Below are 143,710 nucleotides of genomic sequence, written 5' to 3' on the forward strand. Positions count from 1 at the left end.
ATTCCAAAACCACTCCCCTAAACCCGTACTTTTCCAGTTTTTTTAATAGAATTTCATGATTAACAGTATCAAACGCCTTCTTTAGATCTAAGAAAACTCCGAGCGCATACCTCTTACTATCCATACATTCCGTTATCTTTTCCATTAAATCTATCAGTGCCAAAGCTGTTGATCTGTTGCTTCTGAACCCATACTGACTATCTGTCATTAATTCATATTTTTCCACAAAACTCAAATCTTTTTATGAAGAGTTTTTCCAGTATCTTAGAGAACTGGGAGAGTATTGACACTGGTCTATAGTTTGTAAAATGATGTCTTTCACTGGTTTTGTAAATGGGAATAACTTTAGCAACTTTCATTTTTTGTGGAAAAACTCCTTTTTGAAACGACAAGTTGAATATATATTTTAATGGTTTTACGATACCATCAATAACTGTCTTTAGCGTTACCATATCAATATCATTCCAGTCTGTACTGGTTTTGTTCTTAAGTCCTCTAACTATGTCATAAATCTCTTTCTCTTCCACTGCTCTTAAAAACATTGAGCTACTATTCCTTTCAATATTTTCACCAGTGTCCCTTTCTATTCCATCAACCTTTATTTCTTCTGCCAGTTTTGGCCCTATGTTTATGAAGAATTCATTAAAGCCATTTACTATCTCTTCCATGTTATTAATACTTCTTGTCCCTTCTATAAAGTACCCAGGGTAATCATTATTCCTTGATTCATTTTTGATTATTCTGTTTAATACATTCCATATATCTCTTGTGTTATCTTTATTGTGTTCTAACCTTTTAATGTAATACTCTCTTTTACAGGATCTCATTATATTAGTTAATTTATTTTTGTAAGTTTTATACTTCATTTCAGTTTCTATTGTTCTCTTTTTTATGAATTCTCGATATAGGGTATTCTTTTTTTTTTGCTGGCATTTTGTAGTCCTTTTGTCATCCATGGTCTTCCTGCATAGTTGTGTTTCCTATTGATTTCAATTACTGGGCAGTTTTTATCAAGTAATGTGTTAAATGTTCTTAAAAATCCTTCGTAAGCTTTATTAACTTCTGTTTGTTCATATACAATATTCCAATCTTGCTTTAAAAGTTCATTTCTAAGACAATTTAAGGTCTTCTCTGTTCTTATTCTTTTGTAAATAATCTTATGTCCATCGTTATTCACTTTATAATGGCAATTATAAGATGCAAAGACTGGTAAATGGTCACTTATATCATTGATTAACAGCCCACTTTTTATCTTTCCTTCTATTATATTTGTAAATATATTATCTAATAGAGTTGCACAATGAGATGTTATTCTGGTCGGTCTTGTTATCAGTGGAAATAAACCGATGCTGTACATGGAATCAATAAATTCTTCTGTACTCTTATTATGATTTGGATTCAATAAGTCAATATTAAAGTCCCCACAAATAAACATTATTTTCTGATTTATATTTGTAAATAAGTCCTCCATATTATCCTTAAATATCTCAATCTTAGATCCTGGTGTTCTGGTGTACAACTGACAATTAGGTTTTTCCTTTTTTCTATACTTATTTCCACTGATAAACATTCCATCACTCCATCAATAACAGTTGTCATTCTTCCCATTCTTTTGTACTTTAGGTTTTTATCAATGTAAAGTGCCACCCCACCTCCTTTCTTGTTGATCCTGTCTACATGAAGGAATTCATATCCATTTATTTTAAAGTCTTCTTCTTTTCCAGGAGTTATCCAGGTCTCCGATATGGCTATCACATTGAATGGCTGTTCAAACTGTGTTATGTAGTCTTTGATGGATTGAAAGTTTGCATATAAGCTTCGACTATTAAAGTGAACCATTGTTATACCCTGTTCTACCTTGAATTCCTTTTTAAGTTGCTCATTTGTATAATAATTGCATTCATTTGTCTTATTGTTAAAGAAATTACAATCAGGATCTATGTTGCTGTCATACATCAATGTCTTATTTTCAATATCTATATGAGTTGTTAGTTGAAAATTGTCAGACATCTGCGTTGGTCGTGCACTTGGACGGTCCCATCATATTTAGCACTGCTTTGCATTTATCAGTTATATTTTTCTAGTTCAGTCATCTCTTTGATGACTAGACACATACAAACTTCAAATCACGTACAAACCCTGAAGCACGTACAAACTCCAAAACACGTAAAAACTCAGAAGGACATAAAAACTCAAAACACGTACAAACCCTGAAGCACGTACATTTCCAAAACACGCACAAACTCCAAAACACGTACAAACCCCGAAGCACGTACAAACTCCAAAACACGTAAAAACTCAGAAACACATAAAAACTCAAAACACGTACAAAAGACAACAGAAGTGCTCCAGGATGCTGGGAGCAGTGTTGAACTTTTGTTACCTAGTGGCTACACAAGCCAGCAAGTACCAACGACCGTATTTGGTGTGTGGTAATAACAGGTAAATGAAAATTTTTTTATTTATTTGACTATATACGAATTCTTGTGTATAAATACACAAACAATACACATATGCTTTCATGCTTTCAATTGTTTAATTTAAGTGATCTAGGTAGCTCTGTTTTGGAAGAGTTTGTACGTGTTTTGTCTCTAGGGGCCACCGCATATATTTATATATAAACATTTATAAATAAAACCTTTTTTTTTTTTTTTACATTAGTAATTCCTTTTGTGCATAATTTTATATTATTGTTAATAACAAATTAATTAAAGCAACAAAACAACCTGAAGAGCCGGTTCGGAGCCAAAAGAGCCGGCTCTTTTTAGTGAGTTGAACCGAGAGAGCCGGTTCTCAAAAAAGAGCCGGAAATCCCATCACTACTGGACACCACCTGCATGAGGTGTTTTAGGCATGTCCTGGAGGTAGGAGGCCCCAGGGCAAACTGAGGGCTCGGTGGAGAGATTACATTTCACAGTTGGCTTGGAAATAATTCAGTTTTCCCCCAGATGAGCTGGAAGCAGTGGCTGGCAAAAGGCAAAAGTTTCTCTCCTTAGATTGACCAAACCCATGACCTTGAACCTGGATATATAGGACAGGGAGGATAAATAAAAGGATGTTACATTAAACCAGTGGTTCCCAAACCTTTTTTTTTTTTTTTTGTTAGACCCCTGTTTGTTTTACAAGAAAATCTTCGCAGCCCCCCGGCACAAACACATCCTCAAACCACACACAGCCATTTCAAACTCCACTGCAGTTTCTTTTACACCTCAAACCTTTAAAAAACCAAAAGCAAACAAATAAAAGTAAACTACAATAAATTACAGGTTGGAACAAAATAAACTAATACCATCTTTATTTTAAGTGTAGTTGTTTCATTCCCCCTTTGTAAGAATAATTTTTCAAAACATGCCTCTATGTGCAAAGTGGGTTTAAAAACATAAAACGTGATTTGGACAGGGGAAATGGGTTTTGGTTTAGACACAAATACATATGATTTTAAAAAAATCGTCTTGTGATCGCACATACTTCTTTTTGTGCCTCTAAAACATCCTTGTTTGTCTTTCCAGAACAGACATATGATGTCATAACTGTCGGAGCACCGGCCTCTCACTGCCAGGGTTTCTAAAAATGGCGTTCTGAGGAAGCTCATCCAGAAGTTTGAGGAAGCAAAGAAACAGTAAGTTGAGAGTAAAGTCGGGCGTCACATTAGGGCTGGGCGATATGGCCTAAAATCCATATCGCGGTATAATTTGAAGCACGTGCGGTAAAGATATATATCGCGAAATATTCTTTTCTTCTGTATAACATATTTTCCACACTATATGACACACTTAATTAATTTTCTCAAAAATCGAAAGTGTGCCTATGAATTCTGGTTGTGCTTATCTGACCTCGAACCGATTTTGGCGTGCAGAAATCTGTTAAAAAATGTTTTAGTACAACTTTGGTAAGCTGCACTGCTTGATGGATTGTCAGAGCATTACGGCTGCCGTAGTGAGGAGCTTCACGGAGTAATCTGGGTCCAAAACTCCGTGGGCTTCAGCTCCCAAAGTCAAACGAACACTGAGAGTTAAAAACGGTCTAAATTCTTTCATCTTTAATAAAAATATCAACCTTTCTGCTTTACCAGGTGTAACAATTAAGTTTAACATCCATGCATCAATGAAAACAGAATTTATTAAATTTAACGGAGTTACAAGTTAACAGGAAGTTAGCTTGCTAGTTTCCACCTAAACATTTCATACCATGTTCTGACTGAGAGATTTTTTAAACTAATTAAAACGTACAGCTCTGCTACCACTTCCAACATAAATTAAGACAGAAAACTAAACAGCAGTGGCGTTTGCAGGGTTACTGAAGTTGGACTACCTGGTATATAATGTTGTGCTACGTGATTGCTAGCGACACAGCTTTGTTAGCATAACATTAGCACAGTGAAGCTGGAGGATGAACGCCAGCTTCACTTTTTTCCACTTGATAAAAGTTAACGTGAGGGATTCTGGTGTTTAGGGACAAATGCAATCGCATAGCGATGACCTCTGCTCCTGTTTTGCGTTTTTATATTTTGCTTTATTCGTCTTGTGATTTGAATTTAAACAGTCGTTTTTGGTCATCTTGTTTCTTCAATTTCTGCATTAATACTTCAGTTCCCATTTTATGGCTTCCTCTTAATTTTGCTTTTGTTACTTTTCCAATCAGCGTAAATGAGGAGGAATGGTGAGTCCTTGCACTGCTTTGCTTGTTTTCATTTGACTGAACTAACTTCATTAGAGTTATTTGATATTGTATTTTGCACTATCCTACTGTATATTACTGTAATAGTAGTATTCTTATTATATATATGGTATATCTTATTCCTCTGTTCCTCTGTCTCTCTTGCTGCATTGAGCATGTGTATGACTAAAGAATTTCCCTCGGGATAAATAAAGTTCTTCTTATCTTATCCTTAAGATTTGTACAACAAAGTATTTTCAGTTTTAAGCTGGAAGAATGGGGTTTTGCACAGCTTATCATGTTAATGCAAGAAAAAAAGGGCACGTAGCGCATCGGTGATGTGTTCACTAATATAGAACTAAAATGTGTGTTAGCTTAAAATGAGCAAATCCTTTGTCACAAAGTTGTATATGAATACTGCTCATTGTATAAATTCAGTCATTTTAAAGTCTATCAAAAACATGTTTCTGTGCTTGGAAAGTCAAATCCTGACAATATTAATGAGACGTTTCTAAAATTCTTCTACACAGATGGTCTGAATTTGTGAAGCGAGTGGTATCGCTCTCCGTCCCCGGCATTTATCGAAGTCGGCTCCTCGTTGTTTTTTCTAAGCCACGATTAGGCTCATTGAGAGCAGGCATGTGCATGCAGACAGTGTTTGTTTTTACATCTGGTGGGTAACGTCCCTCCCTATATTTTTGGAACAGTACCTCTGAAGCTTGATTTAGATTTCTGCAGGAAATTTACGTTCTAACTTCAGATGTAACACCTCTTAACACTAAACCGGTCCATTCCACGCTAGTGATGTGCGATACCACTGATTTCCTTTCCGATCCGATACCAAGTAATATTCAGGGTGGTATCGACAATACTGATCCGATACCGATACTTTATACAAAAACGTATTTTATTTATTGTATCTCAAATTATAGCGTCATAATAATTTACAGGACATCAGATTACTTGTTCTTATCACTTAATAATGCAGAGTTCATCATATAGAAATAAAAAAAACTGAAGTTGTGCGCTATTTGAACACCTTGCCTGCCTGCAGCACTAAAGGACTCCATGAGAGACGTCTGTCTCGCCCTAGCAGCACCTGTCCCTCTCATCCTCTTCAGTTCGTCTTAACATACACTCCTCATATTCTGTGATATGATTTACTCTGAGGTGTTTGACAAGGTTAGTGATGTTGCCACAACCATACATGCCAACCCTCCCGATTTTTCCGGGAGAATCCCGGAGCCACCATTCTCCCGAATTTCCACCTGGACAACAAAATTGAAAAACCATATTGCAGCCAATTCCAGTTTCCAACAATGGCGGCAGCTACTTAGTTTTAATATTACTCTTATTTCTCTTTCTGGGTCGCAAAAAAACAAACAACTTTTAACATGTTTTCAGGTGAGAATGTAGCTGTGTAAACTTCAAATATCTGAGCCGATCGACACATCGTTTTCAAACCCCCGCTGCCTTTCGCTACTCGGGTTAAACATGATATATAAGTCACTTTGATAACTTAAAAATGTTATTGTTTGGCTTTTTCAGTGTTTTATTTGTTCGTGAGTAAATCGGTTTGGCTGAGATTAAAGTTATTAGATTCGATTAAATTAAATTTAACTTTATTAATACCTCGGGAGGGTTCCAACGGGGTTTTCACACAGCTGAATAAACGTCAAACAGAAAACTAATTAAAGAAAGTGTGAGACGGTCGAGAGTTTACGCCAGCGCCCGGTTATATTTTAGATAGCAAGGAGCAGACGGCAGTTCCACTCCACCGAGGGAACTCATGACGTACTACCCGGCTTTCTTTAGACCGTGAAGGGCGGGTCCTCAGGTGGAAGCAGACTCTGAATTTCGACACCCCCGCTGTTTCCGGGCCGGCTAATAATAACGGTGACATTTAAGGTATTTTATCCAATAAATAAACATTGTAAAATGCATTTATCACCCCCGCCCCCCCCCCAACAGCCCTTTTGAATGTCTCCCTAATTCTGAGGTCTCACGGTTGGGAAAGTATAGCCACAACACCTCAATGTTGGAGCACTTTTTTGCCACATGTATCGCAAACCACGTCTCAGCTGTTTGTGGAGGAAAAATACGTTCGCACAATTACGCTCAGCCATTGTTGTGACATTTATACAGCCGTATTTTGCACATGACTATGAAAGGCGGAAGAGGAAGTAGTTCCTTTGAATGTAGACAATCCGAATGTTATAGTTTCTCTCCACTGTGTTGCTGTTAATGATAAACTACAAATTTACCCTAAATTACTAAAAAATATCGATATTTTAATGTGAGAATCGATTCTAGAACATAAATGACTGGTATCGGAGGAATCGATATTTCAGGATCGATCCGCACATCACTATTCCACGCTGTTGTTTCCAGTTACAGCGTATATTTCCCGTTGAAGCATATTTCAGGCATAAGACAGAAACATTACAAAAATATACACCTGCAGGCCACTCTAATGTCTTTATTTGACTAAATGCACTAAATTACTGCCACAAGCTTTTGAACACATGTACCTAATAAAGTGGCTGGTGAGTGTAAGAGTATCCTCAGTCCCAGCTCGGATACAGATGTGTCTGTGTGTCTTTGTTCCCTGCAGTAGTGCCCTCTCCAGCTCAGTCATATGAGACTGAGCTGGAGAGGGCACATGCCTGCTCTCAATAAAGCCAAATATTTCAAAATTTCATTTTGAGGCATTTTAAAAATGAATGTGTTTGAGTTTCATTGCTCCAAAGCAATGTTTTCATATAAGCAAGATAACAACCAGTTTGCAACCATGTAAGTACAGTCCTCTATTGTGAACAGACGTGTTGGCAATCTGTCTGCGTTTATAAATTAGACAACAGTTATTTGCAAATCTTCATCAATCTGCCTGAGAGTGATTGCAGTCGGTCTGAGTTGGACTGCAACTGTTTTGAGTCAGGTTGCCTCCAAGGAGGCAGTTTATTATTTTCCTTTCCTAGTTGGACAGATGGCTGTTGTTTTGTTTTTACTGTAGTGTGCTGGGCCATTAATGGCTCAGGGGCTGCAGCGTATCCGCACCAACACCTAAGGCCAACGTGGAATCACCGGTCAGACTAACATAAAGAAAAAATCTGTTAAATTACACATTTGTATTCATTAAGTCACAGACAATGAAAACAAGCAGAAATCAAGATGTAATATTTTTATAATTTTATTGATGTTAAATTAAAGTCCCAGCTTAGTTATGTTGTCAGTGCAAGTCACTTCAATCTGTATAGCACCAAAGGAAACAATGGTGTTTTCAAGGTGCTTCACACTGTAAGGTAACAACTTACAGTATTAAAAAGAAAACCCCAAAAGAACAAACCCCTCTGAGCAAGCACGAGGCGACAGTGGGAAGGAAAAACTCCCTTTTAAGAGGAAGAAACCTTCGACAGAACCAGGCTCAGGGCGGGGTGGCCATCTGCCGCGACCATTCCTGGGGATTTCAAAAATGACTTGATCTGATCTAAATGTAAAACTAGCTCATTTAAAGTGTCCAGTGAGTTTTAGAAAATATTTTGCTGTTGATATCACGATGTCACTATAAAGTGGAAACTTTGTTTCTTCCCTTACACCTCCCAAAAAATGCCCGCACCGATGAGAAGCACTTAGATATGCAACTTGGTTCTGTGAATATCTTTCTTTTGAAAGTTTTAACAATATCTTCATCAAGATCTTGGAAGTTTAATTGCCAGAATGTCACCATAACCGCTGCATGCTTCCATCTTTTACAGAGGGATTTGAAAACCCTCTCGCTGAGTTTCTTGAACTTCTCTGGTGGGATTTTGTCGTATCCGGCCCTGATTTCAGTCCAGATTTTCATGGTAAGCTGGTTGGAGATAGCTTCAGCACTTTCAATGCTGAAGACTGTGCCTGATTTTTTTGAAACCTGGGAAATCAGTCCTTCCACAAAGATTTCCACTGAAAGTCTGCATCTTTCTTTCTTTTCATATGATTCCAGTCTATCAGTAACTGTTACTGCCAACAGGTGTTCTTGGAATACTGAAGTAGTTATGATATTAAATATTGGTTGTTCCATTAAATTCATTGAATCCTCCTCCCCACTCCTCCTCATTTCCAATGATATTAGTGACAATTTATGTAATTTGTCACAAATATCAGTGAAAATCGCATTAGCAATGCAGTCAAAATAATTCTGCACTTTTCGGTCTAAATGCAAATCCATCCCCTTGAATTTGTCCAAGAGTAGATCCAACAAACGTTTTTGGTGAGAATGAGGGCACTTTAAAAGTTTACCAAGCTTTGAAAGCACAGCCTGAATTAATGTCTCTAACCATCTTTCAAAGTCTAAGGTTTTTTCAGGTGGCTCACAGTCTACAGAAGATCTGTGATGCTGTATCTTTTTATATGACTCCGTTTGACTTACGTTTGTTAACGGTGGGATGCTGGCTTCATGTTCAACACAGGATTTCTGCTGCTGGGGATCTGGAATTGGATTGTTTTCTGGTTTTGCAGCACTGTGTTGGTCAGCATTTTGACAGCTTTCTTCTGTGTTAGCTGTTTCTTGGCTGTTAGCATCTATATTCTGTGCTGTATCAAACTCCTGCTCAGCAGAATCGTCCAAAAATTTCACACGTGACAAAACCGTTTTGCCAGTAGTGGTGTGGACAGAACAGTTTTCATGTACAGGGGAGTTCTGGGAAGACCTCAGTGGTGATACTGCTACTGACTGTGCACACAGGTCCATTACGTCCTCTACAAAACCTACAAGCCGCTTAGCGGTGAAGCAATCCGGATAGCCTGAGATAAGCTCTCCCCACTGCTTGATCGAAAAACTACTGAACAAGTTATTCAAGAGGGATACCAAAGCATGTACTGTAGAATTATCCCCATTGGTCTGAACTGTTTCATCATTTGTCATTGTGTTACAGTTCGAGCTTGCCATTTCACTTTTTTGTTTTTTATGTCTAAAATGTTGTTTTGTGTTAAACTCCGTGTTTGAACGTTTAAAGCGCTGCTGTCCCGCTGTGTGAATGCGTTTCAACTGAACAGCCAGGTCTATATATAAGGTCGGTTTAAGGTTTCTTTGTAACGTCACCTGACGTTTCTTTGTAACGTCACCAGTCAAAGGACTGGCCCGCCCCGTCATAACGAAAGGGGCGGGACAAATCTGTTGCTTAGCAACTGAAAAAAAGGCACACCGCGCTGAATGCTACATCCGGCCTGCGACGGTACACCGCCTCCGCACCACCGTTTAAACATGAAGTGTGGATGTTAGAAGATCCCAAATATGGTGAGCTACTGGGAAATTACTCACGTAATGAGGAGGAGGTCGATGTCGAAGTCGAAGTCGAAGAGGCCATGCACGGACCCATATTTCTGATGATATAAGAGCAACTTTGGTGGACCATGTCATCAACCATGGCCTGACTATGAGGGAAGCTGGGCAGAGAGTCCACCCACATCTAAGCTGCTTCACAGTGGCATCTGTAATAAGAACATTCCGACTAGAAAACAGGTCTGTCTTCACCTCTCTACCTTCTACTCCACTCAGATGGTTTTTATAGCACTGTTCTACAGTATATACCATTACCATATCAAGTGTACAGGGTATTGCAGGGTGCTAAGGCTCCTTTTGCAGCCAAAGTGGTAGTTTCTGTGAAACATAGCATGATTACTTATATTGAAGTACAGTGGATGACACAGTACATACAGTAAAGTACTGTAAGAAAAATAAGCAAAGCGATGACAATATGTGGTTGTATTTCTCTAGACTGACTCGAAGACCTTCTGGGGGAGGACGCCAACGCCTGTTCACACAACAGCAGGAACTTGCCGTTGTGGACCTAGTGAGGGCAGACAATGCCATCCGTCTCCACCAGCTACGAAAGCAAATACTTGCAGACAGGCAAGTGTTCAACAGCATAAACCATGTGAGCATCACCACCATCAGACGCATCTTGGGTAAACACAGCATCACCATGAAGCAGCTCTACAGAGTCCCATTTGAGAGGAACAGTGACAGGGTCAAAGGACTTCGAGCTGAATATGTACGGGTAAGTGTAACTGTCCTTTAAATGTACAATACAGTATTGGTGAAATCCAGTAGCAGCTGAATATGTACCATATCAGTACCACATGGATCCATTCTGAGAGCTACACAGGTACCTGTGTGATGGGGTTCTGTATGTGTAGCACTGTAGTACAGTAATATGTTCTCTTGGCCATGGATGGAGTTGCACAGCCTCATGAATTCATTTTCATTGATGAAGCTGGATTCGACCTGTGCAAAACAAGACGACGGGGTCGTAATGTCATTGGTCAAAGGCAATTGTGCACGTCCCAGGGCAGCGCAGGGGAAATGTCACATTGTGTGCCGCCATAAGCCTTCGAGGGCTTCTGCATCATCATGCAAAACTAGGTCCATACAACAGCCAACATATACTCACATTTCTAGATGCTCTCCATAACATAGTTGTACAGAACAGACCAGATCAGCCCAGGTTTGTTTCCATCAGGCTGCTCTGGTCCAGGCCTGGTTCTCCAACCACAACCAACTTGAAGTGGTATACTTGCCCCTTACTCACCATTTTTAAACCCTATACAGGAATTTTTTTCGGCTTGGAGATGGCGTGTATATGACCGCCAACCACATGCCCGCATGCCTCTTCTGCAGGCAATGGAACAGGCCTGCGGCGACATTCAGGTGACAGCAATCCATGGATGGTTTCGACATGCAAGAGGATATTTTCCCCGGTGCCTAGCGAGAGAAGACATTGCTTGCGATGTCGATGAGGTCCTGTGGCCAGACGCCAACAGACGGCGGGATCCATGAGCCCACGTATGCACAATTGTCATGATTTTTTGTGTTTACAGTATGGTGTTTTTTCTATTACTGTATTATGGTGTTTTTTGGGTTTTTTTTGCTTTCTCTGAATTCATGGTAAATGGCCTGCATTTGTATAGCGCTTTACTCAGTCCCTAAAGACCCCAAAGTGCTTTACACTACATTCAGTCATTCACCCATTCTCATGGTACTGCAATGTACAATACTGAGTAGGCCTATTTGTTGTTTTGGTTGTTTGAAAATGTGTCTCCTGAAAATATGCCTTCTGAATAAACAATGAAAGACTGCAGTGTTTTATATAAAGTAGACTAGTGTGCTCCCCCTGATCTGTAAGTGTTTGCATATGATGCAAGTATGTGTCATTTTGTCAACAGTTACATTTTGACAAAGGAATGTTAGGTTTTGACAGCAGAGTTTAGGTTTTGAGAGTTTCAATTTGGCACAGATGTGAATGGTATATTTCCCAGTGTTGTGTCGTGTGTACCCAGAGGTTGCCCTTTGTTACAAATTAAAGTCTACAAATCAATGACATCACACTGGCCTATGTTTATTCAGTCTATGATTACATGTCAGTGAGATCTTGGAGCTGCCAGCATGCAAAGCTGCAGCTTTAGAATTTAGGCTCTAATCCTTTTTTCCACCATTTTTTTTATTTTTCTTCTTCCTTTGTTTCTCAGACATGTATGTTTTTGTTTTTTTTTTCTCCCATCATTTCCTCTTATTGTCCCTTTACATACTCTTTGCCTCGCTCCAGTCTACTGCCAGAGTTTCAGTATTTTATTCACTTAATAGCAGGACAGAATACCACGTGACTGTGGCCTTGTGTTATACCCTCTCTGCTGCAGTGATGCTGCAGACAAACACAAACATCGTGATCAGACATTTAAGAAAAGCCTCTTACAGATGAAGGTCTGTGTCTCTTGACCTAAACACATAATCAAGTTAAATCTAATTTATGTTCATCAGTGCCCCTCACACTGTAACTTAAAGTAATACATTTGTTACTGGTTAATTACAGAAGCACGTTTGTGAGCATAAAGATGTAAGCCTTGGACCATCGGGATGAAATGTGGTTGGGAAACTTAACAAGCATTGATAAAGCTTCATCAGTAGTTCGAACAATGCCTCAAAACCTTCGCTCACCACAGGTGGTTAGCAGACTGTGGTTGTACCATGCAGCCTAATAACATGCAGTAAATTGCAGGTTAAAGCAGTCTGCTTACACATTGTTAAACGAGGGAAGGGAACTAATGTGGCTGTCACATGACCCTTTTGTCCCATTTCATCCCAGCATTTGATTAAATTGCTGCTCACTACTTAAAACTGATCACATAAAACTATTTTTCTTCATCTTTTAATGATTACCAAAGTCTGTGAATCCCCAAATTGTTCAGTTGTTCTTTTTGCTCCCTATGAGGTCACTTTTACCATGTGACAAAAACAACACCCCACTGTACACACTTGAGCCACCAGCAACTTTATAAATCCCCAATAAAAAGCTGACAGGTTGCAATGATGTTCCAAATAACTTATTAAGAAAACAACTAAATACACAGAAAATATTATGAAAACTGGTTTATTTTATATCTCCTAGTTTGAAGTGAAGCAATAAAAACATGTATAAAACATCACAAACTGTAATATTATACAAATGCTTACGTCCTGCTGATGCAATGGAGACATCTTCCAGTGACAGTCTTCATCCGTGTGAGTGTGAGGAGGCTCCTAAACCCACCGACACAGAAGTGCATGTTCACAACTCCCTCTGTGCAGGTGGGGTCAGGGCCCTCCTCACCCTGGGTGAAGAGGGGTGGTGCTGTGGCCAGTCAGGTATGAAGTGCTGAGAGTGGATCTTTGGTCCTCTGTGCAGCTCTGTCCACTCTCAGCTGCCCTGCAAAGCAATAACACGAGAAAGACGTCATTTTAACACAAAACAGCATTTCCATTGTTGGTAGCTGCAGCATGTTGTTAAAATGCAATTTTAAACTCAACATATACACACAATAACTATAACTAAACTTAAACCTACAGTACTGTAGGACGATGATTTACACCAGCTATTGGAAGGATTTAGTCTTCAAGACAGTTTGTAGCCAATGTGAGGTGATAACTTACATAGCTGGAACACAGCACCACTCTCCAGTTTGTCATTTGGTCATCCATCCTTCTCATCGGGTTGGGGTAAGGCTGTCTTCTGGGTGGAGTATCTCTCTGTGTTAGCTCCGTCCTGGGCGTTGAGTGTCTGAAGTGCTGAATGCTGGGAGAGGACAAGTGTAAAGCACCTGAAGACAAAAAGACAAAGAGAAAAGCATGAATTCACAGATCACAGAGTTGTTCACTTTACTTTTCTTCTGTTATGTGTTTTTACCTTACCTCTGATCCCTGAGCCACAGGCTATACCTTATGTAAAAACAAGAGACTACAGTCAGTTCACGACATCATTTTAAACCTTTTCTACTTATTTGTGTTGACATTAAGTACGGACTTACCTTTGTCCTGCATGGTGAGCTAGAGCTTGAGAAAAAAATGTTAGTCATTTACAAACACTGCAAAGGCCAACTTAAACATTTAAAGCTTAAAAACAAGTTCTAACATAATCTAGTCAGAGTCGCTGTCATCAAGTGAAAGGTTAAAAGGCCTTTCCCAGAAGCGTCTGACACCAACAGAACCCGAGGATGTTGAAGGGCCATAAAACGTGTCATCACTTACCTTGCACCTCTTTGCACTTACCTCATCAGTGCAGGTGTCGTCTCCGCTTCTCTTTGCTGAGGAGGTGAGAGCTGAGGTTGAAGGAGAAGCTGAGAGAGTAGCGGAAGAAGGAGCAGGAGAGGAAGGAGCTGAGGGAGCAGGGGAGGAAGCAGCTAAGGGAGCAGGAGAGGAAGCAGCTGAGGGAGGAGCAGAGGAAGCAGGAGAAGCTAAAGGATCACCAACCGGGAAGAGTGGGGCGTTGGCCTGGCCGAAAGGCGGCATGGCGAACGGGGCAGCACCTGGAGCAATAGGATGTTGCCAATCGTGCCAAAACGGCTCTGGAGGGAGCTCCTGGATGAGAGGGGAATCAGCTCTCTCATCCATGGTGTCATACCCCGAGTCGTCACTAGGCCAATCGGCCCACTCTTCTGAGTTGTTCCAGTCAGAGGAATTGTCAGTGTCTTCACTCACCTCTTCGACGTCCTCAGGTATGTAGGGAGGGTACTCACCTTCCTCTTCACTGTCATCAGGATCCTGTGCTTCAGGAGAAGAGGGTGAGGATGGGAGAGGGATATACTCACCATACTCACCTTCACTGACACGCTCGGTATCAGAGTCATCCAGGATCCTGATGACCTCTGGAAGGCCTTCTTCTGCAGGACGCTCAACCACGTAGTCGAGACGACCTGTGAGGAAACAAGTTTAAAATAACATTAAGAATGTAATAAACATCAAGTGCTAAAGGAACAGAGCTACATCTGTTAGTTTGAGCAGACGATGAGAGAAAAGCATTTTAGGCTACATTTATGTCAGACTGAATGACACTTCTACTTGTTCATGCAAGCAAAAAACAGCTAAGTCAACTAAGTTCACATCATTAACTGCTATATAATAAGATATAGTAGTGGCATAACATAAGGATACCATTATTACTCCTGTACTATGATTACTGTTTTCATATTCTTTTTTATATTCATTTATTTTTGTTATTTTTTATTATCATGTTTTGTAGCAGGGGAAAAGTTATAGTTTATTTCAATAAAGCCTTTGATCCAAGAAGAACAGGATGTTAGGAAGGGACCGGGATCTGGTGTGTTTACACCTGTGTGTTCTGACGTCATGACATGCTGAAGATGCTGTTACCACAGAGACTGATTTTGGGGCATTTTACAAATTTTAGTCCGTTAAGCTATTTTTAACCAAATCATTAAAAAAGTGTCAAATTTGAAGCCTTCAAATCAAAGTAACACCTTTTTTTTCAAATTCATACACCAGTCGTTAATAATTTCTACACCTCTCCCGGAAAATTTAAAGCATACAAACAATTTACGGGGAAAAATCTTGGAATAAGCATATTTTGATAACATTAAAACTTGATATTCACACTGGAACTTATTAAATTATTACAGTCATTTAGTAGCTCTTAAAATAACTGAAGAAATGTTAAAAGTACCTGCAGCGAAGTCCAGGGGGCTGTCGAGTCCACGACGAGCCATCTTCAGGCTTTGCTGTATGAAAAACAAGTACAAACAATCCAAAGATGAAGTACTTGTTGTGGCGAGCAAGTCAAATCCGCTTTCAGTAAATATTTTCCGAAAACTTAACTTTCCACAGGCTGAGGTTGGAGCAGGTCAAAACAAGTCCAATAGCAAGTGTAAAGGGACGAATGGAACCTTGTGCAGCATTTATATACCCTCCGCAGGCCATGGTTACGGTTGCCAACATTTTTCTTTTAAAAGCTAACAATAACTTAGCGTTCTCGCTACTCACTATGCTGTTAAACAGCTATATGTTAGCAATGACAACATTTAACAATGCTAGCCGTGCTGATTAGCCTTAGGATTGCTTGAGGTTGTTTCCAGCTCTAGTGGTCATAAGCGAACTTAGTTCTGTGCCAGCTTTTAGCACGAAAATCAATCTTGTAAAGCTCACTATTAAACTGACAAAGCCTTAGAGCCTAGAAACTATGATACTTACAACTGTGCTATGTTTGTCTCATAGCATATAGCAAGACCCCATAACTGACCTTTGACCTCTTCTCAAGATTAGATAATGCTATATAGAGCTATTTTAACACTATGTTTCTTACTGCCATTGTTTGACAACATATAAGCATAAAGGAAATGATATATGGAGATTCTAAATATCAGGTTATTATGACTTTATTATAAACTTTACAGTAACAGTTCAGAACTATTAAGCAAGCTTAGTTTTGGAAAAATCCCATTTGTGATCAAAACTTTTTACTTCATATTTATTACTAAATAATTCAATAAATTATACTCAAGTACTGAATAGTCACAAAAAATAGTAATTATGCTGAAAATTATGTTAAAGTGGTTTTCGACTGAGCATATAAACAAAAGCCTGGGAAAAAGTTCTGTTGAACAACACACATATGTTACCAATATTGTAGCCGGTGTTATTTAATAATTTGTTTTATTTTTGATACAATTTCAAACTTTATTAACCTTTTCAATAAAACAAAGTCTCAGATTTAATTATTCTGAAACTAAGTTTAAGCTTCCCAGAACGTTTTGTTGCAAGTTACATTACTGATATAAGAAATATAAAATGTTTGTATTGTTCACCCACAAGTGCAGTCTCTGGCTCAAACACAGAAGCTTGATATGTTTGGTTGTCAGTCCAGACATTCCTAAAGAAAGTTGTCCTTCTTCAGCTCCAGACCTTTCTAGATAAAAATGGCATTAGTGAAGTATTTCAGTCTGGTTTTAAAAACGCACCACAACACTGAAACTGCTCTTGTAAAAGTTTTTAATGACCTTTTAACTTTTCTGACTTGGGAGATTTTGCCATTTTAATACTGTTAGACCTCAGTGCTGCATTTGATGGGATTCTTATCGCTCGGCTTGAGCACTGTGTCAGAATCAAAGGGACTGCTTTGGAGTGGTTTAAATCTTACCTGTCCAACCAAAGTTTTTCTGTTAGATTGGGGGAAACATCGTCCTCAGAAGCCTCACTTTCTTGTGGGGTCCTCAAGGAGTCCAATCTTGGTCCAGTTCTCTTTTCTATTTATATGCTCCCCATGGGTTCAATTTTTTGAAAAACATGGGATCTCATTCCATTGCTATGCAGACAACTCACAGATTTACCTGCCACTGAAACGTGAATCTGTGAGTCGTCTGAAGGGTTTGCTAGATTGTTTGGAGGATGTTGAGGATGGCATGGATGGCTTTTAACTTCCTTAACCTAAATGAACAGAAAACAGAGGTGATTGTGTTTGGTCCCTGTGACCGCTGTGACTTTGGCCCTTTAGGAATTCATAATAATAATAATAAAAACCTTTGCAAGGAACCTAGGAGTGTTTTTTTTTACTCTAATCTAATGTTTGATAAACAGATTAATGCTGCCTTTGCTGTAACTGCTCCTAAGCTCCCTTCACGTCAGGACTTCCCCAACATTGGACACTTTTAACTGACCATTCATCCTCCTCTTTCTCTCATTTTTTACATTCATCAGGTCCTCAGAGTACTCGTTCCATCTTCCCAACACACTCTTTTCACTCTTTAGCACATTTCCATCTTTATCCATCTTACTCCACAAATAGTCTTTTCCTTCGGGGCCGACAAACTGACAACTTTCAACATAATCCATTTGATTTCCAGCTTCAAACTCGTGATAATGACGGACACTCTCTTCACCCTGAAACAGCATTCATGAAATCTTCCTTCAAGATTACAACTACTTGATTTACAGTGGAGTGAAAAAGTCTTTGGCTTCTTCCTTATTTCCTTTTTTTGTATGTTTTTCACATGTGAAAGTTTCAGATCAATAAACAAATTTAAATATGAGGCTATTTAAAAAAAACAAACATCAATCATCCAAACAATTTATTCAAAAAATGGAATTTTGAAACAAGTGAGCTGTAAATACAAAATTGCAGTTGCACTAAAACACATTTTTGCATTGTCCAACTTTCTTATCTCTCGTCTGCTCTCACAGTGAGTCACACACATTTGTATTTACAGAGCACACTTTGACAAGTAGTCTAAACTCTGGGTGAAGTGTGTGATCACACCGAGTCCCAGCTGGTTTGAGGAGCAGACTGAGTCTCTGCAGGGTTTAAACTCAGTCCCTGGAAAACAGACACAGTCCAGTTATATCTGGATGAAAACTGTCTCTGTGAAGGCAGTTTTGTTTTTGTTAACACTCCCTCAGAGAGGGACAGCTGGTTCATGTTTATTTAATCCCATTATCCAAAGACACTTCTACATCATCATCCACAGTTATGGGTCAATGACAATATCAAATAACAAGATCAGAATAACAACCTTAGGATTATTGAGATTTGTACTTACTGTGGTTTCATCCATCTGAGTTTTGTTCCCTAAAATGAGAGAAGAAAGTCAATTTCAGTTTTGTTTTAAAATTCAAAATCATTCAATCTTAAATGTACCTTTATGTCTTGTCCTTATATTGACTGTTGCAGCAGTTATTAAAAGCGCTGCTAATCCCACAGAGACAACAATGAACCTCAAAGAAACAAAAAATCTGTCAAACACAAAAAATGTGATTATTAAAATTATTTGGTTGCAGTTTTCTGTTCCGTGTAAATTCCTTTCTTTTAAAAATGTAACAGCATTTTATTAATAAATGTGCAAATTTCTGTGATATGATTTGTATTTAAAAGTATTTATATACAAAGTTAAAGTGAGTTTTCATTTGCATATCATTTCAAAAGCTCAAATAAATTTAAAATAAACAGATATTTATGCAACCAGCTTAATCTTCAGTCCTGCTTTTGAAGGACTCTTCATTGTTGGGGTTGTTTCTGATTTTGTGCTTATTTCAGTTTTTCTGGCTGGATTCTTTGTTGTTTTTGTGTCACCTGAATAAATGAAAAAGTAAAAGCACAAAAGTTTTTCATGTTTCTCATCTGATGTAAACATGAGAAACAATATTCTACTTTCACACTTGAAATATTTAAGTAAATGTTTGATGTGATTTTACTTATATTACAGTTTTTGCCCACTGCTTGAACACATTTTGCAAAACCCCGCTCGCTGTGCCAAAACTGTACACACAAGTACACATGACACAACACTGGGAAATATACCATTCACATCTGTGCCAAATTGGAACTCTACTCCCAAAACCTAAACTCTGCTGTCAAAACCTAACATTCCTTTGTCAAAATGTAACTCTGTTGACAAAATGACACATACCTGCACCATATGCAAACACTCACAGATCAGGGGGAACACACTAGTCTGCTGTACATAAAACACTGCAGTCCTTGATTCCCATTGTTTATTCAGAAGGCACATTTACAGGAGACACATTTCCAAACAACCATAAACGCAAATAGACCTACTCAATACTGTACATTGCAGTACCATGAATACAGGTACAGCAAATAAAACAACAACAACACAATAGTACTGCAATAGAAAAAACACTATACTGTAAACACAAAAAACCATGACAATTGTGCATAAGTGGGCTCATGGATCCCGCCGTCTGTTGGGGTCTGGCCACAGGACCTCATCAACATCGCAAGCAATGTCCTCTCCCGCTAGGCACCGGGGAAAATATCCTCTTGCTCTCCCTCCATCCATGCTTGCAAAGTTCTTGGAATGGCTACGCTGAGGGCTTTTTGTAGTTGGCTAATTGGTGTTCGGTTTTGCAAGTAGGTGCCTTCAGGTGTGTATTTGAGTGGTTGCAATTACCCGATGTGTTTTGTATTTTGGATACATGTGTTTTCCGAATGGCACCCTGAGATTTCATTTTGTGAGCGAAGTGTCTTATGTATGAAATAGAGTGTAGCATGCAGGACCATGTGTGTTGCATGAGGGAGTAGGTGTGTTGCATAATTGGTACTGGGGTGCAAAGCAGCGCTTTTGTTTAAGGTAGGGGTACATGTGTTTGAGGTATGGTAACAACAGCTTCACGTTGTGTTACTTTAGTCTAAGCATGGGTTTATAGTGTTCAAGCAACGGGCAAAAACTGTATTGTCTGTTTGTCTCTGTTTGTCTCTGTTTCCCCTGCGAAAGACTGGCGACCTCTCTGGGTTGTACCCCTCCTCTCGCCCTATGATAGCTGGGATAGGCTCCAGCTCCTCTGTGACCCTGGTAAAGATAAGCGGAAGATAATAAATATATGGAGTATGTTGATGTGGTGGAGGAGGTACAAGTATCTGGGCATCCACATCTGGCCATTTTCTCTAACAGGCTGATTCAGTTCCACTGTCACAAAGACTGAAACAAAAAGCATTTCATACCCCACATGTGATCACCTTCTATTATAAGCTACAACAACAATAATAATAATCATCATCATCATCATCATCATCATCATCTCATCATTGTTGTCCATGTATCTTCTCGTCTTCACTGCGTAGGCAGATCCTGAAGTTTCCTACGCTACGCTACACCAAAACCACGAATACAGTTTTTTTAATTGGTTTGGCGCAGTTTTCACAAGCAACTGGTACATTTTCAAAACTCTTAGTACTTATATCACAACAGATCATCAAAAGTGCACCTTTTTCAAACATTTCAGCATATTTTCAATTGTGTTAGTACAATACACATAATGACAAAATATCATTTTCACTACACAAAATAAGTGTTTCATCTAAATAAATGTTTCGTTCACAGTTACTGCCTTTCATAATGTTGTCACTATAAAATTTTTGATTTGCATCTCTTATCATTCAGTTTACAGTTTTTTCTGAATGCTTAAACCCTAACTGTGATTCCTGTAGCACAATCTCTAAAACTATTCAGACTTATAGCAAAACCACTCACTGAGTGTGCAAAACTAAAAGCACAAAAACTGCTTTGCACTCAGTTTGCAATTTTGTAACACACACTTTGCAAAACTGTAGGCACAATTCACTGCACAACACTCAATTACCAAATTTCCAACACACTCCTAGCAAAGTATACACATGTATGGCTATCATTAACACTAATTTGCCAACTGTCTGGCACACTTTCACATGTCAAAACTTTCTTAGATAATTAGTTCACTTTGCAATCAGCCTAAGCACTATAATACAGGTAAGCTGTGTGTGCGGAGTACAATGGAGGGAGCAGAAAGAGTGAGAAGTAGAGGAGGCCGAGGAAGAGGACGTGGAGGTGAAGAAGTAGGATGAAGAGGACGACAAGGACAAGGAGGAGCAAGAGGAAGACGAGGAGGGGGGAGAGGAAGATGAGGGGGGGGGAGAGGAAGGGTAGGAAGAGTAAGAAATAGAATTGTAGAGCTACAATAGTGGACCATGTAATCAACCGTGGAATGACCCTGAGGGTAGCTGGCCAACGGGTCCAGCCTAACTCGAGCCGCTACACTGTAGCAAGTACCATAAGGACATCTTGAAATGAGAATCGGTTAGTACAGTCACTTCGCACAAAGATTTGTAGCACTGCCATATGCCAATGAGAAACACACCAATACCATTGATGTAAAAATACTGAAATTGTTACTTTACAGAATTGCTAGATGACCAGATGCTGGGGGCAGAGGAAGCATGTTCACTGCAGACCAAGTAACCCATATAGTCATTATGGCGATTGCAAATAATCCTATACTTGGAAATGAACACTTGTGTTTGTTTTGATGTGTTTGAATAAACACCAGTACTTGAAGTTTGGATCCCTCTATGCTTATGGATCTATGACAGAAGTATGAGCTCAAACTGACATAGCCTACCTTGTGCACAGAGAAAGCAAAAGCCAGATGTGTTTTATATTCATACCATCAGTGTGCAGTTGGCGCATTGTGTGCTTAGTAGATGATGGCTTGTGTGTACTGTTTGATACGGAAACACCATTTTTATGAAGGTGTGAAGAGTTAATCTAGCTGTGTTTGCTTTTGCAAGAGAACTACAATGTTTGATTATTAGGTGACAGGTTTTCTTATTTGTGTGAAGAGTTTTGCAAAATTAGCCAATAGTTACAAAAAATGTGCTTAAGCAATCAGAAAAAACTGTAATACATTTTTCTGTCATGTAATTCAACCGATCTTAATGTTTAATCAATGAATCATTCATTATGTCCATGGATTTTCAACTTGACTGATTGTTGTCTGGTCATTTGTAAGTTCCTTTTAAGAGGAACAATGTCCAGGTGAAACAACTGCGTTCAGAATATATTCAGGTACAACACTAAACTGGCATGCAATTACTGTAACAGAGGGTGATGGAGCTGGACGCTGCTGTGAATCATCACAAGTATATTTTTGTTGATGAGGCCGCTTTCAATCTAGCAAAAACTAGACACAGAGGACGTAACCTTATTGGGCTACCATCCACGTCCCTGGACAACGTGGGGGGAACATCTCATGTGTGCAGCTATATCTGAAGATGGTGTGGTAGGCTGTAGACCAGTTCTAGGGTCATACAACACTGAACACCTGATTTTTTTAAATGAACTGGAGCAGGCCTGTCAGGGAGAAGACATCGTCTATGTTGTTGTGTGGGACAATGTCAGCTTCCACCATGCACAGCTGGTTCAGGAATGGTTTCAAACACACCATATTCCCCTTTCCTCAACCCAATTGAGAAATTCTTCTCTACATGGTGGTGGAAGGTGTATGATCGCCATCCCCATCAGCATTTCTCCCATCTTCAAGCCATGTGTGGAGCTTGTGGTGATATAACTGCTGAGCAATGTCAAGCCTGGATTCGTCTTGCCAGGAGATTTTTCCCACGGTGCCTGAACAACAAAGACATCCACTGGGATGTTGATGAAAACTTATGGCCCAATGTTAATGACCGGCTTGATTAATTGTATAAAAGTGATAAAAAATAAAATAAAAAATATATTGTGCTTATGTAAATGACTTGTTGTTTTTTCTCCCTTTTTCGTGTGTGTGTGTGTATATGTGTATATATATATATATGAATATATTTTTTATTTTTTTTATTTTTTATTTTTTTTGTTATGCCTGAACATAAGTGTAATACTTGCTGTGTAAAGTTTTACAGTTCAGTTACACTCATTCATCACCAAGGACAATTTGAAACGCTTACCTTGTATTATTTGCTCCTGAATGAAATGATTGGTAAAAGTACTACGTTGAAAAAAGATCTTACTGTTTTGTTTGGGTGAGTAAAGCAAATGTTCTCAGTATATATCACAATGATCATATGTTCTGCAACAATGATTAAGTGGAATGAAAATATGTGCAAATACAATGAACTCATGACATCAGATTTGAAAGAATGACTAGTGGTGTTACAAATGTGATCAAATGTGAGTTTTGTACTGAGAGATTTGAAAATGCACACTTTAGTTGTGAAAATAGTACCAAACCAATTAAAAAAAACTGTAAAGTTCAGGTAAGGTTTTGTCTTTGTGTATTATTTATTTATTTACTATATTTATATTTATGTATTTATTTACTCAGTAACATCAGTAACGAGAGCTCACAGAGAGCACAACCCTCTCTGAAGGTCAAGGGCTATACATCAGCTATTACACCATGCAGAGTTTTTATGGATTGTTTATGCTGATGTGAGCATAGTTAACTGAGTCCTCCTGCAGCAATCATGTGAGTAACTACAAAACATTTGATGGGCGACTTGTTAACTGCAAAACAGAACTTCATAGACGTTGGTGGAGAGGCTGAGCATGGGCAAACAAAGAATCCATCATATTTGATCCACAATTTCTTTGAAAGTAAAAATAATGTATTGAACACAGAAGCATGTGATCTCTAAGCGCCCTTCCACTACTTCCATCGAACCGCTTATCCACTTCAGGGTCACAGTGTTATGTCACTTTTCCAGGTTCGTGGTGATGATGAAGGTGATGCAGTGACCTACAGCACTGTGAAGGCTCATTCCTCTTCTGCTGCAGCCACTGCTGATCCCAGCAGCCTCTACTCTACTCTCAGTTTCCCAGTCACATAGTTCAAGTTAACAAAAAGGACTCGCATTTAAGTTAAAGACTAATTTTGTGTTTGCATGCAACAGATTGATAGCGACGTGCTAATTATCATAAACTATTAGATAGATACCATTATTATAACAAACATTTGGTTTCAAATCCAGAAGCACGTCTTTATATCCTCCATTAAAACTATATAAATAAATGTAAATAGAAACTTTATTTTCTTTATGAAATCAGACCAGTGTGTTTCCAGAATGTGATCACTGGAGGGCAACTTGCATGTGACAAATAAAGTTCTGATTGATTGATTGAAGTGTGAATATCTAAATGTACCCACATAAGCCTGGTATAGATATTAAAGATATAGTTATACATTTATATTTTACAAAAACATTTCCGCTAACATTTGTACATTATTAACATATTTGCAACTTAACAACAAAAAGTTGTTCCTGGTTAGTTCAGCAGAAGACATGTGGAGGTTAAATGTCATTTAAACCCTGCTTACACTTGCTGTTCACTTTAATTTAGCTTCAGTTTTTTATTTCCTGTTTTACTTTGAAGTTTACTTTTCTTTCATGTCTCGCATTAGTCCTACTTTTTATTCTGTTATTTCTCAATCTGCCCATATTGTCTTCATCTGTGTTTATCCTAAACCTCAACTAGTCCTCGATGTATATAAAGTCCTGTCCTCCTTTATCTTTCCCTGATCATTTGTTGGATCTTGTGATTCGGGTTTCTTCTTTAAGTTTTGTTTAGTTCCTTCCACATTCAGTTCTCAATTTTGTTTTCGTTACATTTTAATTTGAGCAATTTTTAAGTCTGCTGTTTTCCATTTTATTTCTGCACATAAATAAACATTCATATTTGTAAACCATTTCTTTATTAATATTATTTTTTATTACAAAGTTATACTACTAATCTCTTCTCACTATTACAACTAGCATGAAAACCACCTGACGTTCTGTAAGTCTCTGTTATCCCAATAGAAAAGCTCTGATACGTATAAGAATTTTCTCAAAGAACTTCTAAATACCCTCTTGGTTTTACAGCTTGACTTGATGAGCAATAACACTGTGATGGAAAATGTCTTTATTCTATGTATTCATAACATATTTTAACAGTAGAAGAATATAAGGGGCACCTTTGGGGGTGGGAGGTATGCCCCCCACACCTCCACCAGTGATGGCCAGAAAGGGCACCTTTTGCACGTACGAGGACGCACACATGCACACTGATGCACGCGCGTTCGCTCATCTGAAAAAGTGGCACTTCCGGGCCACGCGGTCCCCACTGCGCACGCTCTATGGCCTCCATATTAATGATCAATGATAACTGAAGAGGAAGCTTGAACCCTGGCTCTGGACATTTTCATGACAGTGGCAGTGCAGACATCTGCATGTTTTTTTCCATCATAAAGACTGTGATATGAAGCATCATCAAAGTGTCACTTCAGTAATGCTGCTGAGAGAAAGAAGTGTTCACTCGTGTTTTTTAATAGGTGACTTAAAACACCAAACTCTAATTTCAGGGGTTTATTTTAAGTTTAAAGAATATAACAGCTGGTAAGACAGCTGGTTTAGTCACTGTGAATGTTAAAGGAGATTTGTTAAACCATTGCTTAATGGCCCGTTAAGCAATGGTTTAACAAATTTGCAGTGCAAGTCACTCTTTACTAACACATTGTAGATCAGTTTATCTACAATGACACATGATTTTTGAAGTTTTGTGTGTGAGGGTTTAGTCTCTCACACCTTACCCTTTCCTCTCCAGTATCACAACAGTATGACTCCAAAGTACGGTTCAGTAAACAAACAAGGACTCTAATGTCAGAACAGAAAGATGCAGTTGGAAGATAATTGATTGTGTTTTTATGACGTGTAGTAAACTATACCCCTCTTCTTCTTCTATGTTGTTGTTCTTGTGTGTGTGTGTGTGTGTGTGTGTGTGTGTATACCTTAGAAGTCAAAGTATACTAATACTTTTGTAAGTATTAGTCATACTTACAAAAACATTAAGCGTCTTCCCCCACCCTCAAAGACAGACAAAAAAAGGTTTTTGCACGTACCACTTTTCCACGACACCACACAGCCAGCCTGAATGCATTTTAGATGCATCCTGAAGCGAAATCAGTTTAGTTGCAAAACTCATTGACAAACCAATGGCCATTTTTTTCAATTTCCATTAGTCTAACTACAATACTGAAGATATAAACCTTTGTGGATCCTTGAGCTGTTAAATGAGCTTTGAAGTATTAAAATAATTTACATAGTGAGAAACTTGTTCTTAATCAAGTGGCCAATTTAGACATGACCTTTGCCAGTACTGAGTCAGGATGAGCTCACAACCAATCATCCGTAACTACAACGACAAGATCCAAACAAGACATTAAATTATGTTACTAAAAATTCTGAAATAATTTGTGGGTATTACAGTTTTTTCTGAATGCTTAAACCCTAACTGTGATTCTTATAGCACAATTTCTAAAACTATTGATACTTATAGCAAAACCACTCACTGAGTTTGCAAAACTAAGAGCACAAACACTGCTTTGCACTCAGTTTGCAATTTTGTAACACACACTTTGCAAACCTGTAGCTACAATTCACTGCACAGCACTCTTTTTGCAGAACTGTAAACACAACTCACTGCTTTACACTCAATTTCCAAATGATCAATGCACTCCTAGCAAAGTATACACATGTATGGCTATCATTAACACTATTTTGCCAACTGTCTGGCACACTTTCACATGTCAAAACTTTTTTAGATAATTAGTTCACTTTGCAATCAGCCTAAGCACTATAATACAGGTAAGCTGTGTGTGCGGAGTACAATGGAGGGAGCAGAAAGAGTGAGAAGTAGAGGAGGCCGAGGAAGAAGACGTGGAGGTGAAGAAGTAGGATGAAGAGGACGACAAGGACAAGGAGGACCAAGACGAAGACGAGGAGGAGGGAGAGGAGGATGAGGAGGGGGGATAGGAAGGGTAAGAAGGCTAATCAGCACGGCTAGCATTGTTAAATGTTGTCATTGCTAACATATAGCTGTTTAACAGCATAGTGAGTAGCGAGAACGCTAAGTTATTGTTAGCTTTTAAAAGAAAAATGTTGGCAACCGTAACCATGGCCTGCGGAGGGTATATAAATGCTGCACAAGGTTCCATTCGTCCCTTTACACTTGCTATTGGACTTGTTTTAACCTGCTCCAACCTCAGCCTGTGGAAAGTTAAGTTTTCGGGAAAATATTTACTGAAAGCGGATTTGACTTGCTCGCCACAACAAGTACTTCATCTTTGGATTGTTTGTACTTGTTTTTCATACAGCAAAGCCTGAAGATGGCTCGTCGTGGACTCGACAGCCCCCTGGACTTCGCTGCAGGTACTTTTAACATTTCTTCAGTTATTTTAAGAGCTACTAAATGACTGTAATAATTTAATAAGTTCCAGTGTGAATATCAAGTTTTAATGTTATCAAAATATGCTTATTCCAAGATTTTTCCCCGTAAATTGTTTGTATGCTTTAAATTTTCCGGGAGAGGTGTAGAAATTATTAACGACTGGTGTATGAATTTGAAAAAAAAGGTGTTACTTTGATTTGAAGGCTTCAAATTTGACACTTTTTTAATGATTTGGTTAAAAATAGCTTAACGGACTAAAATTTGTAAAATGCCCCAAAATCAGTCTCTGTGGTAACAGCATCTTCAGCATGTCATGACGTCAGAACACACAGGTGTAAACACACCAGATCCCGGTCCCTTCCTAACATCCTGTTCTTCTTGGATCAAAGGCTTTATTGAAATAAACTATAACTTTTCCCCTGCTACAAAACATGATAATAAAAAATAACAAAAATAAATGAATATAAAAAAGAATATGAAAACAGTAATCATAGTACAGTAGTAATAATGGTATCCTTATGTTATGCCACTACTATATCTTATTATATAGCAGTTAATGATGTGAACTTAGTTGACTTAGCTGTTTTTTGCTTGCATGAACAAGTAGAAGTGTCATTCAGTCTGACATAAATGTAGCCTAAAATGCTTTTCTCTCATCGTCTGCTCAAACTAACAGATGTAGCTCTGTTCCTTTAGCACTTGATGTTTATTACATTCTTAATGTTATTTTAAACTTGTTTCCTCACAGGTCGTCTCGACTACGTGGTTGAGCGTCCTGCAGAAGAAGGCCTTCCAGAGGTCATCAGGATCCTGGATGACTCTGATACCGAGCGTGTCAGTGAAGGTGAGTATGGTGAGTATATCCCTCTCCCATCCTCACCCTCTTCTCCTGAAGCACAGGATCCTGATGACAGTGAAGAGGAAGGTGAGTACCCTCCCTACATACCTGAGGACGTCGAAGAGGTGAGTGAAGACACTGACAATTCCTCTGACTGGAACAACTCAGAAGAGTGGGCCGATTGGCCTAGTGACGACTCGGGGTATGACACCATGGATGAGAGAGCTGATTCCCCTCTCATCCAGGAGCTCCCTCCAGAGCCGTTTTGGCACGATTGGCAACATCCTATTGCTCCAGGTGCTGCCCCGTTCGCCATGCCGCCTTTCGGCCAGGCCAACGCCCCACTCTTCCCGGTTGGTGATCCTTTAGCTTCTCCTGCTTCCTCTGCTCCTCCCTCAGCTGCTTCCTCTCCTGCTCCCTTAGCTGCTTCCTCCCCTGCTCCCTCAGCTCCTTCCTCTCCTGCTCCTTCTTCCGCTACTCTCTCAGCTTCTCCTTCAACCTCAGCTCTCACCTCCTCAGCAAAGAGAAGCGGAGACGACACCTGCACTGATGAGGTAAGTGCAAAGAGGTGCAAGGTAAGTGATGACACGTTTTATGGCCCTTCAACATCCTCGGGTTCTGTTGGTGTCAGACGCTTCTGGGAAAGGCCTTTTAACCTTTCACTTGATGACAGCGACTCTGACTAGATTATGTTAGAACTTGTTTTTAAGCTTTAAATGTTTAAGTTGGCCTTTGCAGTGTTTGTAAATGACTAACATTTTTTTCTCAAGCTCTAGCTCACCATGCAGGACAAAGGTAAGTCCGTACTTAATGTCAACACAAATAAGTAGAAAAGGTTTAAAATGATGTCGTGAACTGACTGTAGTCTCTTGTTTTTACATAAGGTATAGCCTGTGGTTCAGGGATCAGAGGTAAGGTAAAAACACATAACAGAAGAAAAGTAAAGTGAACAACTCTGTGATCTGTGAATTCATGCTTTTCTCTTTGTCTTTTTGTCTTCAGGTGCTTTACACTTGTCCTCTCCCAGCATTCAGCACTTCAGACACTCAACGCCCAGGACGGAGCTAACACAGAGAGATACTCCACCCAGAAGACAGCCTTACCCCAACCCGATGAGAAGGATGGATGACCAAATGACAAACTGGAGAGTGGTGCTGTGTTCCAGCTATGTAAGTTATCACCTCACATTGGCTACAAACTGTCTTGAAGACTAAATCCTTCCAATAGCTGGTGTAAATCATCGTCCTACAGTACTGTAGGTTTAAGTTTAGTTATAGTTATTGTGTGTATATGTTGAGTTTAAAATTGCATTTTAACAACATGCTGCAGCTACCAACAATGGAAATGCTGTTTTGTGTTAAAATGACGTCTTTCTCGTGTTATTGCTTTGCAGGGCAGCTGAGAGTGGACAGAGCTGCACAGAGGACCAAAGATCCACTCTCAGCACTTCATACCTGACTGGCCACAGCACCACCCCTCTTCACCCAGGGTGAGGAGGGCCCTGACCCCACCTGCACAGAGGGAGTTGTGAACATGCACTTCTGTGTCGGTGGGTTTAGGAGCCTCCTCACACTCACACGGATGAAGACTGTCACTGGAAGATGTCTCCATTGCATCAGCAGGACGTAAGCATTTGTATAATATTACAGTTTGTGATGTTTTATACATGTTTTTATTGCTTCACTTCAAACTAGGAGATATAAAATAAACCAGTTTTCATAATATTTTCTGTGTATTTAGTTGTTTTCTTAATAAGTTATTTGGAACATCATTGCAACCTGTCAGCTTTTTATTGGGGATTTATAAAGTTGCTGGTGGCTCAAGTGTGTACAGTGGGGTGTTGTTTTTGTCACATGGTAAAAGTGACCTCATAGGGAGCAAAAAGAACAACTGAACAATTTGGGGATTCACAGACTTTGGTAATCATTAAAAGATGAAGAAAAATAGTTTTATGTGATCAGTTTTAAGTAGTGAGCAGCAATTTAATCAAATGCTGGGATGAAATGGGACAAAAGGGTCATGTGACAGCCACATTAGTTCCCTTCCCTCGTTTAACAATGTGTAAGCAGACTGCTTTAACCTGCAATTTACTGCATGTTATTAGGCTGCATGGTACAACCACAGTCTGCTAACCACCTGTGGTGAGCGAAGGTTTTGAGGCATTGTTCGAACTACTGATGAAGCTTTATCAATGCTTGTTAAGTTTCCCAACCACATTTCATCCCGATGGTCCAAGGCTTACATCTTTATGCTCACAAACGTGCTTCTGTAATTAACCAGTAACAAATGTATTACTTTAAGTTACAGTGTGAGGGGCACTGATGAACATAAATTAGATTTAACTTGATTATGTGTTTAGGTCAAGAGACACAGACCTTCATCTGTAAGAGGCTTTTCTTAAATGTCTGATCACGATGTTTGTGTTTGTCTGCAGCATCACTGCAGCAGAGAGGGTATAACACAAGGCCACAGTCACGTGGTATTCTGTCCTGCTATTAAGTGAATAAAATACTGAAACTCTGGCAGTAGACTGGAGCGAGGCAAAGAGTATGTAAAGGGACAATAAGAGGAAATGATGGGAGGAAAAAAAAAAAAAAACATACATGTCTGAGAAACAAAGGAAGAAGAAAAATAAAAAAAATGGTGGAAAAAAGGATTAGAGCCTAAATTCTAAAGCTGCAGCTTTGCATGCTGGCAGCTCCAAGATCTCACTGACATGTAATCATAGACTGAATAAACATAGGCCAGTGTGATGTCATTGATTTGTAGACTTTAATTTGTAACAAAGGGCAACCTCTGGGTACACACGACACAACACTGGGAAATATACCATTCACATCTGTGCCAAATTGAAACTCTCAAAACCTAAACTCTGCTGTCAAAACCTAACATTCCTTTGTCAAAATGTAACTGTTGACAAAATGACACATACTTGCATCATATGCAAACACTTACAGATCAGGGGGAGCACACTAGTCTACTTTATATAAAACACTGCAGTCTTTCATTGTTTATTCAGAAGGCATATTTTCAGGAGACACATTTTCAAACAACCAAAACAACAAATAGGCCTACTCAGTATTGTACATTGCAGTACCATGAGAATGGGTGAATGACTGAATGTAGTGTAAAGCACTTTGGGGTCTTTAGGGACTGAGTAAAGCGCTATACAAATGCAGGCCATTTACCATGAATTCAGAGAAAGCAAAAAAAAAAAACCAAAAAACACCATAATACAGTAATAGAAAAAACACCATACTGTAAACACAAAAAATCATGACAATTGTGCATACGTGGGCTCATGGATCCCGCCGTCTGTTGGCGTCTGGCCACAGGACCTCATCGACATCGCAAGCAATGTCTTCTCTCGCTAGGCACCGGGGAAAATATCCTCTTGCATGTCGAAACCATCCATGGATTGCTGTCACCTGAATGTCGCCGCAGGCCTGTTCCATTGCCTGCAGAAGAGGCATGCGGGCATGTGGTTGGCGGTCATATACACGCCATCTCCAAGCCGAAAAAAAATTCCTGTATAGGGTTTAAAAATGGTGAGTAAGGGGCAAGTATACCACTTCAAGTTGGTTGTGGTTGGAGAACCAGGCCTGGACCAGAGCAGCCTGATGGAAACAAACCTGGGCTGATCTGGTCTGTTCTGTACAACTATGTTTATGGAGAGCATCTAGAAATGTGAGTATATGTTGGCTGTTGTATGGACCTAGTTTTGCATGATGATGCAGAAGCCCTCGAAGGCTTATGGCGGCACACAATGTGACATTTCCCCTGCGCTGCCCTGGGACGTGCACAATTGCCTTTGACCAATGACATTACGACCCCGTCGTCTTGTTTTGCACAGGTCGAATCCAGCTTCATCAATGAAAATGAATTCATGAGGCTGTGCAACTCCATCCATGGCCAAGAGAACATGTCACTGTACTACAGTGCTACACATACAGAACCCCATCACACAGGTACCTGTGTAGCTCTCAGAATGGATCCATGTGGTACTGATATGGTACATATTCAGCTGCTACTGGATTTCACCAATACTGTATTGTACATGTAAAGGACAGTTACACTTACCCGTACATATTCAGCTCAAAGTCCTTTGACCCCGTCACTGTTCCTCTCAAATGGGACTCTGTAGAGCTGCTTCATGGTGATGCTGTGTTTACCCAAGATGCGTCTGATGGTGGTGATGCTCACATGGTTTATGCTGTTGAACACTTGCCTGTCTGCAAGTATTTGCTTTCGTAGCTGGTGGAGACGGATGGCATTGTCTGCCCTCACTAGGTCCACAACGGCAAGTTCCTGCTGTTGTGTGAACAGGCGTTGGCGTCCTCCCCCAGAAGGTCTTCGAGTCAGTCTAGAGAAATACAACCACATATTGTCATCGCTTTGCTTATTTTTCTTACAGTACTTTACTGTATGTACTGTGTCATCCACTGTACTTCAATATAAGTAATCATGCTATGTTTCACAGAAACGACCACTTTGGCTGCAAAAGGAGCCTTAGCACCCTTCGACTTCGACTTCGACATCGACATTGACCTGCTCCTCCTCCTCCTCCTCCTCCTCCTCTTGCTCTCCCTCCATCCATGCTTGCAAAGTTCTTGAATTGGCTAAACTGAGGGCTTTTTGTAGTTGGCTAATTGGTGTTCAGTTTTGCAAGTAAGTGCCTTCAGGTGTGTATTTGAGTGGTTGCAATTACCCGATGTGTTTTGTATTTTGGGTACATGTGTTTTCCAAATGGCACCCTGAAATTTCATTTTGTGAACAAAGTGTCTTATGTATGAAATAGAGTGTAGCATGCAGGACCATGTGTGTTGCATAAAGGAGTAAGTGTGTTGCATAATTGCAACTAGGGTGCAAAGCAGCGCTTTTGTTTAAGGTAGGGGTACATGTGTTTGAGGTATGGTAACAAAAGCTTCAAGTTGTGTTACTTTAGTCTAAGCATGGGTTTGTAGTGTTCAAGCAACGGGCAAAAACTGTAATATCTCAAAAAGTATGAAAGGTATGACCACCAAAAGATACAGCTGGCATTAGCACAGGGAGCAGAACAGATTCAAGTTTAAATGGTGGAAATCGGCTGAAAACGGAGGGAGTAGTTAACCAGCAAAGGTCGGAGCAACTAGAATAAGGTAGAATAAAGTTTAAAGAGAAACAGGATCTCAATAGTGTGAATTCACACAATAAACAGAGGAGACAGTTTTCTGGTTGTATGAATCTCAAACATACTGGTTCCAGTCTGAGTACATATACTGGGTAAGTGACCTGGAAACTTACTGGAAGGTGACTCTAACGCATGATAGGTGGAGCAACATGTGAAACCACAGCCCCTAAATGTTTGTTTACACTGTCTTCTTGAAATATCTACTTGTGTGATTGTGTCTTAAAAATGTTCTGTGTCTTTAAAACAGAGAAACCTCTGCTTTTATATGAACTTTTCAGACGACTAAAAAGGACGATAACTAAAAGGTGTTTCTCGTAGTTCTGTCAGTCTGTGATAAATATCTTATAAAAATCATTGATGTGTCACAGCTGTGGCTGTCAAAAATGATCTTAAATAAATACAATGAACTTTGCAAATTCTTCTTTAAGCTGACTGTCCAGAGATAAGCTATCAAACCTGTGATCGATCAATATGCCAGATCTACAAGTTTTTTAACTGAAGGAAAAAAGTGTGTGACTGAGGAAAGTTAGTTTTGCAAAACACCCCAAAAACACATTTTCAAGAAAATGATAAAAGGAATCTTGAGTCTATGTAAACCTGTTTAGAGCAGATGGTTTACTTTATTTTTACAAACATATAAACTTCATAGAAAAAGTAAGGAAACTTATATTTGGACAATCAGTTCTTTGCTGTCGCACTTCTTGGCAAAAAATCTTATGCTACTGGAGAGTGTTGGGTCTGCGCTTCCACAGGCCCCGCTGCTTTAGAGACTTATTCCCGTTAATGAAACAAGACGAACAGCTCAACCGGTTTTTCACATGCTAGCAAGGGAAGGATCTCAGAGCAGCCCCTCTGCCCTCGGTGTCAGACCACTACGAAGAACCATCACGCCACAGCAGCCTTTTATTTCTGTGACACACAGTTTACACAAACACCCATTATAAAAAAAAACCTGTGGTTATAAAAGATAAGGCACTTTCATGTATACTTTCAGTTATCTCCTAAAAGCAGGAAAAGTTGATTTCAATCAATAAGAGACCCTCTGACTGAACTGTGCTTTATTTTAGGTCCCCTTCAGATATGCGATAACATGCTAAATGAAATATAACTCTCCAAATGATGCTATAATTGACTCTTGCACACAGGATGTAGGGAAGAAAAGTATTTAAACTTCAGTTTCACGTGGTTATTGCTTCAAGAACGTAAATATGATTTTGTGAGTTTGAAAACACATAACATTGTGTGCTAAAATCCTTCAATTCAGAGCCTGGAGACATGCTTACAGCTGAGTTTTACTAAAGACATTGCCCATATTAGGAAAGAGACATGTGTTTGGCTTCACTGATTATGTAATTTTCTGGCCCTCTTTCAATGTGACAAATCAAATACAGTCCACTCTGGAGCTGCAGACATTTCACAACTCAGAAACCACAACCGAAAAAAAATCTGCTTGATTTATTTATGCACTTTGTAAAAGACATGATCCACTTTGTCTGACTTTCATTATCTGTATCATTATTATATTATATGTAAACAAGGAAAGCTTTCCCCTCATAGACATAGAAGTACTCCTGATAATTTTATCACAGCTGTGGTAATGTAAGCCACAGCTGGCCAAACAACATGCTAACATGTGAAAAGGAGAATCCACGTCTTCATACACTGAACAAAAATATAAACGCAACACTTTTGTTTTTGCTCCCATTCCCCATGGGATGGACGTAGAGACCTAAAATTCATTCCAGATACACAATATAACCATCCCTCCCAAACAGTGGTCACAAATCAGTCCAAATGTGTGGTAGTGGGCACATCTGCTATATTGAGATAATCCATCCCACCTCACAGGTGTGCCACATCAGGATGCTGATCTGACATCATGAGTAGTGCACAGGTGTACCTCAGACTGCCCACAACAAAAGGCCACCCTGGAATGTGCAGTTTTGTCTCACAGCAAAATGCCACAGATGCCACAAGCAATGAGGGAGCGTGCAATTGGCATGCTGACAGCAGCAATGTCAACCAGATCTGTCGCCCGTGCATTGAATGTTCATTTCTCAACCATAAGCCGTCTCCACAGGCGTTTCAGAGAATATGGCAGCACATCCAACCGGCCTCACAACCGCAGACCTCGTGTAACCACACCAGCCCAGGACCTCCACATCCAGCAGGTTCACCTCGAAGATCGTCTGAGACCAGCCACCCAGACAGCTGCTGGAACAATTGGTTTGCACAACCAAACAATTTCTGCACAAACTGTCAGAAACCGTCTCAGGGACGCTCAACTGCATGCCCGTCGTCCTCATCGGGGTCTTGACCTGACTCCAGCTCGTCGCCGTAGCAGACTTGTGTGGGCAAATGCTCACATTCGATGGCGTCTGGCACGTTGGAGAGGTGTGCGCTTCACGGATGAATCATGGTTCACATTGTTCAGGGCAGATGGCAGCTGAGAATGTCCCAGTTCTTGCGTGGCCAGCATACTCACCGGACATGTCACCCATTGAGCATGTTCGGGATGTGCTTGACCGGCGTATACGACAGCGTGTACCAGTTCCCACGAATATCCAACAACCTCGCACAGCCATTGAAGTGGAGTGGACCAACATTCCACAGGCCACAATTGACAATCTGATAGACTCCATGCGACGATGTGTTGCACTGCATGAGGCAAATGGTGGTCACACCAGATACTGACCGGTTCTGGGTCCCCAGACCCCCAATAGCGCAAAAAACTGCACATTCCAGGGTGGCCTTTTGTTGTGGGCAGTCTGAGGTACACCTGTGCACTACTCATGATGTCAGATCAGCATCCTGATGTGGCACACCTGCGAGGTGGGGTGGATTATCTCAATATAGCAGATGTGCCCACTACCACACATTTGGACTGATTTGTGACCACTGTTTGGGAGGGATGGTTATATTGTGTATCTGGAATGAATTTTAGGTCTCTACGTCCATCCCATGGGGAATAGGAGCAAAAACAAAGGTGTTGCGTTTATATTTTTGTTGAGTGTATATAAATTAAAGTTGAAAATAAAATAACTGTACAACAAAATACACAATACACAATATAGAACTATATAAGAATGTATGAAGAAATCTAAATATAAATAAATATATACACAATAACAGCAGCTGTACAAGTATTAACCGGAAATGAAGAATATAGTGACCAGTGTTGTGCAAAACCAAAGTCCAGAAAGTCCAGTGTGTGTGTAAGAACCACATGTGTGGGTCAGTACTGTGTGGTGGTGTGATTGAGAAACCGTATCGCCTGCGGGAAGAAGCTCCTCCTCAGTCTCTCTGTGTTGGTCTTCAGGGAGCAGAATCACTTTCCTGACCTCAACAGAGAGAACAGTCCGTTGCTGGGATGGCTGAGGTCCTTCACCATCTTCCTGGCCTTGGTCCAGCACCGCCTGCTGTAGATTGAGTGCAGGTCAGGGAGCTCGGAGCGGATGGTGCGCTCAGCTGACCGCACAACCCTCTGTAGAGCTCGTCTGTCCTGCATGGTGCTGTTCCCGAACCAGGTTAAGATGTTTCCCGCCAGGATGCTCTCTATGGTGCACGAGTAAAAGTTCCTGAGCACCTTGGAGGGCAGTTGGAAGTCTCTCAAGCGTCTGAGGTGGTAGAGACGCTGTCGGGCCTTTTTCACCACGGTGTTGATGTGACAGGACCATGACAGGTCCTGCGTGATGTGAACTCCGAGGTATTTGAAGCTGTCCACTCTCTCCACTGGGCACTCGTTGATGACGGGGGTCTGGTAGTTCCTCTCCTGCTTAGTGCTGAAGTCCACTATCAGCTCCTTTGTCTTACTGACGTTTAGAAGGAGGTTGTTCCTCTGGCACCAGTTCTCCAGATTCCTAATCTCCTTCAGGTAGGCCGTCTCGTTGTTATCAGAGATCAGGCCCACCACGACGGTGTCGTCAGCAAACTTGATGATGGTGGTGGAGCTGGTAGTGGCCACACAGTCATATGTGTACAAAGAGTACAGCAGGGGGCTCAGAACACACCCCTGGGGGGCTCCAGTGCTGAGAGTGGTGGAGGCTGAGACATGTCCGCCCATCCTTACTGCCTGTGGTCTGCCAGTTAGGAAGTTGGAGATCCACTGACACATAGATGAGCTGAGTCCCAGATGCTCCAGCTTGGTGGTGAGTGTGGAGGGAATTATGGTATTAAATGCAGAGCTGTAGTCTATGAAGAGCATTTTAACATAATTCCCCCTTCTAGTGTCCAAGTGAGTGAGTGATGTGTGGAGGAGATGAGAGATGGCATCGTCTGTGGAACGATTTGGACGGTAAGCGAACTACAGTGTGTCTGGTAGTGAAGAAATGATGAAGTCTCTGACCAGGCGTTCAAAGCACTTCATCACTACTGAGGTGAGGGCTACAGGGCGATAGTCATTGAGAGAAGCAGGGTGGGGTTTCTTCGGGACAGGAACAATGATGGACTCTTTGAAGCATGTGGGGATCACCGACTGAGATAAAGAGATGTTGAATATCTCAGTGAATATCTAATTTGTGCTTTGGACTGTCACCAGATTTCTTCTAGAAGTTTCTTGCCAGTCAGCAACTATCTTGGCAACACCACTTGAGTTTGTGTGTTGCATGCTAACATCCTTATCATATGTGTAATAATACTAAAGCGTCATCTTAAGCACACACAAAAAACAAATATGGCTCCTTCGTGCAGGGTTTTCTGGTATGTTCATTTATGCTTCCCAATTTAAAAAAAAAAAAAAAAAAGAAAAAGCAAAGTTCTTGCTTCTCAGCCACTGCGGCCACATCCTCACCGTTTTTTAGGCAGTTATATAAACATACTGTGAGTGAGTCATAAGCTTAAATACAATAGTTGAAGGAACAAAAACTTAATGTTTAAAAATACCAGTCAAATCTGATTAAAGTAAATAAATAATAAGTATACAATGTAGTTTTAAGACTTCTCAATGTTTCGTAACATTAATGTTCTATGAACTCGTGAGTCCAGAAATCTGAATGTCATGAAAAGTATTTATTATTCGTGTATTATTATTTTACAATACAAGGTTGTTTTTTTCCTGATACTTCATGCAAACCACATTTCTCCAGGCCTGTCCTAATCAGCTTACTCAGTATCACTAGATCCAATGCTGCTCCTCCAGCAGAGCACACAAAAGTAGGAGAGACCAGAGATGCCATGGCTTAGTTAGGAGACTGTTTGCTTCAAGGCCACTAGAGGGTGCTGCCATAAAACTACAATAAATGAATTGACCTTTTGACCTGCTCACACTCTTTTATGCAAAACCCTGTTGATGTTACACACACACACACACACACACACACACAAAGAGATTCTAGGTCTCACCAACCGTGGGCAAAAAGATGACAGTCAATAAAATTCTAAAATTTTATTTATAAACACAATGAATAGTAGTTAGAAGTCCAGTGTCCCATTTAGGTACAAAGTAAAAACACACAGTCCAAGGCCAGAGCCAGCTATGCCACAAAGCCAGTTGCACTCCACACGTTGTTCACTTCAACAGGGGTAGCAATTGTCCTCTGAGACCCACCACCCTGTAAGTAGAAAGCCTGCACAGAGCGACAAAATAAGACAATTCACTATATAATTCACAGCCCATCCATCCCAAACATATCAGATCATTAGAGGTTTTGTCACATTACATACCTGCACTGAGAGACAAAATAACACAGCAGTGTTTGTAATGTGGGCTATAAGTAGACTAGCATATCAGTGCAATCAATTACACCTGCCTCCAATTAGTCCAGCCCTTTTACAGTCATTGACTGGGTGAGAAAACACGAGCAAATCAACCCAAGAGACAAGCAGGAAGACTCTCTGAAGGCTCCTGTGGCTGCACAGGCAGTCTTACAATTACGAGGTTGGAGAGTTGTTGTTTCAAAATGTTCACACTGATTTCACATGCTCATTAACTCACAACCAGCTGACCATATATATTTCTGCTGCTGAGCTGCTTTTTGATGGAGATTTTCTGAATTTATTTTGCTACCATAAGAGCAGACTCCATGCTGAAAGCATGTGCACTGTCACTTGCAATGAGTGGCACTAATGACGCTAAATTTAATTACAGGTCATGGACAGCCTTCATAAATGCTCATATTACTCACCCACACTGAATTCCAGCACAGGTTCATCTGGGTCCTGACTATTTCCTGCAAAGTAACACAAACGTCATCAGAACATTAAGTCAGAGAAACAACATTTGGAGCTTTTGTACATGATAAATTATACTGCAGTAGTAAAACAAAGTCAAGCAGCAGTACATTTATTAAAATCACCTTCAGCTGTAATATTTAAACTGATTTAGTGTCAATTTAGATTATGTTTAGATTAAAATGAAACTAGTACCCTTGTAATGTCTTTTTAAATTAGAGGTAAATATTTGTATATTTTTTACATAATATAATTATATTTACTGGATTTTCTCTCTATTGTAGTTTAGTATTATAGTTATTACTTGTTTTTTATTGACTTGTCTTGTTTTTACAATGATTTGCTCTGAATGCAGCCTTTAAAGAAAAGACTATCTGTTCAGTAACTATCCATCAGACTGGGTCCATGTTACCAGCCAAATGGGTAATAATTAAAGTAAGTTTTGAATTACGTATATTTGGGTGTTTAGGTGACACTTTTGCAAAAAAAAAAATAATAATTAGGTTTAAAAGAACTAAACATGTATGTATTTAAAAACAATAAGTGTGTTAGAATTACTACAGCAACAGGTTGTAGCTCACTGTACTATTTTTGAGCACAACTTTGGTGCTTTTGCCTCATTTTTAAATCAGTGATCCCAGTAGCACAGTCTAAGCAGAGACCTCAGTGCTTGGCAAACAATCAATAGAATCAATATAATTATTAAAAAGAAACAAAATAAATGCCAACCATATAAAAAAAAACATAAACTTAAGGAAAAAACTAAACTTGATTTTGTGTCTTTAGGCTATTGTTAACAGCAAGCATGAGGTTAGTGCATATGTATTATTATTGGAAAGATTACTGCAAAGAAAAAAAGGTTGAACCAGGAGGGGGCGATATTGCTCTTCTTACCATGAGTTACATGCAGGCTATTACTTACCATGTCACTCACATTTATTTCACAAAACAGCTGAACCCACTTAATTCGATTTAATTGTATTTATGCAGAGCTGAATCACAACAACAGTCTCCTCGAGGTGGTATAGATTGTAAGGTAGAAAGTCTACAATTAAAAAGAAAAAACCTCAATACAGTGGGAAGGAACAACTCACTTTTAACAGGAAGCACCCTCTGGCAGAACCACGGTCAGGGAGGGGCAGCCCGCTGCGACCCTTTGGGGATGAGGAGACGAAAAAGGGGACAAAAGACACACTGTGGACGAGAGCCAGAGATGAACAAGAACTAATTATTGAATGCAGAGAGGTGTATAAACACATGGTGGGAATCCCCCAGCAGGGTAGTCCCAGGGTAACTAAGGGAGGATTCATGGTCACCTGATTCAGCCCTAGCTATATGCGTTGGCAAAAAGGTAACTTTGAAACTTAATCTTAAAAGTAGAGATAGTGTCCGTCTCCTGCATTCAAACTGGGAGCTGGTTCCACAGAAGGATGATCCCCTTCTACTTCTAAATATCCTAAAAACCACAAGGAAGCCCACAGTCTGAGAGCAAACTATCAAACTACGAGGTCTTTAAAATAAGATGATTATTCAAGACCTCATGTGTGATGGGAAGGATTCTGAATTTGATGCTGGACCCACAAATCATAAAAGAGAAACACTAACTCACACACACCAGAAAGTGCCAAGAATTATAATTATATGTAATTTAGTTTTGCGTTCCTTTATAATGCTTTCAACTATACAAATAAGACACTTCATGGGGGCGCCTGAGCCTTGTAGACACAACAAATACTGAACAAACCTCATGCGCCCTGTTGTTGACAAAACGATAAAAATGAATGTGTACTTCTGTCTTATTTAGGTCATTTTTGTAGTTTTTGTAGACAGACTACTGTAATTTCTCAATAAAATGTCGCTTATTATCGCTCACTCTCAAGAACAAAAACGTGAGTAATTTCCCAGTAGCTCACCATATTTGGGATCTTCTAACATCCACACTTCATGTTTAAACGGTGGTGCGGAGGCGGTGTACCGTCGCAGGCCGGATGTAGCATTCAGCGCGGTGTGCCTTTTTTTCATGCGGAGGCGGTGTACCGTCGCAGGCCGGATGTAGCATTCAGCGCGGTGTGCCTTTTTTTCAGTTGCTAAGCAACAGATTTGTCCCGCCCCTTTCGTTATGACGGGGCGGGCCAGTCCTTTGACTGGTGACGTTACAAAGAAACGTCAGGTGACGTTACAAAGAAACCTTAAACCGACCTTATATATAGACCTGGCTGTTCAGTTGAAACGCATTCACACAGCGGGACAGCAGCGCTTTAAACGTTCAAACACGGAGTTTAACACAAAACAACATTTTAGACATAAAAAACAAAAAAGTGAAATGGCAAGCTCGAACTGTAACACAATGACAAATGATGAAACAGTTCAGACCAATGGGGATAATTCTACAGTACATGCTTTGGTATCCCTCTTGAATAACTTGTTCAGTAGTTTTTCGATCAAGCAGTGGGGAGAGCTTATCTCAGGCTATCCGGATTGCTTCACTGCTAAGCGGCTTGTAGGTTTTGTAGAGGACGTAATGGACCTGTGTGCACAGTCAGTAGCAGTATCACCACTGAGGTCTTCCCAGAAGTCCCCTGTACATGAAAACTGTTCTGTCCACACCACTACTGGCAAAACGGTTTTGTCACGTGTGAAATTTTTGGACGATTCTGCTGAGCAGGAGTTTGATACAGCACAGAATATAGATGCTAACAGCCAAGAAACAGCTAACACAGAAGAAAGCTGTCAAAATGCTGACCAACACAGTGCTGCAAAACCAGAAAACAATCCAATTCCAGATCCCCAGCAGCAGAAATCCTGTGTTGAACATGAAGCCAGCATCCCACCGTTAACAAACGTAAGTCAAACGGAGTCATATAAAAAGATACAGCATCACAGATCTTCTGTAGACTGTGAGCCACCTGAAAAAACCTTAGACTTTGAAAGATGGTTAGAGACATTAATTCAGGCTGTGCTTTCAAAGCTTGGTAAACTTTTAAAGTGCCCTCATTCTCACCAAAAACGTTTGTTGGATCTACTCTTGGACAAATTCAAGGGGATGGATTTGCATTTAGACCGAAAAGTGCAGAATTATTTTGACTGCATTGCTAATGCGATTTTCACTGATATTTGTGACAAATTACATAAATTGTCACTAATATCATTGAAAATGGGGAGGAGTGGGGAGGAGGGTTCAATGAATTTAATGGAACAACCAATATTTAATATCATAACTACTTCAGTATTCCAAGAACACCTGTTGGCAGTAACAGTTACTGATAGACTGGAATCATATGAAAAGAAAGAAAGATGCAGATTTTCAGTGGAAATCTTTGTGGAAGGACTGATTTCCCAGGTTTCAAAAAAATCAGGCACAGTCTGCAGCATTGAAAGTGCTGAAGCTATCTCCAACCGGCTTACCATGAAAATCTGGACTGAAATCAGGGCCAGATACGACAAAATCCCACCAGAGAAGTTCAAGAAACTCAGCGAGAGGGTTTTCAAATCCCTCTGTAAAAGATGGAAGCATGCATCTTTGGTGACATTCTGGCAATTAAACTTCCAAGATCTTGATGAAGATATTGTTAAAACTTTCAAAAGAAAGATATTCACAGAACCAAGTTGCATATCTAAGTGCTTCTCATCGGTGCGGGCATTTTTTGGGAGGTGTAAGGGAAGAAACAAAGTTTCCACTTTATAGTGACATCGTGATATCAACAGCAAAATATTTTCTAAAACTCACTGGACACTTTAAATGAGCTAGTTTTACATTTAGATCAGATCAAGTCATTTTTGAAATCCCCAGGAATGGTCGCGGCAGATGGCCACCCCGCCCTGAGCCTGGTTCTGTCGAAGGTTTCTTCCTCTTAAAAGGGAGTTTTTCCTTCCCACTGTCGCCTCGTGCTTGCTCAGAGGGGTTTGTTCTTTTGGGGTTTTCTTTTTAATACTGTAAGTTGTTACCTTACAGTGTGAAGCACCTTGAAAACACCATTGTTTCCTTTGGTGCTATACAGATTGAAGTGACTTGCACTGACAACATAACTAAGCTGGGACTTTAATTTAACATCAATAAAATTATAAAAATATTACATCTTGATTTCTGCTTGTTTTCATTGTCTGTGACTTAATGAATACAAATGTGTAATTTAACAGATTCTTTCTTTATGTTAGTCTGACCGGTGATTCCACGTTGGCCTTAGGTGTTGGCGCGGATACGCTGCAGCCCCTGAGCCATTAATGGCCCAGCACACTACAGTAAAAACAAAACAACAGCCATCTGTCCAACTAGGAAAGGAAAATAATAAACTGCCTCCTTGGAGGCAACCTGACTCAAAACAGTTGCAGTCCAACTCAGACTGACTGCAATCACTCTCAGGCAGATTGATGAAGATCTGCAAATAACTGTTGTCTAATTTATAAACGCAGACAGATTGCCAACACGTCTGTTCACAATAGAGGACTGTACTTACATGGTTGCAAACTGGTTATCTTGCTTATATGAAAACATTACTTTGGAGCAATGAAACTCAAACACATTCATTTTTAAAATGCTTCAAAATGAAATTTTGAAGCATTTGGCTTTATGCTTTGAAAGTGCCGTTGTGAGTGGGAGTGTGAAATCCTTACTTGATGTGTTCCCTTTGCCTTTACTGTTTTCAGTTTTATCAGTTTTCAGTTTTATTTGTCATATGCAAGTTAGCACAGGGTCAACATTGCAATGAAATGTGTTTGACGAGCAGCAGTCACTCAGCAGCATGGTACAGTAGAAGAAAATATAATAAAATATAATAAAATAAAATAAAAAATAGAAAAATAGTAAAGAGCAAAATATTTGAAAGACGTGGTAAAAGAGAAAAGATGACTAAATATATATATATATGTATCTATAAATATATGTACACTAGTGATTAAATAAGAAAATCTTGAAAAGAAATATGACGGGAGGTCAGATGGGATATTGCACAGGAATGAGCAGCAGAAAATTACAGTATTACTCAGACTTTTAATAGTCATATTGTCAGTTTTGGCCGACGGTCATGGGTCACTTCCACTAAAATAGCACGAGACTGGAGTAAAATGTACTTTATTAATGAGAACACATGGTGATACAGCAAAGAATCCAACCCTTCTGAAAAGCAAATGGCTTCCTGTTATACTCTACCTGATTCAGGTGAGCATCTGGAATAGACCAAGTCTGGGGGTCAGCAAACCAAAGGGAAACAAAACCCTCCCCATAAGAAAACCACTACAATATAACCAACACATCATAGACATATGAAGATTTGTAACAAGTCCTATAAATAACTCCATAACATATAAACTTCAGTCTCTTCTATATACATTAAAACAGCGGTCCCCAACCTTTTTTGCGCCACGGACCGGTTTATGCCCGACAATATTTTCACGGACCGGCCTTTAAGGTGTCACAGATAAATACAACAAAATAAAACTAGTACCGGTACCGGAAAAAAAGAAGATTTATTCATAACACACGTGAAAGACCCAGGAAAACAGAGTTAACGATAAAAACGATAACAAAATAACGATAAAAAACGATAAAAACTCTGAAAACCATACATTTCACACCCGAGCCTCATCTCTCGACCAAACGACGGTCCGTGGCCCGGCGGTTGGGGACCGCTGCATTAAAACACCTTAACCACAGTTAGGTTTCAGCCCTCGCTGACTCAGAACAAAGTAAGACAATCAGAGTTCGATTGGTTTTTACTTGTGCAGGGGAAGCCTGGTCGGATTCTCAGAGTTGCAAGCTCTACACCCAAACTCAGACAACTCCAACTCCAGCCTCCACTCGCAGCCTTTTATTGAATGAAAACAGTTACACAACCGCCCATTGTAAACCCCATATGTTGTGTGGTAAAAGCTAAGGCACTGTGTGTGTGTGTGTGTGTGTGTGTGTGTGTGAGTGAGAGAGAGTGTATGTGTGTCTGTATACGTGACTTCCTGCTTACAAACGTTTTAACCGCATCTCTAGTCATAAAAGGGTCATCTCCCCTCAACCTCGTATATGGCTTAACCTCTCTAACAGTCCACCATTTACATGGTGAGCCCATAAAGGGCAGGAAGTGAACATTCCTTACCAAATAAGGAAACCAGAATCTTACATAGATTGTGCCTGCAGTTGAAAACTATAGCTAGTAACATCCCCAACATCCTACATGTGGGGGAGGAACAGAAAATATCTGAACATACAGTTCAAGACAAGGTCCAAGCACAATAATGACAACTTTTAACAAAATCACTCCAACACACACTCCCCTAGCCTGGCACATTGGTTTTCTCCAGGAGCTCATAAGCAGGTGATTGAGCTGCTTTTACTCTTTACAAAGTGAGTACTGTTAACACTTCTCTTTTTACATATACAACTAATTTAGGTTACAGACAAATGATTAAATGTGAACAGCTCTAACACGGGTTCTTTTCCTGACACAGGTAGGATGGCCAGTCCCCCTGTCTCTTCACCTTTAACGAGTCACTTAAATAACAACCCAAAAAGCCTAATAAAGAATCACAATCAACCAGTGTGTGTTTTTCTTCATTACGGTTTTTAAATACAAATCAGTCAGTCAATTAATAAAAATACAAGTAAGGGTAATGGAACCCCTGGTCTCCATTACACACATAAATACCATAAAGACACTAAGTCGTAGAGCTCTGAACTCCTTGCTTCTATGATATTTACACTTCTTCTTGGCCTTCTCCTTCACTCTGAGTCACTCCAGGATAAACGCATCAGCTCAGACATACAATAATTAAAATATGTGTAGGTGACCGTTTGGCAGAAGACGATGTCGAGGCGGTACTGCAGTGACACGTCCGTGGCTATCGTCGGGGCGGTGTCCTGCATCAGAAGGAAGTCAATAGACTTCTTGGCTTTGTTGCTCATCATGGCGCTGTAGTCCGTGGGCGTGGCCTGCAAAAAGTGTAAATAAACCATCAGAGACCAAACACAAATATGCCTTCCAACCACTAGTTTAGACAACATCTTGCAAAGAGTGTGTATTTCAGAGTGCAGTTGTTTTTAAATTTGACAGAAACAGAAATAAAGACGGAAGAGAAGGACAACAGGGAAAGCAGAAGCACCGACACACTGAAATCTTTTAGGGTCAAGCTCCAGAACTAGCCACAAATCCTGCTGGAAAGAACCTAAAAATACTTAAAAATACTTGCAGAGATCGAATGGAGCCGTTAACTCAAAAACCTGGTGTCAGGCATGTTCTTTAATAAATAAGAAACGAGCTGATATGTTACAGACCCCAGTCTTTACGTAAAGAAAAAGCTGACATTTAGAGCGGTCTCGCAGCAGATTTTAAAACAGTGACACTGATTTGTGGGGTTTTTGGGCACAAATTTGAACCTTTTTGTTTTATCCATGTCCTTGAACACAGCTCGTGACTTGGGCGCTTTCATATGTACCGATTCATTTAGGTTTGTGCACTGAGGCCAGATTTAGGTATTAAAAACGAGTCAGTCATAACACTTCTTACATTAGTTAAAAAGCTGAGCTTACACTAAACCAACATTTAAATTTCCCCTTGTGGGACTAATAAAGGTATATCATATCATATCATATCATATCATTACTAAAGTATTGCTGCAACATTGTAAAGACAAAGATGACACACAGACCAGACATAAAACACTGAACACTTTTTAAAGACGAGTCATTTAAGAGTATTTTCTCATAGAATAAAGTCGGCTGATATGGTGAAGGAAAAATCTGCTCACGAATCCTCCAACTTCTTAAAAGTAAGGAGTGACCTGAGCTGGAAATCAACATGAGAGGGATGACTCAAGAAGAAGAAGAAGCAACAAGAAAAGAAAAACAGAGTTCAGAGTGTAGTTAAGATATCAAGCTGTATCCACAATGTGTGCCAAGAAACTAAGCTTGTCTGTTGTCATGCTAAAGAAATAAAAAATCTGGAATCAGAAAACAGCCAATAACTGCTGATCAACTCACCCACTCCTCTTCGTGCCAGTCCACGTGCAGTGACGACTGGCTGTTGTGACCGCTGTACTTTGCTCTCAGCGTATCCTTGTCATTGCGGAGCACTACTTGTTCAGACTCAGCAGAAGGAGAAGCTTTGGTTGCGATGTACTCGTACTGCGTTCAGGGCCTAAATAGCTGAAGCTAGCAGCTTGCAGCCGCACACTGCCACCAGCTGACGGGTCTGAAAGGAAGAGGGTATGAATGAAATATGAAGCGTCCCCACGTAACGTCAAACACTTTTAGTACCTTGTCAACCAGACTGGCGAGCGTCCACTCCAGTCCGCTGGCCGATTGGTCTTTGGCAGCTTGAGACAGCCTCTCTGCGTAATAGCTGACCTGAGTCTTCAGCGTGTTGACGTAGGCGATGATCTCTTTGGCTCGGACAGTGTCCTGGGGTATGTGGATGATGACTGAGCTGGAGAGGGCACTACTGCAGGGAACAAAGACACACCGACACATCTGTATCCGAGCTGGGACTGAGGACACTCACCAGCCACTTTATTAGGTACATGTGTTCAAAAGCTTGTGGCAGCAATTTAGTGCATTTAGTCAAATAAAGACAATAGAGTGGCCTGCAGGTGTATATTTTTGTAATGTTTCTGTCTTATGCCTGAAATATGCTTCAGCAGGAAATATACGCTGTAACTGGAAACAACAGCGTGATGGACCGGTTTAGTGTTAAGAGGTGTTACATCTGAAGTTAGAACGTAAATTTCCTGCAGAAATCTAAATCAAGCTTCAGAGGTACTGTTCCAAAAATATAGGGAGGGACGTTACCCACCAGATGTAAAAACAAACACTGTCTGCATGCACATGCCTGCTCTCAATGAGCCTAATCGTGGCTTAGAAAAAACAACGAGGAGCCGACTTCGATAAATGCGATACCACTCGCTTCACAAATTCAGACCATCTGTGTACAGTGGCGTGTCTAGAAAATTTTTGTTGGGGGGGCCAGGTAGGGGCACAGATTTGGAGAAGGGTGGCAGATTTAATTGGCAGATAATGTTTTAAAAAAAAATTCTACCAACCCTTAACCATAATTCAATAATCCTATAAACCTAATAACCAAATGCACTTTTAACTCTTATTAGAATGAGATTTTAACCACTACGGTGCAAAGTTTTTAGATACTGCGTTGATAAAGTACAAGAGATACAATCAGTGCTTTGTCAGTGTTTACTCAGCAGTCAAGGACAACAATATTTGCATAGTATTTTTACTGACATATAGTGCACATATGTTTTGGGCAAAAACATTTTTGAAAATTAAAATACGAACATTTGTAACAAACAATTGACAAATTAGCCAATGCCAATGCAAAACTTTATCTGCCTGTTAAAAAAAGAAGATAATCTTCTCACAAACTGGTGTTTGATTTTGAAACAGGAAAAAAGTGGGGAAACAACTGAAAAGACTAACATTTGAATGAAACCTGAAAGCAAGTAAATACTTTCTATGCTGCCTTATCGTAAACTTTGGTAATATTGATAAAGAACAACACTGGCTGATGATAAAATACAGTCAGCTGGCATGGTGACACTGCCAGTATTAACCTGCAGGGCTGGACTGGGACAAAAAAAATTGGGCATTTTTACTACAGACCGACCCACCAGGTAGTAAAGCCATAAAGACTTTGACTGAAAACAAACCCTGTTGTGACAGTGATGTACAGTCTTGTTGGTATATGTATGATTTCTATACATTTTACGTCAGATAAAAACTTTGGTTGTAAGATTTAGATAATTATTTAATAAAAACTAGGTATTTTAAATGAGAATAAGAAAGAAAAGTATTTCTTTGTGCCCACCTTTCCCTGTTAACGCCCTACCTGGCCCCCTGGCAAAACTTTGCTAGACCCGCCCCTGCACAGTTACCAGCTGTCTGCTACATAAAAAAGGATCCTGGTGTTATTTGTCTCTCAGAAACAGTTCATAACTTCCCTTCAACTCATTCATGTCACCTAAAAGGTAAACCTGTTTCTCCATCACCTGTTCAGCTCTGATGGTTCAGTAAGGACATCTCCTGGTTTCATCTTCATGTTTCCCTCTCACCACATATCTAAACAGACATCATGACCAGCAGCTTTACAGCTGTGGCTCCAGCAAACATCAGCTGATACTAGAAATTAATATTAAATACATTCTAACAACAGCCGATCAAGCTTAAACGTGCTGCTGTTGTTTAGCGCAACATCTGCTGGTTTCCTCTTTCTGGCGCAAAGTGGGCGATAAACAAGAGAGAAAAGCCGATCAGCTGATCATTGATCAGTTTCATGATTGAAGTAGCAACAGGAGAGGGAGGGGGAGAGAATGAGAGAAGAGGCAGCTGTGCAGCATAAAGACAGAATAAATCCAGCTTTGTGTCTTTTTTCCATTCTAGCTAAAGTCCGGGACAAACTGCGTCTCTTCTCAGCTCAATACGAAACGCGTAATATTTTCTCTGAATGAGGGACCATTCCATTTTTTAAGGAGCCGTTGGCAACTCTACTAACCTTATGAATAAAATAAAGTTCACTATCAGTAACATCATAGCACCCACCCAGCTGTATAAAAACTCCGTCAAACTGGCTAGAACGCAGTATGAGTTATTGCAACTGACAGTAAAAAGTCAGCAACATGAAAATAAACTCCACCTAAACTTGGTTTATATCTGACCCAGATAGACTGCAGGTCATAACTTCTTACCTGAAGTTCAGTTCACCTGACACTCGGACTGGTGGCTGCTTCGGGTCTCTCCTCCTGCCTCCCCTTCCCTCATCCACCTGTTGCCTCTGTGGAAGCCCCGTCATAGCCACCACCAAACAACGGAGTTATTTCTACACATCGACCTGCATCTGGCCAATCCACCACCTCTCATTGTTCATGCCATTACAAAAAAAATAAAAAATAAGTCACTGGGGATATGCCCGGTATGCCCGATGGCCAGTCCAGCTATGTTAACCTGCAACCAAATCTGCAGCTCCATACAGCAATGTTACGACTTAGATTATATCTTATAACGCATAACTCTTATGTTAGCTGCCCTCAGTAGCATACTGTCTGAAATATTCCACAGCTGCAATAATTCTTTAAGTGTTATTTTTTTCCTTGGTATTCTAATTTCACCGAAGTTTACTAAACTCAACAAACTTGATATTACTTACCGGGACATTTATTCTGTCCTCATTTTCTTTCACCGAAAAATTGTTTCCTGCAGTGCCATCTTTCGCGCTTGGCTCTCCTACCTTTGCTAACGTGATGCGCATAGCGCAGAAGCGATGCTGCATTCACTTACACTCGGATATCTGAGCGTCACCGTGAAAACATAATCGGACATTTGATATTTGATTGAATTTTATTGTTTTGCCTTTGGGGTGGCACCTGGGGTGGCCAGTCTGGTTTGGGGGGTGGCCTGTGCCCCCCCAGGCCACCCCGCTGGACACGCCATTGTTACCGGGGCACGATCACCGGGGACCCGTTTTTCCAGCACACACGCCCGATACCACGTGACAACAAATATGTCATTTCCTGTTGACTAAAAAAAAAAAAAGCACCCTCTCACGGTCCTAGGGACCAAAAAATTGTCCCGCCCGATCAGCGGGCGAAGCCGCTGCTGCACGCCGGAAATGAGGCTTCATTTCCCGCAGGTCTATCTAAGCAGCCCGCTGTTTTCCAGCCCGGGGTCAAATGTGGAGCAAGGGCGCCACCCGGTGGACAAATAAAAAAATTACAACTCTAAGGCCCGTCCTGCAAAATGAAAATGAACGCTAAACATCAACGATCCCTTTGACCGTAATTAATTTGCAGTGAAAAATAGCGTTTATAATGGGTTTCAATGGGGCACAAATCGACCACTAAGCACAATAGTGTAAGTTTGTCTGTAGCTTAGCCACTGAAGCTAATTGAAGGAAGTCAGACTTGAATTTTGAAATAAAATCATATCAAACTTTTTTTTTGGAGAATTTGGCTATAGTCCATTCAACACTGTGCAAATGGCATGTAATCAAAATTTGAAAATAGCCACAAATCGACCCAAGACCCTCCAGGGGTTTTAAGTACACGCAATAGTTTCACTCTCACATTTTACTCTGTACTGGAAGACTTGTTCATTTTCAAGATTCATTCATCCATCCACTTTCTTCCACTTTATCCGGAGCCGGGTCGCGGGGGCAGCAGCCCAAGCAGAGAAGCCCAGACCTCTCTCTCTAAATGTCAGCTTTTTCTTTACGTAAAGACTGGGGTCTGTAACATATCAGCTCGTTTCTTATTTATTAAAGAACATGCCTGACACCAGGCTTTTGAGTTAACGGCTCCATTCGATCTCTGCAAGTATTTTTAAGTATTTTTAGGTTCTTTCCAGCAGGATTTGTGGCTAGTTCTGGAGCTTGACCCTAAAAGATTTCAGTGTGTCGGTGCTTCTGCTTTCCCTGTTGTCCTTCTGTTCCGTCTTTATTTCTGTTTCTGTCAAATTTAAAAACAACTGCACTCTGAAATACACACTCTTTGCAAGATGTTGTCTAAACTAGTGGTTGGAAGGCATATTTGTGTTTGGTCTCTGATGGTTTATTTACACTTTTTGCAGGCCACGCCCACGGACTACAGCGCCATGATGAGCAACAAAGCCAAGAAGTCTATTGACTTCCTTCTGATGCAGGACACCGCCCCGACGATAGCCACGGACGTGTCACTGCAGTACCGCCTCGACATCGTCTTCTGCCAAACGGTCACCTACACATATTTTAATTATTGTATGTCTGAGCTGATGCGTTTATCCTGGAGTGACTCAGAGTGAAGGAGAAGGCCAAGAAGAAGTGTAAATATCATAGAAGCAAGGAGTTCAGAGCTCTACGACTTAGTGTCTTTATGGTATTTATGTGTGTAATGGAGACCAGGGGTTCCATTACCCTTACTTGTATTTTTATTAATTGACTGACTGATTTGTATTTAAAAACCGTAATGAAGAAAAACACACACTGGTTGATTGTGATTCTTTATTAGGCTTTTTGGGTTGTTATTTAAGTGACTCGTTAAAGGTGAAGAGACAGGGGGACTGGCCATCCTACCTGTGTCAGGAAAAGAACCCGTGTTAGAGCTGTTCACATTTAATCATTTGTCTGTAACCTAAATTAGTTGTATATGTAAAAAGAGAAGTGTTAACAGTACTCACTTTGTAAAGAGTAAAAGCAGCTCAATCACCTGCTTATGAGCTCCTGGAGAAAACCAATGTGCCAGGCTAGGGGAGTGTGTGTTGGAGTGATTTTGTTAAAAGTTGTCATTATTGTGCTTGGACCTTGTCTTGAACTGTATGTTCAGATATTTTCTGTTCCTCCCCCACATGTAGGATGTTGGGGATGTTACTAGCTATAGTTTTCAACTGCAGGCACAATCTAAGTAAGATTCTGGTTTCCTTATTTGGTAAGGAGTGTTCACTTCCTGCCCTTTATGGGCTCACCATGTAAATGGTGGACTGTTAGAGAGGTTAAGCCATATACGAGGTTGAGGGGAGATGACCCTTTTATGACTAGAGATGCGGTTAAAACGTTTGTAAGCAGGAAGTCACGTATACAGACACACATACACTCTCTCTCACTCACACACACACACACACACACACACACACACACAGTGCCTTAGCTTTTACCACACAACATATGGGGTTTACAATGGGCGGTTGTGTAACTGTTTTCATTCAATAAAAGGCTGCGAGTGGAGGCTGGAGTTGGAGTTGTCTGAGTTTGGGTGTAGAGCTTGCAACTCTGAGAATCCGACCAGGCTTCCCCTGCACAAGTAAAAACCAATCGAACTCTGATTGTCTTACTTTGTTCTGAGTCAGCGAGGGCTGAAACCTAACTGTGTGGTTAAGGTGTTTTAATGCAGCGGTCCCCAACCGCCGGGCCACGGACCGTCGTTTGGTCGAGAGATGAGGCTCGGGTGTGAAATGTATGGTTTTCAGAGTTTTTATCGTTTTTTATCGTTATTTTGTTATCGTTTTTATCGTTAACTCTGTTTTCCTGGGTCTTTCACGTGTGTTATGAATAAATCTTCTTTTTTTCCGGTACCGGTACTAGTTTTATTTTGTTGTATTTATCTGTGACACCTTAAAGGCCGGTCCGTGAAAATATTGTCGGGCATAAACCGGTCCGTGGCGCAAAAAAGGTTGGGGACCGCTGTTTTAATGTATATAGAAGAGACTGAAGTTTATATGTTATGGAGTTATTTATAGGACTTGTTACAAATCTTCATATGTCTATGATGTTACGCTTTGGGAGTGAGAACGTGTTGGTTATATTGTAGTGGTTTTCTTATGGGGAGGGTTTTGTTTCCCTTTGGTTTGCTGACCCCCAGACTTGGTCTATTCCAGATGCTCACCTGAATCAGGTAGAGTATAACAGGAAGCCATTTGCTTTTCAGAAGGGTTGGATTCTTTGCTGTATCACCATGTGTTCTCATTAATAAAGTACATTTTACTCCAGTCTCGTGCTATTTTAGTAGAAGTGACCCATGACCGTCTGCCAAAACTGACAATAGGACTATTAAAAGTCTGAGTAATACTGTAATTTTCTGCTGCTCATTCCTGTGCAATATCCCATCTGACCTCCCGTCATATTTCTTTTCAAGATTTTCTTATTTAATCACTAGTGTACATATATTTATAGATACATATATATATATATATTTAGTCATCTTTTCTCTTTTACCACGTCTCTCTAATATTTTGCTCTTTACTATTTTTCTATTTTTTATTTTATTTTATTATATTTTATTATATTTTCTTCTACTGTACCATGCTGCTGAGTGACTGCTGCTCGTCAAACACATTTCATTGCAATGTTGACCCTGTGCTAACTTGCATATGACAAATAAAACTGAAAACTGATAAAACTGAAAACAGTAAAGGCAAAGGGAACACATCAAGTAAGGATTTCACACTCCCACTCACAACGGCACTTTCAAAGCATAAAGCCAAATATTTCAAAATTTCATTTTGAAGCATTTTAAAAATGAATGTGTTTGAGTTTCATTGCTCCAAAGCAATGTTTTCATATAAGCAAGATAACAACCAGTTTGCAACCATGTAAGTACAGTCCTCTATTGTGAACAGACGTGTTGGCAATCTGTCTGCGTTTATAAATTAGACAACAGTTATTTGCAGATCTTCATCAATCTGCCTGAGAGTGATTGCAGTCGGTCTGAGTTGGACTGCAACTGTTTTGAGTCAGGTTGCCTCCAAGGAGGCAGTTTATTATTTTCCTTTCCTAGTTGGACAGATGGCTGTTGTTTTGTTTTTACTGTAGTGTGCTGGGCCATTAATGGCTCAGGGGCTGCAGCGTATCCGCGCCAACACCTAAGGCCAACGTGGAATCACCGGTCAGACTAACATAAAGAAAAAATCTGTTAAATTACACATTTGTATTCATTAAGTCACAGACAATGAAAACAAGCAGAAATCAAGATGTAATATTTTTATAATTTTATTGATGTTAAATTAAAGTCCCAGCTTAGTTATGTTATCAGTGCAAGTCACTTCAATCTGTATAGCACCAAAGGAAACAATGGTGTTTTCAAGGTGCTTCACACTGTAAGGTAACAACTTACAGTATTAAAAAGAAAACCCCAAAAGAACAAACCCCTCTGAGCAAGCACGAGGCGACAGTGGGAAGGAAAAACTCCCTTTTAAGAGGAAGAAACCTTCGACAGAACCAGGCTCAGGGCGGGGTGGCCATCTGCCGCGACCATTCCTGGGGATTTCAAAAATGACTTGATCTGATCTAAATGTAAAACTAGCTCATTTAAAGTGTCCAGTGAGTTTTAGAAAATATTTTGCTGTTGATATCACGATGTCACTATAAAGTGGAAACTTTGTTTCTTCCCTTACACCTCCCAAAAAATGCCCGCACCGATGAGAAGCACTTAGATATGCAACTTGGTTCTGTGAATATCTTTCTTTTGAAAGTTTTAACAATATCTTCATCAAGATCTTGGAAGTTTAATTGCCAGAATGTCACCAAAGATGCATGCTTCCATCTTTTACAGAGGGATTTGAAAACCCTCTCGCTGAGTTTCTTGAACTTCTCTGGTGGGATTTTGTCGTATCTGGCCCTGATTTCAGTCCAGATTTTCATGGTAAGCCGGTTGGAGATAGCTTCAGCACTTTCAATGCTGAAGACTGTGCCTGATTTTTTTGCAACCTGGGAAATCAGTCCTTCCACAAAGATTTCCACTGAAAGTCTGCATCTTTCTTTCTTTTCATATGATTCCAGTCTATCAGTAACTGTTACTGCCAACAGGTGTTCTTGGAATACTGAAGTAGTTATGATATTAAATATTGGTTGTTCCATTAAATTCATTGAATCCGCCTCCCCACTCCTCCCCATTTTCAATGATATTAGTGACAATTTATGTAATTTGTCACAAATATCAGTGAAAATCGCATTAGCAATGCAGTCAAAATAATTCTGCACTTTTCGGTCTAAATGCAAATCCATCCCCTTGAATTTGTCCAAGAGTAGATCCAACAAACGTTTTTGGTGAGAATGAGGGCACTTTAAAAGTTTACCAAGCTTTGAAAGCACAGCCTGAATTAATGTCTCTAACCATCTTTCAAAGTCTAAGGTTTTTTCAGGTGGCTCACAGTCTACAGAAGATCTGTGATGCTGTATCTTTTTATATGACTCCGTTTGACTTACGTTTGTTAACGGTGGGATGCTGGCTTCATGTTCAACACAGGATTTCTGCTGCTGGGGATCTGGAATTGGATTGTTTTCTGGTTTTGCAGCACTGTGTTGGTCAGCATTTTGACAGCTTTCTTCTGTGTTAGCTGTTTCTTGGCTGTTAGCATCTATATTCTGTGCTGTATCAAACTCCTGCTCAGCAGAATCGTCCAAAAATTTCACACGTGACAAAACCGTTTTGCCAGTAGTGGTGTGGACAGAACAGTTTTCATGTACAGGGGACTTCTGGGAAGACCTCAGTGGTGATACTGCTACTGACTGTGCACACAGGTCCATTACGTCCTCTACAAAACCTACAAGCCGCTTAGCAGTGAAGCAATCCGGATAGCCTGAGATAAGCTCTCCCCACTGCTTGATCGAAAAACTACTGAACAAGTTATTCAAGAGGGATACCAAAGCATGTACTGTAGAATTATCCCCATTGGTCTGAACTGTTTCATCATTTGTCATTGTGTTACAGTTCGAGCTTGCCATTTCACTTTTTTGTTTTTTATGTCTAAAATGTTGTTTTGTGTTAAACTCCGTGTTTGAACGTTTAAAGCGCTGCTGTCCCGCTGTGTGAATGCGTTTCAACTGAACAGCCAGGTCTATATATAAGGTCGGTTTAAGGTTTCTTTGTAACGTCACCTGACGTTTCTTTGTAACGTCACCAGTCAAAGGACTGGCCCGGCTCGTCATAACGAAAGGGGCGGGACAAATCTGTTGCTTAGCAACTGAAAAAAAAGGCACACCGCGCTGAATGCTACATCCGGCCTGCGACGGTACACCGCCTCCGCACCACCGTTTAAACATGAAGTGTGGATGTTAGAAGATCCCAAATATGGTGAGCTACTGGGAAATTACTCACGTTTTTGTTCTTGAGAGTGAGCGATAATAAGCGACATTTTATTGAGAAATTACAGTAGTCTGTCTACAAAAACTACAAAAATGACCTAAATAAGACAGAAGTACACATTCATTTTTATCGTTTTGTCAACAACAGGGCGCATGAGGTTTGTTCAGTATTTGTTGTGTCTACAAGGCTCAGGCGCCCCCATGAAGTGTCTTATTTGTATAGTTGAAAGCATTATAAAGGAACGCAAAACTAAATTACATATAATTATAATTCTTGGCACTTTCTGGTGTGTGTGAGTTAGTGTTTCTCTTTTATGATTTGTGGGTCCAGCATCAAATTCAGAATCCTTCCCATCACACATGAGGTCTTGAATAATCATCTTATTTTAAAGACCTCGTAGTTTGATAGTTTGCTCTCAGACTGTGGGCTTCCTTGTGGTTTTTAGGATATTTAGAAGTAGAAGGGGATCATCCTTCTGTGGAACCAGCTCCCAGTTTGAATGCAGGAGACGGACACTATCTCTACTTTTAAGATTAAGTTTCAAAGTTACCTTTTTGCCAACGCATATAGCTAGGGCTGAATCAGGTGACCATGAATCCTCCCTTAGTTACCCTGGGACTACCCTGCTGGGGGATTCCCACCATGTGTTTATACACCTCTCTGCATTCAATAATTAGTTCTTGTTCATCTCTGGCTCTCGTCCACAGTGTGTCTTTTGTCCCCTTTTTCGTCTCCTCATCCCCAAAGGGTCGCAGCGGGCTGCCCCTCCCTGACCGTGGTTCTGCCAGAGGGTGCTTCCTGTTAAAAGTGAGTTGTTCCTTCCCACTGTATTGAGGTTTTTTCTTTTTAATTGTAGACTTTCTACCTTACAATCTATACCACCTCGAGGAGACTGTTGTTGTGATTCAGCTCTGCATAAATACAATTAAATCGAATTAAGTGGGTTCAGCTGTTTTGTGAAATAAATGTGAGTGACATGGTAAGTAATAGCCTGCATGTAACTCATGGTAAGAAGAGCAATATCGCCCCCTCCTGGTTCAACCTTTTTTTCTTTGCAGTAATCTTTCCAATAATAATACATATGCACTAACCTCATGCTTGCTGTTAACAATAGCCTAAAGACACAAAATCAAGTTTAGTTTTTTCCTTAAGTTTATGTTTTTTTTTATATGGTTGGCATTTATTTTGTTTCTTTTTAATAATTATATTGATTCTATTGATTGTTTGCCAAGCACTGAGGTCTCTGCTTAGACTGTGCTACTGGGATCACTGATTTAAAAATGAGGCAAAAGCACCAAAGTTGTGCTCAAAAATAGTACAGTGAGCTACAAGCTGTTGCTGTAGTAATTCTAACACACTTATTGTTTTTAAATACATACATGTTTAGTTCTTTTAAACCTAATTATATATATATTTTTTGCAAAAGTGTCACCTAAACACCCAAATATACGTAATTCAAAACTTACTTTAATTATTACCCATTTGGCTGGTAACATGGACCCAGTCTGATGGATAGTTACTGAACAGATAGTCTTTTCTTTAAAGGCTGCATTCAGAGCAAATCATTGTAAAAACAAGACAAGTCAATAAAAAACAAGTAATAACTATAATACTAAACTACAATAGAGAGAAAATCCAGTAAATATAATTATATTATGTAAAAAATATACAAATATTTACCTCTAATTTAAAAAGACATTACAAGGGTACTAGTTTCATTTTAATCTAAACATAATCTAAATTGACACTAAATCAGTTTAAATATTACAGCTGAAGGTGATTTTAATAAATGTACTGCTGCTTGACTTTGTTTTACTACTGCAGTATAATTTATCATGTACAAAAGCTCCAAATGTTGTTTCTCTGACTTAATGTTCTGATGACGTTTGTGTTACTTTGCAGGAAATAGTCAGGACCCAGATGAACCTGTGCTGGAATTCAGTGTGGGTGAGTAATATGAGCATTTATGAAGGCTGTCCATGACCTGTAATTAAATTTAGCGTCATTAGTGCCACTCATTGCAAGTGACAGTGCACATGCTTTCAGCATGGAGTCTGCTCTTATGGTAGCAAAATAAATTCAGAAAATCTCCATCAAAAAGCAGCTCAGCAGCAGAAATATATATGGTCAGCTGGTTGTGAGTTAATGAGCATGTGAAATCAGTGTGAACATTTTGAAACAACAACTCTCCAACCTCGTAATTGTAAGACTGCCTGTGCAGCCACAGGAGCCTTCAGAGAGTCTTCCTGCTTGTCTCTTGGGTTGATTTGCTCGTGTTTTCTCACCCAGTCAATGACTGTAAAAGGGCTGGACTAATTGGAGGCAGGTGTAATTGATTGCACTGATATGCTAGTCTACTTATAGCCCACATTACAAACACTGCTGTGTTATTTTGTCTCTCAGTGCAGGTATGTAATGTGACAAAACCTCTAATGATCTGATATGTTTGGGATGGATGGGCTGTGAATTATATAGTGAATTGTCTTATTTTGTCGCTCTGTGCAGGCTTTCTACTTACAGGGTGGTGGGTCTCAGAGGACAATTGCTACCCCTGTTGAAGTGAACAACGTGTGGAGTGCAACTGGCTTTGTGGCATAGCTGGCTCTGGCCTTGGACTGTGTGTTTTTACTTTGTACCTAAATGGGACACTGGACTTCTAACTACTATTCATTGTGTTTATAAATAAAATTTTAGAATTTTATTGACTGTCATCTTTTTGCCCACGGTTGGTGAGACCTAGAATCTCTTTGTGTGTGTGTGTGTGTGTGTGTAACATCAACAGGGTTTTGCATAAAAGAGTGTGAGCAGGTCAAAAGGTCAATTCATTTATTGTAGTTTTATGGCAGCACCCTCTAGTGGCCTTGAAGCAAACAGTCTCCTAACTAAGCCATGGCATCTCTGGTCTCTCCTACTTTTGTGTGCTCTGCTGGAGGAGCAGCATTGGATCTAGTGATACTGAGTAAGCTGATTAGGACAGGCCTGGAGAAATGTGGTTTGCATGAAGTATCAGGAAAAAAACAACCTTGTATTGTAAAATAATAATACACGAATAATAAATACTTTTCATGACATTCAGATTTCTGGACTCACGAGTTCATAGAACATTAATGTTACGAAACATTGAGAAGTCTTAAAACTACATTGTATACTTATTATTTATTTACTTTAATCAGATTTGACTGGTATTTTTAAACATTAAGTTTTTGTTCCTTCAACTATTGTATTTAAGCTTATGACTCACTCACAGTATGTTTATATAACTGCCTAAAAAACGGTGAGGATGTGGCCGCAGTGGCTGAGAAGCAAGAACTTTGCTTTTTCTTTTTTTTTTTTCTTTTTTTAATTGGGAAGCATAAATGAACATACCAGAAAACCCTGCACGAAGGAGCCATATTTGTTTTTTGTGTGTGCATAAGATGAAGCTTTAGTATTATTACACATATGATAAGGATGTTAGCATGCAACACACAAACTCAAGTGGTGTTGCCAAGATAGTTGCTGACTGGCAAGAAACTTCTAGAAGAAATCTGGTGACAGTCCAAAGCACAAATGAACATGTTTAATACTCGTGCAAGACCCTGTGGGAAGGTGCCAGATTGCTGTATTTTGTGTGAATCAGGAAAAGTGCACGGTGATGACTAAAGCTTATAAAACATCTCTCTCCTTATGTGTGCATATATGAGAAAGAAAATTCTGCCAAAGCAACTTTAGCTTCTTGCAAGCATCAGTACACAAAGGATGCTAACACAAAGCTAGCCAAGAACCAAGAGTGATTTTAAAGTTGAACGTATGCTGACCCCAGCAGCCAAAGGGAGCTCCGGGGAGAGCTTCTTGGGGTCCAGTGATGTGTCCTGAAGAGACGACATGAGCTCTCCCTCCTGTAGGCCCACCCCAGCAGTAGGTGCTGTCTGTCTCATTCCGAGTTAACTGCTACTCCTCTACATCTAAACGAGCCAGTTGAGGAGGTTCAGGCATCTGACAAGGGTGCCTCTTGAACGCCTCCTGGGTGAGATGTTCCAGGCATGTCCCACCAGGACAGACAGGACACACCCAGGACATGTTGGGGAGATCACAGCACTCAGCAGAGAATGCCTCAGTGTCCCCCAAATAATGGAGGAGCTGGCTCGGGAGAGTAAGGTCTGGGTCTTCTCTGCTTATGCTACTGCCACCGAAACTGGACACCAGATAAGCTCAGAAAAATGAACAACCTGTTTAAATAAAGGTTAATTTAAAAAAAATGTTTGTCATTAGCTAGTCTGTGTACATGTACTTCTTCTCCAGTGTTGAAAATGTTAAACTCACAACCTGCACATTTTCTGGTTGCATCATCAAATAAATACCCCCAAAAGTAGTCTGAGTACTTTTACACTGGTTTTATGCTGCGATATTTTCAAAGTCTTTCACTGAACACATTCAGTCACACATTGTTCATCATTTATTGGAAGTTTATTGTTTAATGTCCTGTCTAAATAACTTCAGTCACCATTTGTATTCATTAATGAATAACTGACTTCTAATATTAAAAGAAATAGAAACTGTTGTGCTGTTGTTCACGTAGAAGGGCCTGCTGCTGGATGTCCAGACTTTGTGCGTCAGCAGGAGGGTCAGGGTACAGGGTTCGAACCTCCTCATGAGATGTCGTATCTGCTGGATAAAAGCAAGCTACATCACATCTGGGATTGTCCTAGAGCTGCCCTACAGTAACAATCAACTGACTAATATATGAAATACTTGCAGTAGCACAATAATAAACACAAAGCAAAAAAGTGTTTAGTGAAGATAAAAAACCCCATCAAAGTTTTAGTTTGGATAAAGGGAGACAGAGCACCAATCTAAACAAGTCTAAACCATCTGGCACCTCCACACTTGTAAGAACAGCATGACCAAAGTGATTGTAGGAGGAAACAACCTTGACTTCCTTTACATAGCTTAGTACTGAGAATAAAAGAAAAGCATGATTAGAATTATTTGTGCTTCTTCTTCTTTCGGCTGCTCCCTTTAGAGGTCGCTACAGTGGATCATCCGCCTCCATCTCTCTATTTCTAGCATCCTCCTCAGTCACACCAACCCCCTGCATGTCCACCTTCACTACATCCACAAATCCTTTCTGTGGTTGTCTGAAAACATCATCCACGGAGACTCTTGCCTGATCTCATCTGTCAGCCTCTCCATCACCAGTGCAAACAAGAAGGGGCTCAGAGCCTCTCTCTGATGTAATCTCAACCCATCACATACTTCTCTGCCCCTCAGGACTTTCTTATGCAGCACCACAGTTACTCTCTTCGCACCTTATCATAGCCTTCACTCCTACCCTCTCTATGCCTCCCGTCTCCATCCTCTTCAGAGTTGCCTCACTTCCTTCTCTAATTCAATTTTCGTCCAAAGTACTCCTTCTCCCTTCTCAACACACTTTCTTCACATTAGCACATTTCCATCTCTATACTTGGTTACTCTCTTCCAGCACAATTTATGTGCCTTGCCATTCATTAAAAATCATTTTCTCCTTAGTGTCCAGCCTCACATACAACTCACTACTCAGCTGTAACTTTATTAATCCCTCGGGAGGGGTCCTCTGGGGTTTTCACAAAGCTGAATAAACGTCAAACAGAAAACTGATTAAACAAAGTGTGAGACGGTGGAGAATTGACGCCAGCGCCCGGTTATATTTTAGACAGCAAGGAGCAGACGCAGTTTCACTCCACCGAGGGAGCTCGTGACGTACTACGCGGCTTTCTTTAGACCGCGAAGGCGGGTCCTCAGGTGGAAGCAGCCTCTGAATTTGGACACCCCCGCTGTTTCCGGCCAGCCAATAATAACGGTGACATTTAACGTATTTTGTCGAATAAATAAACACTGTAAAATATATTTGCCCCCCCCCCCCAACAGCCCTTTGAATGTTGGCAAGTATGAACCGTCTGCTCGGTGTTTCCTAAAACGTTAAAGCACGTTTGGCTTCACACTGACAAACAGACCCAGCTTCGGCACAAACCTAAACTAATATGACACCGGAGCGGAAAGGCTGATTATGTTTCCAAGATGGTTTGTGTTTTTTAAAAGGAAGGAAACCTTCCTCAAAGCGGGCAGAGCAGTGGAGCCGCCGAGGGAAAAGCACACGATACAAAAACTGTAGAATTAAAAATATAATTTATTATGTTTAAATAGTTTAAAATATAAAATGAATTAAAACAACCTTGGCCAAGGGAAGACACAATAAAAATCAATAACACACAACATTAGAAGTCCAGTGGAATCCACCACGGCCTAAAAGTCACAGAAAACTAAGAGGTCCAGCGTAGTATTAAAAGAGGGAAACCCAGCGGAGTCCTCGCCTTCCTCCCCGCATTCCACGTCCTGGTGCACTGAAGAAAGGGAGGGAGCGGCAGTCACTATTCCTTTGGCAGTTTACTTTATAAAAAGGATAAGTCAAAGACTTACCCGGGTGGGCAGAGCTCTCAACTCCGCCCGCCGCTTCCTCAAACTGCAATCGGCACCGCGGTCTCACTGCTTCTATTCTCCCGCAGTGCACGAGCTGGCTCTTGTCGTTATTGCCACCAGACTGCCGCTACGCGTCCCTAGTCGCTGGTCATCTGCCTTTTTTTCCTCTGATCGTTTCCCCTTTCCAGTCGCTGGTAATCTCTCTTCCCAGTCGCTGGTCGTCTGCTCCATCTGATCATCTCTACTCTCTGATCGTCTCTCGCTCTCCCCTCTGATCGTCTGTGTCTTTCCTCTGTCTGTCTCGCATTCTCCGTGTTACATTTTTGTTGAACACCGGCTCCAAACCTCTTATGTGTCCTTGAGCACTCTGTAAATTACCTTTTCTTTTCTCTCAGGTGTGTCCAATTAGTAAAAACGGGGGAAAAGGCGGAGTCTCTCCAGGACAATTTGCCGGCAACTAAAAACATGCAAACTAAATAAAACACTGCACAAAATACATGCAATATAAAAAATAAATATATACACTTCACATAAAAATACAGCACAGCAAAACAACGTCCGTCTTCCCTGGATGACACTAACTAACCGACCAAAGAGCCGCGTTAAGTGGCGATATCACTAACGTCATGTAACTTAGCCGAAGGTTAGCTAAATTTGACTTTGTAAGACTTTTTCATTACGCTAACATTTGTGATATGACTGCACTATGCTGCTGTTGTTGACTCCACTTAATTCTACAATTCTTTCATTATGCTAACATGTGTCCTGGTGTATATATGAAGTGGGATAAAAACCCAGAACTAACTTTTAAGAGTTTATTTCTTCTCCGCTTCGACCGTCGGCCATTTCCCCAAAACGTCCTCCAACCTATGATTCCAATGAATCCTGGTGGGTCAGGAACTGCTTTTAAGCATCTTGTAATCGTCGTTCCAACACAGCGTGTTTGTTTTGATTCGTAGACCCCGAAAATGGTGCCGGGCTCCCACAATGCATTGCGGCGTGCCGTCAACTCCAAAGCGTCATTCAAATCTGTGAGCGCGCAAGGAACGCCGCCTCTCCGCGTGCGTTTCTTGTGACGTCACTGGCAGATCAAAGGCGTTCGCGCTGGTCTGTCAGTAACGTCACAGACAACCGAGCCTATAAATAACGGCTCTCAGACAGAAAAATCAGAACTCGATGCTCATGTGTTTGCAAAACGTTCAGCAGTCGGCGCTCTGTAATACAAGAAAATTCTCACACGCTCAAACGGAGAAAATCTAATTTGTGACACAACAATGGAAACCATCAACGAAAATTCAATCGTGGTCACACCAGACCAGATTATCCCGCCAATCAACAGGTGCTTTGAAAGGCTCTCTGAAGTTCAGTGGAGCATTATAGAAAATGGAAAATGCGACTCCAGCGTCCATGCCGTGCTCGCTGATATGATTTCTGAAATCATTCAGATCGCCTCTGCCAGCATCCTGAGGATTGCCCTTTCTGTTATTCAGGAACCCATGATAAGGGAAGAGTTTATGGATGAGGGGAAAATAAGGGTGTCCCTCGGAGACTCGATCTCAGCTGCCATCGCCGGCGCTCTTAATGTCTCAAAACAGCAAGATAAGAGCGCTGACAAGCTGACGCTGATGGTTGAGGAAGAGATCTCAGAAAAGGTCAGCTCAACCATTGCACTGATTGAAAAAAGCCCCGATTTCCCAGTAGACCCTGCCGTTTATGTTAGCGGCAAATTTAGTAGTATTAAGAAACTACACCGCATGGTTTGTTGCGCTGCCTCATGCCTGAAAAGGTATGCAGCATGTAAGCTGCGCTGCCAGTGTGGGACAAATGGGTCTCATTCCAGTACAGAACGTACTGGTTCAAAAATATCAGTGAAATCAGCAATCGCAGAGATTTCTGTTATTCTGTCAACAAGGAGCTCAGATGGAGAGATGACAGGAAAAGATAAAGATGAGCTCCCAGAAGAATCACAAAGCCATATAAAACCCACTGCAGAAACACAAAGTATCCAGGCTCCAACCCCAGTAGAAATGGTTGCAGTTGACATCGTAGGTGAGATACTTGCTAACATGGATTCAAGCAGTGAAGAGCTCTGTGAGAAATGTAACTTACCCAAACCTGCCTTTAATGCAGGCTTAATTATCCACAAGGTGAGACACTTCTTCTCCAAATGTGTGCCATCCACCTCACACGCCAGGCTCAAAGCACGCAAACACAACTTTTCCATGTTTGCAAAAAAACAATTTGAAAAAATGAAAACAGAGCTGAAAAAAAGAATAAAGGCAAACAGGAAACATTTTGTTTGTCTACAAAACATTTGCAATCACCCCAAGAAGGAAACTGCGCCCTCCAATGAAAGTATAGTTTTCATTCTCCCAGGGTCAGTACCTGAAACGGCTGCTCCCCAGAGTACAGAGGCTCATCGCTCCCCTTCTCCACATACGGCAAGCCTGGGAACCGCAATTAAACGTTCTTCTTCAGTCGACTTTAACGTCATTAGATCAGACGTTAATCAGTTATTTGACAAATTAACAAAGAAAGAAGAACTCTTCCTCATCGATAAGACCTTGGGGGACTTTAAAAATAGTGGGCATATCAGGAATTTTACGGAGGACTTAGTGGCAAACCTGTTTGATCTACTTACGGTGGATCGAGGCTATCAAATCCCCATACCTCTAATGGGTAGGTCCCTCTCAGACACGGTCATCTCCAGGACTCCGAAATCAGTACAGGGCTCAAAGCGTCGCATTTCTGCTGAAGTCCTCTATGTCCTCATAGATGACACAGTAGAAAGGTTTTTGCAGAAGCTTTTACTCTTCTGCAATGAAGAGAAAGATCAAATGATTCAAATGGACAAGATTTCTGGGGCCCTGGAAGACATCCACAACTTTATTAAAAGAGCACAGACCACAACACAGGAAAAAAGCCCTGATTCAGATGGCAGAGGAAAAGAATCTGGTGCATCACTTCCAACACCAAAACCTGGGAGCATTTCTCCAGATAAATGCTCTGTGGCATCTGACAAGTCACCTCGAACGCCACAACCTGGGAGCATTTCTCCAGATAAATGCTCTGTGGCATCTGACAAGTCACCTCAAATGCCACAACCTGGGAGCATTTCTCCAGATAAATCATCTGGAGCCTTGAGCCTGAAACACTCTCTCAAAGATTCCTCCAAAATATCAGAGATGGATTCTGTGTCAGGTTCATCTTCTGATGTTGAGAAAATTTCCAATGACCTTGCGTTGCTCCTTATCATGAGAGTCATCCATAAATCTAAACCTGAGACCCAAAAGTTTGCTGCTCGGATCGCAACTACTACAAAAGAAATAGACACGGTCATCAACCGTCTGAGCAATCTAATGCAGCCTGAACTCAGCAGCACAGCGTCTGCCACAAGTCTGACAAATGACAAGACAAAGTTCATCAAGAAAATAGCCAAACGCCTCATCAAGGAGTTTGGCTCCCCAGACAATGTCTTAAAGGCTTTGATGGCAAATGATTCATCTTTTGATGAGGCTCTGATTAGACATCTAAAAATCACTCTCGGAGTCATCCCGGGTCCCCCAAAGACGTCCAAAATATCCAGGTTTTTTTCTGCGGTGGGAAAAACATTGCTAAAACCCTTCAGGTGGTTCACTAAAGCCAGAGATCATTAAAATGACCATTTTGGCTTTTCCCACTGCCCTGCTTCTTTTAAAATCTTGAAGCAGACTTTTAGCACCAAATCCTTTTTTTAAAAACATCACCATAAAATTTTGGGATCAGCCCTCAAATCCAAATTTTAGAACTGTAGTTCACGCCATCTCGTCTCCTTTTGATTTCCATCCCCCCAACCGGTCGCAGCGGATGGCCGTCCCTTCTGAGCCCGGTTCCGTTGGAAGTTTCTTCCTGTTAAAGGGAGTTTTTCTTCCCCACAGTCGCCTCGTGCTTGCTCAGAGGGGGATCATTTGATTGTTGGGGTTCTCTGTAGTACAGTAGGGCTTTGACCTTACAGTACAAACAGGGAGGAGACTTTGGCTTGATTTTTAAAATATCTAATTCGGCATGAAATAAAAAAAATCCAAATTAAAAATGCATTCCAAGTTTGTTTGTGTTTTTCTTCTGTTGTCAAATATGTAGAAAGTGTTACACGTGTGATTTTAGTCATTTTGCATCAGTTTGTAGCCGACGTGTCTGTTTGTGATCATCCTGCATCTGTTTTTGTCTGATTTGTGTCTTAGTTTGGTCAATTTACATCACTTTTGTGGCCCAATTTAGTTGTTTTGCATGTATTTGTGGCAAAATGTGTGGACGCTGTTTGACGTTGCTATGTTTTGTCTTAATGCTTCACTTTGGTTGTTTATGTATGTGCTCATTTTGATTCTAGATGTAGACCTGACATCTGAAAATTAGCACCTAGTCCACTTCGAACATTTTTTTTAGTCCAAATAAAAAAATTTGGACTAATAAAAGTCCAAATAAAAAAATGTTAATACTTTTTCTTTTTTTCGCCAACCTTGTAGAGCAGTGGTTCCCAAACCTTTTTTGCTAGGCCCCCCTTTGTTTTACAAGAAAAATGTTCGCTAAAAAATATTATTAGCCAAAGCTTTCACTGGAAGTCAGTTACTGGTGTCAGGCCAGCTCCCACTTCTTCTTTTGTGTTACTTCTGCATATAAGTATACACAAAGAGACATTGAGACCTGAATCACAAATAAAAGCCACCTTCAAGATTAACAAACACTGTTTAAAGAGCTCCGTATAAACTTCTGTGTGCAACAAGGCCTCTGTAGCATCCAGACCACACTGATCTAGGTCTTCTTGGTAGAAGAAGGTGTTTCCTTTTTCCAGATGTTTAAATGCCAGCCTCCCCAGATTCAGAAGAAATTTCCTTTCAGCCATCTCACTTGTTTCATGTCCCCCCACATGTTTGTTCCCCTTCTTCATCTGAACCAACAAGAAGTGTGAGTACATGTCAGTCAGGGTCTTGGGCAGCTCTCCTCTCTGCTCTGTAGTCAACATGTGCTCCAGAACTGTAGCAGTGATCCAGCAGAAGACTGGGATTCTACACATGATGTGGAGGCTCCTGGATGTCTTCATGTGGGAGATGATTCTGGACAGCTCTTCATCACTGAATCTCCTCCTGAAGTACTCCTCCTTCTGGGCATCAGTGAAGCCTCGTACTTCTGTTACCCTGTCAACACGTCTAGGAGGGATCTGATTGGCTGCTGCAGGTCGGGGAGTTATCCAGACGAGAGCCGAGGGAAGCAGATTCCCCTGGATGAGGTTTGTCAGCAGCTGGCTGACTGATGACTTCTCTGTGACATCAGACAGCAGCTTCCCGTTGGTGAAATCCAATGATCCAAGTCTGCTTTCATCCAGGCCGTCAAAGATGAACAAAAGTTTACAGACAGCGAGCTTCTCTGCTGTGACCTTCTGTAATGTTGGATGGAAAACATGGAGCAGCTCCAGAAGACTGTACTGCTCGTCTCTGATCAGCGACGCTGTTGGTCAGAACCACTCTGATGGGTCTCTGTTGGTCAGGTAAGGCTTTAAAGGTGTCGTGACACCTGACTGTAATGTCATCAAGAGCCTCCATCTTGGAAGCTGTCTCCAGCTGCATCACCTCATGTTGGTTATGAACGTCTTCATTCTGTCCCTCTGTGATGTAGAGCTCAGTGTAGATCCTGTTCGGGAGGGTTCCACTTCCTGTATTATCAGTTTCTTCAGTCACACTTTCAAACCTCCTCCTCAGACTGATCTTATATTCTTCTAAAACCTCTTCCAGACTCGCATCTGCTGATTGACAACAAGAAACCAAAAAGAATGAAATGTCTTTAGTGTGTGAAACTGCATGAAAAACAGACTTTTATCTTTTGACGGGAGGGATGGGAATGGTGTTAAGCATTGTAAATTGTAAATAAGCTTCAGAAAATAGTAAATCGTGTAACATGACATTTTCGGCATTAAGTTATAACCAGTGTGTGACTTATTTAAAACATTTTGATTCATAATCAGAACCTTTTTTTGTCACAGCAGAGACAAGAAGCAACTGTTAAAAATGTTCCTAATGAGACATTTTAAGAGGAGGGAAAATCCCCCTCATACTGGCTTCACATCATTGGCTCCCTGTTAAATCCAGAGCTGAATTCAAAATGCTTCTCACATAAAAAGGGCCATAATAAAACAGCCCCATCTTATCTGAGAGGCCTCACAGTATCATATCAGATAGATGGAGCACTTTGCTCTCAGCCTGCAGGTTTTATCCTGCCCTCCTCCCCTCATTCCAACCAGTCGTGGTGGATGGCGGCCCGTCACTGAACCTGGTTCCGTCTCAGTGTTCGACTGTACAAAGAGAGAGTTTTTCTTTCTTAATGTCTCCAAGTCATTGCTCGTAGGGAGTTGTCTGAGGCTTTATTACTGAGGCTTTACCTAACACTATAAAGTGCCTTAAGGTGGCTGTTGTGACTTGGTGCTATATGAATAAAATTTAAGCGATAGCAGAAAAGCAACAAAAACTGTTAACCCAAGAAAATAATGGAAGGAAATAGTTCTGAATATGCTTAATACGCGAATCCTCATCTTATATAGTTCATGTAATCTGCTACATGTAATTTCATTCAGTGTGATGTTATATGTAATCTGTGTGGGAAAAACGAGTTATTGTCGTCTTAGTGAGCTCTGTGGGTCAGACGTTTCTGGCTCTGTACGAAGAGAGGGCTCGTGAGCGCGCTCCATTTGTTCTCCATGTGATCCTTTACTCTCTCTGTGCTACTGCGTCTCTTTGCCTGCTGTGCTACACCCTGGGATTACTGTTGCTGTTGTTTGGCCATTTACATGATTCTGTTCTTGTTGTACAGTAGCTGCTTAATAAAGTGTGTACATGAACTCTGCTCTTCTTTAGATGATCTTTTGTTGAGTGTTTTTTTTTGTTTTTTATTTCATCTAAAAATCTACAAATGACCAGCTAAACTTTTGGCCCAGCAGCACACGCAGCCATACAAACTATTTCATTTTGAGCTGCTGCTATGAAATCAGAGCCAAATGGAAAAGCCTGCTGCAGCGTTTTTTACTCTGATTTTCTGTTTGTAGTTGGATTCAGCCAGTATCCAGTATTTTGATCATTTATTTCCAACAAACAATTGAATCCTTTCGTTTCTAACACATCACCCAGTTTGCATCAGTATTGATCTCCAGCATGTTTTTCTCCGCGCGAGAGCCATTATGTTTTCAGTGTGTTCCTCTGATTGTTTTGAGTAGTATATATTGAGGATTGCCTGATATTGTGAGCAGGTGGGGAACATGACAGCTGAACTTTAGCAAACCAGGTGAAAAATAATTAAGACAATCACAAAGCAGGAAGTAAAACTAACGTGAGACATGAAAGGAAACAACATTCAAAGTAAAACAGGAAAAAAACCTATACCATAAAAAATCGAATGAAATCTTTTTCATGCACCTACAAAACAAGAAGTCAAGTTTTCAAAAATGTGTTCATCAGCACACGGATACCGACTCTTACTTTGGACAGAGATGCCACAACTGGTAGCGACTGAATCCTCTGAGACATCTTGACCCAAAGCACAGCAGGACAACTGCTCCTCCTCCTCCACACCAACATCACTGTTCTCTCTGAGGACACAAAGGGAAAATTATTATTACCAGTGCAACTGTCAAAGTGACCAAAGTGACTCACACGCAGGTGTTTACAGTGCATTCATCTGTAGTGAATAGTGAAGCACAGTTCAAAAAGACAACAGGACGAGTTGATGCAGGAACTTGCCTTAGTTAAAGGTACAGCTGCACAAACTAAGTTCAAACCTGATCCTTTTCTATGCAGAGCTCTTCTCTAAGGTCAAAAGTGTTCTCCTCAAGGTTTCCCACCCAATGACTGCTTTCAGTTTGTCACGTTAGGTGCAGTGTGGAAGATTATTCCACGATCAATGGTCTTTGATCAATGATTGTTGATCAATGGTCATGACAATTTGCATATTCATGATCAAGGAACTGACGTCACAGCCAGTGGGCTGGTTTCAGTCATTGTACAAATGTACTGTTTATAAGACTGGAAAGCTGCAGTCAGCTGTGTGTGACCACCCAACAATTTATCGTTGATGGAGTTCATCTTGTTCCAGAACAAGGAAGGGAAAATGCAGCTTTTTCCCTTCTGCTGTCTTTCTCGAACTGAGCAAAACTATGACGTGGGAGAAGTGGAACTGCTAGCTGGCGGGAGGGAGCAGAACACCTGCTCATTGTTCATCGTTTGACTGACCACAAGCATCTTGCATATCTCACAGCAGCCACTCAAGACAAACCAGGTGGGCCCTCTCCTTTGCTTGGTTCAACTGTGTTATGATCTATAGACCCGGCAACCCAAAACGAGAAACCCAACACTTTGTCCCGTCAATTCTCAACTTCTGATGCCACGGCAGAGGAGACCATTATTTTCCCGCCCTCCTGCATTGTTTGTTTGCTGTACTAAGAGATTGAGTCATTTTCTGCAATGCATAGCGGGACACATGTCCCAGATGTTGAACTTCACATCATATCATGCTTTGTAGATACTTGCAAATCTCTATAATATTAAAGCTTGGCATTCTACACAAAAAAGCTATGAAACCCTGAAAAAGAACCAGCTGTTTTTCTGTGTTCTTTAAATTAATATATTGACCATTATTAGCTGCAAAGGCCTTCGAAACGGATTTGCACAGGGCAGATGTATTCAGGTGAAAATGTATGACTATATTATGCCAAGCTTTTGAGGATCTTAATGTCTTTTTCCTTTTTGGCAGTTTTGTTCGCTGACTGTGGCAGATCAATACTGAACTACAGGTTAAAAGTCTTCATATAACAGGAAAATTTTTCAGCTGCATTATTCACTTGGAAACTCAATCTCTGATTTTCAGAATCCATTTGTTCCATTCCAATCATATTACCAAATCATACACTTTTGTTGTTGTTATAAATGTTATTTTGGTTTTAGCGACAGCAATTCTTCGCTTCTTTTTGACTTTTTAAAGATGCATCTTGTGGGCTTCAAGTATTTGGAGTTTCCATCCAAACTTCTACATTCTGAAGCCTCTACAGCTCTGAAGATATTCAGAGATGCTGAACCAAACAACCAACCGTGTCTTCTAAGCCTACATTTTATTTCTTTTTAGTTTGATGACAAAAAGTAGCCCCTCACTCAGCCGTACATCTCTGGGCTCAACTCTAAAGTCCAACCTCCTCCTTAGGTTTGTCCTTAAGGCTAAACGTCCAAATTCTTGAGACGTAACAAAATTCAGTTAAAATGAAGTCTTTATTTTAAACTAATCTTACAAACCAATACCAACTAAAAATTGGCAACTAATATTACCAAAGTCACTTTGACTATTCTCATAAACTGATCGGACTGCATTCATTTTATATATAAAGCTCCAGTCACCTCAAAGTGTTACTGGGCACTGCGCTGGTATGGAATGAGTGATAAACGTCTGTACAGGTGTTTTTGAAGTAATAATCATCATAATCTCAAACTTCCAGGAGTAAACTCCACTGACACCAAGTCCACCTGTTTGTCCACATTCTTTTAAAGATTTCAAAGTGAAACTTTTTGCACGGATTTTCTCTTCTTCCTGTTAAACCAGTCCTCTCCCACTCAATCTTACTTGTCCTTTTAAACTTGTAATTGTTTCTACATACTGATTTCACCTATGTTCTCTATTTCCTTCGTGTACATTAGAGACAGTATCTTACTTTGTGTCGGTCACAGACAGACGGCTGGATCCTGGAGACTCCAGATCACTCATCTTCAGTCAGTCTGAGAGAGAAACCAGCAGTACTGACTGTGAAAGGAGAACCAGAATCATGGTGAATCTCTTTTCAGGAGTCACATCCAAGACTGACAGAACAAAAAATGAAACACACTCATGGTCTCGTAAAAAGTGACTGTGAGGAGAAGGAGGCAGGCCTTCATCAACACAAATCAAACAATTATTAATTAATTCGATTTTTGATGGAAACGGAAACAAGCAAAATACGCACTTACTTTGACAGTTAATGATAATTATACTACTGTTTAACACCGCGTGTTTCCGTTTGAGTTAATCTAATTATGGTTCTGTGAAATAACACTCAGTGATTTTCAGAGTTCAGTCAGACTGATCTCAGAGTTATGTCCGTGATCACCACTGTATGAAAGCTTTAGTCACATTTAAGGGCAATATCACCAAAATACAGTAAAAGATCTCCTCCTTGAATGTTTCAGATAAAATGGAAAACAGACTCATGCAGTAAATATTCTTTTATTGGAGAGAAAACTGTGCAGTATAATTTACTCGAGATGTTGAAGATATGAGAGCATTAAACAGGCTGATGTTTGGAAGAGGCTCTGACAGGAGAGAGATGATACAGAAACATGGCATCCTTATAAAATACTGACACACTTTATGAACGGACAACTTTTCACAGCTCTTTGAACATTTAAATGAGCTGCATACTTTCCCCACTGAAACCAGCACAATCCCTCTGTGATGGAAACAATATTTGAACTAAATGTACTGCGGATAAATCAAAGCATTATCAAAGTTGTCCGTGGTTCCCTTATTTTTCCTTCTTTCCCTGTCAGATCCTGTCCTGCAGGATAAACATGACTGAGTGGTTCCCTGCATGCAGCTGTTACAGTTTGTGTTGGAGATACTTCTGCAAATACAGGAAGCAAATATCTAAAAACTGTTTTCAATGTTTTTACCAGTCTGTCAACTACAGAGAGCTGTCTGTTGTCCCCCTGTTCTCCTCTATATCTCTCAGCTGATGCTGGCTCCTTTAAATGTAACTTTATTAATCCCTCGGGAGGGGTCCTCTGGGGTTTTCACAAAGCTGAATAAACGTCAAACAGAAAACTGATTAAACAAAGTGTGAGACGGTGGAGAATTGACGCCAGCGCCCGGTTACATTTTAGACAGCAAGGAGCAGACGCAGTTTCACTCCACCGAGGGAGCTCGTGACGTACTACGCGGCTTTCTTTAGACCGCGAAGGCGGGTCCTCAGGTGGAAGCAGCCTCTGAATTTGGACACCCCCGCTGTTTCCGGCCAGCCAATAATAACGGTGACATTTAACGTATTTTGTCGAATAAATAAACACTGTAAAATATATTTGCCAAACTGATCCATTTTATCATTAGGCTAGTATATATGTGTATCGTCACACCTATCTTCCATTTGACAGTCCTCATATTCTCAATTAAAAACTAAAACAGACATTGAAAATAACAAAAGCTAAACATTTAAAGAGGAAACAAAAATGTAAACTAATAAAAAAAAATAAAACGCAAATTCTGCTCTACATTATCTTTATGTGAACCATAAAGACTCAACAAGAGCAGCACACTCAAGTGAAAGAATAAATAGATCTTTATTGGTCTCAGGGTCATGATTGTACAGAGCATGTGAAGAACATACAAAAGAAACGATGGCACTTGGAATGTTCCATTGTAAAAATGTTTTTTAAAAAAGCACAGTTCATAGCAATATACAGACTCACAAAGTAAGAACAAATATTCAAAGTTTGTTTCAAGGCTTTAGTGTCATCATGTCATCATCACAGTAAAAAGTATGGATGCTTTGCCCTTTGTAAAATACTAAACCCAAACTTTTTTGGACCAAGGAAATAAAAACAAACACAATGTTAAATAGTGTAACATAGGAAAGCACATTGAAAGACATGAAACTGTCGCTATAAATATAATGATAGGGCCACTTATCATTACCCTTTTGTTAGAGATACCAAGGAAATTTCATTAACCAGGTAAAAATGTGATCATGTACCTGAAAACATCCATTTCAACAGTTAAAGAGCAGTTATTATTGCTACAAAAATGTATACTCTGTATGTGCCTAATGCATTTCTTGGGGAGTCAAAAAACATACAGTATGGTCCCACAAATTCACTGTAATCAGGCCATGAAGCAGAAAACGACAGAAGATAAAAACGTAAGGCATGAATCACCTTTCTTTCCTTTAGTGATAAGCAGCTGGTAGCCAATGTCCCACAGCCCTCTGACTATGATCCTTCACATTCAACTTTCAACATTTGATAAAGTATCTAATAAAGTGCCCTAATGCTTAATGGGCACATTGTCTACCATACAGTATCACATAATACATAACCACATCTGGAATGCTACTCAAAGTTAAAGACTTCTATTATTCAGTATAATGCAGTGCTTTAGTGAAAATACAATAATGCTTAAATACTTGAACAGCTTGGGGTCGACTGGCGATTTACTTTGTGAACTCTGTAAACATCTCCCAGATGAGTTCATGCTGTCAGCCACCTTTTTCTAGTCTTATGAGATAAACATGATGCTCACTTTCTAAACCATGATCCCCATGAGAGTCATAAGGGAGATGAAGCAGGGTAATACCTTAAGCGTGTGGGTACCCTGTAAGTAAACTCAGTTTTTCAGAGAGATCCATCCCTCATTGTCATGTCCAGTTCGAAAACATCAAGACGGTGTCAGTAAAAATCCCTCATAATTTAAATCTTACTAAACAATTTACGGGACTTTTCCCTCTTAGCACCACAACACTGTTGTTTTTGGCAGCTAGAACAACCTAAAGACAAAACGGATCTGCAAACATGAAAACATTTTACTGGCAGAAAGTAACTTCAATAAAAACATGTTTCTCTTTTCAGGAAATTTGTGCTTGGATGTAAAACACACAAAATTCTGTCGGGAAAACGTAGGACCTTTTTTCATTTAGGAGTTTTAAAAGCACCTTTATACTAAAAACCAAATAAATAAATAAGAAAAAGTTTCAGTGCATTATAATAAATACTTTTGCATAAGGTTTACACATTTAGTGTATGACTTGTTAAGGTTCATGTTGTGAAGTAAAGCTTTGAAAGAAACTTAATTTGGACTCGTTCCAAATTTGGTGCATGAACTTGTTGTGCGCCATAATGTTTGCTCTGTTGACTTCGTTATGAAATATAAATTCTTTCGGTAATTTTTTTAAAATCAAAGTTAAAATTTCATTCTCGATGGGCTCCAGAGCGCTCTTAGTGGTAAACAGTGCAAAGAAATCTCTAAAAAATCCCAGCCAATCTATCACGTGACATATATACGGCCAGCATTAGAAAACATATGACAAAGGCACAAATCAAAGTGGTTCCGAGCCGAACCACAATCTGAATTTGCTTAATGTAGGTTAAACGATAAATGGATCCGAGCTTCTATTATTCTACTCTAATTAACTTCTCTGTGCTTTTCACTACAAGCCACACCTCAGCTTTTAACTGTCATTTTAAGTTTTAGATGTTTGGAATAAATTTGAGGGTCTTTCTAATTTAGACATGCTGAGATGTTGATGTCATTTCATAGTGGGGGGAAGCTGAGGATCCAATGTTAGTTTGGCACCTAATATAGATTAGAGAATACCAGCCACCAGAATGATCCCTGCAATAACTGACAGTGACACAATGAGACCAAGATGGTTTCTTCCTGTAGCTGCGCCACTGCTGACTCCATTCCTGCTTCCTTCATCTGTCGAGAAAAAAAAATGCATTGGTGTGAATTGTCAGGAGTCAGGGAGGTGAAAACTCTTTTAAAGTGTCATCATTTGACATGAGCACAAACTCACCTGACTGACTGACATTCAGGTTTACGATGCTGAGGATTTCAGAGTCCATCCCTGGTCTTCTCTGGAAGGCTATACACTCGTATGTTCCAATGTCAGCAGTCGTCATGTTCATCAGTATCATTGAGAAATCCCCATTCTGCATGTGGGTATTGGTCAGGTTTACCCGGCCCGTATAAGACGGATCCTGGTCGTCTGGATCAAGTTGGTCATCACGATAGTGCAGCACGTATTCTGTCAGGTCACGTCTGGACCACTGCATGGCGAGGACTACCATATTTCCAGGAGCATTACATGGCAGAATGACCTGCTGGCCAAGTGAACATATGATGTTTTTGCAGTCTGAAGGACAAAAGAAACAAGACAGAGGTTTAAGAATAAAAATATACATCAGAAATGCATGTACTAAACAAGAAGCACTCCAAGAGCGCAAACCTCCACCAAGGGAGCTCACTGTCTAGCCAGTATTTACTTTTAAGGGAATACTATCATATTTCTTTCATATATTTAAGTTGTTTTCTGAGTGCAGTTGTTTGCAGTGCAGTAAAAGTTGATTTTCTAAATCGATACATATAATATCCCACAGCCATAGCAGGGAATGAGCAAGAGAAGAAGAGAGGTGTGAGGAATACGAGGGTGAAGGAAGAAATGACTTTATAACCTATTAATACAGTCAGTTATAACTAATCTTGTTCTCAGTTATAGCAATCTAATGTAACCGAGGATTTAACAGTAGTTTACAAACTTTTTAGCAAAACCTACTTACCCACAGCGTCAACTATTGAAGTAAGCGCCAAAGAAAGCCATATGCAGATTTGAAGACATCCTGAAGAAACAATAAAGACAGAGGGATACATCCTTTAAATCACAAAGTGTTTCCTGGGTAAAGTTATTTGCTAGAAAAGCTGGTTTATTCTGCCTCAAAAGAACTTTCAAACTAACAGTTTTGAAAACTTTCAGACATATGACAACTCTAATACTAAGTCTATCACAATAAATAACTTACTTCGAGAGGTTTTTGCACGATCTTTGTGGTGACAGGATTGAACGGGCTGTGAAAATCATCTTCTTCCTCTTGAGTGGTTATTGGCAGCTGAGGTGTGGAAATGGAGCATGGGCACAAGTGTCAGACTGCAGGAAATAAGAGAAAAAACGGTTTCATGTAAAATAATACAAATATCTGCGGTTTTCAGGAGACAAAACAATGAAAAATCAGAGTGTCTTCCAAATGACTAAAACAGCTGATTTGTCCGTTTCCTATTTTTTTTTGGCAGTAGTACAATGTTAAACTCTTTCTTCTTGGCTACCTGCCTGGTTTTTAATTTGAGACTCAGATGTTATATCCGTTAACACTATAGGGAGGGAAGCAGGAAGTTTAAATGATGGACCTTACATTACTCTGTGCTTTATGCCAGCTCATCCCAAACTCATTAAATTTGATAGATCTGGCAAGTACAGTCTGCTGTGATGCCGAGTGAATATCCATAATGCCAAAATCAGCGAGCAACACATCACAAAAGGACCATCAAGAAAACGCTCAGCATCTGTGCAACAGTTCCTAATATAATGACACCGATGAGTCACATCAAGTGATTTAGCAGTGATTACTCCCAGTACAGTCTTGTATACGATACGAGCTCTGTGCAGCAAACTCTCCGGTGCTCTTCAACACAAACACTGCGTCACACAGCGAGCCACCACTGCCACCACAGATATGCGGCGTGTACTTAGCATTTACACAGCACATAATGAGCGCACGTTTTCTTTGTACAATTACGGAAATCGACACCGTTGAATATAAGTTGGCATCTTGGCTGGCTTCAGACGGTCAGGTCAGACGAGCTAACGTGTCACTGTACTACTGTACGGTCATTTGCTGTTACCGGTTACACAAATACTACCCAAATGTAGGAAGCTAAAGCTAGCAGACTCAGCAACTGGTTCATAGAACTTACTCAGAAGTGCATATCCGAGAAGAAAGTCCTTCAATAAATACAGGAAGAAACCCGCCACACAGACCACTTCCAATCCGAATGATGACACCCTGGACTCAGGTTGCTTCACCCCCTTCGGACAGAAAACCATAGGGGCGTGCTGATTGGTCGGTTGAGTACGAGCCCTGTTTTTGCTCGTACCCTCATTGGCTCGTACTCAACTCACGCGGTGTTTCACGAAGTTTCTGTGTTTTTATCCTTAAATTCCAATATCTTTCCTTATGTTGGCAGAAATCACCGGTTTTCCGAGTATATTTATGACTCAGCATTATTGTACGGACCTTGTATTCTACTTATAATCAGTCAAGTCATTTTTAGAAACTGTCATGTTATATTTGTTGCAATTTAAGTCATTTTTAGAAACTGTCATGTTATATTTGTTGCAATTTAAGTCATTTTTAGAAACTGTCATGTTATATTTGTTGCAATTTAAGTCATTTTTAGAAACTGTCATGTTATATTTGTTGCAATTTAAGTCATTTTTAGAAACTGTCATGTTATATTTGTTGCAATTTCTGACTCTTTCTCTGTTAGTGACAGTTTTTACTGGATAAATGCCAAAACCTGTTGCAGCTTGTACCTTTTTAAGGTAATGTACTTTCTGTCTGTTATGAACCAAATAGGGCCAGGCAATGACATGAGCGAGGCACTCGCCGTCACTTACATGAACAAACTCAGGTGCAGTACACACACTGTCTAGTTGGGTGCTTACCTATCAGCTGCAGCACCTGTGTGTCCTACCCCGAGACAAATGATTTCTTCTACTCCACTCCTACCCACTCCTCCCACAACCAACATGTTTTTCAATGTTGTATAGATGCTTTCCTGTATCACTGATGTCTCAGTACTCCTGCCATGACCTGTAGGTTTAAGTTCAGCTTTGCCTAATGGTATCTGTAAATTAAATGACTGTAATTTCACCTAATGTTTTGGTAATATGTACAAATCCTCATTTCCTTCTACACTTACATATGCAGGAACCCCAAAATCCAACATTTACACCCCCATTTCACAATCTTTGCGAACTTTGATATATTTCCTATATAATATCTAATCTATGTGATTTACCAAATCTAAGACCCATCAGTGCTTATAAACTACCAGATGACTTCTGCTGCTTCTTCTATGTGTCCAGAGAATGCATGGCAAACACCCAAGGAGGGACTGTCGGACAACACTGTAAGCCTAGATGTTCACTCTTTATATATGAAACCAGCAATGAATGGAATTTGCATGCATTCACATTCATTTACTCTGTTGGAGCTCCAGCCACTAGAAAGCAGATCAGCGTGTAGGCTAATTATTAGCAATAATATCACTCAATAAAAAGAGAAGTTCACTTTGATCTGTTGACAAACTGCAGCGATTTCCTTTGTTTACTTTATGAAGCTACAGGACAGAATCAGTGGAGGGGTGGCGATTCGGGCACCTTGCAGTCACTGAGATGACCATGAACATCTCTGCACACCAAAGTATTCTACAGTCAAATCTGAGGCCATGTGCATGACAGCTAGAGTTTGACCAAAATGGGTCAGGAAACAGGACAATGATCCGAAGCACAGCAGCAAATCTCCATAAGGAGAGCTTAAAGAGAATCAAAGTGCTGCAGCGATCCAGTCAAAGTCCAGAACTCAACCCGACTGAAAAGTGGGTCCACCATGTGCCATGCTACAGGTTTCTTCAATGTGTTACGTTCTTAGTCTAGGCGTGTATTGAACGCAACAACAAATTGGCCCCACTCACGCACCACCCAAGAAAGAACACAAACAGTAGTATCTTTTAAAGCGCTAAGAAGCCATTTATTTGCTTCAGCAGTGAGCAGTGCCAAAAATAACAAACAAAACTCCCTAATGGTCCCTACACTTTCCTACACAAAATGAAAACCAACCAAAAGACAATTCACTTACCTAACTTTCTAAACGAAAAACAGGAGAAAACTTAATCAACAAAAATGGTTTGTCACGCCTACTAGGCTGCTGCAGTGAACAATATATACAAGGTGAACAAAATACACAATTGCTATTTTACAAATCTCCTGATTGGTTTTGCCTGCTCTGCCGCCGTTGCCGTGTGCACAGTCGGCCTCCGGAACTGTCTTGGTCCTTGTGTTGTCGACCCCCGTGTCGACCCCCTGAACTTTTCTCGGACTCTTGTTGAGCTCTGGTTTTGTTTTTGATCTGTTGTCCTGTGTTCTTGGACTGTTTTCTTGTGTTTTTGGTTTACTCTGGACTCTTGTGCTCCTTGTTTTTTGTTTCGGACGCTCCTTCCTGGATCCCCTCCGCCCACCCTGGTCTGGTGCTCGGTTTTGTTCTGGGTTTTTGTTTAGAGCTGTCGGGAGCCAGCCCTTGGAGGGGGGGTACTGTCACGGTTCTGGGTCAGTTTCGAACCAGTATTTTGAGTTTTGATTGTTAGTTTATTTTTGAATGATTGTTGTGGTTTTGGGTGCTATGATGATTATTATTAGAGTTCCATGTTTCTATTTATTTGTGTTCTCATGTTTTGTGTGGGTTTAGTTCCATGTGTCATTTTCTGTCTGTCTCTCAGTGTCGAGTCTGCGTCTTTGTGTAGTGTTCTTGTTTCCTGTTTTATTGTGAAGGTCTGCGTCTCGTGTGTGTGTGTTCAGTTTTACCTCTGTCTCGTCTTGTTGATTACTCCCAGCTGTGTTCCCTACCTGTGTGTAATCTCCCTGTGTTCTCTGTGTGTATTTAAGTCGCGTCTTCTGTCATTGTAGTTGGTCCGTCTATGTATCCACCATGTTTCATCTGTGTGTTTTTTTCTACAATTTTGCTTTGAGCGCTTCAAAGCTACACAGTTAAATTCACCTCTGCCGCTTTTAAACTGTAACCGTAATCAAGACCAAATCTGTCTGTGTGGATAAATACATGCACAGAAAAGTAGACCTAAGCTTTCTAAGTAAAGTAAAAATGAGTTAACTTCTTCTCTGCAGTGACAGCCTGTGACTGGCTCTGTTTCTGCTGGAACTGCCTCTTATTGTAACGTCATAAATAATTCATTCCTGTAAAAACATAAGCTCTAACAGTCCTGCTGTTGTTTAGCATCAAACCTCAAATGAAACGTGACGTATTATTTAACATCTGTTTGTCCTCCAGGCGACATTTAGAAATAATTTCCTTAATTTACTCAGTGATAAAGCAGCTTTAGAAACCACAGAACAGCATAAGGCTGGTACGGCTGTTTGATTTTATTCACTCGCTGCTTCGCTCGTGAGTCAGCACCGCCCCTCTCCTCGGCGTTAGTTGTCGGTGTTTGTCGTCAATACAATACTGTTAATTGTACTCTCTGCAGTGTTTAAATGCTTACATATACACACAGTTACTGTCCCTCCACACATACGACTCGGTTCTGCTTCTATGCCCCAGCTTTGTTTACTTTTTCCCACCGAGGCTTCTAGACTTCTGATTGGCCAACATTTCCGCACGGTTAGGAATCTAGCGCCACCTGCTGCTTTGGCATGTTCATAGCAGCGTTTTCCTTCATTTCTGCCTTTATGTGTGGACGGGATTATTTTTTAAAACGAAAACGGAAAATCTCCGTTTTCAAAAATACCCGTGTACGTGTGGACGTAGCCTCAGTCTCTGACTGGAAGCGCTAATTCGTCATTCGGCTTTTGTCAGACTAAAGTAACTGTTAAAACTGTTTGAAAAGCTCAGCTATACAACAAGGAGAGATTGAGAATTTCCTTTTAGTTTTCAGTTTATTTGATATTGACAAAAGTTAGTCAGTTTTGTCTGTTCTTCTGTAAAACAAACTAAGATTTATTTTTAGAATAAGTGGAATTGACAATTTAGTCTGTTTCGTTTGTTCTATTTTGAAACTTAAACGCTTTAGCGGCTGCCTTTTGTGTAGTTTGCAATATTTGCCTTTATTTATCTGAAAAAGTCTCATGTTCCTTAAGTACATCTACCCTGTTGAACTTATTATGGGAAATAAATATTTAAATAAAAACAAGCTGCTGATTATTTCACATTTTACTTGTGAGCAACGGCACATTTAAATCTTACAAATATAGTTATTTGGCTTATATCGTGATAGATATCGTTATCGCCTGAAATGAAAAAAAACATATCGTGATATGAAAAAATCTCATATCGCCCAGCTCTAGGTCATGGTACTGCCTATTGGACCTTAACTTCCTCTTGAGGTGTTGCAAACGAGCTTCAGCCAGTCGCTTGTTGTTTGGCAGCATGGATGGAGAGCTGCCCTTGAAAGGAAGTGGCATCTCATAGTGTCCATCCTTCCTTTTTGTGATTGTGCTGCCGAGGAGTTTTACAAAATGAACATCATCTTGAGAAACATATTTATCTTGATAGTTTCTTTCGCTGAAATCCATTTCTAGGACCTTTAACACATCATTGACCGGAGGCAATGGCATTTCCTTTACTGCCACTCTGTGTACAAAGCTTTGATGTTCCTTTCTATCAAGATATGGATTTGCTGATCCTATGATGCTCCAGCCAAGCACGGTTCTTTGAGCAAATGGATGGTTTTCTGACCCTACAATGACTTCTAGAGGGGCCAGTGCTGATGGGCAATCATAGCCAATCAGCAATCCCACTTCACAGTCTTGAAGTGGCTGCAGCTTGTTTGCCAGTTGCCTCAGATGTGGCCACTGAAGTGCGGTGTCCTTTGTAGGAATGTGAGACTTATCGACTGGGATGAAATCCCTTGTGTATGCCTGGCGTAGCTGAACATGCGACTCACTATGGAGCCCACGAACTTGCAATCCACAAGCCACTTTGCTAGCTATGACTGTGTCTACTGCTGTCATTGTACTGAGCCTTAATTGCACTGGCTGAGTCTTCACATTTAGTGCAGAGACCAGATCTCCCAAGATGAAAGTTGAATCGCTCTGTGTGTCGAGCAGAGCATATGTGAGAATCTCACTGTGGGGGTCTTCTGCCAATGACACAAAAACTGGAACAATGCTAGACGTAGCTGAGGAGTATCTTGTCAATGTGTGTGACATGACATTGCGGACTTCCTTTGTCTCATTTCCTGCAGATGGTGAATCACTGTTTAACATTTCACTGGCTCCCTCAATTCTCTCTATGTGCAAGCAAGTTGGATGATTTCGACCACATATAGTGCATGTGTGCCTTCTTTTGCATTCTTTACTAGTGTGGCCCTTTCTTAAACAGCCGAAGCAAAGACGGTTTTCACGAATGAAAGCTCTCTTTTCATCAGGAAGCCTTGTGGCAAAGGTTGGGCACTTGGCGACACCGTGTGTTTCATCGTTGCAGACGAAGCATGGTGGTCTTGGCTTTGAAATTAAGGTCCCTGGTTTACCTGCAGAGTGCTTAGCTTGAGCATTGGTGCTGAGTGCCTTGGTTCTCTTAGGAAGCCTTTCATCTGTTACTTTAGTGGTTAATAAGAAGGGAGAAGCAATGGGGTTGCAGGCTATTCTAGCTTCCCTTTGTAGAAATCTGGTGAAATGAGCAAATGGTGGATACTCTTGACATCTGTCTAGTTCATCCACAACAACGCGACCCCATCTGCGTACCAGCCATTCGGGTAGTTTTTTGAGAAGTTTATGATTTTCTTCACAATCATTTAGAATTGCCAGCCCTTTAACATGAGGGATGGCCTCGGCACAACTTTGAAGGAAATCTGAAAACTCTCTGAGGGCTACTGGGTCATTGGGAGCTATTTTTGGCCATTTCATCAGTTTATCCCTGAAAGCCTTTTGGACGACAAATTAACTTCCATACCTCTCCTGAAGAATCTCCCAGGCACCCTGATATGCATCTTCTGAGTTTCGATAGAAGAATCCTTCGACCGCCTTCCGTGCCTCACCTGCAAGATAACTTTTCAAGTACAACATTTTTTCTCCTGCGGGGAGGGGTTTGTGGCCAATCAATGCCATAAAGGATATCTTCCAGTGTATAAACTTTAAAGGGTTACCAGTGAACACTGTGGGTTCAGGTGCAGCCAGACGGTTGGAGACGAGCAAGCTTGCAAGCTCCTGTGTTAAGCTGACCTCCTGTTGCTTTTGCAAAATCTCAGGTGGTGCACACTGAGGTCGAAATGATTCAGCCTGTGGATTCAATGGATTCTGAGATTCAATGATTTGGCTATCAAGTTGTGATTTGTCATCTGCTTCATACTTAAGGCTTTCCAATCCATCGTAGTTGTTGTAAGCTCTCACTCTGGCTGCTGCTACTTTTACCTCATTTTCTGCCTGTAGCTGTTGCAGTTTAGTTCTCTCTTCCTCTAGCTTTGCTGTCATTTCTGCAATCATTTGTGCTTCCTTGATTTTCCACTCATGCTCTAAGCTACTCAACTTGGCTTGCTGTTCATGTATTCGTTGCATTGCCTTCGCCTGTTCTAGTTTAGCTGCAAGGTCAGCTTCGGCATCCACACGTTTGCTAGAAGTCGTAGAGGTGGCTCCAGAGTATGAATCTGAGCCCTTTGAATGCTCTGAAATAACGGTTTCTGTTTTCCCAAAAACAGATCCATACTCCTCCTTACTTAATATCATCCTTACACGCTCCTTCTCGAGCCTGTCATTAAAAGTCTTATCTATATCTTCTAGTCGTTTACTAATGAGATCACAAATTTCTGTTGTTAGGGCAACACACGCATTTTCTTGACAACATCTGGAGTAGAAGTATGATTACGTCGGATAGGCTCATACAGTTCATGCATTAATACTTCTTTAGCCTTAATGTCCGTTTGTGTTCTAACAAGGTCTTCGTTTGAGCAGAAACCTTTCAGCTTTGTTCTAACTCCTCTTGCTAACTCCTTCCAGGACTCATATGCCTTGCTAAATGACCTTTCATTTTTCTTGGCTTCCTGTTCATGCATCTCCTGCCCCTTTTCTGTTAGTCTTCGCTCTATGGAGCTGGACCTGGCCTCTTGTGCCTCTGTAGATTTGTCTATTTCTTCAACAGGGGACAACATTATTATTAATTTTATTTTTGGCTTGTTGCACCTGCCCTTTTAAGTGTATATATCTGAACTCAAATGGGTTGAGTGGTGGTTTCAAACTTATTAATGTCACACAGTGGAAAATTGTGTTTTTATATTTTGTTTTGGATCAGACTGTGTTGGTACAGGGTGTCGATTTTATTTGCATGATTTTATTGTAATAGTGATATTGCATGTTTGTTTATTGATATTCCTATTGCATGATTTTATCTCCATATTTATAGTGTGTGTTTAGTGTTGATTGAACAATATGTTTTTTATTATTCCACTGTGGATTAAGCGGACAATTGTAGGCACCTGTGAGGTGGGGGCGTTCCCCGTGGTGGCCTATCAGCCACCAAACTGACTTAAGGGAGATAGTGAGCGCAAAGACTAAAAAGAGAGAGACACACGAAAAGTGGAGAGCTGGAAAACAAAACGTGTGCAAGCCAGCATATGAGAAGAAGGACCTCTGGCCTGACTGTGGGGCGCCACGAGACATTCGGCGATCGGCCAGCACAACCCGGCGATCCAGTCCCGACGGACAGAATAGCGACCGTGGGAGGCGACGCGTGAAATCCACAGTAGGGCAGGGGTACGCCTCTGCCTGCATCTGGCGGAGCTACGAGGGAGGCCGTGCGCGGAGGTGGAGAGTAGCTGGACTGCACGATTGCGCACAGTCAGGTGGAGATAGGAGCCTCCTCCCTGGTCTTCTGCTGGCGAGAGTCCACATCCCGGAAGAGGAGTTCCTCTCCTGTCTCTCTCAGCTCAGGAGAATTTGCCCGTGTGTTGCGGGACTGGGAGAATTAGGACCCTGGGGGGGAGTTTTTAGTATAGGGAAAAACATTCATTTAGCTTTGTGTTTTTAGCGTTTAATCATTCCTGCCGGCAGGGTTTTTAGCGGGTTGTAAACACTATTTTTATTGTATACGGGGATTTTAGCTTGTATTTGGGGTTCTGACTGTGTTTTATCCTGAAAATAAATGGTGTGTTTGAAGCCAGCTAAATTTCTGTCCTCTGAGCTCTGACCCACTCACTCCCCTTTCTGCTTGTATAGGCGTGGTGGTGAAGATTTAGTTCTACCAGTTTAGCGGCTACATAATTTTGGCGTTTGTCGACAGGATACAAGTTTGGGGAGCAGTGTTCCGCACCTGGAGTGCAGATATAGAGATGATGATGCCGGTGTATCCGGGTGCCCCTTGGGTACCAAAATATAAGGGTACTGAAGCAGATGTTTCATATGGAGATTGGAAAGAACAAATACAAGGTTTATTGAATGCTCAAGAAATAGCTGAGGCCCGGAAAGTAGAAATTTTAATTGGGGCTTTAAGCGGTGAGGCAAAGCGTCAAGTAAGCGTGTTAGAAGAAAAAGATAGAGACCAGATTAGGAAAATATTCGCATATCTAGATTCTCTATATGGTGACAATAACTCCCTAGCGGTTTTGAGGTCGCAGTTTTTTAGCTGTATCCACAGGTTTCTGTAAGAGCGTACGTAGGCTGCCATGACAGACCACTACTTCCGTTGTCCGGTTTTATACTTCCGGTTACTCAAAGCGAGACCCAGCGTTCAGTCGTTGCTAACAACAAAATCAGTTACTTTGTGCGGTAATAAGTGGCTTTACCTGTTCGAAGATGAGCTCGGGTTCAACGTGTGTCAGTCAGTCTGAGAGAGAAACCAGCAGTACTGACTGTGAAAGGAGAACCAGAATCATGGTGAATCTCTTTTCAGGAGTCACATCCAAGACTGACAGAACAAAAAATGAAACACACTCATGGTCTCGTAAAAAGTGACTGTGAGGAGAAGGAGGCAGGCCTTCATCAACACAAATCAAACAATTATTAATTAATTCGATTTTTGATGGAAACGGAAACAAGCAAAATACGCACTTACTTTGACAGTTAATGATAATTATACTACTGTTTAACACCGCGTGTTTCCGTTTGAGTTAATCTAATTATGGTTCTGTGAAATAACACTCAGTGATTTTCAGAGTTCAGTCAGACTGATCTCAGAGTTATGTCCGTGATCACCACTGTATGAAAGCTTTAGTCACATTTAAGGGCAATATCACCAAAATACAGTAAAAGATCTCCTCCTTGAATGTTTCAGATAAAATGGAAAACAGACTCATGCAGTAAATATTCTTTTATTGGAGAGAAAACTGTGCAGTATAATTTACTCGAGATGTTGAAGATATGAGAGCATTAAACAGGCTGATGTTTGGAAGAGGCTCTGACAGGAGAGAGATGATACAGAAACATGGCATCCTTATAAAATACTGACACACTTTATGAACGGACAACTTTTCACAGCTCTTTGAACATTTAAATGAGCTGCATACTTTCCCCACTGAAACCAGCACAATCCCTCTGTGATGGAAACAATATTTGAACTAAATGTACTGTGGATAAATCAAAGCATTATCAAAGTTGTCCGTGGTTCCCTTATTTTTCCTTCTTTCCCTGTCAGATCCTGTCCTGCAGGATAAACATGACTGAGTGGTTCCCTGCATGCAGCTGTTACAGTTTGTGTTGGAGATACTTCTGCAAATACAGGAAGCAAATATCTAAAAACTGTTTTCAATGTTTTTACCAGTCTGTCAACTACAGAGAGCTGTCTGTTGTCCCCCTGTTCTCCTCTATATCTCTCAGCTGATGCTGGCTCACAGATCAGACGACAGATCATGAGCAGCAGCACGGCAGTGATGATTAGGCCAAGTGTCAGAGGAACTGGAAATGGTTTGGAGATGGGGGCGTCACTCACTGCTTGGCTCTGGTTGGCTTTAGGGGAAGCTATCTCAGTCTGCTTGGTGACTGGAGGAGCCACACTGGCAGGCCTGAAAGCTGGACTTTTTTGTATGCATTCACTGACACAGTCCAACTCCTGGAGGAAGTTGTTGTGGTTTCCCTGGCAGCCTCCATACAGGAAGTGTTTGCACTCTCCCACATTTTGGTCGTAGTACCACCGTGGGAAGGTGCCTTTACAGGGTCCCACAACTGGAGCAGCAGCACATGGGTCTTGACTGACTGAAGCTTCCTGCTCACTGGCACTCTGAGAAGGAGCCGCCTTGCTTGTGTCTTGCGGTGTGATGGTCTTTCTGGCTCCAGTCGGGAGCATGGAGTCGTCTTCAGCTTTCTTTGTCTGAGCGACAGGCCGCTGAGGGCTGGGCAGGTCCACAGCGTGGGTCACTGACTTTCGGCTGCCATCGAAGTTTGGGCAGAAGTCTTCGTCTGAGCGGTCTGGACAGTGCTGCTTCCCATCGCAGGCATAGGTGATGTCAATACAGCAACCGTCATCACACTTAAATTGGTAGTTTGAGCAGTGACCGGTACATACTTCTGCTTGGTGTTTTGGAGCCAGTACGGTGACAGAGATGTTATCGGAGCTCTTCTGTCCCGCCGTGTCAGTGACTGTCATCTGAAACGTGTAGACTCCTTCCTGGAGGCCACTGATCTTCAGCAAACCTCTGGATGTGTTGACTTCATATTGATGGCTGTGTCTCCTTTAATCAGACTCCACTCATAGCGGCGGATCCCGTGGTCGTCCACGCTGTCACGGCCATCCAGCACAGCCCAATCTGTGGGCAGCTGGATAACCACATCCTGTCCAGCGTCACTGCGAGGAGGCTCATCCACGTCTGCATCATCCTCATCAGGAGCTTCTTCTCCGGGCCTCCGGGCTGAGTCGCTAGATGAAACAGGGAGGTGTCCCTGCGTTGTGTTGGGAGTCCGGCTGTATGTCGTGAAGCCTTTCTGAGCCGAGAAGGCGCACACATTCTTACTCCTGTAGGTGCAGTTAAACAGGTAGCAGCGGAGACTGTCCCCGGGCTGCCTTTGGTCCTCGTGAAGCACCGCAACTGTGCAGTGAGGCTGGGAGCAGCAGGCGTGCACACAGTCCTTCCTGGTGTACACCCTGTCCGGGGCCAGCAGGAAGGTGGCTCCTTGCTCGATGGAGTCCTTGGCCCGGATGATGCGATCCCCCGCGGCACTGAAGTCGCCCACGCAGGAGTCCATCACTTCACCTGTCCTGTAGGTCTGGTCCTGCTGCAGCTGTTTGCGGAATTCCTCCAAGAGCTCCTCCACCCCGGATATTTTGGATTTCAAGTCCGATATAGGCGAAGATCGAGCGTCGATGCTGCCAAAGGTGAGCAGCAGCAGCAGCCCTACACAGGCGAGCAGCAGCCGGGGATGCTGAAGCAGAGCCATGTTGTTGATCACACAGTCAGACGGCGTCTCCCTCTGCCTCCGGCTGGCCTCCCGCTCATGAAACTCCTTCCCGGCACAGACGGCCTTCCTACATTAAATATATCCCTGTTAATATCGTTTAACGCCACTGCTAGGCTGAACAACCAGCTGTAACCGTAGAGCCGCGGAGCTTACAGTTCGTCCTTCGACTGTGCTTGAAATCTGCTGTTGTCATGGTGAGGGGGAGTTTGTTAATTGGGTTTTTTCCGGCCAGTACAGAGGCACTTAAGGCACCAGAACCAGTCACTTCTAGAGTGAATCACCACTGGACTCCATCTTTCACAGACTGTTACCTGAACAGAGGCTTTGTGTTGTGTACGATGCCCTCGTTGGTGTGGTCGTTAGCATTTGTGAAGAGCACGTCCCAGTCTTTGGGCAAAGTGTCAGGGTTGACAGCGAAGCCGTGATTCTGACTGGTGATGAAGCAGCGCTCTGTCCCATTATGGATGCACGGTTGGTTGTGTCCACGGTTACCGTACCTGAGAAACAAGAGGAAATAACACACTAATTAAAAGATGGATAAAAGACATTTCCCACGGTTAACAAAATCTATAATTATACATTTAGCTTAACCAAGGTGCCCTCTAATGAGGCATTATTATAGCAGAAGCTTTAATTGTCACGGCTGCCGAGGCGAGCCGCGTGGAGTTGGAAGAAGGACCCAAGATGCAGGCAGTGGATGAGATACCGGTGGTTTTATTTACAGAGGTGTAGTGGCAAACAAACAGTGGGGCATAACAAATAACTAAATAAACAAGTTAAATCTCCTTGATTACTGACGAGAGTCAGCTGCACAAAAGGGAAAGGTGGCACCTCAGGCAGAAGAGGTAGTGTGACACGCCCACACAGGCACCTTCAGGAGGAGGCCCTGCTAGGGCCGTAACACCCACCAAAGAACACAGAGCAGTTCTGTACAGGTGTGTTTGTAGCTTTGGTGACTGTTGAAGGTAGTTCAGTCTTCTTTTGTGTCTGTATTGTAGGAATTGGGACAGTGGGTTCTAGGACAACCTTTATTTTTATTTCTTTACTGTGGATAAGATACTTTTACGTGGTCCATCACTTTGTTTGGTTGAACACTTGAATGCAGCACAAGTGTTTAAAAGCAAAGGCAAAACATGAGCTTTGTGTTGCAGCCCTTAAATCCGCGGCTCCATGGAAGTCATCATGTAAGATAAAGGGTGGTGCTGGTGGACTAAAGAGAGCTCGTTGCTCCACTCTGGTTTTTATATAGATGCAATATAGAGACAACAGCCAGTAATTAGTAAGAGAGGAAAAATAAGAGTGCGGATTAATAATGATAATGAAAAGAAACAAGTTTGAGGACAAATATTCCCTCAGATTTTTACCTTCTTTGCCCAGGTTTATTTAATGTAGTTTATGTTATTTTATTTTTAAATTTCAGTGTTCATAATACGTTTCTGTAAAAATGTGCTGGCTCAAAGATATAAAAATCCCTGCTCAGCTTTCTACCTGCATCCATCATATGGCAGTATAGAGTGGAAACGAAGAGGCTAAAAGGCTTTTACAGTAAAAAATCAAAGATCACTTAAGCTGCTTTTAGTTCAGTTGCAGACTTCCAAATGTCTTGGACGGGATGAAATTCCCAGTGTGAAATCCACAGAGCTGTTTGTCTCATTTTCATGTGTTGTGAGTGCTTCGTGTCATTACATCTTGTTGTTACAGGTGATAAAAAATGAGCGCCCGGACGGCGTCTTGCTGACTTTTGGAGGTCAGACTGCTCTGAACTGCGGTGTAGAGCTGACCAAGCTGGGCGTTCTGGAGAAATATAAAGTGCAGGTTCTGGGAACTCCTGTTTCCTCCATTGAGATGACCGAAGACAGAAAAATCTTTGTGGAGAAAATGGAAGAGATCAATGAGCATGTAGCTCCCAGTGAAGCAGCTCTGTCGGTGGAACAGGTGAGGAGACGTGTTCGCTTATAAATTAATAGCTTCTGGATTGTTTTTTGCCCCAGTGAAGTCTAAATTTATCTGATTAACTCTGCTGTAGGCGGTGGCAGCTGCTGAGCGTCTTGGCTACCCCGTCTTGGTTCGTTCAGCGTTCGCTCTCGGAGGCCTCGGCTCCGGTTTTGCCAACAACAGAGAGGAGCTGACCTCTCTGGTAACGGCAGCATTCGCTCACACCTCTCAGGTGCTGGTGGATAAATCCCTGAAAGGCTGGAAGGAGATCGAGTACGAGGTGGTCCGGGACGCCTATGACAACTGTGTGACTGTGAGTAAAAGGAGACCAGAGAACAAACGGTTTATACTCACTAAAAAAAAACTGAGGGCGATTTAAAGTGGCTGTTGTTTCCTCTTGTTTAGGTGTGTAATATGGAGAACATCGACCCACTGGGTATCCACACTGGGGAATCCATTGTAGTGGCTCCCAGTCAGACGCTTAATGACCGCGAGTACAACATGCTGAGAAACACGGCCATTAAAGTCATCAGACATCTCGGCATCGTGGGAGAGTGTAACATCCAGTACGCTCTTAACCCCGAATCTGAACAGGTAAGCATATATGTGAAGACCTGGGTGATGAAAAGCACAAATAGGACTGTGTTCACCTATAAAGTGGATCTGTTTTGCATTTCCTTATTTTAAAGCCAGTGACATGCTGTAATGAATAGTACAGAAAGTGTAGGTATATTGAAATAAGCATGGGTGGTAACATGACTTGAAGTATATACAGTTTATATGGCTATAGGATGTACAGAGTGTGCGGCTGGATCTGCAGATAATGTAACAGCCAGGTATGTCAACGGCTTACATTTACTGTTTTGGCTCCATAACAAGGTTGTAAAAAGCCTTTGCTATGTAAATCCTAGTTCAATAAGTTTTAAAAGAAAATTGTTTTAGGTATCAATGTGACCAAGTTCATTTCATACAAACCAGGAATAGATTTGTATGAATAGGCTTTATGTATCAGAACAGGCCTTTAAACAGGTCTTGTGTGCATGGGGAGCTGGTATTCCTGCTCCTGGTCTAATTCCCGTAATGTCTGTGATTGAATTGTATCTTCTATGTATAATGTGTTGCAGTACTACATCATTGAGGTGAATGCCCGCCTGTCAGGGAGCTCTGCTCTGGCCAGTAAAGCGACTGGTTATCCTTTGGCCTACGTAGCAGCTAAACTTGGTCTGGGGATCCCGCTGCCACAGCTCAAGTACGTCTCTCAGCTTAAGAACGGCGGATAATGATCTAGCTAGCCGGCTAGCGCCGCTTCACTCAAAAGCACCCAGGCTTGGCTTTCAGTGAGGCGTCTCTAACTCCTTTCACCCCCGATCGCTCCGCAAACAGTCTTTGTATTAGCTGGACTTATTTTTCGTTTATATGGGCCGATGATGCTGGTCGATGTGGAAAAAATAACTGAGTTGTTCATATACCGGTGGCTAGCTAGCTCTGCGTTAGCCACCGGTGTATGTCTCTTCCCCTCGTATGCGGGGAAAGAAACATGCGAGGCGGCCACCGATCGACCGGTGGTGGCTAACGCGGAGCTCAATCGTGGATAAGGGAAACCCAATGCAGGAGAAGCAGGCGGCTGGTGAACTGAATTTCAGGTAAGACGTTATTAACTGCACTATATTTGGGTCAGATATAAACCGAGTTTCCATACAGCTGTGCGCGCTAAGTTACTGATGTTGAACTTTATGACAGCCTCCCCTATTTTCAGGCGAGAATGTAGGGGTGTAAACTTCAAATATCTGCTTGTTTTATCAAGAAGTCCCATATTTTATCAAGAAGTCCCATATCTCTCACGATGTTACTGCTAGCGCCGCATGGCAGCTAGCCGGCTAGCTGGCTAGGGCGGCTTGGCTGACACCCAGGTCGGGTTGGCTGACACCCAGGCCCGCTCACGCTCTCGTGTCACCCCTAGTCTTTCGTGATGACTCTTGGTGGGCTGCTGGACTTATTTTTCATTTATATGGGCTGGTGATTCGGTATGAGTGTCCGGTGAACTGAATGTCAGGTAAGACGTTATGTATATTTAAGGTAGTGACTGGAATAAGTCACAAGGTGTCGCTGTTGAGCTGCATATATGTTGTATATTTTAGCAATTTTGACCATTTGTCCTCTGCAGGACACCGTAGTTCAGATTTCTCGTTCGCGTGGGCGCCATCTTGGTTCAGTGTTTACTGTGATGTGCAAAGGTAAGCACTGTCAGTGGCGAACTGCATTGGTTTTGTTTAAAAATAAGTGTTCCACTGTGTAAAATAGCGGTTTGTCATTTAAGCCGAGCATATATTTTGTTTATTGAGAGGTTCATGTATTGTCTGATGAGAGTATGAGACAAAGATATACTTTTCTTTCTTACTTTCATATAAAATATTTAGCTTTTATTAAATAGTTATCTGAATCTTACAACCAAAGTTTGTATAATAATACACAAGATTGGCTGTAGACCATTGTTAATCATTCAGAACACTGTGTAAAAATAACAAAAAAAACCCAAGTGAATGAAAAGTGCATAAATATTTATTTTACGTGTTTGATGTGTGTGGCAGGGCGTGGTCTGCAGTGCCGCTGCAGGGGAGGTGGACCCACCTCAGCGGCATCTGCAATCACGCCTCTCAGGTCTGTGCTCTCTCTGCTTTTTTTTTTTTTTTTTTTTTGTATGTGTCGGGCTGTGAGATGAAAAGCTACAGCCGGCTGTATGGGTACAGCAACTATGTGTGAAAAGTGGTCCATAACGTAATGCTTCAAAGTGTGTTCATGCAAACATTGTCGGGTCTGCTTATGAACCTCTGCGCACAGTGTCTACAAATTGGGGCTGTACGAAGTCACCTCATCTTTACACAAAACTGTAAGCTGTCATCTGTGAGGCTCGAGCGGTGTTTGGTTTTACCATAGTTCATGGTGGAGAATGGCTGCTCCACTGAGTTTTGCTCTCTGTAGCCGTTTGAATGGCAACCTATACTGATTAGCGGCGGCTTTCTAGTTAATTTTATGACTTTAGACTTGACTTGAAAAAAATGTTCTAAGACTTGTGACTTGAGGATAAAGACTTGAGACTTGCAAAACAATGACTTGGTCCCACCTCTGTTTACTTGTTGGTGCCTTGCTAGAGGAGCCTGGGCCCGGTGGCGCGGCGTCTGCAGGAAGAGCCTGGGCCCGGTGGCGCGGCGTCTGCAGGAAGAGCCTGGGCCCGGTGGCGCGGCGTCTGCAGGAAGAGCCTGGGCCCGGTGGCGCGGCGGCTGCAGGAAGAGCCTGGGCCCGGTGGCGCGGCGGCTATCAGCTGGCAGAAACTGTTAACCGCTCGCAGGGCAGGTGAAATGGACTATCCTTGCATGAAACAAGTGAGTCTGATGCCTTTTTCCCCAGCCATCTGACTGTTATTGTTTTGTGTAATATTTAGCTGTCATAGTAAATCTAATCAGGGACTTTTCTTTTAATGATTGTAAGTATTTATTTTATTACAGATTGAGGTATGAAGAATCCATATGTTTGTACCAACATGTAATAGCAATGTCATTTACCAAAATGTTTAGAATTATAGGTGGTCCAAAAGATTGACTCTGTTCATCTGGATTTAACATGCATATTATATAGAGATTGAAAATGTGACGTCATTCACGGGTAGAACCGCAAAGGATTCTGGGAACTCGTGGCAAGCGGTACTAGCGCACGCAGGCTTTCAATTAAAATCAGTTATACAGCGATAAAAAGAAACACAAAAATGTCAAGAAGCTGTTGTATTATTAACTGCAATAGCCGGTCGCATGACAGCCACGGGAAGCCGACGGGTAAAGAGATCGGTTGTTATTGGATTACGTCGTTGAAGAGAAATTAACTAGCATCTAACTAGCAAATGTTGTCCAGGCTACATTGGTGATACAGTTGTTTTTTTTTTTTTTTTTAATGTGTATGATATTTTTGTCATGCGATTTTAAAGCTGGTCCTACAACCGCATCCAAGAATAACATGCAGCTTATCTCAGAACTGTCGGTGAAAATAATTCTTGGAGCTAGGTTTTTTTTTGTTTTTTTTAAAATGACATCAGAAACAGCAGTATGCGACATTACGTGATGGCAGAGCTTCAGTTCATCCTTTGTCATTTTTTTTTTTTTTTTTTTTTTTTTAATATTAATCTTGGAGCTAGGTTTAATTGAGCTGCATTTTAAAGAGGTGCAATTTCACAATTTGTGTATATTTTCTACGTTCACTATTTTGTCATGTGTTGAGAAAAACACAGATTTAAAAATTACATGGTCTAATATTTACATTTAGCATATAACTGCAACATGCTTTTTTTTCGTTTTTTTTTTTTTTTTTTTTTTTAAAGACTGGAAAGGACTTGAAGTTCAAAATTTCAGACTTGTGACGTTACTTGGACTTTTACACCAGTGACTTGAGACTCGACTCTGACTTGCCTGACATGACTTGAGACTTACTTGAGACTTGACTTGAGACTTGCAAAACAATGACTTGGTCCCACCTCTGTTTACTTGTTGGTGCCTTGCTAGAGGATCCTGGGCCCGGTGGCGCGGCGGCTGCAGGAGCCTGGGCCTGGTGAAATGGACTATCCTTGCATGAAACAAGTGAGTCTGATGCCTTTTTCCCCAGCCATCTGACTGTTATTGTTTTGTGTAATATTTAGCTGTCATATAGTAAATCTAATCAGGGACTTTTCTTTTTATGATTGTAAGTATTTATTTTATTACAGTTACTATTTTGCATCATTTTGTTTTGTTTTTTTTTTGTTTTTAAAGCTTTTACAAAGCTTCATCATGCGCTTTCATGAGGTGACGTATCTGATAATGAGTTTTTTGGTGTTCTGATAATCTTAGTTTCTAAATGTGCCAAATGTAGTGTTTGTAATTCAATAAACTTTCATGGGAGAAAAAAAAAAAGAAGTGTTTCAGGAAACCATAATAAAAAGTATAAAATACTGAAATGCCTATTATGGATATATTTGATATCAAGAAGAAGACAGATGTGTCGGTCGCGACACATGTTTGTTTCATATCAAAATGTGAAGAGACAACATAAAAGCAACAGGTGTTACTGTATTCTATCAGAACTGGATCCAGCAGAAATGTATGAACCTGTTAATGTGTTTCTTTTGCTTTTTTTTTTTTTTTTTTTTTTTTTTTTTTTTTTTCAGAATGGCCTTAATGAAATTGACCAATAACCGGCCTGAGACGCCGTACTTCAGGCCCCCACCCATTCACATCCGGGTGTTAAAATCTTGCAACCAGCTAAAGGTGATTCAATTCAATTTTATTTATATAGCATCAAATCACAGACACACAGGAGGATCAGCTGGGATATCCAAGATGGAGGGGTCAAACCACTGTTAACCAAAAAAAATACGGTGGCAACAATCACTGACGGAGAGACAGTGGCAAAAATTACTTTGTTTGAAGAATTCTCATCCAAAGTCAAAGAGGGCATGTCTTATATGATGAGGGGACATGAGCTGAGGGGCCAAGCTCCCCTTATCTAATCAACATTACGGCGAGGACACAGTTTTTTAAAGCTCCTGCCTTTGCAGTCACAGAGGCCCTCATCACAAAGGCAGAGGAGCTTCTTAATCCACCTTCCCCAGCCAACACCACTGAAGATGAGCCCAACGTTTGGAGGGCTTATTATAGTGGAAGGGGAGGTTCTGGAGGTAAATATTTGTGGTTCCATCAGAACTGATATTGCTTTAGGTTTTCAAAGAAACCATTACTTTTTTGTCTTTAAAAGTAAAAATAATAATTTTTGTTGTTGTTGTCGTCAAACAAACACAAAATTGTGAGAACAAGATCAACCGCTATTATTTTGTAAATGGTTGTAGATTTATCATTAACAACAATAATAAAATAATAGATGTAGTAAGTCAAGAAAGAAGCACCTAGATGTACACACACAGATTTATGCAATCACAATAACTGACATTATATTTTAATTGAATTTTCAGTGTTCTGCAGTGAGGAAGGTTTTCGCAGGCAAACAACAGGTGCCTATACGAACGCTCCAGCTAAAGCAGGTAATGGTGCAACTAAAGTGTAGTATTGAAAATGGTGAAAATAGGCATATTTGAGATTTGTATTAGTTAATGAATAAATCTTTCATTCTGTCATGTTTGTGATTTCAGGATGGGCATACCATGACTGTCTCCTTGTGGAGGGAGGCATCAATTTACAATGTTCATGTGGGAGATCAGATAAAGGTCTCCCATGTCAAAGTAAACCACTCTGCCTATGGTGTACAGCTCCAGACGACCTCCTATACTAAGATTGAGGTATGAAGAATCCATATGTTTGTACCAACATGTAATAGCAATGTCATTTACCAAAATGTTTAGAATTATAGGTGGTCCAAAAGATTGACTCTGTTCATCTGGACGTAGCGTTTTCAGGTGGGAGAAACGTTTCGTCACTCATCCACGTGACTTCTTCAGTCTCAGCGGACTGCAGGTTTCTGAGGTCTTTGATCAGGGCCCATGACAATTTGTATATTATTGATCAATGAACTGACCTTCCAGCCTATTGTTCCTTCAGTGGCAAGACAAGGCAAGTTTATTTATATAGCACAATTCAACAACAAGGTGATTCAAAGTGCTTTACAGAGACATTAAAAAACAAAAACAATAAAAAGAGCATGATTTAAAATCGATTAAAAAAAACAAAACAAAAAACAGTAGATAAAATCAGTAGTTAAAATGTAAGTTTTGAAATTTAAGCTTAAAAGTGTGGATTTGGTGCTTTATTCAAAAGCAGCTGAGAACAGGTGAGTCTTCAACCTGGATTTAAATAAACTGAGTGTTTCAGCTGATCTGAGGCTTTCTGGGAGTTTGTTCCAGATATAAGGAGCATAAAAGCTGAATGCAGCTTCTCCGTGTCTGGTTCTGACTCTAGGAACTGATAAAAGACTGGATCCAGATGACCTGAGGGATCTGGAAGGTCTAAATTGAGATATAATCATAAATTTTTCACACTGATGAAAGATAAAAGGTTGCTTTTAGTATTTAGATTTTTCCAGGCAGTATTTAAAATTCAAATGTGAAATGCACATCCCTAGTATTTCCCTTTGCTTAAACAAAAGGTCCATCTATCCCTCAGCCGGCACCCGCCACAGTACAAGTGTCCTTGCTGTTTTGATAACTGGATCCTGAAGGGTTAACATGTCAACGGCAATTCTTTACTGCGTGTCACCAAGAGATTAATGTCAGTTGTTCCTGAACAGGCGCCCGGCCCCTCGTCGAAACCAGCAGTGACCTTGGACGCTCCGCAGTGAATGTGAAATGACTCCAATCAATGACAACAATGGGAACAGAAGAGCACGTTTTAATTTCACTTCATCAAAACAAAGAGGCACTCCCAATAACGCTGTTACAGTCCTGCAGCCTAACTGAAGAATTCAAACTGAGTGGCATGGTTCAGGGTTTTGTTTCTTTCTTTCTTTGGGATAATGACACTAAAAAGCTGAAATGGTTTGAAATCTCATTGTGTACTTTCCGTTCTCTGTTCCCAATCCCCCAGAAGACCTTAGAGCATTTGTTTTGTATCATTTCAGTTCTAAATTATCAGACATGGTGCCAACTCACAAAGTGCAGCAGGAGAATTGTATTATAATTTTGCATGTATCTGCTCAGTGATGCAAAAGAGAGAATGCCTTTCAAGTGGTTGAGCATTACCACAATAAAATGATTCATGGCAGAGTCTGTAACTGCTCACAGTTATAGAAATAGACACCTGGTTTTACTGACTTCTCTACCTTAGTACCACAAAGTGCAATTGTTCAGTTCAGTTCATTTTTATTTCAAACATTTCAAACATGTGCCTTCACAATCATTACAAAATATCATTCCCTTATTTGTTTGAAAAGGAGTAGGCTGAAGTATTTACTTATTTGTCCCTACCCCCTCAAGTTTTACCTCTCATTCATTTAATTTTCTTTTGTCTTAAATTAAACAAACAACATATGAAACATGAAGTAAAACAAAACATAACATACATAAATCAAAAACAAGAAATTAGCAAGCCCCACCACAGTATAGTTTCTTTCATATGAAAAATACAGAATGTGTATATTTGCAGATACACAAGTTATGGAAAAACAACAAACCAAAAAAAAAAAAAAAACCCCAAAAAAGAACCGCAACACCATTGCCAGCAACATTACCGTCCTGGGTTAACCCCGTTTTCTTCATTCTTATACTTATTTAAAATTAGGTTTTTATATTTTACTTTAAACTGTTTTATGTTTTGACTGTCTTTTATTTCTTCTGTTAGACTGTTCCATAATTTAACTCCTGCAATTGAGATTGACATAGTTCTTAAAGTTGTTCTAGCACTTTGTATTTTTAAATTCCATTTCCCTCTTAAGTTATACCCACCTTCTCTTTCTATGAACAATTTACAGATTTCTTTGGGAAGCAATTTATTTCTTACTTTATACATTATTTGCGCTGTTTTAAGCTTCACTAAGTCTTGGAATTTAATAGCTTGCATTTTGACAAAGAGTGCATTTGTATGGTCCCTGTACCCTACATTATTTATTAATCTAATGGCTCTTTTCTGTATTATAGTTATTGTTTGTGTGTTACTTTTGTATGTGTTTCCCCAGACCTCTACACAGTAGCTCATATATGGCAGTAGTAAAGCACAGTATAAAATGTGCAGTGCTTTCTGATCCAACATATGCTTTGCTTTCCCCAGGACGGCAATGCCCCGTGCCAATTTCCCCCGAACATAAGTAATGTGTGGCTTCCAACAGAGCTTGTGGTCAATGATCACCCCAAGAAATTTTATTTCATTTACTCTTTACATTGTCAACACATATTTCTACTTCGATGTTTTTCTTTTTGGTTTCCAAACAACATAAATTTGGTTTTATCTAGATTCAATGATAATTTATTTATATCAAACCACTTCTTTAATATTGTTAATTCCTGTGTGATCATTTCCAAAACCTGTGGCAATTCCCCTCCTGAACACAGTATATTTGTGTCATCTGCAAATATTACAAACTTTAAAATCTCCGATACTCTGCAGATATCATTTAAGTACATAATAAACATTTTTGGACCCAGTACTGAACCTTGAGGTACTCCACAAGCTATATCCATCAAATTAGATTTATATTCATTTATTTGTACATATTGTTGCCTATTCCCTACATAGCTTTTTAACCATTCCAAAACCACTCCCCTAAACCCGTACTTTTCCAGTTTTTTTAATAGAATTTCATGATTAACAGTATCAAACGCCTTCTTTAGATCTAAGAAAACTCCGAGCGCATACCTCTTACTATCCATACATTCCGTTATCTTTTCCATTAAATCTATCAGTGCCAAAGCTGTTGATCTGTTGCTTCTGAACCCATACTGACTATCTGTCATTAATTCATATTTTTCCACAAAACTCAAATCTTTTTATGAAGAGTTTTTCCAGTATCTTAGAGAACTGGGAGAGTATTGACACTGGTCTATAGTTTGTAAAATGATGTCTTTCACTGGTTTTGTAAATGGGAATAACTTTAGCAACTTTCATTTTTTGTGGAAAAACTCCTTTTTGAAACGACAAGTTGAATATATATTTTAATGGTTTTACGATACCATCAATAACTGTCTTTAGCGTTACCATATCAATATCATTCCAGTCTGTACTGGTTTTGTTCTTAAGTCCTCTAACTATGTCATAAATCTCTTTCTCTTCCACTGCTCTTAAAAACATTGAGCTACTATTCCTTTCAATATTTTCACCAGTGTCCCTTTCTATTCCATCAACCTTTATTTCTTCTGCCAGTTTTGGCCCTATGTTTATGAAGAATTCATTAAAGCCATTTACTATCTCTTCCATGTTATTAATACTTCTTGTCCCTTCTATAAAGTACCCAGGGTAATCATTATTCCTTGATTCATTTTTGATTATTCTGTTTAATACATTCCATATATCTCTTGTGTTATCTTTATTGTGTTCTAACCTTTTAATGTAATACTCTCTTTTACAGGATCTCATTATATTAGTTAATTTATTTTTGTAAGTTTTATACTTCATTTCAGTTTCTATTGTTCTCTTTTTTATGAATTCTCGATATAGGGTATTCTTTTTTTTTTGCTGGCATTTTGTAGTCCTTTTGTCATCCATGGTCTTCCTGCATAGTTGTGTTTCCTATTGATTTCAATTACTGGGCAGTTTTTATCAAGTAATGTGTTAAATGTTCTTAAAAATCCTTCGTAAGCTTTATTAACTTCTGTTTGTTCATATACAATATTCCAATCTTGCTTTAAAAGTTCATTTCTAAGACAATTTAAGGTCTTCTCTGTTCTTATTCTTTTGTAAATAATCTTATGTCCATCGTTATTCACTTTATAATGGCAATTATAAGATGCAAAGACTGGTAAATGGTCACTTATATCATTGATTAACAGCCCACTTTTTATCTTTCCTTCTATTATATTTGTAAATATATTATCTAATAGAGTTGCACAATGAGATGTTATTCTGGTCGGTCTTGTTATCAGTGGAAATAAACCGATGCTGTACATGGAATCAATAAATTCTTCTGTACTCTTATTATGATTTGGATTCAATAAGTCAATATTAAAGTCCCCACAAATAAACATTATTTTCTGATTTATATTTGTAAATAAGTCCTCCATATTATCCTTAAATATCTCAATCTTAGATCCTGGTGTTCTGGTGTACAACTGACAATTAGGTTTTTCCTTTTTTCTATACTTATTTCCACTGATAAACATTCCATCACTCCATCAATAACAGTTGTCATTCTTCCCATTCTTTTGTACTTTAGGTTTTTATCAATGTAAAGTGCCACCCCACCTCCTTTCTTGTTGATCCTGTCTACATGAAGGAATTCATATCCATTTATTTTAAAGTCTTCTTCTTTTCCAGGAGTTATCCAGGTCTCCGATATGGCTATCACATTGAATGGCTGTTCAAACTGTGTTATGTAGTCTTTGATGGATTGAAAGTTTGCATATAAGCTTCGACTATTAAAGTGAACCATTGTTATACCCTGTTCTACCTTGAATTCCTTTTTAAGTTGCTCATTTGTATAATAATTGCATTCATTTGTCTTATTGTTAAAGAAATTACAATCAGGATCTATGTTGCTGTCATACATCAATGTCTTATTTTCAATATCTATATGAGTTGTTAGTTGAAAATTGTCAGACATCTGCGTTGGTCGTGCACTTGGACGGTCCCATCATATTTAGCACTGCTTTGCATTTATCAGTTATATTTTTCTAGTTCAGTCATCTCTTTGATGACTAGACACATACAAACTTCAAATCACGTACAAACCCTGAAGCACGTACAAACTCCAAAACACGTAAAAACTCAGAAGGACATAAAAACTCAAAACACGTACAAACCCTGAAGCACGTACATTTCCAAAACACGCACAAACTCCAAAACACGTACAAACCCCGAAGCACGTACAAACTCCAAAACACGTAAAAACTCAGAAACACATAAAAACTCAAAACACGTACAAAAGACAACAGAAGTGCTCCAGGATGCTGGGAGCAGTGTTGAACTTTTGTTACCTAGTGGCTACACAAGCCAGCAAGTACCAACGACCGTATTTGGTGTGTGGTAATAACAGGTAAATGAAAATTTTTTTATTTATTTGACTATATACGAATTCTTGTGTATAAATACACAAACAATACACATATGCTTTCATGCTTTCAATTGTTTAATTTAAGTGATCTAGGTAGCTCTGTTTTGGAAGAGTTTGTACGTGTTTTGTCTCTAGGGGCCACCGCATATATTTATATATAAACATTTATAAATAAAACCTTTTTTTTTTTTTTTACATTAGTAATTCCTTTTGTGCATAATTTTATATTATTGTTAATAACAAATTAATTAAAGCAACAAAACAACCTGAAGAGCCGGTTCGGAGCCAAAAGAGCCGGCTCTTTTTAGTGAGTTGAACCGAGAGAGCCGGTTCTCAAAAAAGAGCCGGAAATCCCATCACTACTGGACACCACCTGCATGAGGTGTTTTAGGCATGTCCTGGAGGTAGGAGGCCCCAGGGCAAACTGAGGGCTCGGTGGAGAGATTACATTTCACAGTTGGCTTGGAAATAATTCAGTTTTCCCCCAGATGAGCTGGAAGCAGTGGCTGGCAAAAGGCAAAAGTTTCTCTCCTTAGATTGACCAAACCCATGACCTTGAACCTGGATATATAGGACAGGGAGGATAAATAAAAGGATGTTACATTAAACCAGTGGTTCCCAAACCTTTTTTTTTTTTTTTTGTTAGACCCCTGTTTGTTTTACAAGAAAATCTTCGCAGCCCCCCGGCACAAACACATCCTCAAACCACACACAGCCATTTCAAACTCCACTGCAGTTTCTTTTACACCTCAAACCTTTAAAAAACCAAAAGCAAACAAATAAAAGTAAACTACAATAAATTACAGGTTGGAACAAAATAAACTAATACCATCTTTATTTTAAGTGTAGTTGTTTCATTCCCCCTTTGTAAGAATAATTTTTCAAAACATGCCTCTATGTGCAAAGTGGGTTTAAAAACATAAAACGTGATTTGGACAGGGGAAATGGGTTTTGGTTTAGACACAAATACATATGATTTTAAAAAAATCGTCTTGTGATCGCACATACTTCTTTTTGTGCCTCTAAAACATCCTTGTTTGTCTTTCCAGAACAGACATATGATGTCATAACTGTCGGAGCACCGGCCTCTCACTGCCAGGGTTTCTAAAAATGGCGTTCTGAGGAAGCTCATCCAGAAGTTTGAGGAAGCAAAGAAACAGTAAGTTGAGAGTAAAGTCGGGCGTCACATTAGGGCTGGGCGATATGGCCTAAAATCCATATCGCGGTATAATTTGAAGCACGTGCGGTAAAGATATATATCGCGAAATATTCTTTTCTTCTGTATAACATATTTTCCACACTATATGACACACTTAATTAATTTTCTCAAAAATCGAAAGTGTGCCTATGAATTCTGGTTGTGCTTATCTGACCTCGAACCGATTTTGGCGTGCAGAAATCTGTTAAAAAATGTTTTAGTACAACTTTGGTAAGCTGCACTGCTTGATGGATTGTCAGAGCATTACGGCTGCCGTAGTGAGGAGCTTCACGGAGTAATCTGGGTCCAAAACTCCGTGGGCTTCAGCTCCCAAAGTCAAACGAACACTGAGAGTTAAAAACGGTCTAAATTCTTTCATCTTTAATAAAAATATCAACCTTTCTGCTTTACCAGGTGTAACAATTAAGTTTAACATCCATGCATCAATGAAAACAGAATTTATTAAATTTAACGGAGTTACAAGTTAACAGGAAGTTAGCTTGCTAGTTTCCACCTAAACATTTCATACCATGTTCTGACTGAGAGATTTTTTAAACTAATTAAAACGTACAGCTCTGCTACCACTTCCAACATAAATTAAGACAGAAAACTAAACAGCAGTGGCGTTTGCAGGGTTACTGAAGTTGGACTACCTGGTATATAATGTTGTGCTACGTGATTGCTAGCGACACAGCTTTGTTAGCATAACATTAGCACAGTGAAGCTGGAGGATGAACGCCAGCTTCACTTTTTTCCACTTGATAAAAGTTAACGTGAGGGATTCTGGTGTTTAGGGACAAATGCAATCGCATAGCGATGACCTCTGCTCCTGTTTTGCGTTTTTATATTTTGCTTTATTCGTCTTGTGATTTGAATTTAAACAGTCGTTTTTGGTCATCTTGTTTCTTCAATTTCTGCATTAATACTTCAGTTCCCATTTTATGGCTTCCTCTTAATTTTGCTTTTGTTACTTTTCCAATCAGCGTAAATGAGGAGGAATGGTGAGTCCTTGCACTGCTTTGCTTGTTTTCATTTGACTGAACTAACTTCATTAGAGTTATTTGATATTGTATTTTGCACTATCCTACTGTATATTACTGTAATAGTAGTATTCTTATTATATATATGGTATATCTTATTCCTCTGTTCCTCTGTCTCTCTTGCTGCATTGAGCATGTGTATGACTAAAGAATTTCCCTCGGGATAAATAAAGTTCTTCTTATCTTATCCTTAAGATTTGTACAACAAAGTATTTTCAGTTTTAAGCTGGAAGAATGGGGTTTTGCACAGCTTATCATGTTAATGCAAGAAAAAAAGGGCACGTAGCGCATCGGTGATGTGTTCACTAATATAGAACTAAAATGTGTGTTAGCTTAAAATGAGCAAATCCTTTGTCACAAAGTTGTATATGAATACTGCTCATTGTATAAATTCAGTCATTTTAAAGTCTATCAAAAACATGTTTCTGTGCTTGGAAAGTCAAATCCTGACAATATTAATGAGACGTTTCTAAAATTCTTCTACACAGATGGTCTGAATTTGTGAAGCGAGTGGTATCGCTCTCCGTCCCCGGCATTTATCGAAGTCGGCTCCTCGTTGTTTTTTCTAAGCCACGATTAGGCTCATTGAGAGCAGGCATGTGCATGCAGACAGTGTTTGTTTTTACATCTGGTGGGTAACGTCCCTCCCTATATTTTTGGAACAGTACCTCTGAAGCTTGATTTAGATTTCTGCAGGAAATTTACGTTCTAACTTCAGATGTAACACCTCTTAACACTAAACCGGTCCATTCCACGCTAGTGATGTGCGATACCACTGATTTCCTTTCCGATCCGATACCAAGTAATATTCAGGGTGGTATCGACAATACTGATCCGATACCGATACTTTATACAAAAACGTATTTTATTTATTGTATCTCAAATTATAGCGTCATAATAATTTACAGGACATCAGATTACTTGTTCTTATCACTTAATAATGCAGAGTTCATCATATAGAAATAAAAAAAACTGAAGTTGTGCGCTATTTGAACACCTTGCCTGCCTGCAGCACTAAAGGACTCCATGAGAGACGTCTGTCTCGCCCTAGCAGCACCTGTCCCTCTCATCCTCTTCAGTTCGTCTTAACATACACTCCTCATATTCTGTGATATGATTTACTCTGAGGTGTTTGACAAGGTTAGTGATGTTGCCACAACCATACATGCCAACCCTCCCGATTTTTCCGGGAGAATCCCGGAGCCACCATTCTCCCGAATTTCCACCTGGACAACAAAATTGAAAAACCATATTGCAGCCAATTCCAGTTTCCAACAATGGCGGCAGCTACTTAGTTTTAATATTACTCTTATTTCTCTTTCTGGGTCGCAAAAAAACAAACAACTTTTAACATGTTTTCAGGTGAGAATGTAGCTGTGTAAACTTCAAATATCTGAGCCGATCGACACATCGTTTTCAAACCCCCGCTGCCTTTCGCTACTCGGGTTAAACATGATATATAAGTCACTTTGATAACTTAAAAATGTTATTGTTTGGCTTTTTCAGTGTTTTATTTGTTCGTGAGTAAATCGGTTTGGCTGAGATTAAAGTTATTAGATTCGATTAAATTAAATTTAACTTTATTAATACCTCGGGAGGGTTCCAACGGGGTTTTCACACAGCTGAATAAACGTCAAACAGAAAACTAATTAAAGAAAGTGTGAGACGGTCGAGAGTTTACGCCAGCGCCCGGTTATATTTTAGATAGCAAGGAGCAGACGGCAGTTCCACTCCACCGAGGGAACTCATGACGTACTACCCGGCTTTCTTTAGACCGTGAAGGGCGGGTCCTCAGGTGGAAGCAGACTCTGAATTTCGACACCCCCGCTGTTTCCGGGCCGGCTAATAATAACGGTGACATTTAAGGTATTTTATCCAATAAATAAACATTGTAAAATGCATTTATCACCCCCGCCCCCCCCCCAACAGCCCTTTTGAATGTCTCCCTAATTCTGAGGTCTCACGGTTGGGAAAGTATAGCCACAACACCTCAATGTTGGAGCACTTTTTTGCCACATGTATCGCAAACCACGTCTCAGCTGTTTGTGGAGGAAAAATACGTTCGCACAATTACGCTCAGCCATTGTTGTGACATTTATACAGCCGTATTTTGCACATGACTATGAAAGGCGGAAGAGGAAGTAGTTCCTTTGAATGTAGACAATCCGAATGTTATAGTTTCTCTCCACTGTGTTGCTGTTAATGATAAACTACAAATTTACCCTAAATTACTAAAAAATATCGATATTTTAATGTGAGAATCGATTCTAGAACATAAATGACTGGTATCGGAGGAATCGATATTTCAGGATCGATCCGCACATCACTATTCCACGCTGTTGTTTCCAGTTACAGCGTATATTTCCCGTTGAAGCATATTTCAGGCATAAGACAGAAACATTACAAAAATATACACCTGCAGGCCACTCTAATGTCTTTATTTGACTAAATGCACTAAATTACTGCCACAAGCTTTTGAACACATGTACCTAATAAAGTGGCTGGTGAGTGTAAGAGTATCCTCAGTCCCAGCTCGGATACAGATGTGTCTGTGTGTCTTTGTTCCCTGCAGTAGTGCCCTCTCCAGCTCAGTCATATGAGACTGAGCTGGAGAGGGCACATGCCTGCTCTCAATAAAGCCAAATATTTCAAAATTTCATTTTGAGGCATTTTAAAAATGAATGTGTTTGAGTTTCATTGCTCCAAAGCAATGTTTTCATATAAGCAAGATAACAACCAGTTTGCAACCATGTAAGTACAGTCCTCTATTGTGAACAGACGTGTTGGCAATCTGTCTGCGTTTATAAATTAGACAACAGTTATTTGCAAATCTTCATCAATCTGCCTGAGAGTGATTGCAGTCGGTCTGAGTTGGACTGCAACTGTTTTGAGTCAGGTTGCCTCCAAGGAGGCAGTTTATTATTTTCCTTTCCTAGTTGGACAGATGGCTGTTGTTTTGTTTTTACTGTAGTGTGCTGGGCCATTAATGGCTCAGGGGCTGCAGCGTATCCGCACCAACACCTAAGGCCAACGTGGAATCACCGGTCAGACTAACATAAAGAAAAAATCTGTTAAATTACACATTTGTATTCATTAAGTCACAGACAATGAAAACAAGCAGAAATCAAGATGTAATATTTTTATAATTTTATTGATGTTAAATTAAAGTCCCAGCTTAGTTATGTTGTCAGTGCAAGTCACTTCAATCTGTATAGCACCAAAGGAAACAATGGTGTTTTCAAGGTGCTTCACACTGTAAGGTAACAACTTACAGTATTAAAAAGAAAACCCCAAAAGAACAAACCCCTCTGAGCAAGCACGAGGCGACAGTGGGAAGGAAAAACTCCCTTTTAAGAGGAAGAAACCTTCGACAGAACCAGGCTCAGGGCGGGGTGGCCATCTGCCGCGACCATTCCTGGGGATTTCAAAAATGACTTGATCTGATCTAAATGTAAAACTAGCTCATTTAAAGTGTCCAGTGAGTTTTAGAAAATATTTTGCTGTTGATATCACGATGTCACTATAAAGTGGAAACTTTGTTTCTTCCCTTACACCTCCCAAAAAATGCCCGCACCGATGAGAAGCACTTAGATATGCAACTTGGTTCTGTGAATATCTTTCTTTTGAAAGTTTTAACAATATCTTCATCAAGATCTTGGAAGTTTAATTGCCAGAATGTCACCATAACCGCTGCATGCTTCCATCTTTTACAGAGGGATTTGAAAACCCTCTCGCTGAGTTTCTTGAACTTCTCTGGTGGGATTTTGTCGTATCCGGCCCTGATTTCAGTCCAGATTTTCATGGTAAGCTGGTTGGAGATAGCTTCAGCACTTTCAATGCTGAAGACTGTGCCTGATTTTTTTGAAACCTGGGAAATCAGTCCTTCCACAAAGATTTCCACTGAAAGTCTGCATCTTTCTTTCTTTTCATATGATTCCAGTCTATCAGTAACTGTTACTGCCAACAGGTGTTCTTGGAATACTGAAGTAGTTATGATATTAAATATTGGTTGTTCCATTAAATTCATTGAATCCTCCTCCCCACTCCTCCTCATTTCCAATGATATTAGTGACAATTTATGTAATTTGTCACAAATATCAGTGAAAATCGCATTAGCAATGCAGTCAAAATAATTCTGCACTTTTCGGTCTAAATGCAAATCCATCCCCTTGAATTTGTCCAAGAGTAGATCCAACAAACGTTTTTGGTGAGAATGAGGGCACTTTAAAAGTTTACCAAGCTTTGAAAGCACAGCCTGAATTAATGTCTCTAACCATCTTTCAAAGTCTAAGGTTTTTTCAGGTGGCTCACAGTCTACAGAAGATCTGTGATGCTGTATCTTTTTATATGACTCCGTTTGACTTACGTTTGTTAACGGTGGGATGCTGGCTTCATGTTCAACACAGGATTTCTGCTGCTGGGGATCTGGAATTGGATTGTTTTCTGGTTTTGCAGCACTGTGTTGGTCAGCATTTTGACAGCTTTCTTCTGTGTTAGCTGTTTCTTGGCTGTTAGCATCTATATTCTGTGCTGTATCAAACTCCTGCTCAGCAGAATCGTCCAAAAATTTCACACGTGACAAAACCGTTTTGCCAGTAGTGGTGTGGACAGAACAGTTTTCATGTACAGGGGAGTTCTGGGAAGACCTCAGTGGTGATACTGCTACTGACTGTGCACACAGGTCCATTACGTCCTCTACAAAACCTACAAGCCGCTTAGCGGTGAAGCAATCCGGATAGCCTGAGATAAGCTCTCCCCACTGCTTGATCGAAAAACTACTGAACAAGTTATTCAAGAGGGATACCAAAGCATGTACTGTAGAATTATCCCCATTGGTCTGAACTGTTTCATCATTTGTCATTGTGTTACAGTTCGAGCTTGCCATTTCACTTTTTTGTTTTTTATGTCTAAAATGTTGTTTTGTGTTAAACTCCGTGTTTGAACGTTTAAAGCGCTGCTGTCCCGCTGTGTGAATGCGTTTCAACTGAACAGCCAGGTCTATATATAAGGTCGGTTTAAGGTTTCTTTGTAACGTCACCTGACGTTTCTTTGTAACGTCACCAGTCAAAGGACTGGCCCGCCCCGTCATAACGAAAGGGGCGGGACAAATCTGTTGCTTAGCAACTGAAAAAAAGGCACACCGCGCTGAATGCTACATCCGGCCTGCGACGGTACACCGCCTCCGCACCACCGTTTAAACATGAAGTGTGGATGTTAGAAGATCCCAAATATGGTGAGCTACTGGGAAATTACTCACGTAATGAGGAGGAGGTCGATGTCGAAGTCGAAGTCGAAGAGGCCATGCACGGACCCATATTTCTGATGATATAAGAGCAACTTTGGTGGACCATGTCATCAACCATGGCCTGACTATGAGGGAAGCTGGGCAGAGAGTCCACCCACATCTAAGCTGCTTCACAGTGGCATCTGTAATAAGAACATTCCGACTAGAAAACAGGTCTGTCTTCACCTCTCTACCTTCTACTCCACTCAGATGGTTTTTATAGCACTGTTCTACAGTATATACCATTACCATATCAAGTGTACAGGGTATTGCAGGGTGCTAAGGCTCCTTTTGCAGCCAAAGTGGTAGTTTCTGTGAAACATAGCATGATTACTTATATTGAAGTACAGTGGATGACACAGTACATACAGTAAAGTACTGTAAGAAAAATAAGCAAAGCGATGACAATATGTGGTTGTATTTCTCTAGACTGACTCGAAGACCTTCTGGGGGAGGACGCCAACGCCTGTTCACACAACAGCAGGAACTTGCCGTTGTGGACCTAGTGAGGGCAGACAATGCCATCCGTCTCCACCAGCTACGAAAGCAAATACTTGCAGACAGGCAAGTGTTCAACAGCATAAACCATGTGAGCATCACCACCATCAGACGCATCTTGGGTAAACACAGCATCACCATGAAGCAGCTCTACAGAGTCCCATTTGAGAGGAACAGTGACAGGGTCAAAGGACTTCGAGCTGAATATGTACGGGTAAGTGTAACTGTCCTTTAAATGTACAATACAGTATTGGTGAAATCCAGTAGCAGCTGAATATGTACCATATCAGTACCACATGGATCCATTCTGAGAGCTACACAGGTACCTGTGTGATGGGGTTCTGTATGTGTAGCACTGTAGTACAGTAATATGTTCTCTTGGCCATGGATGGAGTTGCACAGCCTCATGAATTCATTTTCATTGATGAAGCTGGATTCGACCTGTGCAAAACAAGACGACGGGGTCGTAATGTCATTGGTCAAAGGCAATTGTGCACGTCCCAGGGCAGCGCAGGGGAAATGTCACATTGTGTGCCGCCATAAGCCTTCGAGGGCTTCTGCATCATCATGCAAAACTAGGTCCATACAACAGCCAACATATACTCACATTTCTAGATGCTCTCCATAACATAGTTGTACAGAACAGACCAGATCAGCCCAGGTTTGTTTCCATCAGGCTGCTCTGGTCCAGGCCTGGTTCTCCAACCACAACCAACTTGAAGTGGTATACTTGCCCCTTACTCACCATTTTTAAACCCTATACAGGAATTTTTTTCGGCTTGGAGATGGCGTGTATATGACCGCCAACCACATGCCCGCATGCCTCTTCTGCAGGCAATGGAACAGGCCTGCGGCGACATTCAGGTGACAGCAATCCATGGATGGTTTCGACATGCAAGAGGATATTTTCCCCGGTGCCTAGCGAGAGAAGACATTGCTTGCGATGTCGATGAGGTCCTGTGGCCAGACGCCAACAGACGGCGGGATCCATGAGCCCACGTATGCACAATTGTCATGATTTTTTGTGTTTACAGTATGGTGTTTTTTCTATTACTGTATTATGGTGTTTTTTGGGTTTTTTTTGCTTTCTCTGAATTCATGGTAAATGGCCTGCATTTGTATAGCGCTTTACTCAGTCCCTAAAGACCCCAAAGTGCTTTACACTACATTCAGTCATTCACCCATTCTCATGGTACTGCAATGTACAATACTGAGTAGGCCTATTTGTTGTTTTGGTTGTTTGAAAATGTGTCTCCTGAAAATATGCCTTCTGAATAAACAATGAAAGACTGCAGTGTTTTATATAAAGTAGACTAGTGTGCTCCCCCTGATCTGTAAGTGTTTGCATATGATGCAAGTATGTGTCATTTTGTCAACAGTTACATTTTGACAAAGGAATGTTAGGTTTTGACAGCAGAGTTTAGGTTTTGAGAGTTTCAATTTGGCACAGATGTGAATGGTATATTTCCCAGTGTTGTGTCGTGTGTACCCAGAGGTTGCCCTTTGTTACAAATTAAAGTCTACAAATCAATGACATCACACTGGCCTATGTTTATTCAGTCTATGATTACATGTCAGTGAGATCTTGGAGCTGCCAGCATGCAAAGCTGCAGCTTTAGAATTTAGGCTCGAATCCTTTTTTCCACCATTTTTTTTATTTTTCTTCTTCCTTTGTTTCTCAGACATGTATGTTTTTGTTTTTTTTTTCTCCCATCATTTCCTCTTATTGTCCCTTTACATACTCTTTGCCTCGCTCCAGTCTACTGCCAGAGTTTCAGTATTTTATTCACTTAATAGCAGGACAGAATACCACGTGACTGTGGCCTTGTGTTATACCCTCTCTGCTGCAGTGATGCTGCAGACAAACACAAACATCGTGATCAGACATTTAAGAAAAGCCTCTTACAGATGAAGGTCTGTGTCTCTTGACCTAAACACATAATCAAGTTAAATCTAATTTATGTTCATCAGTGCCCCTCACACTGTAACTTAAAGTAATACATTTGTTACTGGTTAATTACAGAAGCACGTTTGTGAGCATAAAGATGTAAGCCTTGGACCATCGGGATGAAATGTGGTTGGGAAACTTAACAAGCATTGATAAAGCTTCATCAGTAGTTCGAACAATGCCTCAAAACCTTCGCTCACCACAGGTGGTTAGCAGACTGTGGTTGTACCATGCAGCCTAATAACATGCAGTAAATTGCAGGTTAAAGCAGTCTGCTTACACATTGTTAAACGAGGGAAGGGAACTAATGTGGCTGTCACATGACCCTTTTGTCCCATTTCATCCCAGCATTTGATTAAATTGCTGCTCACTACTTAAAACTGATCACATAAAACTATTTTTCTTCATCTTTTAATGATTACCAAAGTCTGTGAATCCCCAAATTGTTCAGTTGTTCTTTTTGCTCCCTATGAGGTCACTTTTACCATGTGACAAAAACAACACCCCACTGTACACACTTGAGCCACCAGCAACTTTATAAATCCCCAATAAAAAGCTGACAGGTTGCAATGATGTTCCAAATAACTTATTAAGAAAACAACTAAATACACAGAAAATATTATGAAAACTGGTTTATTTTATATCTCCTAGTTTGAAGTGAAGCAATAAAAACATGTATAAAACATCACAAACTGTAATATTATACAAATGCTTACGTCCTGCTGATGCAATGGAGACATCTTCCAGTGACAGTCTTCATCCGTGTGAGTGTGAGGAGGCTCCTAAACCCACCGACACAGAAGTGCATGTTCACAACTCCCTCTGTGCAGGTGGGGTCAGGGCCCTCCTCACCCTGGGTGAAGAGGGGTGGTGCTGTGGCCAGTCAGGTATGAAGTGCTGAGAGTGGATCTTTGGTCCTCTGTGCAGCTCTGTCCACTCTCAGCTGCCCTGCAAAGCAATAACACGAGAAAGACGTCATTTTAACACAAAACAGCATTTCCATTGTTGGTAGCTGCAGCATGTTGTTAAAATGCAATTTTAAACTCAACATATACACACAATAACTATAACTAAACTTAAACCTACAGTACTGTAGGACGATGATTTACACCAGCTATTGGAAGGATTTAGTCTTCAAGACAGTTTGTAGCCAATGTGAGGTGATAACTTACATAGCTGGAACACAGCACCACTCTCCAGTTTGTCATTTGGTCATCCATCCTTCTCATCGGGTTGGGGTAAGGCTGTCTTCTGGGTGGAGTATCTCTCTGTGTTAGCTCCGTCCTGGGCGTTGAGTGTCTGAAGTGCTGAATGCTGGGAGAGGACAAGTGTAAAGCACCTGAAGACAAAAAGACAAAGAGAAAAGCATGAATTCACAGATCACAGAGTTGTTCACTTTACTTTTCTTCTGTTATGTGTTTTTACCTTACCTCTGATCCCTGAGCCACAGGCTATACCTTATGTAAAAACAAGAGACTACAGTCAGTTCACGACATCATTTTAAACCTTTTCTACTTATTTGTGTTGACATTAAGTACGGACTTACCTTTGTCCTGCATGGTGAGCTAGAGCTTGAGAAAAAAATGTTAGTCATTTACAAACACTGCAAAGGCCAACTTAAACATTTAAAGCTTAAAAACAAGTTCTAACATAATCTAGTCAGAGTCGCTGTCATCAAGTGAAAGGTTAAAAGGCCTTTCCCAGAAGCGTCTGACACCAACAGAACCCGAGGATGTTGAAGGGCCATAAAACGTGTCATCACTTACCTTGCACCTCTTTGCACTTACCTCATCAGTGCAGGTGTCGTCTCCGCTTCTCTTTGCTGAGGAGGTGAGAGCTGAGGTTGAAGGAGAAGCTGAGAGAGTAGCGGAAGAAGGAGCAGGAGAGGAAGGAGCTGAGGGAGCAGGGGAGGAAGCAGCTAAGGGAGCAGGAGAGGAAGCAGCTGAGGGAGGAGCAGAGGAAGCAGGAGAAGCTAAAGGATCACCAACCGGGAAGAGTGGGGCGTTGGCCTGGCCGAAAGGCGGCATGGCGAACGGGGCAGCACCTGGAGCAATAGGATGTTGCCAATCGTGCCAAAACGGCTCTGGAGGGAGCTCCTGGATGAGAGGGGAATCAGCTCTCTCATCCATGGTGTCATACCCCGAGTCGTCACTAGGCCAATCGGCCCACTCTTCTGAGTTGTTCCAGTCAGAGGAATTGTCAGTGTCTTCACTCACCTCTTCGACGTCCTCAGGTATGTAGGGAGGGTACTCACCTTCCTCTTCACTGTCATCAGGATCCTGTGCTTCAGGAGAAGAGGGTGAGGATGGGAGAGGGATATACTCACCATACTCACCTTCACTGACACGCTCGGTATCAGAGTCATCCAGGATCCTGATGACCTCTGGAAGGCCTTCTTCTGCAGGACGCTCAACCACGTAGTCGAGACGACCTGTGAGGAAACAAGTTTAAAATAACATTAAGAATGTAATAAACATCAAGTGCTAAAGGAACAGAGCTACATCTGTTAGTTTGAGCAGACGATGAGAGAAAAGCATTTTAGGCTACATTTATGTCAGACTGAATGACACTTCTACTTGTTCATGCAAGCAAAAAACAGCTAAGTCAACTAAGTTCACATCATTAACTGCTATATAATAAGATATAGTAGTGGCATAACATAAGGATACCATTATTACTCCTGTACTATGATTACTGTTTTCATATTCTTTTTTATATTCATTTATTTTTGTTATTTTTTATTATCATGTTTTGTAGCAGGGGAAAAGTTATAGTTTATTTCAATAAAGCCTTTGATCCAAGAAGAACAGGATGTTAGGAAGGGACCGGGATCTGGTGTGTTTACACCTGTGTGTTCTGACGTCATGACATGCTGAAGATGCTGTTACCACAGAGACTGATTTTGGGGCATTTTACAAATTTTAGTCCGTTAAGCTATTTTTAACCAAATCATTAAAAAAGTGTCAAATTTGAAGCCTTCAAATCAAAGTAACACCTTTTTTTTCAAATTCATACACCAGTCGTTAATAATTTCTACACCTCTCCCGGAAAATTTAAAGCATACAAACAATTTACGGGGAAAAATCTTGGAATAAGCATATTTTGATAACATTAAAACTTGATATTCACACTGGAACTTATTAAATTATTACAGTCATTTAGTAGCTCTTAAAATAACTGAAGAAATGTTAAAAGTACCTGCAGCGAAGTCCAGGGGGCTGTCGAGTCCACGACGAGCCATCTTCAGGCTTTGCTGTATGAAAAACAAGTACAAACAATCCAAAGATGAAGTACTTGTTGTGGCGAGCAAGTCAAATCCGCTTTCAGTAAATATTTTCCGAAAACTTAACTTTCCACAGGCTGAGGTTGGAGCAGGTCAAAACAAGTCCAATAGCAAGTGTAAAGGGACGAATGGAACCTTGTGCAGCATTTATATACCCTCCGCAGGCCATGGTTACGGTTGCCAACATTTTTCTTTTAAAAGCTAACAATAACTTAGCGTTCTCGCTACTCACTATGCTGTTAAACAGCTATATGTTAGCAATGACAACATTTAACAATGCTAGCCGTGCTGATTAGCCTTAGGATTGCTTGAGGTTGTTTCCAGCTCTAGTGGTCATAAGCGAACTTAGTTCTGTGCCAGCTTTTAGCACGAAAATCAATCTTGTAAAGCTCACTATTAAACTGACAAAGCCTTAGAGCCTAGAAACTATGATACTTACAACTGTGCTATGTTTGTCTCATAGCATATAGCAAGACCCCATAACTGACCTTTGACCTCTTCTCAAGATTAGATAATGCTATATAGAGCTATTTTAACACTATGTTTCTTACTGCCATTGTTTGACAACATATAAGCATAAAGGAAATGATATATGGAGATTCTAAATATCAGGTTATTATGACTTTATTATAAACTTTACAGTAACAGTTCAGAACTATTAAGCAAGCTTAGTTTTGGAAAAATCCCATTTGTGATCAAAACTTTTTACTTCATATTTATTACTAAATAATTCAATAAATTATACTCAAGTACTGAATAGTCACAAAAAATAGTAATTATGCTGAAAATTATGTTAAAGTGGTTTTCGACTGAGCATATAAACAAAAGCCTGGGAAAAAGTTCTGTTGAACAACACACATATGTTACCAATATTGTAGCCGGTGTTATTTAATAATTTGTTTTATTTTTGATACAATTTCAAACTTTATTAACCTTTTCAATAAAACAAAGTCTCAGATTTAATTATTCTGAAACTAAGTTTAAGCTTCCCAGAACGTTTTGTTGCAAGTTACATTACTGATATAAGAAATATAAAATGTTTGTATTGTTCACCCACAAGTGCAGTCTCTGGCTCAAACACAGAAGCTTGATATGTTTGGTTGTCAGTCCAGACATTCCTAAAGAAAGTTGTCCTTCTTCAGCTCCAGACCTTTCTAGATAAAAATGGCATTAGTGAAGTATTTCAGTCTGGTTTTAAAAACGCACCACAACACTGAAACTGCTCTTGTAAAAGTTTTTAATGACCTTTTAACTTTTCTGACTTGGGAGATTTTGCCATTTTAATACTGTTAGACCTCAGTGCTGCATTTGATGGGATTCTTATCGCTCGGCTTGAGCACTGTGTCAGAATCAAAGGGACTGCTTTGGAGTGGTTTAAATCTTACCTGTCCAACCAAAGTTTTTCTGTTAGATTGGGGGAAACATCGTCCTCAGAAGCCTCACTTTCTTGTGGGGTCCTCAAGGAGTCCAATCTTGGTCCAGTTCTCTTTTCTATTTATATGCTCCCCATGGGTTCAATTTTTTGAAAAACATGGGATCTCATTCCATTGCTATGCAGACAACTCACAGATTTACCTGCCACTGAAACGTGAATCTGTGAGTCGTCTGAAGGGTTTGCTAGATTGTTTGGAGGATGTTGAGGATGGCATGGATGGCTTTTAACTTCCTTAACCTAAATGAACAGAAAACAGAGGTGATTGTGTTTGGTCCCTGTGACCGCTGTGACTTTGGCCCTTTAGGAATTCATAATAATAATAATAAAAACCTTTGCAAGGAACCTAGGAGTGTTTTTTTTTACTCTAATCTAATGTTTGATAAACAGATTAATGCTGCCTTTGCTGTAACTGCTCCTAAGCTCCCTTCACGTCAGGACTTCCCCAACATTGGACACTTTTAACTGACCATTCATCCTCCTCTTTCTCTCATTTTTTACATTCATCAGGTCCTCAGAGTACTCGTTCCATCTTCCCAACACACTCTTTTCACTCTTTAGCACATTTCCATCTTTATCCATCTTACTCCACAAATAGTCTTTTCCTTCGGGGCCGACAAACTGACAACTTTCAACATAATCCATTTGATTTCCAGCTTCAAACTCGTGATAATGACGGACACTCTCTTCACCCTGAAACAGCATTCATGAAATCTTCCTTCAAGATTACAACTACTTGATTTACAGTGGAGTGAAAAAGTCTTTGGCTTCTTCCTTATTTCCTTTTTTTGTATGTTTTTCACATGTGAAAGTTTCAGATCAATAAACAAATTTAAATATGAGGCTATTTAAAAAAAACAAACATCAATCATCCAAACAATTTATTCAAAAAATGGAATTTTGAAACAAGTGAGCTGTAAATACAAAATTGCAGTTGCACTAAAACACATTTTTGCATTGTCCAACTTTCTTATCTCTCGTCTGCTCTCACAGTGAGTCACACACATTTGTATTTACAGAGCACACTTTGACAAGTAGTCTAAACTCTGGGTGAAGTGTGTGATCACACCGAGTCCCAGCTGGTTTGAGGAGCAGACTGAGTCTCTGCAGGGTTTAAACTCAGTCCCTGGAAAACAGACACAGTCCAGTTATATCTGGATGAAAACTGTCTCTGTGAAGGCAGTTTTGTTTTTGTTAACACTCCCTCAGAGAGGGACAGCTGGTTCATGTTTATTTAATCCCATTATCCAAAGACACTTCTACATCATCATCCACAGTTATGGGTCAATGACAATATCAAATAACAAGATCAGAATAACAACCTTAGGATTATTGAGATTTGTACTTACTGTGGTTTCATCCATCTGAGTTTTGTTCCCTAAAATGAGAGAAGAAAGTCAATTTCAGTTTTGTTTTAAAATTCAAAATCATTCAATCTTAAATGTACCTTTATGTCTTGTCCTTATATTGACTGTTGCAGCAGTTATTAAAAGCGCTGCTAATCCCACAGAGACAACAATGAACCTCAAAGAAACAAAAAATCTGTCAAACACAAAAAATGTGATTATTAAAATTATTTGGTTGCAGTTTTCTGTTCCGTGTAAATTCCTTTCTTTTAAAAATGTAACAGCATTTTATTAATAAATGTGCAAATTTCTGTGATATGATTTGTATTTAAAAGTATTTATATACAAAGTTAAAGTGAGTTTTCATTTGCATATCATTTCAAAAGCTCAAATAAATTTAAAATAAACAGATATTTATGCAACCAGCTTAATCTTCAGTCCTGCTTTTGAAGGACTCTTCATTGTTGGGGTTGTTTCTGATTTTGTGCTTATTTCAGTTTTTCTGGCTGGATTCTTTGTTGTTTTTGTGTCACCTGAATAAATGAAAAAGTAAAAGCACAAAAGTTTTTCATGTTTCTCATCTGATGTAAACATGAGAAACAATATTCTACTTTCACACTTGAAATATTTAAGTAAATGTTTGATGTGATTTTACTTATATTACAGTTTTTGCCCACTGCTTGAACACATTTTGCAAAACCCCGCTCGCTGTGCCAAAACTGTACACACAAGTACACATGACACAACACTGGGAAATATACCATTCACATCTGTGCCAAATTGGAACTCTACTCCCAAAACCTAAACTCTGCTGTCAAAACCTAACATTCCTTTGTCAAAATGTAACTCTGTTGACAAAATGACACATACCTGCACCATATGCAAACACTCACAGATCAGGGGGAACACACTAGTCTGCTGTACATAAAACACTGCAGTCCTTGATTCCCATTGTTTATTCAGAAGGCACATTTACAGGAGACACATTTCCAAACAACCATAAACGCAAATAGACCTACTCAATACTGTACATTGCAGTACCATGAATACAGGTACAGCAAATAAAACAACAACAACACAATAGTACTGCAATAGAAAAAACACTATACTGTAAACACAAAAAACCATGACAATTGTGCATAAGTGGGCTCATGGATCCCGCCGTCTGTTGGGGTCTGGCCACAGGACCTCATCAACATCGCAAGCAATGTCCTCTCCCGCTAGGCACCGGGGAAAATATCCTCTTGCTCTCCCTCCATCCATGCTTGCAAAGTTCTTGGAATGGCTACGCTGAGGGCTTTTTGTAGTTGGCTAATTGGTGTTCGGTTTTGCAAGTAGGTGCCTTCAGGTGTGTATTTGAGTGGTTGCAATTACCCGATGTGTTTTGTATTTTGGATACATGTGTTTTCCGAATGGCACCCTGAGATTTCATTTTGTGAGCGAAGTGTCTTATGTATGAAATAGAGTGTAGCATGCAGGACCATGTGTGTTGCATGAGGGAGTAGGTGTGTTGCATAATTGGTACTGGGGTGCAAAGCAGCGCTTTTGTTTAAGGTAGGGGTACATGTGTTTGAGGTATGGTAACAACAGCTTCACGTTGTGTTACTTTAGTCTAAGCATGGGTTTATAGTGTTCAAGCAACGGGCAAAAACTGTATTGTCTGTTTGTCTCTGTTTGTCTCTGTTTCCCCTGCGAAAGACTGGCGACCTCTCTGGGTTGTACCCCTCCTCTCGCCCTATGATAGCTGGGATAGGCTCCAGCTCCTCTGTGACCCTGGTAAAGATAAGCGGAAGATAATAAATATATGGAGTATGTTGATGTGGTGGAGGAGGTACAAGTATCTGGGCATCCACATCTGGCCATTTTCTCTAACAGGCTGATTCAGTTCCACTGTCACAAAGACTGAAACAAAAAGCATTTCATACCCCACATGTGATCACCTTCTATTATAAGCTACAACAACAATAATAATAATCATCATCATCATCATCATCATCATCATCTCATCATTGTTGTCCATGTATCTTCTCGTCTTCACTGCGTAGGCAGATCCTGAAGTTTCCTACGCTACGCTACACCAAAACCACGAATACAGTTTTTTTAATTGGTTTGGCGCAGTTTTCACAAGCAACTGGTACATTTTCAAAACTCTTAGTACTTATATCACAACAGATCATCAAAAGTGCACCTTTTTCAAACATTTCAGCATATTTTCAATTGTGTTAGTACAATACACATAATGACAAAATATCATTTTCACTACACAAAATAAGTGTTTCATCTAAATAAATGTTTCGTTCACAGTTACTGCCTTTCATAATGTTGTCACTATAAAATTTTTGATTTGCATCTCTTATCATTCAGTTTACAGTTTTTTCTGAATGCTTAAACCCTAACTGTGATTCCTGTAGCACAATCTCTAAAACTATTCAGACTTATAGCAAAACCACTCACTGAGTGTGCAAAACTAAAAGCACAAAAACTGCTTTGCACTCAGTTTGCAATTTTGTAACACACACTTTGCAAAACTGTAGGCACAATTCACTGCACAACACTCAATTACCAAATTTCCAACACACTCCTAGCAAAGTATACACATGTATGGCTATCATTAACACTAATTTGCCAACTGTCTGGCACACTTTCACATGTCAAAACTTTCTTAGATAATTAGTTCACTTTGCAATCAGCCTAAGCACTATAATACAGGTAAGCTGTGTGTGCGGAGTACAATGGAGGGAGCAGAAAGAGTGAGAAGTAGAGGAGGCCGAGGAAGAGGACGTGGAGGTGAAGAAGTAGGATGAAGAGGACGACAAGGACAAGGAGGAGCAAGAGGAAGACGAGGAGGGGGGAGAGGAAGATGAGGGGGGGGGAGAGGAAGGGTAGGAAGAGTAAGAAATAGAATTGTAGAGCTACAATAGTGGACCATGTAATCAACCGTGGAATGACCCTGAGGGTAGCTGGCCAACGGGTCCAGCCTAACTCGAGCCGCTACACTGTAGCAAGTACCATAAGGACATCTTGAAATGAGAATCGGTTAGTACAGTCACTTCGCACAAAGATTTGTAGCACTGCCATATGCCAATGAGAAACACACCAATACCATTGATGTAAAAATACTGAAATTGTTACTTTACAGAATTGCTAGATGACCAGATGCTGGGGGCAGAGGAAGCATGTTCACTGCAGACCAAGTAACCCATATAGTCATTATGGCGATTGCAAATAATCCTATACTTGGAAATGAACACTTGTGTTTGTTTTGATGTGTTTGAATAAACACCAGTACTTGAAGTTTGGATCCCTCTATGCTTATGGATCTATGACAGAAGTATGAGCTCAAACTGACATAGCCTACCTTGTGCACAGAGAAAGCAAAAGCCAGATGTGTTTTATATTCATACCATCAGTGTGCAGTTGGCGCATTGTGTGCTTAGTAGATGATGGCTTGTGTGTACTGTTTGATACGGAAACACCATTTTTATGAAGGTGTGAAGAGTTAATCTAGCTGTGTTTGCTTTTGCAAGAGAACTACAATGTTTGATTATTAGGTGACAGGTTTTCTTATTTGTGTGAAGAGTTTTGCAAAATTAGCCAATAGTTACAAAAAATGTGCTTAAGCAATCAGAAAAAACTGTAATACATTTTTCTGTCATGTAATTCAACCGATCTTAATGTTTAATCAATGAATCATTCATTATGTCCATGGATTTTCAACTTGACTGATTGTTGTCTGGTCATTTGTAAGTTCCTTTTAAGAGGAACAATGTCCAGGTGAAACAACTGCGTTCAGAATATATTCAGGTACAACACTAAACTGGCATGCAATTACTGTAACAGAGGGTGATGGAGCTGGACGCTGCTGTGAATCATCACAAGTATATTTTTGTTGATGAGGCCGCTTTCAATCTAGCAAAAACTAGACACAGAGGACGTAACCTTATTGGGCTACCATCCACGTCCCTGGACAACGTGGGGGGAACATCTCATGTGTGCAGCTATATCTGAAGATGGTGTGGTAGGCTGTAGACCAGTTCTAGGGTCATACAACACTGAACACCTGATTTTTTTAAATGAACTGGAGCAGGCCTGTCAGGGAGAAGACATCGTCTATGTTGTTGTGTGGGACAATGTCAGCTTCCACCATGCACAGCTGGTTCAGGAATGGTTTCAAACACACCATATTCCCCTTTCCTCAACCCAATTGAGAAATTCTTCTCTACATGGTGGTGGAAGGTGTATGATCGCCATCCCCATCAGCATTTCTCCCATCTTCAAGCCATGTGTGGAGCTTGTGGTGATATAACTGCTGAGCAATGTCAAGCCTGGATTCGTCTTGCCAGGAGATTTTTCCCACGGTGCCTGAACAACAAAGACATCCACTGGGATGTTGATGAAAACTTATGGCCCAATGTTAATGACCGGCTTGATTAATTGTATAAAAGTGATAAAAAATAAAATAAAAAATATATTGTGCTTATGTAAATGACTTGTTGTTTTTTCTCCCTTTTTCGTGTGTGTGTGTGTATATGTGTATATATATATATATGAATATATTTTTTATTTTTTTTATTTTTTATTTTTTTTGTTATGCCTGAACATAAGTGTAATACTTGCTGTGTAAAGTTTTACAGTTCAGTTACACTCATTCATCACCAAGGACAATTTGAAACGCTTACCTTGTATTATTTGCTCCTGAATGAAATGATTGGTAAAAGTACTACGTTGAAAAAAGATCTTACTGTTTTGTTTGGGTGAGTAAAGCAAATGTTCTCAGTATATATCACAATGATCATATGTTCTGCAACAATGATTAAGTGGAATGAAAATATGTGCAAATACAATGAACTCATGACATCAGATTTGAAAGAATGACTAGTGGTGTTACAAATGTGATCAAATGTGAGTTTTGTACTGAGAGATTTGAAAATGCACACTTTAGTTGTGAAAATAGTACCAAACCAATTAAAAAAAACTGTAAAGTTCAGGTAAGGTTTTGTCTTTGTGTATTATTTATTTATTTACTATATTTATATTTATGTATTTATTTACTCAGTAACATCAGTAACGAGAGCTCACAGAGAGCACAACCCTCTCTGAAGGTCAAGGGCTATACATCAGCTATTACACCATGCAGAGTTTTTATGGATTGTTTATGCTGATGTGAGCATAGTTAACTGAGTCCTCCTGCAGCAATCATGTGAGTAACTACAAAACATTTGATGGGCGACTTGTTAACTGCAAAACAGAACTTCATAGACGTTGGTGGAGAGGCTGAGCATGGGCAAACAAAGAATCCATCATATTTGATCCACAATTTCTTTGAAAGTAAAAATAATGTATTGAACACAGAAGCATGTGATCTCTAAGCGCCCTTCCACTACTTCCATCGAACCGCTTATCCACTTCAGGGTCACAGTGTTATGTCACTTTTCCAGGTTCGTGGTGATGATGAAGGTGATGCAGTGACCTACAGCACTGTGAAGGCTCATTCCTCTTCTGCTGCAGCCACTGCTGATCCCAGCAGCCTCTACTCTACTCTCAGTTTCCCAGTCACATAGTTCAAGTTAACAAAAAGGACTCGCATTTAAGTTAAAGACTAATTTTGTGTTTGCATGCAACAGATTGATAGCGACGTGCTAATTATCATAAACTATTAGATAGATACCATTATTATAACAAACATTTGGTTTCAAATCCAGAAGCACGTCTTTATATCCTCCATTAAAACTATATAAATAAATGTAAATAGAAACTTTATTTTCTTTATGAAATCAGACCAGTGTGTTTCCAGAATGTGATCACTGGAGGGCAACTTGCATGTGACAAATAAAGTTCTGATTGATTGATTGAAGTGTGAATATCTAAATGTACCCACATAAGCCTGGTATAGATATTAAAGATATAGTTATACATTTATATTTTACAAAAACATTTCCGCTAACATTTGTACATTATTAACATATTTGCAACTTAACAACAAAAAGTTGTTCCTGGTTAGTTCAGCAGAAGACATGTGGAGGTTAAATGTCATTTAAACCCTGCTTACACTTGCTGTTCACTTTAATTTAGCTTCAGTTTTTTATTTCCTGTTTTACTTTGAAGTTTACTTTTCTTTCATGTCTCGCATTAGTCCTACTTTTTATTCTGTTATTTCTCAATCTGCCCATATTGTCTTCATCTGTGTTTATCCTAAACCTCAACTAGTCCTCGATGTATATAAAGTCCTGTCCTCCTTTATCTTTCCCTGATCATTTGTTGGATCTTGTGATTCGGGTTTCTTCTTTAAGTTTTGTTTAGTTCCTTCCACATTCAGTTCTCAATTTTGTTTTCGTTACATTTTAATTTGAGCAATTTTTAAGTCTGCTGTTTTCCATTTTATTTCTGCACATAAATAAACATTCATATTTGTAAACCATTTCTTTATTAATATTATTTTTTATTACAAAGTTATACTACTAATCTCTTCTCACTATTACAACTAGCATGAAAACCACCTGACGTTCTGTAAGTCTCTGTTATCCCAATAGAAAAGCTCTGATACGTATAAGAATTTTCTCAAAGAACTTCTAAATACCCTCTTGGTTTTACAGCTTGACTTGATGAGCAATAACACTGTGATGGAAAATGTCTTTATTCTATGTATTCATAACATATTTTAACAGTAGAAGAATATAAGGGGCACCTTTGGGGGTGGGAGGTATGCCCCCCACACCTCCACCAGTGATGGCCAGAAAGGGCACCTTTTGCACGTACGAGGACGCACACATGCACACTGATGCACGCGCGTTCGCTCATCTGAAAAAGTGGCACTTCCGGGCCACGCGGTCCCCACTGCGCACGCTCTATGGCCTCCATATTAATGATCAATGATAACTGAAGAGGAAGCTTGAACCCTGGCTCTGGACATTTTCATGACAGTGGCAGTGCAGACATCTGCATGTTTTTTTCCATCATAAAGACTGTGATATGAAGCATCATCAAAGTGTCACTTCAGTAATGCTGCTGAGAGAAAGAAGTGTTCACTCGTGTTTTTTAATAGGTGACTTAAAACACCAAACTCTAATTTCAGGGGTTTATTTTAAGTTTAAAGAATATAACAGCTGGTAAGACAGCTGGTTTAGTCACTGTGAATGTTAAAGGAGATTTGTTAAACCATTGCTTAATGGCCCGTTAAGCAATGGTTTAACAAATTTGCAGTGCAAGTCACTCTTTACTAACACATTGTAGATCAGTTTATCTACAATGACACATGATTTTTGAAGTTTTGTGTGTGAGGGTTTAGTCTCTCACACCTTACCCTTTCCTCTCCAGTATCACAACAGTATGACTCCAAAGTACGGTTCAGTAAACAAACAAGGACTCTAATGTCAGAACAGAAAGATGCAGTTGGAAGATAATTGATTGTGTTTTTATGACGTGTAGTAAACTATACCCCTCTTCTTCTTCTATGTTGTTGTTCTTGTGTGTGTGTGTGTGTGTGTGTGTGTGTGTGTGTGTGTGTATACCTTAGAAGTCAAAGTATACTAATACTTTTGTAAGTATTAGTCATACTTACAAAAACATTAAGCGTCTTCCCCCACCCTCAAAGACAGACAAAAAAAGGTTTTTGCACGTACCACTTTTCCACGACACCACACAGCCAGCCTGAATGCATTTTAGATGCATCCTGAAGCGAAATCAGTTTAGTTGCAAAACTCATTGACAAACCAATGGCCATTTTTTTCAATTTCCATTAGTCTAACTACAATACTGAAGATATAAACCTTTGTGGATCCTTGAGCTGTTAAATGAGCTTTGAAGTATTAAAATAATTTACATAGTGAGAAACTTGTTCTTAATCAAGTGGCCAATTTAGACATGACCTTTGCCAGTACTGAGTCAGGATGAGCTCACAACCAATCATCCGTAACTACAACGACAAGATCCAAACAAGACATTAAATTATGTTACTAAAAATTCTGAAATAATTTGTGGGTATTACAGTTTTTTCTGAATGCTTAAACCCTAACTGTGATTCTTATAGCACAATTTCTAAAACTATTGATACTTATAGCAAAACCACTCACTGAGTTTGCAAAACTAAGAGCACAAACACTGCTTTGCACTCAGTTTGCAATTTTGTAACACACACTTTGCAAACCTGTAGCTACAATTCACTGCACAGCACTCTTTTTGCAGAACTGTAAACACAACTCACTGCTTTACACTCAATTTCCAAATGATCAATGCACTCCTAGCAAAGTATACACATGTATGGCTATCATTAACACTATTTTGCCAACTGTCTGGCACACTTTCACATGTCAAAACTTTTTTAGATAATTAGTTCACTTTGCAATCAGCCTAAGCACTATAATACAGGTAAGCTGTGTGTGCGGAGTACAATGGAGGGAGCAGAAAGAGTGAGAAGTAGAGGAGGCCGAGGAAGAAGACGTGGAGGTGAAGAAGTAGGATGAAGAGGACGACAAGGACAAGGAGGACCAAGACGAAGACGAGGAGGAGGGAGAGGAGGATGAGGAGGGGGGATAGGAAGGGTAAGAAGGCTAATCAGCACGGCTAGCATTGTTAAATGTTGTCATTGCTAACATATAGCTGTTTAACAGCATAGTGAGTAGCGAGAACGCTAAGTTATTGTTAGCTTTTAAAAGAAAAATGTTGGCAACCGTAACCATGGCCTGCGGAGGGTATATAAATGCTGCACAAGGTTCCATTCGTCCCTTTACACTTGCTATTGGACTTGTTTTAACCTGCTCCAACCTCAGCCTGTGGAAAGTTAAGTTTTCGGGAAAATATTTACTGAAAGCGGATTTGACTTGCTCGCCACAACAAGTACTTCATCTTTGGATTGTTTGTACTTGTTTTTCATACAGCAAAGCCTGAAGATGGCTCGTCGTGGACTCGACAGCCCCCTGGACTTCGCTGCAGGTACTTTTAACATTTCTTCAGTTATTTTAAGAGCTACTAAATGACTGTAATAATTTAATAAGTTCCAGTGTGAATATCAAGTTTTAATGTTATCAAAATATGCTTATTCCAAGATTTTTCCCCGTAAATTGTTTGTATGCTTTAAATTTTCCGGGAGAGGTGTAGAAATTATTAACGACTGGTGTATGAATTTGAAAAAAAAGGTGTTACTTTGATTTGAAGGCTTCAAATTTGACACTTTTTTAATGATTTGGTTAAAAATAGCTTAACGGACTAAAATTTGTAAAATGCCCCAAAATCAGTCTCTGTGGTAACAGCATCTTCAGCATGTCATGACGTCAGAACACACAGGTGTAAACACACCAGATCCCGGTCCCTTCCTAACATCCTGTTCTTCTTGGATCAAAGGCTTTATTGAAATAAACTATAACTTTTCCCCTGCTACAAAACATGATAATAAAAAATAACAAAAATAAATGAATATAAAAAAGAATATGAAAACAGTAATCATAGTACAGTAGTAATAATGGTATCCTTATGTTATGCCACTACTATATCTTATTATATAGCAGTTAATGATGTGAACTTAGTTGACTTAGCTGTTTTTTGCTTGCATGAACAAGTAGAAGTGTCATTCAGTCTGACATAAATGTAGCCTAAAATGCTTTTCTCTCATCGTCTGCTCAAACTAACAGATGTAGCTCTGTTCCTTTAGCACTTGATGTTTATTACATTCTTAATGTTATTTTAAACTTGTTTCCTCACAGGTCGTCTCGACTACGTGGTTGAGCGTCCTGCAGAAGAAGGCCTTCCAGAGGTCATCAGGATCCTGGATGACTCTGATACCGAGCGTGTCAGTGAAGGTGAGTATGGTGAGTATATCCCTCTCCCATCCTCACCCTCTTCTCCTGAAGCACAGGATCCTGATGACAGTGAAGAGGAAGGTGAGTACCCTCCCTACATACCTGAGGACGTCGAAGAGGTGAGTGAAGACACTGACAATTCCTCTGACTGGAACAACTCAGAAGAGTGGGCCGATTGGCCTAGTGACGACTCGGGGTATGACACCATGGATGAGAGAGCTGATTCCCCTCTCATCCAGGAGCTCCCTCCAGAGCCGTTTTGGCACGATTGGCAACATCCTATTGCTCCAGGTGCTGCCCCGTTCGCCATGCCGCCTTTCGGCCAGGCCAACGCCCCACTCTTCCCGGTTGGTGATCCTTTAGCTTCTCCTGCTTCCTCTGCTCCTCCCTCAGCTGCTTCCTCTCCTGCTCCCTTAGCTGCTTCCTCCCCTGCTCCCTCAGCTCCTTCCTCTCCTGCTCCTTCTTCCGCTACTCTCTCAGCTTCTCCTTCAACCTCAGCTCTCACCTCCTCAGCAAAGAGAAGCGGAGACGACACCTGCACTGATGAGGTAAGTGCAAAGAGGTGCAAGGTAAGTGATGACACGTTTTATGGCCCTTCAACATCCTCGGGTTCTGTTGGTGTCAGACGCTTCTGGGAAAGGCCTTTTAACCTTTCACTTGATGACAGCGACTCTGACTAGATTATGTTAGAACTTGTTTTTAAGCTTTAAATGTTTAAGTTGGCCTTTGCAGTGTTTGTAAATGACTAACATTTTTTTCTCAAGCTCTAGCTCACCATGCAGGACAAAGGTAAGTCCGTACTTAATGTCAACACAAATAAGTAGAAAAGGTTTAAAATGATGTCGTGAACTGACTGTAGTCTCTTGTTTTTACATAAGGTATAGCCTGTGGCTCAGGGATCAGAGGTAAGGTAAAAACACATAACAGAAGAAAAGTAAAGTGAACAACTCTGTGATCTGTGAATTCATGCTTTTCTCTTTGTCTTTTTGTCTTCAGGTGCTTTACACTTGTCCTCTCCCAGCATTCAGCACTTCAGACACTCAACGCCCAGGACGGAGCTAACACAGAGAGATACTCCACCCAGAAGACAGCCTTACCCCAACCCGATGAGAAGGATGGATGACCAAATGACAAACTGGAGAGTGGTGCTGTGTTCCAGCTATGTAAGTTATCACCTCACATTGGCTACAAACTGTCTTGAAGACTAAATCCTTCCAATAGCTGGTGTAAATCATCGTCCTACAGTACTGTAGGTTTAAGTTTAGTTATAGTTATTGTGTGTATATGTTGAGTTTAAAATTGCATTTTAACAACATGCTGCAGCTACCAACAATGGAAATGCTGTTTTGTGTTAAAATGACGTCTTTCTCGTGTTATTGCTTTGCAGGGCAGCTGAGAGTGGACAGAGCTGCACAGAGGACCAAAGATCCACTCTCAGCACTTCATACCTGACTGGCCACAGCACCACCCCTCTTCACCCAGGGTGAGGAGGGCCCTGACCCCACCTGCACAGAGGGAGTTGTGAACATGCACTTCTGTGTCGGTGGGTTTAGGAGCCTCCTCACACTCACACGGATGAAGACTGTCACTGGAAGATGTCTCCATTGCATCAGCAGGACGTAAGCATTTGTATAATATTACAGTTTGTGATGTTTTATACATGTTTTTATTGCTTCACTTCAAACTAGGAGATATAAAATAAACCAGTTTTCATAATATTTTCTGTGTATTTAGTTGTTTTCTTAATAAGTTATTTGGAACATCATTGCAACCTGTCAGCTTTTTATTGGGGATTTATAAAGTTGCTGGTGGCTCAAGTGTGTACAGTGGGGTGTTGTTTTTGTCACATGGTAAAAGTGACCTCATAGGGAGCAAAAAGAACAACTGAACAATTTGGGGATTCACAGACTTTGGTAATCATTAAAAGATGAAGAAAAATAGTTTTATGTGATCAGTTTTAAGTAGTGAGCAGCAATTTAATCAAATGCTGGGATGAAATGGGACAAAAGGGTCATGTGACAGCCACATTAGTTCCCTTCCCTCGTTTAACAATGTGTAAGCAGACTGCTTTAACCTGCAATTTACTGCATGTTATTAGGCTGCATGGTACAACCACAGTCTGCTAACCACCTGTGGTGAGCGAAGGTTTTGAGGCATTGTTCGAACTACTGATGAAGCTTTATCAATGCTTGTTAAGTTTCCCAACCACATTTCATCCCGATGGTCCAAGGCTTACATCTTTATGCTCACAAACGTGCTTCTGTAATTAACCAGTAACAAATGTATTACTTTAAGTTACAGTGTGAGGGGCACTGATGAACATAAATTAGATTTAACTTGATTATGTGTTTAGGTCAAGAGACACAGACCTTCATCTGTAAGAGGCTTTTCTTAAATGTCTGATCACGATGTTTGTGTTTGTCTGCAGCATCACTGCAGCAGAGAGGGTATAACACAAGGCCACAGTCACGTGGTATTCTGTCCTGCTATTAAGTGAATAAAATACTGAAACTCTGGCAGTAGACTGGAGCGAGGCAAAGAGTATGTAAAGGGACAATAAGAGGAAATGATGGGAGGAAAAAAAAAAAAAAACATACATGTCTGAGAAACAAAGGAAGAAGAAAAATAAAAAAAATGGTGGAAAAAAGGATTAGAGCCTAAATTCTAAAGCTGCAGCTTTGCATGCTGGCAGCTCCAAGATCTCACTGACATGTAATCATAGACTGAATAAACATAGGCCAGTGTGATGTCATTGATTTGTAGACTTTAATTTGTAACAAAGGGCAACCTCTGGGTACACACGACACAACACTGGGAAATATACCATTCACATCTGTGCCAAATTGAAACTCTCAAAACCTAAACTCTGCTGTCAAAACCTAACATTCCTTTGTCAAAATGTAACTGTTGACAAAATGACACATACTTGCATCATATGCAAACACTTACAGATCAGGGGGAGCACACTAGTCTACTTTATATAAAACACTGCAGTCTTTCATTGTTTATTCAGAAGGCATATTTTCAGGAGACACATTTTCAAACAACCAAAACAACAAATAGGCCTACTCAGTATTGTACATTGCAGTACCATGAGAATGGGTGAATGACTGAATGTAGTGTAAAGCACTTTGGGGTCTTTAGGGACTGAGTAAAGCGCTATACAAATGCAGGCCATTTACCATGAATTCAGAGAAAGCAAAAAAAAAAAACCAAAAAACACCATAATACAGTAATAGAAAAAACACCATACTGTAAACACAAAAAATCATGACAATTGTGCATACGTGGGCTCATGGATCCCGCCGTCTGTTGGCGTCTGGCCACAGGACCTCATCGACATCGCAAGCAATGTCTTCTCTCGCTAGGCACCGGGGAAAATATCCTCTTGCATGTCGAAACCATCCATGGATTGCTGTCACCTGAATGTCGCCGCAGGCCTGTTCCATTGCCTGCAGAAGAGGCATGCGGGCATGTGGTTGGCGGTCATATACACGCCATCTCCAAGCCGAAAAAAATTCCTGTATAGGGTTTAAAAATGGTGAGTAAGGGGCAAGTATACCACTTCAAGTTGGTTGTGGTTGGAGAACCAGGCCTGGACCAGAGCAGCCTGATGGAAACAAACCTGGGCTGATCTGGTCTGTTCTGTACAACTATGTTTATGGAGAGCATCTAGAAATGTGAGTATATGTTGGCTGTTGTATGGACCTAGTTTTGCATGATGATGCAGAAGCCCTCGAAGGCTTATGGCGGCACACAATGTGACATTTCCCCTGCGCTGCCCTGGGACGTGCACAATTGCCTTTGACCAATGACATTACGACCCCGTCGTCTTGTTTTGCACAGGTCGAATCCAGCTTCATCAATGAAAATGAATTCATGAGGCTGTGCAACTCCATCCATGGCCAAGAGAACATGTCACTGTACTACAGTGCTACACATACAGAACCCCATCACACAGGTACCTGTGTAGCTCTCAGAATGGATCCATGTGGTACTGATATGGTACATATTCAGCTGCTACTGGATTTCACCAATACTGTATTGTACATGTAAAGGACAGTTACACTTACCCGTACATATTCAGCTCAAAGTCCTTTGACCCCGTCACTGTTCCTCTCAAATGGGACTCTGTAGAGCTGCTTCATGGTGATGCTGTGTTTACCCAAGATGCGTCTGATGGTGGTGATGCTCACATGGTTTATGCTGTTGAACACTTGCCTGTCTGCAAGTATTTGCTTTCGTAGCTGGTGGAGACGGATGGCATTGTCTGCCCTCACTAGGTCCACAACGGCAAGTTCCTGCTGTTGTGTGAACAGGCGTTGGCGTCCTCCCCCAGAAGGTCTTCGAGTCAGTCTAGAGAAATACAACCACATATTGTCATCGCTTTGCTTATTTTTCTTACAGTACTTTACTGTATGTACTGTGTCATCCACTGTACTTCAATATAAGTAATCATGCTATGTTTCACAGAAACTACCACTTTGGCTGCAAAAGGAGCCTTAGCACCCTTCGACTTCGACTTCGACATCGACATTGACCTGCTCCTCCTCCTCCTCCTCCTCCTCTTGCTCTCCCTCCATCCATGCTTGCAAAGTTCTTGAATTGGCTAAACTGAGGGCTTTTTGTAGTTGGCTAATTGGTGTTCAGTTTTACAAGTAAGTGCCTTCAGGTGTGTATTTGAGTGGTTGCAATTACCCGATGTGTTTTGTATTTTGGGTACATGTGTTTTCCAAATGGCACCCTGAAATTTCATTTTGTGAACAAAGTGTCTTATGTATGAAATAGAGTGTAGCATGCAGGACCATGTGTGTTGCATAAAGGAGTAAGTGTGTTGCATAATTGCAACTAGGGTGCAAAGCAGCGCTTTTGTTTAAGGTAGGGGTACATGTGTTTGAGGTATGGTAACAAAAGCTTCAAGTTGTGTTACTTTAGTCTAAGCATGGGTTTGTAGTGTTCAAGCAACGGGCAAAAACTGTAATATCTCAAAAAGTATGAAAGGTATGACCACCAAAAGATACAGCTGGCATTAGCACAGGGAGCAGAACAGATTCAAGTTTAAATGGTGGAAATCGGCTGAAAACGGAGGGAGTAGTTAACCAGCAAAGGTCGGAGCAACTAGAATAAGGTAGAATAAAGTTTAAAGAGAAACAGGATCTCAATAGTGTGAATTCACACAATAAACAGAGGAGACAGTTTTCTGGTTGTATGAATCTCAAACATACTGGTTCCAGTCTGAGTACATATACTGGGTAAGTGACCTGGAAACTTACTGGAAGGTGACTCTAACGCATGATAGGTGGAGCAACATGTGAAACCACAGCCCCTAAATGTTTGTTTACACTGTCTTCTTGAAATATCTACTTGTGTGATTGTGTCTTAAAAATGTTCTGTGTCTTTAAAACAGAGAAACCTCTGCTTTTATATGAACTTTTCAGACGACTAAAAAGGACGATAACTAAAAGGTGTTTCTCGTAGTTCTGTCAGTCTGTGATAAATATCTTATAAAAATCATTGATGTGTCACAGCTGTGGCTGTCAAAAATGATCTTAAATAAATACAATGAACTTTGCAAATTCTTCTTTAAGCTGACTGTCCAGAGATAAGCTATCAAACCTGTGATCGATCAATATGCCAGATCTACAAGTTTTTTAACTGAAGGAAAAAAGTGTGTGACTGAGGAAAGTTAGTTTTGCAAAACACCCCAAAAACACATTTTCAAGAAAATGATAAAAGGAATCTTGAGTCTATGTAAACCTGTTTAGAGCAGATGGTTTACTTTATTTTTACAAACATATAAACTTCATAGAAAAAGTAAGGAAACTTATATTTGGACAATCAGTTCTTTGCTGTCGCACTTCTTGGCAAAAAATCTTATGCTACTGGAAAGTGTTGGGTCTGCGCTTCCACAGGCCCCGCTGCTTTAGAGACTTATTCCCGTTAATGAAACAAGACGAACAGCTCAACCGGTTTTTCACATGCTAGCAAGGGAAGGATCTCAGAGCAGCCCCTCTGCCCTCGGTGTCAGACCACTACGAAGAACCATCACGCCACAGCAGCCTTTTATTTCTGTGACACACAGTTTACACAAACACCCATTATAAAAAAAAACCTGTGGTTATAAAAGATAAGGCACTTTCATGTATACTTTCAGTTATCTCCTAAAAGCAGGAAAAGTTGATTTCAATCAATAAGAGACCCTCTGACTGAACTGTGCTTTATTTTAGGTCCCCTTCAGATATGCGATAACATGCTAAATGAAATATAACTCTCCAAATGATGCTATAATTGACTCTTGCACACAGGATGTAGGGAAGAAAAGTATTTAAACTTCAGTTTCACGTGGTTATTGCTTCAAGAACGTAAAATATGATTTTGTGAGTTTGAAAACACATAACATTGTGTGCTAAAATCCTTCAATTCAGAGCCTGGAGACATGCTTACAGCTGAGTTTTACTAAAGACATTGCCCATATTAGGAAAGAGACATGTGTTTGGCTTCACTGATTATGTAATTTTCTGGCCCTCTTTCAATGTGACAAATCAAATACAGTCCACTCTGGAGCTGCAGACATTTCACAACTCAGAAACCACAACCGAAAAAAAATCTGCTTGATTTATTTATGCACTTTGTAAAAGACATGATCCACTTTGTCTGACTTTCATTATCTGTATCATTATTATATTATATGTAAACAAGGAAAGCTTTCCCCTCATAGACATAGAAGTACTCCTGATAATTTTATCACAGCTGTGGTAATGTAAGCCACAGCTGGCCAAACAACATGCTAACATGTGAAAAGGAGAATCCACGTCTTCATACACTGAACAAAAATATAAACGCAACACTTTTGTTTTTGCTCCCATTCCCCATGGGATGGACGTAGAGACCTAAAATTCATTCCAGATACACAATATAACCATCCCTCCCAAACAGTGGTCACAAATCAGTCCAAATGTGTGGTAGTGGGCACATCTGCTATATTGAGATAATCCATCCCACCTCACAGGTGTGCCACATCAGGATGCTGATCTGACATCATGAGTAGTGCACAGGTGTACCTCAGACTGCCCACAACAAAAGGCCACCCTGGAATGTGCAGTTTTGTCTCACAGCAAAATGCCACAGATGCCACAAGCAATGAGGGAGCGTGCAATTGGCATGCTGACAGCAGCAATGTCAACCAGATCTGTCGCCCGTGCATTGAATGTTCATTTCTCAACCATAAGCCGTCTCCACAGGCGTTTCAGAGAATATGGCAGCACATCCAACCAGCCTCACAACCGCAGACCTCGTGTAACCACACCAGCCCAGGACCTCCACATCCAGCAGGTTCACCTCGAAGATCGTCTGAGACCAGCCACCCAGACAGCTGCTGGAACAATTGGTTTGCACAACCAAACAATTTCTGCACAAACTGTCAGAAACCGTCTCAGGGACGCTCAACTGCATGCCCGTCGTCCTCATCGGGGTCTTGACCTGACTCCAGCTCGTCGCCGTAGCAGACTTGTGTGGGCAAATGCTCACATTCGATGGCGTCTGGCACGTTGGAGAGGTGTGCGCTTCACGGATGAATCATGGTTCACATTGTTCAGGGCAGATGGCAGCTGAGAATGTCCCAGTTCTTGCGTGGCCAGCATACTCACCGGACATGTCACCCATTGAGCATGTTCGGGATGTGCTTGACCGGCGTATACGACAGCGTGTACCAGTTCCCACGAATATCCAACAACCTCGCACAGCCATTGAAGTGGAGTGGACCAACATTCCACAGGCCACAATTGACAATCTGATAGACTCCATGCGACGATGTGTTGCACTGCATGAGGCAAATGGTGGTCACACCAGATACTGACCGGTTCTGGGTCCCCAGACCCCCAATAGCGCAAAAAACTGCACATTCCAGGGTGGCCTTTTGTTGTGGGCAGTCTGAGGTACACCTGTGCACTACTCATGATGTCAGATCAGCATCCTGATGTGGCACACCTGCGAGGTGGGGTGGATTATCTCAATATAGCAGATGTGCCCACTACCACACATTTGGACTGATTTGTGACCACTGTTTGGGAGGGATGGTTATATTGTGTATCTGGAATGAATTTTAGGTCTCTACGTCCATCCCATGGGGAATAGGAGCAAAAACAAAGGTGTTGCGTTTATATTTTTGTTGAGTGTATATAAATTAAAGTTGAAAATAAAATAACTGTACAACAAAATACACAATACACAATATAGAACTATATAAGAATGTATGAAGAAATCTAAATATAAATAAATATATACACAATAACAGCAGCTGTACAAGTATTAACCGGAAATGAAGAATATAGTGACCAGTGTTGTGCAAAACCAAAGTCCAGAAAGTCCAGTGTGTGTGTAAGAACCACATGTGTGGGTCAGTACTGTGTGGTGGTGTGATTGAGAAACCGTATCGCCTGCGGGAAGAAGCTCCTCCTCAGTCTCTCTGTGTTGGTCTTCAGGGAGCAGAATCACTTTCCTGACCTCAGCAGAGAGAACAGTCTGTTGTTGGGATGGCTGAGGTCCTTCACCATCTTCCTGGCCTTGGTCCAGCACCGCCTGCTGTAGATTGAGTGCAGGTCAGGGAGCTCGGAGCGGATGGTGCGCTCAGCTGACCGCACAACCCTCTGTAGAGCTCGTCTGTCCTGCATGGTGCTGTTCCCGAACCAGGTTAAGATGTTTACCGCCAGGATGCTCTCTATGGTGCACGAGTAAAAGTTCCTGAGCACCTTGGAGGGCAGTTGGAAGTCTCTCAAGCGTCTGAGGTGGTAGAGACGCTGTCGGGCCTTTTTCACCACGGTGTTGATGTGACAGGACCATGACAGGTCCTGCGTGATGTGAACTCCGAGGTATTTGAAGCTGTCCACTCTCTCCACTGGGCACTCGTTGATGACGGGGGTCTGGTAGTTCCTCTCCTGCTTAGTGCTGAAGTCCACTATCAGCTCCTTTGTCTTACTGACGTTTAGAAGGAGGTTGTTCCTCTGGCACCAGTTCTCCAGATTCCTAATCTCCTTCAGGTAGGCCGTCTCGTTGTTATCAGAGATCAGGCCCACCACGACGGTGTCGTCAGCAAACTTGATGATGGTGGTGGAGCTGGTAGTGGCCACACAGTCATATGTGTACAAAGAGTACAGCAGGGGGCTCAGAACACACCCCTGGGGGGCTCCAGTGCTGAGAGTGGTGGAGGCTGAGACATGTCCGCCCATCCTTACTGCCTGTGGTCTGCCAGTTAGGAAGTTGGAGATCCACTGACACATAGATGAGCTGAGTCCCAGATGCTCCAGCTTGGTGGTGAGTGTGGAGGGAATTATGGTATTAAATGCAGAGCTGTAGTCTATGAAGAGCATTTTAACATAATTCCCCCTTCTAGTGTCCAAGTGAGTGAGTGATGTGTGGAGGAGATGAGAGATGGCATCGTCTGTGGAACGATTTGGACGGTAAGCGAACTACAGTGTGTCTGGTAGTGAAGAAATGATGAAGTCTCTGACCAGGCGTTCAAAGCACTTCATCACTACTGAGGTGAGGGCTACAGGGCGATAGTCATTGAGAGAAGCAGGGTGGGGTTTCTTCGGGACAGGAACAATGATGGACTCTTTGAAGCATGTGGGGATCACCGACTGAGATAAAGAGATGTTGAATATCTCAGTGAATATCTAATTTGTGCTTTGGACTGTCACCAGATTTCTTCTAGAAGTTTCTTGCCAGTCAGCAACTATCTTGGCAACACCACTTGAGTTTGTGTGTTGCATGCTAACATCCTTATCATATGTGTAATAATACTAAAGCGTCATCTTAAGCACACACAAAAAACAAATATGGCTCCTTCGTGCAGGGTTTTCTGGTATGTTCATTTATGCTTCCCAATTTAAAAAAAAAAAAAAAAAAGAAAAAGCAAAGTTCTTGCTTCTCAGCCACTGCGGCCACATCCTCACCGTTTTTTAGGCAGTTATATAAACATACTGTGAGTGAGTCATAAGCTTAAATACAATAGTTGAAGGAACAAAAACTTAATGTTTAAAAATACCAGTCAAATCTGATTAAAGTAAATAAATAATAAGTATACAATGTAGTTTTAAGACTTCTCAATGTTTCGTAACATTAATGTTCTATGAACTCGTGAGTCCAGAAATCTGAATGTCATGAAAAGTATTTATTATTCGTGTATTATTATTTTACAATACAAGGTTGTTTTTTTCCTGATACTTCATGCAAACCACATTTCTCCAGGCCTGTCCTAATCAGCTTACTCAGTATCACTAGATCCAATGCTGCTCCTCCAGCAGAGCACACAAAAGTAGGAGAGACCAGAGATGCCATGGCTTAGTTAGGAGACTGTTTGCTTCAAGGCCACTAGAGGGTGCTGCCATAAAACTACAATAAATGAATTGACCTTTTGACCTGCTCACACTCTTTTATGCAAAACCCTGTTGATGTTACACACACACACACACACACACACACACACACAAAGAGATTCTAGGTCTCACCAACCGTGGGCAAAAAGATGACAGTCAATAAAATTCTAAAATTTTATTTATAAACACAATGAATAGTAGTTAGAAGTCCAGTGTCCCATTTAGGTACAAAGTAAAAACACACAGTCCAAGGCCAGAGCCAGCTATGCCACAAAGCCAGTTGCACTCCACACGTTGTTCACTTCAACAGGGGTAGCAATTGTCCTCTGAGACCCACCACCCTGTAAGTAGAAAGCCTGCACAGAGCGACAAAATAAGACAATTCACTATATAATTCACAGCCCATCCATCCCAAACATATCAGATCATTAGAGGTTTTGTCACATTACATACCTGCACTGAGAGACAAAATAACACAGCAGTGTTTGTAATGTGGGCTATAAGTAGACTAGCATATCAGTGCAATCAATTACACCTGCCTCCAATTAGTCCAGCCCTTTTACAGTCATTGACTGGGTGAGAAAACACGAGCAAATCAACCCAAGAGACAAGCAGGAAGACTCTCTGAAGGCTCCTGTGGCTGCACAGGCAGTCTTACAATTACGAGGTTGGAGAGTTGTTGTTTCAAAATGTTCACACTGATTTCACATGCTCATTAACTCACAACCAGCTGACCATATATATTTCTGCTGCTGAGCTGCTTTTTGATGGAGATTTTCTGAATTTATTTTGCTACCATAAGAGCAGACTCCATGCTGAAAGCATGTGCACTGTCACTTGCAATGAGTGGCACTAATGACGCTAAATTTAATTACAGGTCATGGACAGCCTTCATAAATGCTCATATTACTCACCCACACTGAATTCCAGCACAGGTTCATCTGGGTCCTGACTATTTCCTGCAAAGTAACACAAACGTCATCAGAACATTAAGTCAGAGAAACAACATTTGGAGCTTTTGTACATGATAAATTATACTGCAGTAGTAAAACAAAGTCAAGCAGCAGTACATTTATTAAAATCACCTTCAGCTGTAATATTTAAACTGATTTAGTGTCAATTTAGATTATGTTTAGATTAAAATGAAACTAGTACCCTTGTAATGTCTTTTTAAATTAGAGGTAAATATTTGTATATTTTTTACATAATATAATTATATTTACTGGATTTTCTCTCTATTGTAGTTTAGTATTATAGTTATTACTTGTTTTTTATTGACTTGTCTTGTTTTTACAATGATTTGCTCTGAATGCAGCCTTTAAAGAAAAGACTATCTGTTCAGTAACTATCCATCAGACTGGGTCCATGTTACCAGCCAAATGGGTAATAATTAAAGTAAGTTTTGAATTACGTATATTTGGGTGTTTAGGTGACACTTTTGCAAAAAAAATAATAATAATTAGGTTTAAAAGAACTAAACATGTATGTATTTAAAAACAATAAGTGTGTTAGAATTACTACAGCAACAGGTTGTAGCTCACTGTACTATTTTTGAGCACAACTTTGGTGCTTTTGCCTCATTTTTAAATCAGTGATCCCAGTAGCACAGTCTAAGCAGAGACCTCAGTGCTTGGCAAACAATCAATAGAATCAATATAATTATTAAAAAGAAACAAAATAAATGCCAACCATATAAAAAAAAAACATAAACTTAAGGAAAAAACTAAACTTGATTTTGTGTCTTTAGGCTATTGTTAACAGCAAGCATGAGGTTAGTGCATATGTATTATTATTGGAAAGATTACTGCAAAGAAAAAAAGGTTGAACCAGGAGGGGGCGATATTGCTCTTCTTACCATGAGTTACATGCAGGCTATTACTTACCATGTCACTCACATTTATTTCACAAAACAGCTGAACCCACTTAATTCGATTTAATTGTATTTATGCAGAGCTGAATCACAACAACAGTCTCCTCGAGGTGGTATAGATTGTAAGGTAGAAAGTCTACAATTAAAAAGAAAAAACCTCAATACAGTGGGAAGGAACAACTCACTTTTAACAGGAAGCACCCTCTGGCAGAACCACGGTCAGGGAGGGGCAGCCCGCTGCGACCCTTTGGGGATGAGGAGACGAAAAAGGGGACAAAAGACACACTGTGGACGAGAGCCAGAGATGAACAAGAACTAATTATTGAATGCAGAGAGGTGTATAAACACATGGTGGGAATCCCCCAGCAGGGTAGTCCCAGGGTAACTAAGGGAGGATTCATGGTCACCTGATTCAGCCCTAGCTATATGCGTTGGCAAAAAGGTAACTTTGAAACTTAATCTTAAAAGTAGAGATAGTGTCCGTCTCCTGCATTCAAACTGGGAGCTGGTTCCACAGAAGGATGATCCCCTTCTACTTCTAAATATCCTAAAAACCACAAGGAAGCCCACAGTCTGAGAGCAAACTATCAAACTACGAGGTCTTTAAAATAAGATGATTATTCAAGACCTCATGTGTGATGGGAAGGATTCTGAATTTGATGCTGGACCCACAAATCATAAAAGAGAAACACTAACTCACACACACCAGAAAGTGCCAAGAATTATAATTATATGTAATTTAGTTTTGCGTTCCTTTATAATGCTTTCAACTATACAAATAAGACACTTCATGGGGGCGCCTGAGCCTTGTAGACACAACAAATACTGAACAAACCTCATGCGCCCTGTTGTTGACAAAACGATAAAAATGAATGTGTACTTCTGTCTTATTTAGGTCATTTTTGTAGTTTTTGTAGACAGACTACTGTAATTTCTCAATAAAATGTCGCTTATTATCGCTCACTCTCAAGAACAAAAACGTGAGTAATTTCCCAGTAGCTCACCATATTTGGGATCTTCTAACATCCACACTTCATGTTTAAACGGTGGTGCGGAGGCGGTGTACCGTCGCAGGCCGGATGTAGCATTCAGCGCGGTGTGCCTTTTTTTCAGTTGCTAAGCAACAGATTTGTCCCGCCCCTTTCGTTATGACGGGGCGGGCCAGTCCTTTGACTGGTGACGTTACAAAGAAACGTCAGGTGACGTTACAAAGAAACCTTAAACCGACCTTATATATAGACCTGGCTGTTCAGTTGAAACGCATTCACACAGCGGGACAGCAGCGCTTTAAACGTTCAAACACGGAGTTTAACACAAAACAACATTTTAGACATAAAAAACAAAAAAGTGAAATGGCAAGCTCGAACTGTAACACAATGACAAATGATGAAACAGTTCAGACCAATGGGGATAATTCTACAGTACATGCTTTGGTATCCCTCTTGAATAACTTGTTCAGTAGTTTTTCGATCAAGCAGTGGGGAGAGCTTATCTCAGGCTATCCGGATTGCTTCACTGCTAAGCGGCTTGTAGGTTTTGTAGAGGACGTAATGGACCTGTGTGCACAGTCAGTAGCAGTATCACCACTGAGGTCTTCCCAGAAGTCCCCTGTACATGAAAACTGTTCTGTCCACACCACTACTGGCAAAACGGTTTTGTCACGTGTGAAATTTTTGGACGATTCTGCTGAGCAGGAGTTTGATACAGCACAGAATATAGAT

At 40.5% G+C, this 143,710-nt stretch overlaps 7 protein-coding genes, 1 long non-coding RNA gene and 2 pseudogenes across 17 annotated transcripts; 5 read left to right on the top strand and 5 right to left on the bottom strand.

Moving 5' to 3' along the window:
* Window positions 1–13,045: 13,045 nt before the first annotated feature.
* On the bottom strand, window positions 13,046–15,955 carry LOC147300706 (uncharacterized). 3 transcript variants are annotated; one of them, XM_086284885.1, is made up of 5 exons: window positions 15,627–15,955; window positions 14,764–14,859; window positions 13,859–13,885; window positions 13,601–13,767; window positions 13,046–13,376 (listed from the first exon to the last, which is right to left on the bottom strand). In XM_086284885.1, the coding sequence occupies exons 1-5, from the start codon at window positions 15,667–15,669 to the stop codon at window positions 13,368–13,370; spliced, it is 342 nt and encodes a 113-aa protein (XP_086141011.1). In that variant the 5' UTR covers window positions 15,670–15,955; the 3' UTR covers window positions 13,046–13,367. The 3 variants fall into 3 exon arrangements, with proteins under 3 accessions (XP_086141011.1, XP_086141009.1, XP_086141010.1); XM_086284884.1 differs by lacking the exon at window positions 13,046–13,376 and having other exon boundaries at window positions 13,677–13,767; window positions 13,975–14,859; XM_086284883.1 differs by lacking the exon at window positions 13,046–13,376 and having other exon boundaries at window positions 13,646–13,767; window positions 13,859–14,859.
* An 11,305-nt stretch (window positions 15,956–27,260) lies between these two features.
* Window positions 27,261–29,146, top strand: LOC147300707 (uncharacterized). Its single transcript, XM_086284895.1, has 2 exons — window positions 27,261–27,407; window positions 28,175–29,146. Exons 1-2 carry the CDS (start codon window positions 27,365–27,367, stop codon window positions 28,948–28,950), a joined length of 819 nt encoding a protein of 272 aa, XP_086141021.1. The 5' UTR covers window positions 27,261–27,364; the 3' UTR covers window positions 28,951–29,146.
* A 32-nt stretch (window positions 29,147–29,178) lies between these two features.
* On the top strand, window positions 29,179–29,988 carry LOC147300708 (uncharacterized). The gene is made up of 2 exons (XR_015127578.1): window positions 29,179–29,433; window positions 29,658–29,988. It is a non-coding gene; the product is annotated as an uncharacterized LOC147300708 (long non-coding RNA).
* Window positions 29,989–38,211: 8,223 nt separating this feature from the next.
* On the bottom strand, window positions 38,212–51,623 carry LOC147300709 (inositol polyphosphate-4-phosphatase type I A-like). 4 transcript variants are annotated; one of them, XM_086284889.1, is made up of 7 exons: window positions 50,280–51,623; window positions 47,842–48,025; window positions 47,566–47,776; window positions 46,378–46,518; window positions 40,697–40,796; window positions 39,557–39,601; window positions 38,212–38,998 (listed from the first exon to the last, which is right to left on the bottom strand). In XM_086284889.1, exons 1-3 carry the CDS (start codon window positions 50,381–50,383, stop codon window positions 47,723–47,725), a joined length of 342 nt encoding a protein of 113 aa, XP_086141015.1. In that variant the 5' UTR covers window positions 50,384–51,623; the 3' UTR covers window positions 38,212–38,998; window positions 39,557–39,601; window positions 40,697–40,796; window positions 46,378–46,518; window positions 47,566–47,722. The 4 variants fall into 4 exon arrangements, 3 of the variants coding, with proteins under 3 accessions (XP_086141015.1, XP_086141014.1, XP_086141013.1); XR_015127577.1 differs by lacking the exons at window positions 46,378–46,518; window positions 47,566–47,776; window positions 47,842–48,025; window positions 50,280–51,623 and adding an exon at window positions 41,516–41,620 and having other exon boundaries at window positions 38,799–38,998; XM_086284888.1 differs by lacking the exons at window positions 46,378–46,518; window positions 47,566–47,776; window positions 47,842–48,025; window positions 50,280–51,623 and having other exon boundaries at window positions 38,798–38,998; window positions 40,697–41,614.
* An 11,644-nt stretch (window positions 51,624–63,267) lies between these two features.
* LOC147300710 (NACHT, LRR and PYD domains-containing protein 3-like) lies at window positions 63,268–73,711 on the bottom strand (annotated as a pseudogene).
* LOC147300711 (uncharacterized) lies at window positions 64,679–67,992 on the top strand. The gene has a single exon (XM_086284890.1). It carries the CDS (start codon window positions 64,850–64,852, stop codon window positions 67,229–67,231), a length of 2,382 nt encoding a protein of 793 aa, XP_086141016.1. The 5' UTR covers window positions 64,679–64,849; the 3' UTR covers window positions 67,232–67,992.
* Window positions 73,712–88,236: 14,525 nt separating the features above from the next.
* Window positions 88,237–90,511, bottom strand: LOC147300712 (low-density lipoprotein receptor-related protein 11-like; annotated as a pseudogene).
* A 946-nt stretch (window positions 90,512–91,457) lies between these two features.
* Window positions 91,458–94,921, top strand: LOC147300713 (multifunctional protein CAD-like). Its single transcript, XM_086284882.1, has 6 exons — window positions 91,458–91,508; window positions 92,026–92,259; window positions 92,351–92,572; window positions 92,665–92,853; window positions 93,384–93,902; window positions 94,424–94,921. The coding sequence occupies exons 1-5, from the start codon at window positions 91,458–91,460 to the stop codon at window positions 93,537–93,539; spliced, it is 852 nt and encodes a 283-aa protein (XP_086141008.1). The 3' UTR covers window positions 93,540–93,902; window positions 94,424–94,921.
* Window positions 94,922–114,511: 19,590 nt separating this feature from the next.
* LOC147300714 (uncharacterized) lies at window positions 114,512–117,421 on the bottom strand. Of its 3 annotated transcripts, XM_086284881.1 has the most exons (5): window positions 117,093–117,421; window positions 116,230–116,325; window positions 115,325–115,351; window positions 115,067–115,233; window positions 114,512–114,842 (listed from the first exon to the last, which is right to left on the bottom strand). In XM_086284881.1, exons 1-5 carry the CDS (start codon window positions 117,133–117,135, stop codon window positions 114,834–114,836), a joined length of 342 nt encoding a protein of 113 aa, XP_086141007.1. In that variant the 5' UTR covers window positions 117,136–117,421; the 3' UTR covers window positions 114,512–114,833. The 3 variants fall into 3 exon arrangements, with proteins under 3 accessions (XP_086141007.1, XP_086141004.1, XP_086141006.1); XM_086284880.1 differs by lacking the exon at window positions 114,512–114,842 and having other exon boundaries at window positions 115,143–115,233; window positions 115,441–116,325; XM_086284878.1 differs by lacking the exon at window positions 114,512–114,842 and having other exon boundaries at window positions 115,112–115,233; window positions 115,325–116,325.
* Window positions 117,422–128,736: 11,315 nt separating this feature from the next.
* LOC147300715 (uncharacterized) lies at window positions 128,737–131,464 on the top strand. Of its 3 annotated transcripts, XM_086284894.1 has the most exons (5): window positions 128,737–128,883; window positions 129,651–129,746; window positions 130,625–130,651; window positions 130,743–130,909; window positions 131,134–131,464. In XM_086284894.1, exons 1-5 carry the CDS (start codon window positions 128,841–128,843, stop codon window positions 131,140–131,142), a joined length of 342 nt encoding a protein of 113 aa, XP_086141020.1. In that variant the 5' UTR covers window positions 128,737–128,840; the 3' UTR covers window positions 131,143–131,464. The 3 variants fall into 3 exon arrangements, with proteins under 3 accessions (XP_086141020.1, XP_086141018.1, XP_086141017.1); XM_086284892.1 differs by lacking the exon at window positions 131,134–131,464 and having other exon boundaries at window positions 129,651–130,535; window positions 130,743–130,833; XM_086284891.1 differs by lacking the exon at window positions 131,134–131,464 and having other exon boundaries at window positions 129,651–130,651; window positions 130,743–130,864.
* Window positions 131,465–143,710: the final 12,246 nt, after the last annotated feature.

The sequence above is a fragment of the Aulonocara sp. 'chitande type north' Nkhata Bay genome, unplaced genomic scaffold (genome assembly GCF_057382095.1).
Source record: "Aulonocara sp. 'chitande type north' Nkhata Bay isolate Kocher_YH1m ecotype deep benthic unplaced genomic scaffold, A_spYH_male_GT1.1 unmapped_scaffold_14, whole genome shotgun sequence".
NCBI lineage: Eukaryota > Metazoa > Chordata > Actinopteri > Cichliformes > Cichlidae > Aulonocara > Aulonocara sp. 'chitande type north' Nkhata Bay.

What these genes read in the sequence shown, in the direction of transcription:
- LOC147300714 (XM_086284878.1), bottom strand. Translation starts at nt 117,135, where the DNA reads ATGGCTCGTCGTGGACTCGACAGCCCCCTGGACTTCGCTGCAG. An exon ending in CCCCCTGGACTTCGCTGCAG is followed by an intron (nt 116,326 to 117,092) that starts GTACTTTTAACA and finishes GTTTCCTCACAG; the next exon opens with GTCGTCTCGACTACGTGGTT.
- LOC147300707 (XM_086284895.1), top strand. Translation starts at nt 27,365, where the DNA reads ATGGCTCGTCGTGGACTCGACAGCCCCCTGGACTTCGCTGCAG. An exon ending in CCCCCTGGACTTCGCTGCAG is followed by an intron (nt 27,408 to 28,174) that starts GTACTTTTAACA and finishes GTTTCCTCACAG; the next exon opens with GTCGTCTCGACTACGTGGTT.
- LOC147300715 (XM_086284891.1), top strand. Translation starts at nt 128,841, where the DNA reads ATGGCTCGTCGTGGACTCGACAGCCCCCTGGACTTCGCTGCAG. An exon ending in CCCCCTGGACTTCGCTGCAG is followed by an intron (nt 128,884 to 129,650) that starts GTACTTTTAACA and finishes GTTTCCTCACAG; the next exon opens with GTCGTCTCGACTACGTGGTT.
- LOC147300713 (XM_086284882.1), top strand. Translation starts at nt 91,458, where the DNA reads ATGAGCTTTGTGTTGCAGCCCTTAAATCCGCGGCTCCATGGAAGTCAT. An exon ending in GGCTCCATGGAAGTCATCAT is followed by an intron (nt 91,509 to 92,025) that starts GTAAGATAAAGG and finishes TTGTTGTTACAG; the next exon opens with GTGATAAAAAATGAGCGCCC. An exon ending in CCTATGACAACTGTGTGACT is followed by an intron (nt 92,573 to 92,664) that starts GTGAGTAAAAGG and finishes CCTCTTGTTTAG; the next exon opens with GTGTGTAATATGGAGAACAT.
- LOC147300711 (XM_086284890.1), top strand. Translation starts at nt 64,850, where the DNA reads ATGGAAACCATCAACGAAAATTCAATCGTGGTCACACCAGACCAGATT.
- LOC147300706 (XM_086284883.1), bottom strand. Translation starts at nt 15,669, where the DNA reads ATGGCTCGTCGTGGACTCGACAGCCCCCTGGACTTCGCTGCAG. An exon ending in CCCCCTGGACTTCGCTGCAG is followed by an intron (nt 14,860 to 15,626) that starts GTACTTTTAACA and finishes GTTTCCTCACAG; the next exon opens with GTCGTCTCGACTACGTGGTT.
- LOC147300709 (XM_086284887.1), bottom strand. Translation starts at nt 50,383, where the DNA reads ATGACGGGGCTTCCACAGAGGCAACAGGTGGATGAGGGAAGGGGAGGC. An exon ending in TCAGGTGAACTGAACTTCAG is followed by an intron (nt 48,026 to 50,279) that starts GTAAGAAGTTAT and finishes TGTTCCCTGCAG; the next exon opens with TAGTGCCCTCTCCAGCTCAG.